A 120,668-nucleotide genomic window follows, 5' to 3' on the forward strand; every position below is an offset into this window, starting at 1 on the left:
TTGCATTGTCCTGCTGAAATAAACAAGGCCTTCCCTGAAATAGACGTTGTTTGGAGGGAAGCATATGTTGCTCTAAAACCTTTATATACCTTTCAGCATTCACAGAGCCTTCCAAAACATGCAAGCTGCCCATACCGTATGCACTTATGCACCCCCATACCATCAGAGATGCTGGCTTTTGAATTGAACGCTGATAACATGCTGGAAGGTCTCCCTCCTCTTTAGCCCGGAGGACACGGCGTCCGTGATTTCCAACAAGAATGTCAAATATGGACTCGTCTGACCATAAAACACTATTCCACTTTGAAATAGTCCATTTTAAATGAGCCTTGGCCCACAGGACACGACGGCGCTTCTGGACCACGTTCACATATGGCTTCCTTTTTGCATGATAGAGCTTTAGTTGGCATCTGCTGATGGCACGGCGCATTGTGTTTACCGACAGTGGTTTCTGAAAGTATTCCTGGGCCCATTTAGTAATGTCATTGACACAATCATGCCGATGAGTGATGCAGTGTCGTCTGAGAGCCCGAAGACCACGGCATCCAATAAAGGTCTCCGGCCTTGTCCCTTACGCACAGAGATTTCTCCAGTTTCTCTGAATCTTTTGATGATGTTATGCACTGTAGATGATGAGATTTGCAAAGCCTTTGCAATTTGACGTTGAGGAACATTGTTTTTAAAGTTTTCCACAATTTTTTTACGCAGTCTTTCACAGATTGGAGAGCCTCTGCCCATCTTTACTTCTGAGAGACTCTGCTTCTCTAAGACAAAGCTTTTATAGCTAATCATGTTACAGACCTGATATCAATTAACTTAATTAATCACTAGATGTTCTCCCAGCTGAATCTTTTCAAAACTGCTTGCTTTTTTAGCCATTTGTTGCCCCCGTGCCAACTTTTTTGAGACCTGTAGCAGGCATTAAATTTTAAATGAGCTAATTAAGTGGATAAAAGTGTAAAATTTCTCAGTTTAAACATTTGCTACGTTATCTATGTTCTATTGTGAATAAAATATTGGCTCATGTGATTTGAAATTCCTTTAGTTTTCATTTTATTAAAATTTAAAAAACGTCCCAACTTTTCCGGAATTCGGGTTGTAATAGATATATAATCTGATAAAAAAGCTTCTGAATCCAAGTCTACTTGTGCAAAATTGCAAATTAAAAGTAATTTAAATAAATATGAAATTCAAAAGTGTATTAAGAAATGCAATATTGTTAATTACATCAAATACATACAAAGAAATGTATAGTTTAAGTTCTAATGCATTATCATGAGTAACACGTTATGCAGGTAATGTGCCACAAGATGGCAGTGTTCTCAGAGAATCACTGGGAACTACAGCAATGAAGAACAGAATTGAAATCACTGAACTTGGGTATCATGTGGTTCAGAGAGGAGGGACTCAGTGTTCACAGACCTGACATGATCTAATTCTGTCTGACAGAGACTGTGGTAGAAACTATTCATTCTGATTCTTCTCAGAGTGTACACTTGTACAATGGATCTTTATTCAATTATACTGCTCTGTGCCTCAGCAGGTGTGTATTTATTTGGTTCATTGTTATTTTTTAAAATGTTTTCTTTAAAAAAAAAAGACGTAGTAGTTACAAATGTACTTATTCTAATGTTTTCTTTTTCAGCTGCTGTCTTTGGAAATGTCATCAAAACAAACAAAACTGATGTTTTTTATGAAGAGGGATCAGATATTGTATTGTCCTGTAGTCAATCACCTGGAGCTTCGGATAATATCTACTGGTACCGTCAGTATGAAAGATCAAAACCTGAATTTCTTGTACTCACCTACAGTAATTCAAAAGTACCTGCCGTGTCTGCTGTAGATCCAAGAATCTCTGTTAAACCTGAAAAAAAGGAACAAATCCATGCAGATCTGAAGATCTCCTCTGCTGCTGTATCAGACTCTGCTCTGTACTACTGTGCTCTGCAGCCCACAGTGACAGGAAACACATCGACTCTCTACAAAAACCTGTTACAATGAGAGACAAGAGAAAAAAAAAGCAAGAAATAATACAAATGAATGTTAAATTATCTCAAATGATTCCCATGTGTAATACAGTATAGTGAATACTGTACATTCACATGAAGTTCCTGCTTGTTCCAAATTCTGATTACATTTTAAACAAATAAAATAACTAGACTATAAATACCTAATATTTTTCATATTTTCATCAGTCAAAAATGAAAATGATAAATGCGAAGACATTAAGGATTTAAGTCATGCCTTTATAAAGCAGGAAGTTCCTGTGTGTGTTTGTGTCTGAACTGATCTGATTGAACATGGACAGATGCTTCATACTGATTCTCATTGTTTCTGTCAATGTCTCAAATGACAGAAATAATCCCTAAAGGAAGGGACATTGTCAAGTTGAGCTGCTCATATAGTAAAAGTAGCAATGGCTTTTCTGTTGTAGACATTATCTGAAGAGAGAACCCCAGTATTCATTACAAAAAGGTGACAACTTATACTTAAGATGCTACTTATGCAAAATACTTGCAGTGAACCAGAAGATGGCAGTAGGTGCTCAGTATTACATTTGATGATATGGCAGCTTTCATTGGTCTCCACAAGCTCCTCCTTGAATTATCATTATAATAACAAAAACAAAACGTTCATATTCCGTGATTTATCTGGACTTCAGCATAGATACAGTCATGTCAAACAGGTTGATGAATATATTTCTCTTCGCACTATTCATTCATGGTATGGATTTTCATTTAATACAGCTGCATATTCAAGTAAGTTGTTTATATTTTGTATTGTATTTTACATTATATATTCTTAAACCTTCACAGAGTGCAATTCAGAGGACACAGTTGATCAGCCAGACAAACATGTGACCGAAGTTGAAGGAAGATCATTAGAATTAAAGTGTAAATATAAAACAGATTCAACACAAGAAGATTTATTCTGGTACATCCAGAGAGCAAATGACTTTCCTAAATACATCCTGAGGAGAAGCAAATATGGAGGAGATAATGGCACTGAGTTCCAAGAGAGATTTCACTCAAAGCTTTCATCAAATTCAGTTCCACTGACGATCAAGAGTTTGCGAGTGTCTGACTCTGCTGTGTACTACTGTGCTCTGAGGCCCACAGTGAGATAACTCAAGTCAAACCACATACAAAAACACAGAGACATAAACACACATGATTATTTCTTCAGGTATAATGTGGCTCATAGAGAAGGGATTCAGTGATCTAATCACGTCTAATAGAAACTGAGGTTGAAATTATTCAGTCTGACTCTTCTCAGAGTGAATCTTTCAGTTATTCTGTTCTGTGTCTCAGTAGATAGTGTATTCATTTGCATTATTATTTTATTTATTTATTTTTTTACAATTTTACTACAACATTTAACTAAAAATACAAAGAAACTTTTTTTCATTTTCAGCTGCTGTCTTTGGAAATGACATCAAACCAGACCAAACAGATGTTGTTAATGAGCAGGGTTCAAATATAATATTCCACCACTGAATTTACAGATTATTTCCACTGGTACCGTCCATATGGACCAAAACTTGAATTTCTTGTACTCACTTACAGCAGTGGAAAAGGAGCTCAGTGGTCTGTTGAAGATCCAAGAATCAACACTAAAAAACAAAATCATGTGGATCTGAAGATCTCCTAAAACTTGTTACAATAACAGACAAAAGAGAAACCGACAGACAGAGATGAAGATAGTGAGAAATAAGCTGCAAATGGCAATAACGGTATTATGAACCAATGAAAAAAAATGTCAGGTAGTACCAAAATCAAAAGGTAGACAGATTTATTTTCTTTTAATTATAATGTGTGCATTTGTGTGGCAATGTGAAAGATTTACATTGCATTCAATTAGAGTTACATTAAATCACCATGAACCTGCCCTTTAATAGCACTAATTCAGGAAACTGTCAATTGTAAGAAACAATGAAACATCTTAAATCATTTTCATGTGCAATAAACAGTGCAGGTTCATGTATGCCACAGGATGGCAGTGTTCAAACCCAAATTATATAAAAAATATGCATAATAGACGCTTAACCCTATAAATAAAAGTTACTTATTCTACCTATTTGTATTAGTTAATATTTCCATGCTCATGCACTGTAGGAAAAATAGGACACTTTTTGCCCCACTATTATCTCTTTCATGGTTTGCCAACAATGGAAAGCTGAACTCCATCAAGAGAGTTTACTTAACAAACATCTCATATTGGTTTTGATGTATAACCTCATGTAAACCTTTTTATAAAATTTTCTAATAAAATTGTTTAGTTATTCAAACATAATCATAAACAGCAGCAGGAAGTTCAGAGAGGAGGAAGTTCCTGTGTGTGTTTGTGACTGATCTGCAGTGACTTACAGCTCAGAGCACTGAGAGCCTCAACAGAGAACTGAACTGATCTGATTGAATATGGACCGATGCTTCATACTGATTCTCATTGTGGGAACAGGTATTATTGGTATTATTTTAGTCACTTGTATTTTTGTAAGATATGCTGCAAAATGTGTTAGCAATATAAATTTAATCAACTTTCACAAATCAGAAATCAATTCATATTTGCTTTTTGTTGACAGGTTTGGTGGCTGGAGACAGCATTGATCCAGATAAAGGAACAGACAAAAACACTGAAGAAAGACAAACTGTCAAGCTGACTTGCTCTTATAGTACAAGTAGTGAATATATTTGGCTTTACTGGTACAAACAGTATCCCAACAGAGAACCTGTGTATTTATTACTCAAAAATGCACGGTCAGCAGATGATTACGAACACACCTCTGATAATCGGTTTCAGTCGACTGCAGCACGTACATCCACTGAACTCACTATCACTGATGTACGTCTGTCAGATTCAGCTCTCTATTATTGTGCTCTAAGAGTAGTAGCCCAGTGATACAAAACATGAGACATGTCATACAAAAACCTGAAGCTCTTTTCACTTTGAAAATTCTGGTAAAAAAAAACACAATCAAAACCACAATATTTCAATCCCAGAATGTAATAAAATATGTGGTCACACCTGTGAGAGGTTGAATCAGGCCTGTTTCCAAGAAGCATTGACAATATGTTAAGATATCACAACCTACGTGGTTCCTTTTATGCACAAATACATTCTTAATATAACATCTTAATTGCTTGTCATGAAGTAAAAAATTGGAGCAATTAGAGGGAGGCTGATTTGTTTAATGGGTGCTGATATATCACTCTGTTTTAATATTAATATTTTCTTTGTACTTCTTCAAATGACTGTGTCTTTCAGCACCATACCCATTGAGTTCATTGCTCTGTTGACTCTCCAACAGCATCCAGTCTATTCTATTTGATTTTATCACTCAGTCTTGTAGGTTTATTTTTATGGCTTTGCCAGTGACCTTGGAGCTTGTACTTACACTGACACACAGGATATTGTCATACTCAAATCTAGTCCTCCAAAAATTAAAGCCACATACATTATGGCTAAAAGCATGTGAAAATCCTTTTAAAGTCACAGGCTTTGTTATTCCAGTAACTTTACATTTATTTATTTAGCAGATGCTTTCACCCAAAGTGTCTTTATAAATTGTGAGATACAATGACATTCTCGGGAACTGTGTACTTTTTAGCCTCGCTGCAGCAGTTTGGGAAGTTCTTTAGTAATTCAGCATGACAAAAACCCTGTGAACAAAGACAAGTCCATATAGAATGACACCATTTAAAAACATTTGTTTTAATGATAGTACAGAATGACAGGGACTTTTAAAATGATAAAAAAAAATTGTCTCTGAGAAGTATACTTTTTTTGGCGGTTCAATGGGTTCTATTGTAAATGTTAGAATGGCCAAGGATCAGCAATCTCCACATAAAACTGATCGGGCAGACCAAACGTTAAAGGGTTAGTTCACCCAAAAATAAAATGAAATCCATGTTTTACTCCTACAGTAGGTGTATGCATGTCTTTTACATCCCACAGTCAGCAGATGTGAGAAAAAAAGGGTTTATTAAGTTTGAAATCTGGATATTTATCTTACAAAAACGCATGGATTTGCTACAGTGGGCCTTTATTCACGACCTGGAGCCGTGTGAGGGATGTTTTATTAAAGATGCACACACTTTATTTCACGTTTTCTGAACTGTTGACAACAAACACCTGCTTATCCCATTGAAAGGCTTGGAAGAGCAAGAATTTTTTTTAAATATTGTGTTCCTGTGGTTCAGTGGTAGAGCAATGCGTTAACAGCACAAAAGACAGTGGGTTCTATTCCCAAGGAATACACATAATGGAAAAAACTAAATGAAAATAAATTTTATAGTCTGAATGCAATGTAAGACACTTTGGATAAAAGCATTTGCTAAATGCATAAATGCTATTAAACTATGATTGGATTTGTATGAAAGATGAAAGTCACGTGCACCTAGGATGCTTCGAGGTGAGTAAAACATTGACAAATTTTCATTTTTGGGCGAACAAATGCTTTAAGCTATAGATACTCGAAACTTGGAGGGATGGTAGTACTCACACCATCTACAATGTCACTAAGGCTTGCCCCAATCGGCCTGATGGGAACGCAACATCGATCAAAACTACAAATTCGCTCATAACTCCTAAACCGTTGGTCACATGCTCAGGTGTCTTATGTCATTGGAATCCTTGGTTCATATACACTGATTCACAAATTTTCAAGTATTTGGGATTTTTTGAAAACTGGTCCCAGGTTTTTTGCCTGATCGGAACCAAACCAGTGGCGAAATATTCAGTGGAGAGAAAATAGCAATAATTATCAAAAACGTTGAGATTTAGTTTCACCGTCATAAAGGGATGCCAAAATGTTTGAAAGGCACGGGGTCACTTGGCTAAATATCTTCACCACACTCGCTTCACAAAAAGTTGTGGAGCTTGGCCACTGGGTGGCACTATAAGAGGGAAAAAAACATCAAAACAGCTATAATTAGGTCCAATGTGCTAAAAACGTCTATAAGGACATTTGCATGTCTAAAAAAAACATGTCCTCCATTGGCCAATAATTTTTGAGTACCTATTAGACAAGCTTATTGGAGGTCGATCAGAATTAAACTCAGTGGACCTGTTGGACTCATTTTGAAACTTGAAATTTGAAACTAATCGGCCTCCTGGGGGGTGATATCGCATTATTCAAGGGTGTAAACCATTGTATATTGTGTGGTTCTACACACAGACAGACAATAGTTGTATCGTTGGATAGACCTCCCCATTCCTAACAACTTTGCCTCAGCTTCGACACAAGGATATGTTTTCTCCATGTGTTTATGCTTTGATTTGAGTGAAAACAGCGCATCCGTGGTGGCTGACACAGAATAACGTACACAGTTTGTGTTCAGCGGATATTCTCTAAAATGGCTCCTTTGACGCGGAGAGACACAAAGGATGAATTGTTGAATAAATTTGTACTTTTTTTTTTTTTTGCATACAAAAAGTATTCTCGTCACTTCATAACGTTATGGTTGAACCACTGATGGCAGATGGTCTATTCTGACGATGTCTTTCATACTTTTCTGGACCTTGACAATGTAATTTACTTGGCAGTCAATGGGGAAGCCAATGGGGGTAAGTGATTAATGACAAAATTTTCATTTTGGGGTGGTGTATCCCTTTAACACATATGATCGCATAGGCCTACTTTATAAAACGATCATGTTGCCCTTTTCATTTGAAAATATTACTTTTAATATAAACACATTACAGTGTATTATTTAATATATACATATTACAACTTTGAAAATGGATTATCTTAACCGGTTGTTCATTGATAAAATAAAATAATAAGACACATGCTATTAAAGGGTTAATTATGCACATCCAGCTCAGTCAATATCAGCTTTGTCTTTAACTTTCTTGCCATGCAATCTGCAAAATTCTTAATGCTGCAAATGCGTTTATGTGACATGAAAAGCATTCTCAGGTAAGCAAAGGTGTGTTTTCTCGTTATCACTTATACATGAAAATAGATTGTACATTTCAAAGAAAAATAATAAATTACCTTGAATTTTATAGATTTTCATTCAATTTTAAACTCAAAATTCTGTGGTTAAAATTCAAACACGTGAAATGGAGCCATGTGTTTAAACTCAGATTTTTTCACCAAGGCTGTACCATGATTTATTATTTAAAAATAACACTATGATATGGGTTAGATATCATATTGGGGAAGAACAAATATAATGACCTGTTTGGAAAACTAAAATTTAATTTAATACAACTAATGATATTCAGATTTTTTTTTTTTAAATAACAGAGCGTTCAGATTCATCAAATGCAAAACATATGAGAAAAATTAGATGTTTATAAGAAGTAATGAGATGAGATGTAAAGTGAGATGTATCTATACATTTTTAACATCACTTTTTTTGTTACATTAATAAGTGTAATTGGCTCTCTTACACAGGTGTGAATAAAATGGAGGGAGTGACATGAAGGATCTGACATGATCTAATGTGTTAGACAGAGACTGTGGTAATATATTATTTCTACTAGTGTTGTCAGAATGGAACATCAAAACCTGAACTTCTTGTACTCACCTTTTATGGCGCAAACGAGACACAAAAGTCTAACGTACATTCAAGACTCTCTAACAAAATCTCCAACAGTCAGTGAACAAAACCATGTGATTTTGAAGATCTCTTCTGCTTCTGTATCAGACTCTGCTCTGTACTACTTTTCCCTGCAGCCCACAGTGACTGGAAACACAATGATACTGTGCACAAACCATTTCTCAACTTGCACAGTGAAAGACAAATTGGAAAGAGACACAAAAACAAAGACTGACAGAGAAATGTTAAACTCTAGCTGTGAAATCTCCATATGTAAAGGGAATTAATAGGTCAACCCCCCCCCCCAATTATGTTTAGCATCATAATATTGTTAATTACATTAGATTCATACAAATGGTTTACATACAAGGCAGCAGTGTTCTCAAACTCTCATTAGGAAGTGATGGATGATATTTTTTAATACTTCTACAACATTTGTATATTTTCAAGAGGACAAAGAGATGAACACTTTTATTTATAGTAATAATAATAATAAAAACTTTCAGAATAATTCCTCTAAAATGTCCTTGGGCAAAATGATTCACATGATAAAATTACATGAAAGTTATTTTTGGGTCACCCTACAAAATAAAATATATAAATACAAATCTTGTTGCTATTGTCGGAAATATTTATCACACATTACACCATTATTTTTTGGTAATTATATCAAACAAGATAACGATGGGCCTTCACTGGTTTCACAAAGAGGTCAGGAAGTTCCTGAATGTCTTGAACAGCAGAAAGCTTCAGTAACACACAGAGCACAGAGCACTGAGAGAATCAACACACAACTGATCTGATCATACTCACCATGAACAAATACATGCTGCTGCTTTTCATTATGGCATCAGGTGTGGCATTTATGATTATTTCAGATCTTTTAGCAACAGCTTTAAATCCCGTGGTGGTATCCCTTTTCAAAACAATTGCAGAGTAACTTTTTAGAATATTTAACATGAGAACCAATGAGTTAATATTGGTGCTTTATGTTTGCAGATGTGACAGCTGTGGACAAAATTGATCCAAACAGTAGGACCAATATGATCAAAACAGAAGGAGAGTTTGTAATGCTGAGCTGCTCATATGATTCAGACAGTGAAAATGTACGTCTCTACTGGTACAGACAATATCACAGCGTAGAACCTCAATATTTATTACATCAAGGTGCTCGGTCAAGCATAGCAAGGCAAATCTCTGATCCTCGATTCCACTCAAGCACTTCTCGCATTTTCACTGAACTCATTATTAGTAGTGTGTCTGTGTCAGATTCAGCTCTCTATTACTGCGCTTTAAGAGTTGAAGCCCAGTGATACAAAACATGAAACAAGTCGTACAAAAACTACAAGCCATCTTCACTCTGAAGCTGTTATTATGAAAACCAAATCAAAACCTCAATGTGAGATAATAACTGGAAACACCTGTGTAAAGTTGAGAGAAGAAATTTTTATAAAAAGAATAAAAAAGAAAACTAAGCTTTTCAATAAGGTACAATTTCAAAGAACAGTACAACACCTAAAATATAAAGTAATAAATGTACTTTCTCTTGCTTTATGGCTAACATGTTTAACATTATGTGACTTTATTACAGATGTGTAACTTTGCAAGAATCCAAAAGAGGGCAATATCGCTCAGTATCACACTAACAGAGGGGTTCCCTTTAAGCTTTCACAAGCTCCTCCTCAGAGTCCTATCATATTATGAAAGAAAATCTGCCTTAATAAAGAATTTATTTTGACTTCATTGTCAATTTGAAACAGATACCTGTAATGAGGTGGCTGAGGATTATATTTCTATTTGCACTATTCAGTCTTGGTGTGTATTTCTACACATTTTAAGCAGTTAGGTAATTATTTATTGTTTGTTGATATGGATTTTATACACCAAAAATCATATCTACATCAAATATTCTTATTCATGTAATCCTTACAGAGTGTAGATCAGAAGACAAAGTTGATCAGCCAGACAAACATGTGACTGCAGCTGGAGGAAAATCAATGACATTAGATTGTACATATACGACAACTTCAGCACAACCATACCTCTTCTGGTACATCCAGAGAGCAAATGACCTTCCTAGATACATCCTGAGGAGAGAAAAGTTTGGAACTGGAGAAAATGGCACTGAGTTTCATGAGAGATTTCACTCTGAAGTGTCATCAGATTCAGTTCCACTGACAATTAAGAGTCTGCGTGTTTCTGACTCTGCTGTGTACTACTGTGCTCTGAGGCCCACAGTGAGAAATCTCAAGTCAAACCACATACAAAAACACTGAATTGCAATCAAGAAATCAAAATGTGCTTCTCTTGTTAGAATATATAATGTTGCCTTTGCTTTTGAATGCTCATTTAATACACATAATTCTATTATAAAAAGTGTAATTATCAATTTAATTAACAATTAAATACAAATAAATATATTATACAGTATTCAACAACCTATTGATGAAAGTGTACAGCAGCAGGAAGTTCAGAGAGGAGGAAGTTCCTGTGTGTGTTTGTGACTGATCTGCAGTGACTTACAGCTCAGAGCACTGAGAGCCTCAACAGAGAACTGAACTGATCTGATTGAACATGGACAGATGCTTCATACTGATTCTCATTGTGAGAACAGGTACTGTACATTATTTACTGAACAATTAATGAAATCTGTAAATTAATAATTTCACTTCATTTTATTTTATTTATTTAATTTTTTTTGTAAAAGTGCTGTGGAATGTGTTTGCAATAGTATTTTTGTTAACATTGCTTTCACAATTAAAAATCGAATTATTTTTGTTTTATGCATGACAGGTTTGGTGACTGGAGACAGCATTGATCCAGATAAAGGGAGAGAAAAAAACTCTCAAGAAACACAAACTGTCAAGTTGAGCTGCTCATATACTACAAGTAGTGAATATGTTTTGCTTTACTGGTACAGACAGTATCCCAACAGAGAACCACAATATTTATTGCTCAAAGGTGCACGATCAAGTAGCTCTGCTAAACACACCCCTGATAATCGGTTTCAGTCGACTGCATCACGTACATCCACTGAACTCACTATCACTGATGTACGTCTGTCAGATTCAGCTCTCTATTATTGTGCTCTAAGAGTAATAGCCCAGTGATACAAAACATGAGACATGTCATACAAAAACCTGAAGCTCTTTTCACTTTGAAATTATCTAGTAAAAACCACAATCAAAACCAAAGTCTATCAAGCCACCAATGCAATAAAATATGTGGTCACACCTGTGCACACCTTTTGTTACAAGGCATAAATGTATAAGAGAATCTTCAGAATTTTTTTAACATTATATCCAGATATCATTCATGTGACTGTTTATTTAAAATAAATGTTGATATTTAAAAACCTTTAATAAATTCATAATGACAGAGTCAATTAACTAAAATAAACAGTAGTGATCATGCAAGCATTATTATATTGCTTGCATAATTTCATTCCATTGAATGATTTCAATACAATTTAATAACAGTGTTTTTATTATTTAAGTGAGTGAGTGACATGAACATACAGCCAAGTATGGCAACCCATACTCAGAATTCATGCTCTGCATTTAACCCATCCAAAGTGCACACTTTTAACATAACATGACAGAAATTGTTGTTATGCTGTTGTGAGTATGCTGTAAAGTGATGTTATGCTGTTGTCAGTAAAACCCAAAATAACATTCAAAATGTGATTACAGAAAAACACCCAATACACTAAATACTCTGTTGACTCTCCAGAGCTTGTTCTCTCACTGACACACAGAGTATTGTCTCAAATCTAGTCCTCAGCTAATCAAAGTCACATACATTATATATGGCAAAAAGCAACACAAGAAAACACAAAGTTAAAAGTCAGATAGGGACTTTTAAAATTATTTCAGCAATTTTCTTTTTTTTTTATTTACATATAGTATTATTTAAAATTATTTGTAATTTCAAAAGTTTGCCACTGTGTGGCATAATCTAAGATGCTGGTGTAATACTATATTTAAATTCCTGCTGTATGTGTGTAACAAACAACTGTGTGCTTGTAAAGTTCAGAGTAATATTGCCTGCTGTGCATATGTTGATCTGGGTGAGGAATTTACTTCTAATGGCTGCAGTTCTGGGTAAGTAATTTAAATGTTAAATGTAACACATTTATATTATCCTAACATAAGAATATATATGAAAATGAATTCTTTCTTTACATTTTTACTTTCCTGACAGTGTAAAATGCACAAGATTCTGTTAATCAGCCAAAAAGAGTTCAAACGGCTTCTGAACATGAGATGGTTAAACTTCACTGCACTTACAGTACCAGTGACCAATACCCTTCTCTTTACTGGTACCAACATAAAACCAATGGATTCCCAGTTTACATGCTCCGTAAACTCTCGACTGGATCAAGCAGCAGTGAAAAAGAATTTGAGGAAAGATTTCATGCTGAACTCAACAAATCCTCAGTTTCTCTGTCAATCCAGGATGTGCGTGTGTCTGACTCTGCTGTTTACTACTGTGCTCTGCAGCCCACAGTGACTGAAACACATAAACATCCTGACAAGAACTAAGAGCTCTGAAATGTGCAGTTATTGACATGATTAAGTTTTCACTAGAATAAACACACTCCAGCAGTGGGTGGAACTTATGGTTGAGAGTGTGAGACAGACTGAAACAGTTACAGTTATTCAGATACTATTGTTGTCATCACTATCTCTGTAAGGACATCATCAATAATCCATTTTTTCCCCCCCAGGAAATAATTTTGGGGACACAATACAACCATGGTTTCCATAAAAACTTGATTCTGAGGGTGGATGTGACTCTTTCATGTAACTATAGTCTCAATAGCAGCACTAGTGTTATTATCCTGTGGTATCACCAGTATCCTCAAGCACAACAGAGTTTTTACTTCTCGTCACTGAATATTCAAGAAAATCTGAGCCCGAAATATGTCTACATTCAGAAGCTCAAAAAGAAATCAAGGTGTGGATCTGATCATGTTCTTGGCTGCTATATCAGATTCTGCTCTGTACTACAGTGCCCTGCAGCCCACAGTCACAGGAAACTCAATAATCTCTGCAATAAATAAATAAATAAATAATAAAAAAGAACTTTCACTATCTTTTCTAGTGAAAAAGAAAGATACACTTAGACAAAGACTAAGAGAACAACTGTATTAATATGCAGAGTAGAATTAATAGGTAAATAATCTGATTAAAAAAACTGCAAATAAACAAAAAAACGTAACTCAAACGTAACATTCAAAGCTAATATTCTTAACATGAAATCCACACAAAAGTAGCCTAAAGTTTATGGTTAGTGGATTATCATGTGTAAAATGTGCTGGTATAATTTGCCATTAAATGCCAAAATTATATTGAAAATATGCATAATAGACACATAACCCTATAAATAAAAATACATATTCTCCCTATTTTCATTAGTTAATAATTCCACACTCATAGGGTAAATAGGACACTTTTTGCCCCACTATTATCTCTTTCATGGTTTGCCATCAATGGAAAGCTGAACTCCATCAAGAGAGTTTACTTAACAAACATCTCATATTAGTTTTGATGTATAACCTCATGTAAACCTTTTTATAAAATTCTCTAATAAAATTGTTATAAACAGCAGCAGGAAGTTCAGAGAGGAGGAAGTTCCTGTGTGCGTGTTTGTGACTGATCTGCAGTGACTTACAGCTCAGAGCACTGAGAGCCTCAACAGAGAACTGAACTGATCTGATTGAACATGGACAGATGCTTCATACTGATTCTCATTGTGGGAACAGGTATTATTGGTATTATTTTAGTCATTTGCATTTTTGTAAAATATGCTGCAAAATGTGTTAGCAATATAAATGAAAAATCAGAAATCAGTTCATATGTGCCTTTTGTTGACAGGTTTGGTGGCTGGAGACAGCCTTGATCCAGATAAAGGAACAGACAAAAACACTGAAGAAAGACAAACTGTCAAGCTGAGCTGCTCATATAGTACAAGTAGTGAATATGTACGGCTTTACTGGTACAAACAGTATCCCAACAGAGAACCTGTGTATTTATTACTCAAAAATGCACGGTCAGCAGTTGATTACGAACACACCTCTGATAATCGGTTCCAGCTGACTGCAGCACATACATCCACTGAACTCACTATCACTGATGTACGTCTGTCAGATTCAGCTCTCTATTATTGTGCTCTAAGAGTAGTAGCCCAGTGATACAAAACATGAGACATGTCATACAAAAACCTGAAGCTCTTTTCATTCTAGTGAAAAACCACAATCAAAACCACAATCTATCCAGCCCTCAATGTAATAACGTATGTGGTCACACCTGTGAGAGGTTGAATCCGGCGTGTTAAAAAAAATTCCAAGAAGTATTGACAATATGTTAATACCTTTTATGCACAAATACATTCTTAATATAACATCTTAATTGCTTGTCCTGCAAGTTAAAAAACAGGGAGCAATTAGAGGGAGGCTGCTTTGTTTGATGTGCTGACATATCACTCTGTTTTAATATTAATATTTTCTTTGTACTTCTTCAAACTACTGTGTCTTTCAGCACCATACCCATTTAATTGAGTTCATTGCTCTGTTGACTATCCAACAGCATCCAGTCTATTTTATTTTTATGGCTTTGCTAGTGCCTTTGGAGCTTGTTTCATACTCAAATCTAGTCCTCCAAAAATTAAAAGCCACATACATTGTATATGACTCAAAGCATGTGAAAATCTCTTTAAAGTCACAGGCTTTGTTATTCCAGTAATTTTGCATTTATTTATTAAGCAGATGCTTTCACCCATAGTGTCTTTATAAATTGTGAGATACAATAACATTCTCGGGAAATGTGTACTTTTTAGCCTCGCTGCAGCAGTTTGGGAAGTTCTTTACTAATTCAGCATGACAAAAATCTTGAGACTTTTAAAAATATTTATATTTTTGTCTAATAAAGAATACTTTATTAGGGGTTCAAGGGGTTCTGTTGTAAACGTTAGAATGGCCAAGGATCAGCAATCTCCACATAAAACTGATCGGGCAGACCAAACGTTAAAGGGCTAGTTCACCCAAAAATGAAATGAAATCCATGTTTTACTCCTACAGTAGGTGTATGCACGTCTTTCACATCCCACAGTCAGCAGATGTGAGAAAAAAGTGTTTATTATGTTTGAAATCTGGATATTTATCTTACAAAAACGCATGAATCCACTACAGTTGGCTTTTATTAACGTGTGAGGGATGTTTTATTACAGATGCGCATACTTTATTTCAAGTTTTCTGGACTGTCGATTGGAAATAAACCAGTGCAGAAATATTCAGTGAGAGTAAAGATTATCTCACCGTCATAAAGGGATGCCAAAATGTTTGAAAGGCACGGGGTCACTTTCACTAAAATGGCTATAACTATTGAACAGAATGAAGTATCTACACCACACTCGCTTCACAAAAAGTTGTGGAGCTTGGCCACTGGGTGGCGCTATAAGAGGGGAAAAAAATTAAAAACAGCTATAAATAGGTCCAATATGCTAAAAGCATCTTTAAAGACATTTGCATTTCTAAAAAAAACATGTCCGCCATTGGCCAATAAATTTTTAGTACCTATTAGACAAGCTTATTGGAGGTCGATCAGAATTAAACTCAGTAGACCTGTTGGATTTGGAGAAATCTGAAACTAATCGGCCTCCTGTGGGTGATATCGCATTATTCAAGGATGTAAACCATTGTATATTGTGTGGTTCTACACACAGACAGACAATAGTTGTATCGTTGGATAGACCTCCCCATTCCTAACAACTTTGCCTCAGCTTCGACACAAGGATATGTTTTCTCCATTTATTTAAGCTTTGATTTGAGCGAAAACAGCGCATCCGTGCGTGGCTGACACAGAATAACGTAACGTATTCTCTAAAATGGCTCCGTTGACACGGAGAGACAATTGTTGAATAAATTTGTTATTTTTGTTTTCTTTGCATAAAAAAAAGTATTCTCGTCACTTCATAACGTTATGGTTGAACCACTGATGGCAGATGGTCTATTCTGACGATGTCTTTCATACTTTTCAGGACCTTGACAATGTAATTTACATGGCAGTCAATGGGAAAATCACAAGCCTCTTGGTTTTCATCCAAAATATTTTAAATTGTGTTCCAAAGACAAAGCTATTACAGGTTTGGAACACATTTGATCGCATAGGCCTACTTATTAAAACAATCATGTTGCCCTTTTCATTTGAAAATGTAACTTTTAATATAAACACATTACAGTTTATTATTTAATATACCTTAACCGGTTGTTCATTCTGAAAAATAAAAAAATAAAAAAATAAATAAAAAAAATATTCTAATTGTGTTAATATTTATTGTAAAACACAGACTGAAAGACATAATTTAATGCATGTCCCTCTTTCAGTCATTCATTCATGAGCTGTGGAGCCAGGATATACAGTAAAGGGCATTCAATGGTAAACAGACTTGTGTGATGATTGATATGACAGAATGATCAAAACTTACATTTCAAGCTTTGGTTTAATGATGCACATCCAGCTCATTCAATATCAGCTTTGTCTTTAACTTTCTTTCCATGCAATCTGCAAAAATTCTTAATGCTGCAAATGCATTTATGTGACATGAAAAGCATTCTCAGGTAAGCAAAGGTGTGTTTTCTCTTTATCACTTATACATGAAAATAGATTTTACATTTCAAAGAAAAATAATAAATTACCTTGAATTTTATAGATTTTCAATCAATTTCAGATGAGATGTAAAATGAGAAGTGACATGAAGGATCTGACATGATCTAATGTGTTAGACAGAGACTGTGGTAATATATTATTTCTACTAGTGTTGTCAGAATGGAACATCAAAACCTGAACTTCTTGTATTCACCTTTTATGGCGCAAACGAGACACAAAAGTCTAACGTAGATTCAAGAATCTCTATCAAAATCTCCAACAGTCAGTGAACAAAACCATGTGATTTTGAAGATCTCTTCTGCTTCTGTATCAGACTCTGCTCTGTACTACTTTTCCCTGCAGCCCACAGTGACTGGAAACACAATGATACTGTGCACAAACCATTTCTCAACTTGCACAGTGAAAGACAAATTGGAAAGAGACACAAAAACAAAGACTGACAGAGAAATGTTAAACTCTAGCTGTGAAATCTCCATATGTAAAGGGAATTAATAGGTCAACCCCCCCCCCCCCCCCCAATTATGTTTAGCATCATAATATTGTTAATTACATTAGATTCATACAAATGGTTTACATACAAGGCAGCAGTGTTCTCAAACTCTCATTAGGAAGTGATTCATGATATTTTTTAATACTTCTACAACATTTGTATATTTTCATGAGGTCAAAGAGATGAACAATTTTATTTATAGTAATAATAATAATAATAAAAACTTTCAGAATAATTCCTCTAAAATGTCCTTGGGCAAAATGATTCACATGATAAAATCTACATGAAAGTTATTTTTGGGTCACCCTACAAAATAAAATATATAAATACAAATCTTATTGCTATTGTCAGAAATATGTATCACACATTACACCATTATTTTTTGGTAATTATATCAAACAAGATAACGATGGGCCTTCACTGGTTTCACAAAGAGGTCAGGAAGTTCCTGAATGTCTTGAACAGCAGAAAGCTTCAGTAACACACAGAGCACAGAGCACTGAGAGAATCAACACACAACTGATCTGATCATACTCACCATGAACAAATACATGCTGCTGCTTTTCATTATGGCATCAGGTGTGGCATTTATGATTATTTCAGATCTTTTAGCAACAGCTTTAAATCCCGTGGTGGTATCCCTTTTCAAAACAATTGCAGAGTAACTTTTTAGAATATTTAACATGAGAACCAATGAGTTAATATTGTGCTTTATGTTTGCAGATGTGACAGCTGTGGACAAAATTGATCCAAACAGTAGGACCAATATGATCAAAACAGAAGGAGAGTTTGTAATGCTGAGTTGCTCATATGATTCAGACAGTGAAAATGTACGTCTCTACTGGTACAGACAATATCACAGCGTAGAACCTCAATATTTATTACATCAAGGTGCTCGGTCAAGCATAGCAAGGCAAATCTCTGATCCTCGATTCCACTCAAGCACCTCTCGCATTTTCACTGAACTCATTATTAGTAGTGTGTCTGTGTCAGATTCAGCTCTCTATTACTGCGCTTTAAGAGTTGAAGCCCAATGATACAAAACATGAAACAAGTCGTACAAAAACTACAAGCCATCTTCACTCTGAAGCTGTTATTATGAAAACCAAATCAAAACCTCAATGTGAGATAATAACTGGAAACACCTGTGTAAAGTTGAGAGAAGAAATTTTTATAAAAAGAATAAAAAAGAAAACTAAGCTTTTCAATAAGGTACAATTTCAAAGAACAGTACAACACCTAAAATATAAAGTAATAAATGTACTTTCTCTTGCTTTATGGCTAACATGTTTAACATTATGTGACTTTATTACAGATGTGTAACTTTGCAAGAATCCAAAAGAGGGCAATATCGCTCAGTATCACACTAACAGAGGGGTTCCCTTTAAGCTTTCACAAGCTCCTCCTCAGAGTCCTATCATATTATGAAAGAAAATCTGCCTTAATAAAGAATTTATTTTGACTTCATTGTCAATTTGAAACAGATACCTGTAATGAGGTGGCTGAGGATTATATTTCTATTTGCACTATTCAGTCTTGGTGTGTATTTCTACACATTTTAAGCAGTTAGGTAATTATTTATTGTTTGTTGATATGGATTTTATACACCAAAAATCATATCTACATCAAATATTCTTATTCATGTAATCCTTACAGAGTGTAGATCAGAAGACAAAGTTGATCAGCCAGACAAACATGTGACTGCAGCTGGAGGAAAATCAATGACATTAGATTGTACATATACGACAACTTCAGCACAACCATACCTCTTCTGGTACATCCAGAGAGCAAATGACCTTCCTAGATACATCCTGAGGAGAGAAAAGTTTGGAACTGGAGAAAATGGCACTGAGTTTCATGAGAGATTTCACTCTAAAGTGTCATCAGATTCAGTTCCACTGACAATTAAGAGTCTGCGTGTTTCTGACTCTGTGTACTGCTGTGTTCTGAGGCCCACAGTGAGAAATCTCACGTCAAACCACATACAAAAACACTGAATTGCAATCAAGAAATCAAAATGTGCTTCTCTTGTTTAGAATATTAAATATTCTCTTTGCTATTTAATACTCATTTGATACATATAATTCTATTATAAAAAGTGTAATTATCTAACAATTAAATACAAATACATATATTATACAGTATTCAACAACTTATTGATGAAAGTGTACAGCAGCAGGAAGTTCAGAGAGGAGGAAGTTCCTGTGTGTGTTTGTGTCTGATCTGCAGTGACTTACAGCTCAGAGCACTGAGAGCCTCAACAGAGAACTGAACTGATCTGATTGAACATGGACAGATGCTTCATACTGATTCTCATTGTGAGAACAGGTACTGTACATTATTTACTGAACAATTAATGAAAATCTGTAAATAAATAATTTCAGCTCGTTAAATGTACATATAAGGAACAGCTGCGGACCAATTTGCAACTTATTAGGTAAATTGGCAACATGATTGGGTATAAAAGGAGCCTCTCAGAGTGGCAGTGTCTCTCAGAAGTCAAGACGGGCAGAGGATCACCAATTCCCCCAAAATTGTGGCGAAAAATAGTAGAGCAATATCATAAAGGAGTTTCTCAGAGAAAAATTGCAAAGAGTTTGAAGTTATCATCATCTACAGTGCATAATATCATACAAAGATTCAGAGAATCTGCAACAATCTCTGTGCATAAGGGTCAAGGCAGGAAAAATATACTGGATGCCCGTGATCTTTGGGCTCTTAGACGTCACTGCATCACATACAGGAATGCTACTGTAATGGAAATCACAACATGGGCTCAGAAATGCTTCCAGAAAACATCGTCGGTAAACACAATCCACTGTGCCATTCATCGTTGCTGGCTAAAACTCTATAGGTCAAAAAAGAAGCCATATCTAAACATGATGCAGAAGCGCAGGCGTTTTCTCTGGGCCAAGCCTCATTTAAAATGGACTTTGGCAAAGAGGAAAACTGTTTTGTGGTCAGACAAATCAAAATTTGAATTTCTTTTTGGAAAACTGGGACGACGTGTCACCCGGACTAAAGAGGACAAGGACAACACAATTTGTTATCAGCGCTCAGTTCAGAAGCCTGCATCTCTTATGGTATAGAGTTGCATGAGTGCGTGTGGCATGGGCAGCTTACACATCTGGAAAGGCACCATCAATGCTGAAAGGTATATCCAAGTTCTAGAACAACATATATCGTCTCTTTCAGGGAAGACCTTGTATTTTCCAACATGACAATGCCAGACCACATACTGCATCAATTACAACATCATGGCTGCGTAAAAAGAAGGATCCGGGTACTGAAATGGCCAGCCTGCAGCCCAGATCTTTCACCCATAGAAAACATTTGGGGCATCATAAAGAGGAAGATGTGACAAAGAAGAGTTAAGACTTAAGAATGTGACAACATTCCGATTCCTAAACTTGAGCAACTTGTCTCCTCAGTCCACAGACGTTTGCAGACTGTTATAAAAAGAAGAGAGGATGCCACACAGTGGTAAACATGGCCTTTTCCCAACTTTTTTGAGATGTGTTGATGCCATAAAATTTAAAATCAACTTATTTTCTCAGTTTAAACATTTGATATGCCATCTATGTTGTATTCTGAATAAAATATTGAAATTTGAAAGTTCCACATCATTGCATTCTGTTTTTATTCACAATTTGTACAGTGTCCCAACTTTTTTGGAATCGGGTTTGAACAATTTAATAAGTCATGACATTTTGCCAAGCATGGTAACCCATACTCGGAATTGGTGCTCTGCATTTAACCAATCCAAGTGCACACACCCAGCAGTGAGAAGTGAACACACTGTTGTGAGTAAAGCCCAAAATAACATTCAAACTTTGATGGAAGAAAAACACCCAATACACTAAATACTCTGTTGACTCTCCAGCAGCATCCAGTCTATTTGATATTATCGCTCAGTCTTGTGGGGTTTTATTTTCATGGCTTTGGCAGTGACTTCAGAGCTTGTTCTCTCACTGACACACAGAGTATTGTCTCAAATCTAGTTCTCCGCAAATCAAAGTCACATACATTATATATGGCGAAAAGCAACACAAGAAAACACAAAGTTAAAAAAGAGATAGGGACTTTTAAAATTATTTCAGCATTTTTTTTTACATATAGTATTATTGAAAAATGATATGTAATTTCAAAAGTTGGCCACTGTGTGGCATAATCTAAGATGCTGGTGTAATCTACTCATTTACGTTCCTGCTGTATGTGTGTTAATAGTTCAGAGTAATGTTGCCTGCTGTGCATAAACTATGTTGATCTGGGTGAGGAATTTACTTCTAATGGCTGCAGTTCTGGGTAAGTAATTTAAATGTTAAATGTAACACATTTATATTATCCTAACATAAGAATATATATGAAAATGAATTATTTCTTTACATTTTTACTTTCCTGACAGAGTGCAATGCACAAGATTCTGTTAATCAGCCAAAAAGAGTTCAAACGGCTTCTGAACATGAGATGGTTAAACTTCACTGCACTTACAGTACCAGTGAACAATACCCTTCTCTTTACTGGTACCAACATAAAACCAATGGATTCCCAGTTTACATGCTCCGTAAACTCTCGACTGGATCAAGCAGCAGTGAAAAAGAATTTGAGGAAAGATTTCATGCTGAACTCAAAAAATCTTCAGTTTCTCTGTCAATCCAGGATGTGCGTGTGTCTGACTCTGCTGTTTACTACTGTGCTCTGCAGCCCACAGTGACTGAAACACATAAACATCCTGACAAGAACTAAGAGCTCTGAAATGTGCAGTTATTGACATGATTAAGTTTTCACTAGAATAAACACACTCCAGCAGTGGGTGGAACTTATGGTTGAGAGTGTGAGACAGACTGAAACAGTTACAGTTATTCAGATACTATTGTTGTCATCACTATCTCTGTAAGGACATCATGGTTCTCTTCACCTGTACAATAATCAAATTTTTTTTATGGGTAAGATTTTCATTCAGTCATTATGGTTATTATGAAAAAAATCCTTAAAATTAATTTAGTTTTATATAGTGTATACATATGTTTTACTGTTTGATTAATTAGGGTCCTTTTCTTTTTCACAGGAAATTATTTTGGTGACACAATACAACCATTAAAAACTTGATTCTGAGGGTGAATGTGACTCTTTCATGTAACTATAGTCTCAATAGCAGCACTAGTGTTATTATCCTGTGGTATCACCAGTATCCTCAAGCACAACAGAGTTTTTACTTCTCGTCTCTGAATATTCAAGAAAATCTGAGCCCGAAATATGTCTACATTCAGAAGCTCCAAAAGAAATCAAAGGTGTGGATCTGATCATGTTCTTGGCTGCTGTATCAGATTCTGCTCTGTACTACAGTGCCCTGCTGCCCACAGTCACAGGAAACTCAATAATCTCTGCAATAAATAAATAAATAATAAAAAAGAACTTTCACGATCTTTTCTAGTGAAAAAGAAAGATACACTTAGACAAAGACTAAGAGAACAACTGTATTAATATGCAGATTAGAATTAATAGGTAAATAATCTGATTAAAAAAATATGGATGCAAAACTGCAAATAAACAAAAAAAATAACTCAACGTAACATTGTAAGCTAATGTTCTTAACATGAAATCCACACAAAATTAGCCTAAAGTTTATGTTTAGTGGATTATAATGTGTAACACACTGTGCTGGTATAATTTGCCACTAGATGGCAGTGTTCTCAGATTCACTGGGAACTGCAGCAATGAACAACAGAATTGAATTTACAGAACAGAACTTGAGTATAATGTGGCTCAGAGAGGAGGTACTCAGTGTTCACAGACCTGTCATGATCTAATTCTGTCTGACAGAGACTGTGGTAGAAATTAGTCAGTCTGACTCTTCTCAGAGTGAACACTTGTACAATGGATCTTCATTTAGTTTTTCTGTTCTGTGCCTTAGCAGGTGTGTATTTATTTGGTTAATAACACTTTTTTGATAATTCGTTTTTTAAATATCCCACTGAAAATGTACAAATGTACTCTTACCAATTTTTCTTTTTCAGGTGCTGTCTTTGGAAATATCCAACCAAACAAAACAACTGTTTATGAAGAGGGTTCAAATATTATATTAATTTGTAGTCATTACCCTGGAAGTTCAGATTATCTCCACTGGTACCGTCAGTATGAAAGATCAAAACCTGAATTTCTTGTACTCACCTACGGTAGTTCAAAAAAAGCAGCTGTGTCTGATGTAGATCCAAGATTCACTGTTAAAGTTGAAAAAAGGGAACAAATCCATGCGGATCTGAAGATCTCCTCTGCTGCTGTATCCGACTCTGCTCTGTACTACTGTGCTCTGCGGCCCACAGTGACAGGAAACACATCAGCTCTCTACAAAAACCTGTGAGAAACAAAAGAGAGAAACATGGAGACAGAGATGAAGACAGAGAATGAATCTAACTGTTTTATACTGTATACAGTATACTCTATTATATGTAAAAAAATTAATAAAAAGAAAATAAAAAAACAACAACTAATGGAACCGATAAAAATAGATTGCAGGCAGTGATTAAAATCTTAATGTAGAAAAATCATTTAAATAATATATGAAGAAAAAAAAACTTAATACAAACAAAATTTTTATTTTAAAGTGAGTGAATCTTTGGAAATAGGCTATTAAGATGTAGTTTGTTTAAAAAAATCCCACAGGACTGTCTTACAATCATAGTTGAATATGGTGTAATAATAATAATAATAATAATAAAAAAACAGTTAAAAGTTAAAATATCTCACATGATTCTCATGTGTAATATATATATATATATAGTTTATACAATCTCTCGCTTGTTTCAAATTATGGATATATACAAACCTAGCTAGACCATAGTTAAAAAGTCAATATTCCATATTCATGAGACGTGACTTACAGCTCAGGGGTGCGTTCTCCGAAACTACCTTAACGCTACGTCGTTCTTAAGTTGTACCTTAAGAAGTAGGCTACCTTATCGTTAATACGTGGTTTCCGAAACCTTCTTAGTTAAGTATACCTTCTGTAAGTCATACGTACGTAAGGTTGGTCTGGAGCGCTCTTAGCTATACCTTATCGCTGCTGACGGTTCATACCGCTAGTGGCCACCACTACACAAAAAGCTTTTTTACATCGCAGTTTAATTACACATAGAAAATTGTATATGAACATTTATTATAAAATCTGATTTAGTATTAAAATTACATTTTTACTTTACTTTAAAATTTTACACATAAAATACTTAAGTTGTTATAGCCTACTACACCCAGTGTATGGAAGTGTTTTCATTAATAAAGTTTCCATACACTAATTGTTAGCTTTTTTAATTACTATCCTAAGGCACATCAGCTGGCGAACCATTTGACAGAAAAGGCTTAGGAGTCTATATAAAGAAAGATGAGTTTACACAAACTTTATAGCTATGGTAGCGAGACAGCGAGTAGGCTACTTGTTTTAAATCAAAGACGGCACCGTCCGCGGAGCCAGTTAGTGTATGTCAACTAGCCTACATGGCTGGTGGATAATCAGCAGACGTTGTGGAGAACATTAACACACTTATGGCCGTGAGGGTTTGGTATTGCACACTTGCTTAATTATAAACACATACTCATATTTATTTCTGCATGTACATATTTCAATGAGCCCCGATAAATGCAGTTTGTACTATTTCTAAAACGCTTCTTTATAAAGAACATTGTTTTCTCAATACTTTACCTATACCACTGTGAAGGAAAGAGCGCACAATCGATCATCGAGGCGTCGATATCAACCTATTCAGCACCTCCACCATGAACAGCGCATGCTAAGATCGAACTTAAGAAGGTTTACCTTAAGCAACATCCTAAGGTATAGTTCGGAGAACACACGTAGGAAAGGTATACCTGTAGTTAAGGTGTACCTTTTGAGTCTTCGTAGCGCGCTAAGAGACAACGTTATCGGAGAACGCACCCCAGAGCACTGAGAGCCTCAACAGAGAACTGGGGTGCGTTCTCCGATAACGTTGTCTCTTAGCGCGCTACGAATACTCAAAAGGTACACCTTAACTACAGGTATACCTTTGCTACGTGTGTTCTCCGAACTATACCTTAGGATGTAGCTTAAGGTAAACCTTCTTAAGTTCGACCTTAGCAGTTGCTGTTCATGGTGGAGGTGCTGAATAGGTTGATATCGACGCCTCGATGATCGATTGTGCGCTCTTTCCTTCACAGCGGTATAGGTAAAGTATTGAGAAAACAATGTTCTTTATAAAGAAGCGTTTTAGAAATAGTACAAACTGCATTTATCGGGGCTTATTGAAATACGTACATGCAGAAATAAATATGAGTATGTGTTTATAATTTAGCAAGTGTACAATCCCAAACCCTCACGGCCATAAGTGTGTTAATGTTCTCCACAACGTATGCTGATTATCCACCAGCCGTATCACATTATTGGCGTAAATCGCTCATTTGTGTAATTGGATGATTTCCTCAATAAAAGCGCAAACATGAGAGACATACCGACATTCACTATGTCGGGGAAAAAAGTCCGCAAAAAGAGATCGCCCAGCCACACTGAGGTCTTACTCAGCCCATATCCATCCCCAACAACCTCCAGAAAACTCCCCACAGCATAAAAACGAAGAGCCGCCAGCAGCTGAATTTCGGGGCTGAGGGGGTAGCTCCGTCGAGTTTGTCTTGACAAATCTGGGCCAACAAGATGCAAGAGCTGCAGAATTTGCTCCCGTGGCAGGCAAATTTTTTTTTACAATGGTCTCTTCTGACATGGTAGTCAGTGGACTAAAATGTTCTCTTATAAAGTAGTTGACATACACTAACTGGCTCCGCGGACGCCGCCGTCTTTGATTTAAAACAAGTACTCGCTGTCTCGCTGCCATAGCTATAAAGTTTGTGTAAACTCATCTTTCTTTATATAGACTCCTAAGCCTTTTCTGTCAAATGGTTCGCCAGCTGATGTGCCTCAGGATAGTAATTAAAAAAGCTAACAACCATTAGTGTATGGAAACTTTATTAATGAAAACACTTCCATACACTGGGTGTAGGCTATAACAACTTAAGTATTTTATGTGTATAATTTTAAAGTAAAGTAAAAATGTAATTTTAATTCTAAATCAGATTTTATATTAAAAGTTCTTATAAAATTTTCTATGTGTAATTAAACTGCGATGTAAAAAATCTTTTTGCGTAGTGGTGGCCACTAGCGGTATGAACCGTAAGCAGCGATAAGGTATAGCTAAGAGCGCTTCAGACCAACCTTACGAACGCATGACTTACAGAAGGTATAGGCCTACTTAACTAAGAAGGTTTCGGAAACCACGTATTAACGATAAGGTACTTCTTAAGGTACAACTTAAGAACGACGTAGCGTTAAGGTAGTTTCGGAGAACGCACCCCTGAACTGATCTGATTGAACATGGACAGATGCTTCATACTGATTCTCATCATGGGAACAGCTATTATTCAAATTAAACAGTTTATTTAAATGCTTTAAGTGTATTTTCTTTTTTTCCGGTATATTCTGTCAAATGGGTTTCCATTTATTTTGTAAACTTTGCTTACACAATCGGAAATAAATTTATTTTGCTTATTTGTTGAAAAACTTGTTGGCTGGAGACAACATTGAGCCAGATAAAGGGACAGAAAAAAACTCTAAAGAAACGCAAACTGTCAAGCTGAGCTGCTCATATAGTGCAAATAGTGCTTATGTTTGGCTTTACTGGTACAGACAGTATCCCAACAGAGAACCACAATATTTGTTATGCAAGGGTGCACAAGTTATGAAGATACCTATGATGATTGGTTTGATTTGAATGCCCAGATATACAAAATATGAGACATGTCGTAAAAAAAAAACCTTAAGCTCTTTTCACTATGACTAGACTAAGGAGATTACAATATGACAAAACATCATTATAGTTTACATAATCAACACTGGTATTCTTGCCTATTTTTGAACACTGAACTATCATTCTGCTCACATTTAATCCAAACATCTCACTAAATGCAAAAGCGTGTGTTTGCTACATTCATAAGTGGCCATCCCTTGTAATTAAATGGTGTTGATATTCCAGTAATTTATGTGTGGACAAATCAAATCCATAGAATGATATATTCTATCTAGAGTGTTTGAGGAGCGCCCATTCTGTTCCAGCATTACAATGCTCCTGTAATTTCAGATTTTGGCCACAGTGTGGCATAATCTCTGATGTTTGTGGCAACTGTTTATTTAAGATCCTGCTATGAGTAACTTCTGCAAACATCTGTTTACTAGAAAAAATATTAGACTCACATTGCCTGCTGTACATAAATTATGTTAATTTGTATAAGAAATTTACCTTTAATGGCTGCAGTCCTTGGTAAATAACTGCTAAATGTAACAAACCTGTATTGTTAAAGTTAAAGTTTGAGTTGAGTTTATTTTATAATTTTACCTGTAACCATGAATATCCATGACAACATACAGAAAATGAGCACTTCAACAATTTAATAGTAAACTTAATACTATAAAGTCATCTAAGATAATTTTCAAGACTATTGATAACTGAGATGCATGATAGTGCCCGTTGCCTTTGTTTTTAACAAGAGACTCTGTATCAGACTATATAGCATTGCTATGGACGATAGTAAATATTAGGAAATATAATACAGGTGCTGAATGCAACGTTTGACTAATCAATTAAATAATTCAGAGAAGTGTAATAAGAGGCTGTACAGTGTGCTTCAGTGAATTAAATAATATAAGCTAAACAAATGGGTGGATGCATACTGCATGCATATTCTAACATTAATCATTGCATCCATAGACATAATTAAGTGATATGGTTTTACATATAATCAATATTAGTCTTCACTGCAATCACAGGCTCCTCCCAGCAGTCAGACCAAGTGATTTGAATTTACTGCTTTAACAGATGCAGAAAGAGGAAGAGGATCACAACATCCCTGCACATTTAGTGATTTCAATTGTATAAAATGCCACTGTGGAAAAGTGTCATTGTGATCTTAGTTTTGTATATTTGGGGTGAGTAGCATTTTTAAATAATGATTATTTTCAAATATATTTAAAATTAATTTTCATTATCTGTGTATGTGCATATTTTTTTTGCTTCCTTTTCATTCATAATGTTTTTATTAAATTTCAGGATGTAATTCCCAAGACAAAGTTGATCAGCATACAAGGATTCAATCTGCTTTTGAAGGTGCTACTGTAATGATCAACTGTACATATCAGACTACTTACATGAACCCGACTCTCTTCTGGTACCAGCATAAAGTCAGTGGAATCCCCAAGTTAATGCTTAATAAATTTTCTAAATCTGGAAACAGTGAGGAGGAATTCAAAGAGAGATTCTTAGCAAAACTTCAGTTCCACTGACAATCCAGGATGTGCGTGTGTCTGACTCTGCTGTGTACTACTGTGCTCTGCAGCCCACAGTGACTGAAACGCACTCAACACTCACACAAGAACTCCAACAATGCAATAGCATATATTACATGCAATACATTTTTTTTTGTTTAGTCTATGATTTCATTTATAAAACCCCTTTCATCCATAAATGTATTCTATTTTAGTAGGTTTCTTTCATTTATAAAGTTTACATTCAATTTACATTATCTAATTATACAATTTAGTTGCATTTAATTTTGTATTCATTTTCCCCTACTGTTGGTTTCAGGTGATTTGCTATTGTTCGTGCAGTTAAATAATATAATCAGCATATGGCTACTGCTATTAAAATCCTTGTGTACTATGAGTACACAATGTGTACTATGAATGTGCAGAAAGGTGATTTCAGTGTGATTTACTAAAGTTTGCGATTATCAAAATGCACTCCTTAACACATTTTGCGCTTGACGTGGCTGCAATAGCTGCTAATTTGCGCCGCTCTTGGTTGCACTGGTCATTATGAAAATTCACTGTCTGCATCTGTGTTCTTCAGTTTGCACACTATCAGTAGACTATTCACTGGAACTTTTATGGAATTGCTCTGCTTTTTTACTATCTGGCACAAAATATTCTTCACATTTGCATTATATTTTTATGCTTATGGTAAAAAAATTTAAAGATCAATGCACTAATGAATGATGAGCCACTTCATAGACAAATTTGGCTCATACATAAACTAATAGACGAACCAAAAATTAAATATTGCAAATCTTTTATTACATTAAAAGTTATGAGTAGCATATTTGCTGCAACTAAGTCTCACCTGAAACACGTTTACATGTGCATACACTACAGTCCGTCTATTACGTCTTGAACACTCTTTATTTATACTGTTTGCCCTAAATTTATTTTTTACTGTCCTTTTTTTTCCATTGCACAGTCTTGTTCTGTATATATTGTGTGTATTTAAAGTATTTTACATGTATGTATAGTCCGATTACTTCTTTCAGTAGTTTAGCTATGTGTTGGTTTATATATGTTTATATATCTAGCACCTTGGTCCTGTGAGGCACAACATTTCATTCCTTTGTATAACATATAGAATGACAATAAATTTGACTTATACTTGAGATGCCATTTATGTGATATACTTGTAGTTAACCAGAAGAGGGCAGTAGTTGCTCAATATTACATTTGATAATACAGCAGCTTCTACAGGTCTCCACAAGCTCCTCCTTGGATCATTATTATAATATCAAAAGCAAAACTCTCATATTCATAGATTTTTTTCTAGACTTCAAGGTGTATTCAGCATAGATACAGTCATGTCACACAAGTTAAGGAATATATTTCTCTTCATACTTTTCATTTTTTTAGGTATAAAGTTTAATTTAATAGAACTGTATATTGATGTTGTATTATATGTTGTATTGTATTGTATATTAAATATCCTTAAACATTTACAGAGTGCAGATCAGAGGACACAGTTGATCAGCCAGACAAACATGTGACTGAAGTTGAAGGAAGATCAGTAGAATTAAAGTGTAAATATAAAACAGTCTCAGTACAAGAAGAACTATTCTGGTACATCCAGAAGACAAATGACTTTCCTAAATACATCCTGAGGAGAAACAAATATGGAGGAGATAAAGATGTTCAGTTCCAGAAGAGATTTCACTCTGAAGTGTCATCAAATTCAGTTCCACTGACAATCAAGAGTCTGCGAGTGTCTGACTCTGCTGTGTACTACTGTGCTCTGAGGCCCACAGTGAGATAACTCAAGTCAAACCACATACAAAAATACATACTGTAAGCTGAATAGCAGTCAGTACAGTTTAACATGTGCTTAACATACAGCTGACCATTTTAACCACAGATCACTGGTCATGAAATTAGCAAGAACTGCACAAATAGTGTAGATAAAGAAACTTAATACAGGATAGCCTGTTAATTATTTAAGCTGTGTGGGTAAACTTGCAGACAGATTTTCACAATGGAAAAGAATTACTGTTGTTCAACTCAATATGGATGGGTTCAAACATGAGTTACTTGAAAAAAGTCTCCCAGTTAGTTGGAGTTTAATGTGAGAATGGATACTCTTTTGGGCTTTTCACACTTGAAATAGTGAACCCTGGGTCATTCTAAACCCTAGGTAAACAAAAACCGGGGTTAATCTTGCTTTATGTTTCACACTGCTTATAGTTTACCCAGGGTTAATAGTCCTTAAGAGTCTTTATTTGCATATTTGCTTGTGTCAGTGTCACTGATTGGGTGAACCCGCTTACATGGCTTTTCTTGCAATAGCGATCCTGTCTGCAAAATAATGTCACCACAGAGGTCCTCGTTGCCTGTTTTAAGCCTCCTGAGATGGAAATGGACATTGACACTTTTTCTGTTCTGTTACAAATGTGACATGAGCCACACTGTTCAATTTCTGATTGGTTGTCTGTTGCTAAGCATCCAGCAGTAACATTCTAACACCGCTCTGTTTCATAAAAGCATTGCTAACCATGCTCCAGAGCAGGGTTTCATAACCTGAATAAAAGCGGTGCTAACCCTGCTTCTATAAATTACATATGTGAAACGTTCCTTTACCCAGGGTTAAAAAAATTGAATGACGATAACTGAGATTTAAGCGCAGTATGAAAACCTTTTAATAGGGTCTGATCTGTACTCTGTCCAGGCCAAAACATGAGCCTGATGGACTATTCTCAAGTCACAGTGTAGGCAATAGCATGTTCTGGTTAAAAAATAACATCTGATCATTCCTCTTTAGATAACAACTTTTCAGTTGTAGAAAGCAAGCCATTCTGCAATATTCCCTTATACCCCAAAGCATTGACTTTTCACAGAGAAACAGCTCACCAGTACCAGCAGCTGAAAAGACTCCCCACATCTTGCTTCACTTTGGTAGCGATTCATTCATTATTCGCTATTGTATTCGCTTTCCAAATCTGCTGTACAGCTATCATGATTTATAACTCCACACAACTTTACTGAACAAATCTGAATCAAAATTTCCATATTCTGCCCAAAACTTTATTCTCTCTGTGATGTTTTTCTAAGAAAAACTTATAATTGCTTAATTCTTTCAAATATACTCACCAGTAATTTGTAGTTAAGACCATTGAAAGCTTAGTATTTAGCCATTTTTTTTTTTAAACCAAGAGCGTTTGTTGGCAAAAAAATGAAAACAGTGACTAAAATCATAGGTAGCGACTAAAATCAAAAAGGTAGACAAACTATTTAATTAGTCTATTGGAAAAACAATGCTCTAAAGTGAGCCAATCTTTACCAATTTAAAGATGAATACATTTAATTCCTACAATACTGTCTCACAATAAAATAAAATAAATAAATAAAAAGCTGTCAAACGTAAAAAATATCTTCAGTGTTTATCATCGGTGTAATAAATGGTACGCACATTAACATGGAGCTCCTGCTAGTTCTAAACTGTTGTTATATAAAAATGTAGATTATTTAATTAGAAAGTAAATATTCTGCACATTTCCTTCAGTTATGCTTTCATGTTCATGAGAAATAAGAGGAAATGAGTGAAGAAGTGAAGTGAAGTGATGTGACACGTGGCCAAGTATGGGAAGTATGCTTACATGGAATTTGTGCTCTGCATTTAACCCTTCCAAGTGCACACACACAGCAGTAAATAGTGAATACACACCTGGAGCAGTGGGCAGCCATTGCTGCAGCACCCGGAGAGTAACTGGGGTTCAGTGCATTGCTCAAGGGCAACTCAGTCATGGAAATTGAACACGGAGAGAGCGCTGTTCATTCACTTTCCCCACCCATTAAACAGAGTGCAAAACACAACGTCATAGAGTAATTAAAGCAGGAAGTTCCTGTGTGTGCGCTTATGACTGAATCTGCAGTGACTCAACAGAGAACTGAACTGATCTGATTGAACATGGACAGATGCTTCATACTGATTCTTATTGTGGGAACAGGTACAATATTTGTGGAGTAAGAACAACTGAAACAGTGTATTTATGATTTTTTTATTTAAATAATCATGTTTTTTTATTTTATTATTGTTATTTTAAGTGCCGCGAAATATGTTAGCATTATTATTTCTTAAACTTTGCTTTCAGAAATAAAAATAAAAAATCTGCTAATTTTTGCTTTTTGTTGACAGGTTTGGTGACTGGAGACAGCATTGAGCCAGATAAAGGGACAGAAAAAACTTATAAAGAAAGAGAAATTGTCAAGCTGAGCTGCTCATATAGTGCAAACAGTGAATATGTTTTTCTGTACTGGTACAAACAGTATCCCAACAGAGAACCTAAGTATTTATTACGTAAAGGTGCACGATCATATAGTTATGCAGACAGCTCTGATCTTCGATTTCAGTCGATTTCATCACGTACATCCACTGAACTCACTATTAAATGAGTATGAGACATGTCATACAAAAACCTGAAGCTCTTTTTTCACTTTGAACCTATAATGAAAACCACAATCAAAACCCAAATCTATCTAGCCCAGAATGTAATACAATATGTGGTCACACCTGTGAGAGGTGAAATTAGGCCTGTTATAAAACTTCAAAGAAATATGAACAATTCGTTCTGGATATCACTTTCCAGCTTCAGTGTATTCATATTTCATCCTAATTTCTACATTAATAACATTTTAATCAATATAATTTTTTTATTTTCAAGAAAATCATATGCAGGTCAGTATGAGAACTTAATTTACCTACTGTACATAGTCAATGACTACTCTTGACCACTGAGCTTCTTCACAATTACAAACTTCATCCATCTAAATCAAGCTAAAATATAACCCAAACTTATACAGCAAATGCAATGCCATATGCGTTTGCAACATTAACAACATGTGGCCATGCCTTATAATTAAATGATGTTAATTTATCAGTAATTTCTGTGATCAAAGACATTGCCTGCTGTACATAAACTATGTTAATCCACAGAGGAATTTACCTGCTGTTCTTGGTAAATAACTTAACTTTTAAATGTAACAAAACGGTCTCCTTACATAAAGACATTTCTTTATACATGGTTCTGTTAAGATTCCCAGTTTTCATGCTCCATAAACTCTTTACTGGATAAAACAACATTGGAAATAAATAAATAAGGAAAGATTTAATGCAGATCTCAACAAATCCTCAAGCTCAGTTTCCCTTTCAATCCAGGATCTGTTTATCTGACCCACTGGGACTGAAACACACAAAACATCCTGACAAGAACTAAGAGCTCTGACATGTGCCATTTCTGAAGTAAACTATTTTCCCCATTTGTTTATTTATTTATTTTTAGAAAATAAACAGACTCCAGCAGTGGGTGGACTTTATTCACCTTGTTGAGAGTGTGAGACAAAGTGAACACTGTCTCTGAAGGCATCATGTTTCTCTTTACCTGAATAATAATTCAACTTTGCATGGGTAGTCATTCAATTAAATATTTATTAAGAAACATGAAAAAACTTTTTCTGATACAATACAACCACTGTATTTTTAAAAAAATGTGACACTGTTTTGTAATCACAGTACCAATATTGACACTAACTCTCTAGTGGGATCAACAGTATCTTGGAGGAAAATCAGATTTCCTGTTTCTTTGCAACATATATTCAAGTAAATCTGAGCCTGATCTTCCTCTATACTCAAAAGCTACAGTACAACAGAAATCAAACGTGTGGATCTGAAGATATCCTTTGCTTAAATATCAGACTCTGCTCTGTAATACTGTGCACTGGAGTCCACAGTCACAGGAAACACAAGAAATTAACGCTGAACAAAAACCTGATACACAGTATTGTATCTATATTACAAAAATGTGACAACATGCTTTACTGGTGGACACAACAAATGTTCAGGAGAACCTTGTTTACCCAGTCCAGTCACCCCATGTAAGGGATAATGTACAGTCAGTCATATAGAAATTAATATGTGGATATAAAACTGATTTTACAGTTTAAAGTTTGAGTTTAAAAGAGTAGTTCACTTCCAGAAAAAAAAAATTCCTTATAATTTACTCACCCTCATGTCATGCAAGATGTTCATATCTCTCTTTCTTCAGTCTCAAAGAATTTTGATTTTTGAGGAAAACATTCCAGGATTTTCCCCCATATAATGGACTGAAAGTCTAAATCTCAGTTTCTGTGCAGCTTCCAAGGGCTCTACATGATCAAGCTGATAAATCTAGTGAAACTTTTGGTAATTTTCTAAAAATAAATAAACAATTAAAAAAAAACTTATTTATACTTTTTAACCACAAATGCATGTCTTGCACTGAATTTGTGACACTAATTGCATCATCAGGTTCTGTGCTCTTAAAGGGATAGTTCGCCCCAAAATGAAGTTTCTGTCATAATTAACTCTCACCCTCAAGTTGTTCGAAACCTGTTTGAGTATCATTCTTCTGATGAGCACAAATTAAGACATTTTGAAGTATGTTTGCAACCAAACTGTTGACAGTATAACATTTTCTTTCTCAGTTTGTAAGTGTGAAGAATCTTAATGGTCAAGCATAATGTAGACTAGGAAAATATAGGTTATTTATGTTTATGCTTTTTTGTATAAAAAAAGAAAAAGAAAATGATATACAAGTAAACATATAAAATGTATTTACATAGTCAGCACTATTTTGGGCTATTCTTTACCTTCACACAGAAAAACTAACGAGAAAATGTCTGGCTTTTATCCACAAATCTCCTTAGCAAATCTAAAGCCACATGCAATGCTACTTAATAATATGTGGCCATCCTTTTGATATCAGAAATATCTGTGAAGCAAAAGAACAACATTCAAAAGTTAGTTTTTTTTTTAATGAAATGAATCTCTCTATCTCAATGTAATGAAAATATATAATTTCAGATGTTGTCCAAAGTGTGGGATAATCTTTGATGTTGGTGGTATCTATTTATTTAAGCTCCTAATATATGTGTTTAATTTCAAAGAGCTGTGCATTGGAAACCTTACCTGCTTTACATAAAACAACATTAATCTGTGGAGGAATTTACTTTTAATGACTGCTGTTCTTGGTAAAAATTAATTGTTAAATGTAACTTCATTAGAACATATCTAAACACCAGATCCAGTTAAGATTTTTAGTTTACATGCTCCATAACCTCTCAATTGGATCAAAAAAAAAAAAAAAGTCTCATCAAAACCTTAGGATACATTTTTCTGTCAGTTTCAGACATAAGCATATTGTTTTTCTATTTAAAATAAATAAATAAACACACTACAGCAGTGGGTGGACCTTATTCACATGCGTTAGAGTGAAAAAAGTTATTCAGACACTATTGTTGTCATCACTGACACTCTGAAGACATCATGTTTCTCTTTACTTGTATAATAATCCAACTTTGCATGGGTAAGAGATATGCATTCAATCAAAGTTTATTATAATACAAAAAATAAACAACTGAAAAAAAAAATCAATTTGAGCCTTTTCATAAATGTATTATTTTATTGCTTGATTGATCAAGTTTCTTCTTCTTCTTTTGCTGATACAATTCAACCACTGTCTCCAGAAAAAATATATTGTTGAGGGTAAAAATGTGACACTGTCCTGTAATTACAGTACCAGTACTGGCACTGTTGGCTCTCTCCAGTGGTATCGACAGTATGTCGGAGCAAAACCAGAGTTCCTACTTCTTGTCAATGAATATTCAACTAAATCTGAGCCTGATCGTCGTCTGTATTCAAAAGCTACAAAAGAAATCAAACGTGTGGACCTGGAGATCTCCTCTGCTGCTGTATCAGACTCTACTCTGTATTACTGCGCTCTGCAGCCCACAGTGACAGGAAACACAAGAACACTCTACAAAATCCTTTCCTCAAAAAATGAGAATGAGATGTGAACAATCAATGAGAACAATCAATAGATACAGCCTTAAAGACTAAAAGAGAACCCATAAACTGCAGCAGTTAGTAAATTACATGAAACTGCAAGCAAATATAAAGAAATAAACTGAAAAAAGTTGATGATTCCAAGTTTACGTTACGTATGTACTGTATAGCTGAAATGAATCAGTGTGACATTAAAAACTGAACGAAGCATCCTAATATTGCTAATTAAAACCATTCAAAAGTAGCCAGCAGTTAAAAGTTTCGATCTATTATCATGTGTAACAGACTGTGCAGGTATAATGTGCCACAAGGTGGCAGTGTTCTCAGACATTCATTAGGAAAAGCAATTAAAAAATTTGTAAAATTTGTACTACATTTTTTAATATAGTGTGAAAAGTGACCAAAATGGAGATGGAGATTTTTGGTGTAAATTTTTAATATATCATACTGTTAAACAGTATTATTTAAGGTTCAAAGCTTTGATTTCACACTTACAGAGAGCAGGAAGTTCCTAAATGTCTTGAATAGAAGAAAGCTTCAGTAACACACAGAGCACAAAGCACTGAGAGAATCAACACACAACTGATCTGATCATACTCACCATGAACAAATACATGCTGCTGCTTTTCATTATGGCATCAGGTGTGGCATTTATGATTTTAAAACACTGGATGTATTTTTATTGAGTTATCTATTAAAACTATTTTAAATTTGTAAAGATGTCTTTAGTAATTTACAACATTTAACCTAAGACAAAGTTAGTTAATATTGTTCTTAATGTTTGCAGATGTGACAGCTGTGGACAAAATTGAGCCAAATAAAGGGACGAGCATCACCAAAACAGAAGGAGAGTCTGTAACGCTGAGCTGCTCATATGATTCAGACAGTGAATATGTACGACTCTACTGGTACAGACAATATCCTAATGAAGATCCTCAATATTTATTATGTGAAGGAGCGCGATCAAACAGTGCTAAGCACAGCTCTGATCCTCGATTCCAGTCAAGAACTTCTCGCATATTAACTGAACTCATTATTAGTAGTGTATCTGTGTCAGATTCAGCTCTCTATTACTGCGCTTTAAGAGTTGAAGCCCAGTGATACAAAACACGAAACAAGTCGTACAAAAACTACAAGCCATTTTCACTTTGAAGCTGTTATTATGAAAACCAAATCAAAACCTCAATGTGAGATAATAACTGGAAACACCTGTGTGAGGTTGATAGGAAAAATGTTTTATGAAAGGAAAAAAATTGCATAAAAAAAGCTTGTCAGAAAGATAAAATGCTTAAAATTTTTTTAAGGTTGCAACTGTGTGTTAAAAAATGTACTACAGATGTGCAACAACAATTCATTTGTTACATTTGCAAAAAACCTAAAGCTTCCCCATATTATGAAAATGTGTTTTAAGTAGTTTTGTTTTTTAACTGACTGACACTAAAGTATGACTAAAGTTCATTTAACTTGTGTACAAAATCTACTATGCACCCACTTAGAATATAATTACTTAGAATTAATCTTAACAATAATGGACAGAAAATTTGATTCACATAATGGTAGCAATAATGAGCCAGGCCAGAAGAAAAACTCTTCCTTCAAAATAAAGCTTCTTTTTTTGTCTTGAAGTGTCAAAAGAGGAGGGATTTATATCTGACATGATCTAATTCTGTCTGACGGAGAGTGTTGATGAAATGATTCAGTCTGACTCTTATCAGAGTGAACACTTGTACAATGAATCTTCATTCAGTTATTCTGTTCTGTGCCTCAACCGGTATGTATAGTTATTTTGCTGATTATTTGGATGATCATTAAAAGAAGAAAATAATATATATAAATAAATAAAATAATATAATATAAATAATAATAATAATGTACCTCTTCTTTTTCAGCTGCCGTCTTTGGAAATGTCATAAAACCAAACAAAACCAAAGTTTTTAGTGAGGAGGGTTCAAATGTTACATTATCCTGTGGTTTTTCTGACTCTGGACGTACAGATTATCTCCACTGGTATCGTCAGTATGAAAGATCAAAACCAGAATTTCTTGTACTCACCTACAGTAGTGCAAAAGGAGCTAAAGAGTCTGATGTAGATCCAAGATTCACTGTTAACATTACAAGAAGGGAACGTGTGGATCTGATCATCTCCTCTGCTGCTGTATCAGACTCTGCGCTCTACTACTGTGCTCTGCAGCCCACACTGACAGGAAACACATCAGCTCTCTACAAAAACCTGTTACAATGAGAGATAAGAGACAAACACAGAGACAGAGATGAAGACAGAGAAAAATAAGCTGTGACTGGCAATTATGAACCAATGGTGGAAAAAAAAAATCACAGGTACAAAATCAAAAGGTACACACAGATCCCTATGAAGTATGAAGCTGGTCTTTAACACCTGTAATTCAGTCCACTGTCAAACAATAAAACATATACCCCATTTGCTATAAATAGTGCAGGTTGATGTATGCCACAGGATGGCAGTGTTCACACACTTTCACGTGGAGATAATGTTCCTATCATATATAAGAGAAATATAGTCATACTACAAAATTGTTAAACATGTATATAGTACAAACTATATTGAAAATATACTTACACAGCAGGAAATATATAAATCAAGAAACCACATATTTTGTGGTATATTAATGTGCTTTTTGAAGAAATACTACATTGCACTCTGTGCTCCATCGTCACATTATCATGTTTTGTGCTGTGAGGAAGCTAAACTCCATCAAAAAATGGTTTAATTAACATGCTTCTGGTTTGTTTTTGATGTAGTATAAACCGCCATGTAAAACATTTTATATACAATGTTTTCTAAATCTCTAATAAAATAGTGTAGTTATCTAACACCATTAAATTACAGTCATAAACAGCAGCAGGAAGTTCAGAGAGGAGGAAGTTCCTGTGTGTGTTTGTGTCCGATCTGCAGTGACTTACAGCTCAGAGCACTGAGAGCCTCAACAGAGAACTGAACTGATCTGATTGAACATGGACAGATGCTTCATACTGATTCTCATTGTGGAAACAGGTACATTATTTATGGAGTGAAAACAAATTAAAGACTGTTTTTAAATGATAACAGTATGTTTTTATGATTATGTGCTGTGAAATGTGTTAGGGATTATTTTGTCAACTTTGCTTTCGAAAATCAAAAATCTGTCTATTTGTGCTTATTGTTGACAGGTTTAGTGGCTGGAGACGATATTAAGCCAGATAAAGCGACAGAAAAAACCTTTCAAGAAGGAGAAACTGTCAAACTGAGCTGCTCATATAGTACAAACAGTGAATATGTTTTGCTTTACTGGTACAGACAGAATCCCAACAGAGAACCACAATATTTATTACGCAAAAGGTGCCCGATTACGTTATGATGATAACACTCTGATGGTTGATTTCAGTCAACTACATCACGTACATCCACTGAACTCACTATTACTGATGTACGTCTATCAGATTCAGCTCTCTATTATTGTGCTCTAAGAGTAATAGCCAAATGATCAAAAACATGAGACATGTCATACAAAAACCTGAAGCTCTTTTCACTCTAAAAATATCTAGTGAATACCACAATCAAAAACACAGTCTAACCAGCCCCTAAGGAAATAAAAAATGTGGCAACACCTGTGAAACTTAAAAAAAAGTTCCATTTATACACAAATATATTCTTAATCAATTAGTCTTTTCAATTTTAGGAATTCTTGTACTTATTCAGATGGCTGTCTCAGTTCATAGTTGAGTTGTGTTTTGATTCTCCAACAGCATCCAGTATATTTGATATTATTGTTCAGTCTGTTGGGTTTATCATGGCTTTGGCAATGAACTTCTGAGCTTCTTCTTACACAAGCCTCAACAATTCAAAGCCATATATTTTATGTATGGATAAAACATGTGAAAACTACTTTTTTAATTGATAGGCTTTGCAAATCCAGTAATTTTACATTTATTCATTTAGCAAATGCTTTCACCCAATTGTTCTTTATAATTTATGCAATACAATAATATTCTGTGTACTTTTTGGTCTTGCTGCAGCAGTTTGGGAAGGGATGACAATCCTGTGCACAAAGAAAGAATGGTACATTATAAAACATGTTTTTATAATAGTACAGAAAGTAACAAATATCTCTAAAGTCAGGAAGGGACTTATTGCATTAAATGGATTCCCAGTTTACATGCTCCGACTGGATCAAGCAGCAGTGAAAGATAATTTGAAGAAAGATTTCATGGAGATCTCAACAAATCCTCAAGCTCTGTTTCTCTGTCAATCCACACATCCTGTGTTTTCATGCAGTTTTCACTTAAACATTTCACTTAAACATTCGCAACTGCTGTTACGGAATAAAACACTCCAGCAGTGGGCGGAGCTTATTCAACTTGTTGAGAGTTCAAAATACTATTTTTTCCATCACAGTCTCACTGAAGACATCATGTTTGTCTTTACCTGGATATTAATGCAACTTTGCATGGGTAAGAGATATTCATTCAAGCATTAGGTTTATTATGAAAAAAAAACAACCTTAAAATCGAGGCTTTGCATATATTTATTCTTTTATTGCTTGATAAATTGAGACTCTTTTCTATTCCACAGTAACTTCTTTTGCTGATACAATTCAACCACTGTCTCCAGAAAAATATATTGTTGAGGGTAAAAATGTGACACTGTCCTGTAATTACAGTACCAGTACTGGCACTGTTGGCTCTCTCCAGTGGTATCGACAGTATGTCGGAGTAAAACCAGAGTTCCTACTTCTTGTCGATGAATATTCAACTAAATCTGAGCCTGATCTTCGTCTGTATTCAAAAGCTACAAAATAAATCATTTTGAAGACCATATGGATTGAGTTTGGAACATCAGAATGTGAGTCTGCATTGTGATACAAGAGACATGAAAACAGAGTCAGTTTCAGTTAATCTGATGAGCATCAGCGTTAAAACACCATTGCTATTAGTGTTGGTATTAGGAAATACATGTATCATGTATCACACTGCCGCTGAATGCCGCAATTGACTGAACGTGTAGAGAGCAGTGTACGTCTTTATTCACTGTAAGTTTCAGTGAATACAGTTATATAGCCTAATCAAATGCATGGATGCATAATGTATGTCCTAAGATTAATCATTGCACATAATAATTAAGTGATATATGTAGTTTAATATATACACAATACTAGTCTTCATTGAGACGCAGCATTAAGACCAAGTGATATGAATTTAATGAGGACTCTAATGTGTAGGTGAAACCCAAGACTTTATTAACCATAAACTTTTTTTAAAATTATTTATTTAAAACAAAATAACCAGCAGGCCAACATAACCATTCAACATAATAAAAAGATAATCTTAATGATCAGTTGAGCTTTATTCATACTTTTTGGTTATGGTATATTATAGATCATATTTTTTACTTCAGTGTTGATCAATCAAACATTTAATTTTAATGCTGTGTTCTCATCCTCTTACAGTGAAAAATATGTGGAGTTTGTGGGGAAATGAAAAAGCAACTCAACTTTTGCTTTGTACAGTGCAAACATGACCATCCCTTGTGTTCTGCTTCTGTTATTCTTGACTAAAAGAAAGGGTCTACTGATTCTTGACCTTGAATCATATGATCAAATAATGCCAATGAATGTTATATATGATTAATATTATTAATTTTTTTATTTTTTTTTTTAATTTTTTTTTTACTGTTTTTGGATGTTTTATCTCTATTTTATGCTGTAGAACACTGATTTCATTGTAAAGCTGTAATATATTAGTATGAATTCTTTGGGTAAGTTTGATTAAAAGTTGAATGGTTTTCTTGCAGAGGAGACATCTGCGCAGTCATGAACACCTCTGGAAAACAAGGCACTTAAATCCGAGGGAGAAAAAGTCACTCTGTCCTGTAAATATGATGGAGCTGTAAATAACCTGCACTGATATCGTCAGTTTCCAGGGTCCAAATCGGAGTTCCTCGCATTTATTTATCCACACGAGCCACAAGTAATCCTCTTCCTGATCGTCTAATACCTAAAGTTGATAAAAACAACAATCTTGTGAGTCTGGAGATCTCTGATGCTGAAGTAACAGATTCTGCGCTGTACTACTGCGCACTGACGCCCACAATGACAAGAAACTACAGTGTACAAAAACCTCCTGAACAATAAAACATGAAAATTATGTGAATATTTTTGTTTCAGAAATATATTTAAGAGAATATCACACATCAGACATTGGTGGTATGTAGTAAAGTATCAAAGCATCAAGAAAGAAAAAAAAATACAAGTGCTAAATATATAGCACTACAAGTGCTTCATTGGCTCATAAGGGGAACCATTTAAGTGCTAATATATCCTAAAGATATGGGTCACGGCTTGATGCCCATGGGAAAATGTAGGTCCCATGGCCAAACCAGGTGAGAAACACTGCTTTATAAAATATAATATTAGTTAAAAATATTTGAGAAGTTCATTGTTACATGTCATGTCTGTTAGTTTTCCTGAGTTGTCTTATGTCATTCTGTTCACCTTGGTTCCATTAGACCCCCCTCTATTATATCTAGAGCAATTTTGCCCATTCAGAGAAGCCACACCTTTGAGTATTTTTAAATGCAAATGCATGATTATTGTAAGTATAAAAGTCTCAGTGTAAAACATTATGGTAGAAATCACTCATACACATGCACAAATGTGGTCAATAAACAAAGCATACTTTAAGATCATTTACTGCAAGGACGCAAAAAAATAGGTGCATGATACCCATTGGTACATCTAGTAACTAAACAGCTTACAATACAGAGATGACTATTGGGGATCAAGCATGTGTTCTAAAAACATTTTCAGGTTTATTCTAATTCTGTGAAAAATGTTTTCTAAAATACATTTTTTTAAGCAATTTCAAACTTCATCCACGAGAGGTCAGCATCACTCTCTCTTCATATACGAGTAGATCACGTGACAACACAAACATTTCAAGAAGCACTCTGCGAGATGAACAGTTTTTGAGAGCACAGTTGAGTGAATGTTTGTTCATAGATCAACTATGTTTAGATGGGCTTTTATTTCGCTGTGTTTCACAGCACATTATGATGGTAAGCACATCTGTAAACTTTAAAAGTAAATTATTTACTTACATTCAGTTTATTAAATGTTTAAATTTACTTTGGTTATAATTCATGTTTTTCTGTCTATTTTCCAGTGTCCTCAGGACAGGACAGGGTTGAACAGTCTTCAGGAGAAATGTCTGAAAGTGAAGGAGCTCAAGTTATTTTAATGTGTAATTATACTACTACTTCTTTAAGTCCGGACCTCTTCTGGTACAAACAGCTACCAAACAGATCACCAACATTCATTTTGAATCAATATTCCACTGAGCCTGATTTTACAAAGCAATTTTCTGCAACATTGGACTCCACATCAAGAACATTTCCACTGATGATCAAGAATCTGCGAGTGTCTGACTCTGCTGTGTACTACTGTGCTCTGAGGCCCACAGTGACTGAAACACACTCAACACTCACACAAAAACAGGGGACTTACATTACCAAGCACACTTGAAAATCCATTTCACAGTTCCACAAATTATCCCCCAAATAAATGATTTAAATTTTGTTTTTTTTTGCAGATTCTGTCTCGGCATAATAATAAGTAACTGGGGACAAAATAAAAGAAAACATACTAGAACTAGCAAATCAGCTAAATATATTTCAGAATTACTTTTGTTTACATTTGCTCATGTTAAGTTAATGACAGTAAATAAATAATTTTCCATTTGGGTGATCCTGAAATTACACTGTAGCCCACTGACCCACCTGACTAGACTGTATGTCCTTTTCTGTATCCTGAATTAAATGGCACCAAAATGATGTGAACCAAAACACAATTACTGTATTGATGTAACCAGTGTTTACAACCAAAAGCAGAATGGTCTGACATTATCCTTGTGAAATAATGCTACATAGAACAAACCTGCATGAAACAAAAACAGCGGACGGGCTAAATGAGCGGAAAAAATTGGTTTCTTATATATCAGAAGTGAAATAGCATTTCCTTGGTTACCCCTGTAAACAAAGCAGCGCTGCACTCATAAATACTACTTAATACGCAAGTACGAGAAGAAAATGCCATTATCATAACTTTTCTGAAGTTCGGCTTAAGCGATACATTCATATAACCCCTCACACCAATTCTGTATTTATATTTTCTTCCTATATTTTGAGCATCCTAAACAGTGAGCTTGCTCTACCTGCTACAGTATTTTCTCCTCTTTGTGTCCATCTTCAGTGTCTCTGACCTCTGTTGATGTCCTGATTTTTTCTTTATTACTGTCCCAGTAGCTCCTGAAAATAACAGAAAAATAAGTTAAAAAAATACAGTACAAAGACTGGAGAAATGTAATATATTTTTGTAGGCCTACTTATTTTTCTGTTGATTTTGGGAGCTAGGGACAGTGATAAAGACCTAGCAGTGGATTGCAACCAACAGACTGGCAACCACTGCAATAAACTAACCTTGTTTCATATTCAATCTCTTATTCACTTCAGTTACACTGACAGACAGGAGATGTCTGTGGAGATTTGAACAAGTGTAACTGATTATATGATGAGATGCAAATCCACATTCCAATTACTTCTGTCCCATGTCAATAAAATGCATTAAAAAACTGCAATTTAAGAATTTTAAATGTATTTTTATATTTTTATATTTCTTTGAGTCTGAAGATGATAATTTATTGACCTGCATGAGCAGATCTCACATTTATAAGACTAAATTTAATGTTTAGTTTTAAACTATGTGCAGATGTGAAGGGGTTTTTGGCATCAAATTTAAAGAGGAGGAGTTTGGCACATACAGTAGATATGAGATGATCTTACATTTACTAGACTGTCATAAAACTCACTCCTGTTGTAGTTAAACACACACATGTACAATGATGCTTCATTCAGTCATCCTACTTTGGGCCTTGACATGTAAGTGCTTTTGTCTATGTTTTGCATGTATTTGCATTTATAATTTGAGAATATACAGTACATGTAAAATATTTTGTCAAATAATCTTCTCATCTTACATGCTTAATGAACTTTTCATTGGTAATATAAAAATATTACATCCTTAAATAATGTAAAATTTTCTCTGCTTTTAACCTTTAGAATTTTATTAGATTAATATTAGATTAATATTTTATATAACTAACTAGTATTGTTTATTGTATGTAAACCATTTCAAGTCACTGTACTAAATCAAATTCATAATTTACACATTTCTTTCCCCAGGTGTGAGTTTTGGAGCTGAAATCACACCAGACAGCACTGAGGAATCTGCTGCAGTGGGTTCAACTGTTACTTTATCCTGCAGTTATTCCTCTGCAGACTCACTTCAATGGTACAGTCAGTATCCCGGATCAGCTCCTCAGTTTCTTGTGCTCATAATAGAGGGTATGAAAGAGACTAAGACATCTAATGTAGATCCCAGGTTCTCTACTAAGCTCAGAAAAGAAAATCAATCCACAAAAGAGATCAACCGTGTGGATCTGATCATCTCTTCTGCTGCTGTATCAGACTCTGCTCTGTATTACTGTGCTCTGGAGCCCACAGTCACAGGAAACACAAGAACACTCTACAAAAAACCTTATACACAGATAAAGCTGTATTTCTTTCCATAAATATAGGTATATTATAAATTCACACTGTATTAATTTGAGATAAACTATAAAACAATATATAAACTATATAGTTGAAGCAGTGGTACAATTAATTATAATATTTTAAATATTTTAACACTTAATACTATTATGAATGCTCTTTCTTTACACTTCCCTCTAGGATGCAAGTCACTGACTAAATGTTGATTCAAATACAGTTCAACATTAATTTTTTGTAATAACTCTTTTTATCACCAAAATACACATCAGCCCTAAATTCACTTTTTGTGTATATGCACATCTAAAGAGAGACATCCTGCCGATAATCTGGTTATGATTTAAAGTCATATAGCTAAGCACTATAATAAAGTGCTGCATAAGGAATTCATCCAGATCATATTCTGTTTATCACATAATCATGTAACAAAGTCAGTACGTAACCACAAGAGGGTACTATGCAGTATAGCACATGAATAGTACTCAAATAAGATAATTGTCTATGAAACAGATTCTGATCTGTTCTGCTCTCTCAAAGAGTTCTCTGGAAGAGGTGGGGTTTAAACACTGATATCTGATGTGATCTTCTTTAACTTCAAGTCTGTTAGAGAGAGAATAAGAAACGCACACAATGAATCTCTATTCTGTCGTTCTGCTTTCTGCCTTTGCATGTAAGTATTGAATTGTTTTGAATCTAAATTCTCAAAATGGAGCCATAATGGATATTTACTGCTCAAAATTAAGTATAAATGTTTTTCTTTTTGTTGTATATTGTATTCTATACTGAACATCTAAATTGAATAATTTATTTTTAACACCAGAAATCTTTATAAGAGATTTGATCTACTTTCACAGATGCAGCTTATGGAAATGAAATCATCAATCCAACCAAAACAGAGGTGTTTGCTGATGAGGGTTCAGTGTTAAATTATCCTGCAGTTATTCATCTGCACTCCATCTTCACTGGTATCATCAGTATCCTGGATCAGCTCCTGAGTTCATTGTGCTCATCTCAGACGGTTCAAGAGAATCTCAGGAGTCCTATGTAGATTCTAGATTCACAACTAAAGTCACTAAAGTCAGTAAAGAAAACCTTGTGGATCTGGAGATCTTCTCTGCATCTATAACAGACTCTGCTCTGTACTACTGCGCTCTGACGCCCACAGTCACAGGAAACACATGAGCACTCTACAAAAACCTGACACATACCCAACACCCATATCTGCTGTTTACACTAGGGAACACCCCTCTATTCAACAAAAAACAGTATGCACGAATTGTCATTAACAGAATAAAAGGATATAACAGAAAGGATGACACACAAAGATACTTCAAGTATTCATAACATTGTATTAAAGCAACTATGTTTAAAGAAGTGATTAAATAATTTTTAGATGCATTTGCATTTTGCCCGATTGTGAAATGGGTGAGGTTTATATCTTAGGGGTAGTTTGTTGAACAGAGACTGAGTTGTAAGCATACATACAATAATGATACTCCATTTAGTTATTCTAAACAAATGTCCATGGGTATATCAGCGATTAAATAGCTTAATAACATAAAGAGGGATAAATATAGCGGGGATAAAGCATTTGTTCAAAAATCCTTCTTGATAAAGAATTTTTCAAGGTTTACAAAATAAAATCAGGTTAGCAAATTCAAACTTCAACCACAGTGTCTTGAGCCTCAAATCATCACAACAAACAAGCTCTTCAATGAGCATTTTATTAACACATTAGCATGCAGTGAGGACCTGACCTGAATCTGGAATTCAAAATCTAATTTAAATCCGGGAGTATTAACACTTTCAAACATTCATGTTAATTTTATTTGTTCATAAATAATAATTCATGTTTGTGCTTTTCTTAAGGCAAATGGTTATTCAAAGTGCTTTACACAAAAGAAAGTAAAATAATCATGTAGAACAAAAATAAAACAAGCAATTTTAAAACTTTGGAAATTATAAATTTTTTTACTTATTTAAAATGAATTTAAAACAAGTAGAAATAGAAAATGATTTGACATAAAATACAGTGAATATGTAAAATACAGTGCAATCAGTTCGGACATCGCACAGTGCTTATTCAACAAATGCACAGCTAAACAGGTGTGTTTTGAGTCTAGATTTAAATGTGACTAGTGTTTTAGCACATCTGATCTCTTCTGGAAGCTGATTCCAGCTGCGGGCGGTAAAGTAAATAAAGGAAGACTCCCCTTGTTTTGTGTTAACCCTTGGTATTTCCAACTGACTCGATCCTAATGATCTGAGTGGTCTGTTAGGTTTATATTGAGTGAACATATCTGCAATGTATTTTGGTCCTAGGTCATTGAGTGACTTATAGGCAAGTAAACTTTGAAATCAATCCTGAATGTAACTGGAAGCCAGTGTAAGGACCTGAGGACCGGTGTGATATGCTCAGATTTATGTGTTAAATAAATAAATATATACTGTATTTATAATTCCTTCAAGATAAAGCTTTCTTCTAAGAAATGGCAGAACAAAAACATGAGAAGCGGCAGACAGCATCATCACACAGAAAGCAGGAAGTTTTAGTGTGTTTGAGAGTGAAACTGCAGAGAGTCACAGTAACAGATCTACAGCTCAGAGCACAGAGAACATTAACACACACCTGATCTGATCTAGTCAACATGGAAAAACACCTGCTTTTGATTTTTATTATGATCTCAGGTATAATATGACCTGAAATCATAATGAATATTTTTTTTATTAATTACAGTAATAGACACATTTAAATGGAATAGTCTTGTTAATTGACTCACAAATTATTTTGTTCATTTGATTTAGGTGTGATGACTGCAGACCAGATTAGACCGAATCAAGAAATTAGTGTCATAAAGGAAGATGAGACTGTGACCCTCAGCTGCTCATATGATACAACCAGCGGTTATGTTTACTGGTACAGACAGTATCCTAATGGAGAGCTTCATTATTTAATATACAAGGCTACATGGTCAAGTAGTGGAGGTGGGAGCCCTGTTGATTCTCGCTTTGAGTCGACTACATCAGATACATCCACTGAACTCACTATTACTGGTGTAACTCTGTCAGATTCAGCTCTCTATTATTGTGCTCTAGAAGTTGTAACCCAGTGATACAAAGTCTATGTGAAGCCGTACAAAAACTCAATTTCTTCATCCACTTTGATGTCAAGCCACATCAAATCCACAATCTAAAATTCACACTACTGAATTATATTTGTAAAAGCCACCTGTGTGTGATTACTGAAAAGGTAATGAAAAGGAAACACAATGTTTCCTGGATTACATATACTGAATTCACCACCAGGGGGAAGCAATCCTTTAATTTCTTGTGTGAGACTGCTCAGTTGTTGAAAATATCAATAAAAGCTACTAAGAATTGAAAGAGATTTGCCATAAATAGAGACTCACATCAGTCTGACTCTCACTCGCTTCAACTCAGAGCAATGATGACAAAATAGCTGATTATTACTCTTTTCTTCACAGCACATGATTTTGGTGAGAACATCTTTCATTTACTCTTATTTATTTGAGTTACTTAATATCTGATTGTTAATTCATGTCTGATTCTTTCCAGTGTGCTGGGGACAGTACAGCATCGATCAGCCTTTAAGAGAAAAGACATCTGCTGAGGGAAATCAAGTCATTCTATTGTGTACATACTGCAAATGCTTATCTCAGATCCCCGACATTCATTCTGAGTGACTTTTCCATTGAGCCTGAATTTAAAAAGAGATTTCACATAAAACTGGACTCCACATCAGGAACAGTTCCTCTGTCAATCCAGAATCGGGGTTGGGGTAACGCATTACAAGTAACGCGGGTGTTACGTAATCAGATTACTTTTTTCAAGTAACTAGCAAAGTAACACATTACTTTTTAATTCAATAATACAAGAAAATACTTTTACTTTTTCAAAAAAGTTACGCCAGATACTTTGTTTTTCCATTTATTGACTGACAAGTTTACTGAACTTTTACTTTACTGCATTAAGTGAGACATGTTATAGTACTTGTATATCATTGCTCTTTTGTTGATTTGGATTGCTTCCATTGTCCTCATTTGTAAATTGCTTTGGATAAAAGCGTCTGCTAAATGTAAATGTAAATGACAAGTCTCCAGTCCCCATATTGGGAGAAATCAGAAGTGTGAACATAATGTAGTTATACACTAAAGGTGAATGTGCATTAATTCAACCCATTTGCAAAAAAAAAAAAAAAAAAAAAAAAACATATTTAGTATTCATCAAAATGAATTAAAACTCAGAATAAGATGAAAACCTGCTATAATTAAATATGTTTACATTTATCAGATGCTTTTATCCAAAGCAACTTACAGTGCATTCATTTATTAATATTCAAGTACATTTATTTATTTTAATGTTTTTTTTACCAGTAGTGTGTGTTTCCTGGGAAATGAACCCATGACCTTTTGCGCTGCTAACACAATGCTCTACCACTGAGCCACAGGAACTATTGTTAAATAACACAAACGTATCTAATCCCATTTTATTTACTAATGTCGTTGCCGCTGACCTTTAATGATCCAGTTCAACCATACTTAATAAGCAAAAATGACTTAATGACTAGATAAACAACAATTTTGCTTCATTGTTTTTATTTATTTATTTATTTATTTTATTATTGCTGAAGAGTTTTGAACCTTTGTTCCACTGTACAGACGTGAATTTACTTTTCCTTCAGCCTGAGGTTTATTCATAACACTTTTTGGTGTGAAAGGAATTTTACAATTGTAATAATATAACTTCTTATATTAAAAACAATTAAGCCCATGCAGCTCATATTTAAAAAGTAACACAAAAGTACAACCCGAATTCCGGAAAAGTTGGGACGTTTTTTAAATTTTAATAAAATGAAAACTAAAGGAATTTCAAATCACATGAGCCAATATTTTATTCACAATAGAACATAGATAACGTAGCAAATGTTTAAACTGAGAAATTTTACACTTTTATCCACTTTATTAGCTCATTTAAAATTGAATGCCTGCTACAGGTCTCAAAAAAGTTGGCACGGGGGCAACAAATGGCTAAAAAAGCAAGCAGTTTTGAAAAGATTCAGCTGGGAGAACATCTAGTGATTAATTAAGTTAATTGATATCAGGTCTGTAACATGATTAGCTATAAAAGCTTTGTCTTAGAGAAGCAGAGTCTCTGAGAAGTAAAGATGGGCAGAGGCTCTCCAATCTGTGAAAAAAAATTGTGGAAAACTTTAAAAACAATGTTCCTCAACGTCAAATTGCAAAGGCTTTGCAAATCTCATCATATACAGTGCATAACATCATCAAAAGATTCAGAGAAACTGGAGAAATCTCTGTGCGTAAGGGACAAGACCGGAGACCTTTATTGGATGCTTGTGGTCTTCGGGCTCTCAGACGACACTGCATCACTCATCGGCATGATTGTGTCAATGACATTACTAAATGGGCCCAGGAATACTTTCAGAAACCACTGTCGGTAAACACAATCCGCCGTGCCATCAGCAGATGCCAACTAAAGCTCTATCATGCAAAAAGGAAGCCATATGTGAACATGGTCCAGAAGCGCCGTCGTGTCCTGTGGGCCAAGGCTCATTTAAAATGGACTATTTCAAAGTGGAATAGTGTTTTATGGTCAGACGAGTCCAAATTTGACATTCTTGTTGGAAATCACGGACGCCGTGTCCTCCGGGCTAAAGAGGAGGGAGACCTTCCAGCATGTTATCAGCGTTCAGTTCAAAAGCCAGCATCTCTGATGGTATGGGGGTGCATAAGTGCATACGGTATGGGCAGCTTGCATGTTTTGGAAGGCTCTGTGAATGCTGAAAGGTATATAAAGGTTTTAGAGCAACATATGCTTCCCTCCAAACAACGTCTATTTCAGGGAAGGCCTTGTTTATTTCAGCAGGACAATGCAAAACCACATACTGCAGCTATAACAACAGCATGGCTTCGTCGTAGAAGAGTCCGTGTGCTAACCTGGCCTGCCTGCAGTCCAGATCTTTCACCTATAGAGAACATTTGGCGCATCATTAAACGAAAAATACGTCAAAGACAACCACGAACTCTTCAGCAGCTGGAAATCTATATAAGGCAAGAATGGGACCAAATTCCAACAGCAAAACTCCAGCAATTCATAGCCTCAATGCCCAGACGTCTTCAAACTGTTTTGAAAAGAAAAGGAGATGCTACACCATGGTAAACATGCCCCGTCCCAACTATTTTGAGACCTGTAGCAGAAATCAAAATTGCAATGAGCTCATTTTGTGCAAAAAATTGTAAACTTTCTCAGTTTAAACATTTGCTATGTTATCTATGTTCTATTGTGAATAAAATATTGGCTCATGTGATTTGAAAGTCTTTTAGTTTTCATTTTATTAAAATTTAAAAAACGTCCCAACTTTTCCGGAATTCGGGTTGTAACATAACGCATTACTTTCCATAAAAAGTAAGAAGAAGAGACACAATATTGGAGAGAAACACAATATTGTGATGCGTTACTTTTAAAAGTAACTTTCCCCACCACTGCTCAACACTAAAACCTGATATTGTGATCAATGAGTCTTTACTGAGGACCAATGCACACTGCACAGGCTTAGTGCCTTAAAACATTACCAAACTAGACCAAAATATATGTGACATTATGTATAAATTTATGCACACTGCCGCTCAAATTTGTGATTAGTAAGATTATTATAGTACGGATTTTTAAAGTATCTTAAATAGAAAACTATTTGAATGGCAAATGGCATCCCAAAGTGTACAGCAGCAGGAAGTTCAGAGAGGAGGAAGTTCCTGTGTGTGTTTGTGTCTGATCTGCAGTGACTTACAGCTCAGAGCACTGAGAGCCTCAACAGAGAACTGAACTGATCTAATTGAACATGGACAGATGCTTCATACTGATTCTCATCGTGAGAACAGGTACATTATTTTTTGAACAATTAATGAAAATCTGTAATTACATCGTTTTAAAATCTGAAACTCCAAATCTTTTAATCTTTAGTGTGTTTGTGATATTATGTTTTCTACCTTGATTTCATAAATCAAAATCATACTGTTGACAGGTTTGGTGACTGGAGACAGCATTGAGCCAGATAAAGGGACAGAAAAAAACTCTCAAGAAACAGAAACTGTCAAGCTGAGCTGCTCATATACTACAAGTAGTGAATATGCTGTGCTTTACTGGTACAGACAGTATCCCAACAGAGAACCACAATATTTATTACGCAAAAATGCAAGGTCATTGAGGTATTATGAAGACACCTCTAATGATCGATTTCATTCAGCTACAACACAAACATCCACTGAACTCACTATCACTGATGTACATCTGTCAGATTCAGCTCACTATTATTGTGCTCTAAGAATAGGAGCCCAGTGAAACAAAACATGAGACATGTAATACAAAAACCTGAAGCTCTTATCACTTTGAAAATATCTAGTGAAACCACAATCAAAACCAAAATCTATCAATCCCACAATGTAATAAAATATGTGGTCACACCTGTGTAACCTTGTCGTTACAACAACATCATCACTGGTGTGCTACATTTACCTGCAGAATTGAAGATATTACAAACTTCTCTTCAGCAAATGCAAAACCACATGAATTTAACAACATGTTGCCATACCCTCATAATTAAATGGTGTTAATATATCAGTAATTTCTGTCATCAAAGCCAAAAAATGACATTCTAGAGAGTTTTTTTTAATAAAATTAATCTCTCTCTCGCGTGCTCTCCCTCTCTCTGTAATTGTAATGTAAAACTATGTAATTTCAGAAGTTGGCCACAATGTGGTGGCATAATCTATGATGTTGGTGCAAACTATTTATATCAGCTCCTGCTGTATTGTGTTATATGTGTTTAACCTCTGCAAAAGAATGACTAACATTGGATTATTATATTACAATATAACAATAAACAACTTAGAGAAATTTATGCAGATATTAATATGGAAGTGGGATCCATATGCAACCTGCTTTAAAGAAGTCAAGAAACCATAAATAAAAAATACAATAGCCAGAAAGTTAAAATGACAATCAATTATTTTAAATATAAAAAATGCATATGGTTACAGTATGCAAATGTAAACCATAAAAGTCTTTTCTAACTATAAATATGATGATGATGACCTCTACAGAGGAAGCTCCTCCTATAAAGTGTTTGAGGTCTACTGCATCACAAAGAAGCAAAAGCAAGAAGACACTCTTAACTTCTCAGTTAATTTTTATGACTTCTCTCATTTCAGTTGGAAAGTACAACAGATATAATGAAACGGTGGCAAAGGGTGGTAATCATTCTGTTCATATATTTGTGGGGTAAGTAGCACTAATAAATATGTGTAGACTAATTTTAATTTTTAATATTGGAAATCCCTGTGTGTGAGTATGTGTTTTTATTTCATTAGAAAATAAACTTACTTTTTAAAAAAATTATATTTTAGGATGTGATTCTCTGGATAGTGTTGAACAGAAAACAAGAGTTCAAACTGCTTTTGAAGGTGAAACTGTAACAATCAACTGCAAATATTCAACCACCGATTCATTTCCATATCTGTTCTGGTACCAGCAAGAAATAAACGGATACCCTCGATATATGCTGAAGAAATTTCCTGGATCTGGTGAAGTTGAAAAACAATTTGAAGAGCGATTTGATGCCGATCTCAACACCTCTACAACATCAGTTCCTCTGACAATCAAGAATCTGCGTGTGTCTGACTCTGCTGTGTACTACTGTGCTCTGCAGCCCACAGTGACTGAAACACACTCAACACTCACACAAAAACCCTAAAATAAATAATCATTTTTTAGAAATACAATTCCAACAATTCCAGTTTATATTCATAAATCAATTTACCTCATGTTTTTAAATTTGACATTAGCCTAATATAAATTATATTTAAAAAAGTAATTTTCATATCAAAACAACACAAAGTGACAAATATTCAGTTAAAACACATGTTGAGTGTACTGGGTTATCACTAGAAATAAATGTAATATGGTATGAGCAGAAACACAGCTCTTATTTCAATGCTTTATACACTGTTAAATATTGCCCGTTTTATGAAATAACCTTCTGGGGACCAGAAGAGGGCGATATACAGTCAGCATTCATACATCAGCTCTTTAAGTTGGCATTGACAGGAAACAATTACTGTAAGTAAATGAGTGTTACATGAGGCACATTAATACCTCCTTATTTACTGAAAACAAATATCCGTGATATTTACTAGGATTGTTATATATTTGAACTCAAATGTTGATAATCAAGAAGTACAATTCATTTCCATGTGTTCTCATTCAGTGCAGTTACAAGGAGGAGCCTGTGGAGGTTTGAATAAAAGCAAAGTGATCATATAAACTTCTCAAAATGCAAACATGATGATACCTTATGCTCTTCTTCTGCTGTTGTTCATAACAAGTGAGTGAAATTTACTTATAACTTTTAGACATTTGTACAAATAATGCAGGTTATATTTTTAGACTGACTTTGTTCAAATGCTTAAATGATACAAATTCAGTTTGATGAAATATATTATGTTTTGCATTTTCCAGGGGACACATTGGCACAGTCAATAACACCACAGGAAAACAAGGAACTTGCAACTGTGGGGCAAAATGTCACCCTGTCCTGCAAATATGAAGGAAGTATAACTAACCTACACTGGTATCGCCAATATCCCAGATCCAAACCGGAGTTCCTGGCTTGGATTTACCCACAAGGAGCTACAAGTAACCCACTTCCTCCCCGAATTAAACCAAGAGTGGACAAAAACCTTGTGAGTCTGGAGATCTCTGATGCTGAAGTAACAGATTCTGCTCTGTACTACTGCGCACTGACGCCCACAATGACAGGAAACTCAACTACAGTGTACAAAAACCTCCTGAACAATAAAACAGGTCTCTGTGAATTCTTGAAATCAGTCCCAACTTATGAATGTGAAATAATTTCAATGCTGCTTACCTTTTAATTTACACATATTTATAACACTACAGTCAAATAGCACTACATTAAACAATTACAGATTTATAATAATGAAAACAAATAATAAAACCTACAGTATGAATCAAATGCTGCTATTTTCACTTGCCATATACTGTACATCCAAACTTTCCAGGACTTTATGGCAATGGTCACAGCATAAGTTTTATTATTTTATGTCAATCTTGGGCAGATAAAGCACGGTGCTGACATTTTTCCCACTAGACCAAGCTGAGCTGGAGAGGTTTGGATTTGGCATCATATCTGAGAGGAACTTAAAGTTCTCCACACAAAACCGAGCAGCTAATGATGACAGAAGTCTGATGTAGATCCCAGATTCACTGCTAAACCCAACAAAGAAAAACCATGTGGATCTGGAGATCACCTCAGCTAAAGTAACAGAGTCTTTGTACTACGTGCCTTGGAGCCAACAGTGAGAGGACACACAAGAACACTGTGCAAAAAACCTGCCACATCTGAGAACACAAATCTGTTTATAGGAGGACATTTATAAGAGAATACTTAAATATCTATAAAAATAAGAAGTTACAGTACTACACACTATAAACTTGAAGTGTGTGACCCTGGACCACAAAACCAGTCTTAAGTTGCTGGGGTATATTTTTTAGAAATAGCCAAAAAATTTTTTTATAAATAATAATAATTTTGGATTTTTCTTTTATGCCAAAAATCATTAGGATATTAAATAAAGATCATGTTCCATGTATATAATTTGTACATTTCCTACTGTAAATGTATCAAAACTTAATTTTTGATTAGTAATATGCATTCTTAAGAATTCATTTGGACAACTGTAAAAGATTTTCTCAGTATTTAGCTTTTATTTCTCCCTCAGATTCCAGATTTTCAAATAGTTGTATCTCGGCCAAATATTGTCCGATCCTAACAAACCACACATAAAAAGAAAAGCTTATTTCTTCAGCCTTCAGCTTTTGAAATCAATTTAAATTTTCTTAATTTCAAAAAATGTACACTTAAGACTGGTTTTGTGGTCCAGGGTCACATATCAAGTTGCAAAAACAATATTAAATGTCTTTCATTAATATGTATTGATTATTCATATTACATAGGGAAATATAGTACATTAAAAAATAACATGTAAAAATGTGAAAATTAGTTTGAGATGTTTAATAATGTAGAAATATATTGTTAAAATATATAAGTAAAAAAGCTTTAAATTATTTAAATGGAATAAAAAAAAAATAATTATCTGTTTTATGCAGGCTGAATATGTCTCTGATCACACCCACAACCTATAACAGACCAAATCTCTGGCACAATTATTTGTGTGCAAAGATAAACAACCATTTATCCACAACATGTTTGATTATACTGCATCTGAAATGTTATATTCTCTGTTGGTGTAAGGACAGAATATAATACTGAGCTGCTATAAGGCAAAAAAAATGTGAGGCTTTACTGCATTATTTTCCTATTCACATTGCCAATGAGTAAGATAACAAAATTCTGACTCTGAATATTGTACAAGTCCCTTAACACTCTTTATAAAAGGCATAAAAGTAAATGTAGTCAGATTGAATGTTTCATTATGTTTCTTGTATGAATACAGCATCAAATTCATCTGTTTATTCAGCAAATTCCTCTTCTTTTTTAGTTTAAGGTGATCAATCAAATAAATAAATAAAATAAAAGTCAAACAAGGATAAATGGCAACCTTTTCTGCTGTTGCTTTTTGTTTTAATGGAAGTTATTATGCAATTGCACATCCTGACCACTTTGTGGCAGAATTGTGTCCTATTATACATTCAAGCTCCTCCTATATGTGTTTAACCTTTGCAAACATAGTCTCACACAAAGTGTAATCTAAAGTCAGATCAGCTCATCAAAATCATAAACTCTGACTGTTAATCTTCTTAATATTTCACTAATATTGCAGTTTTTTACGCTTTTGTAAACTATGTTAATCTGGCTGAGGAATTTTCTTCTATTGGCTGCAGTTCTAGGTGAAGTAACTTGCCTTTACTCCTTATCTTTACATCAGAATATACTTGAAAACTGATTTATTTACATTTGTATATTTCGTGACAGAGTGCAATACACAAGATTCTGTTAATCAGCCAACAAGAGTTCAAACTGTGTCTGAACATGAGATGGTTAAACTTCACTGCACTTACAGTACCAGTGACCAATACCCTTATCTTTACTGGTACCAACATAAAACCAATGGATTCCCAGTTTACATGCTCCGTAAACTCTCGACTGGATCAAGCAGCAGTGAAAAAGAATTTGAGAAAAGATTTCATGCTGAACTCAACAAATCCTCAGTTTCTCTGTCAATCCAGGATGTGCGTGTGTCTGACTCTGCTGTTTACTACTGTGCTCTGCAGCCCACAGTGACTGAAACACATAAACATCCTGACAAGAACTAAGAGCTCTGAAATGTGCAGTTATTGACATGAGCAATATTTCCCTGAATATGCATGTTCTATGTGATTTATTTTGCTAAATAAATCAACTGAAAGTTATTTTACTGTTCTTGGAAGGCATCACAGTGACATCTGTAAACATACTACTGTATATTTATAATGGCAAACCTATTTAGCTATGAAGTGCTGCTCAAAGCTAATGCAAAAATGTATTACTTTGTTTGTTATGATATTCATAATGTAGATCAAACTTCCACTTTCCACAAAGGCATATTGTCCAATTGTTACAGAATAAAACACTCCAGCAGTATTAGAAGCAGATTCACACTGATGCTGACAGTGTCAGATGATAATGAGTGAAATTATTATTATGAATTATTAGTTTTTACTTCTTCTCACTGAATATTGAAGCAAATCTGTGCCTGAACTTGTGTGAACTTGCGCCTGTGTTCAAAAGCTACAAAATAAATCAAATGTGTGGATCTGAAGATCTTCTCTGCTACAGTATCAGACTCTGCTCTGTTCTTCTGTGCCCTGCAGCTCACAGAGTCTCAAGTGATCGGAGTGAAATCTGGAAGTGAAAAAGGTAACAGTGACAAAATGATATTGAGGTGTTTGCCCTTTTTTATTTTGTGAGGAAGGAGGGGCTTGAAGCATAAGAGTATTTTGCTGAACCTGACAGATTATGTCATAAAATCATTCAAGCTCAGACTGTAAGCACACATACTGTACAATGATCCTCCATTTAGTTATTCTGCTTTCTGCTTTAGCATGTAAGTATAATCATTTTAATGCATTGCCTTTATTTTCAAAATGAAGTATGTTAATTAATAAATGATCATATGGTCTTATTTGGTGAGAAAAGATATACAAGTGTCTTATATTATATTATTAGTCACATATTATTTACACCATCTGAGACTAAAAATAACATTTCAGTTTTCTTTGCAGGTGCCAGTAATGGAGATACTATTACACCAGACAAAACAGAGACATTTGCTGCTGATGGTTCAAATGTTACATTATCCTGCAGTTATTCATCAGCATGGTCTTTACTTTGGTACCGTCAGCATCCCAGATCAGCTCCTGAGTTCCTTGTACTCATCTCAGACAGTGCAAAACAAGCCAAGACATCTGGTGTAGATCACAGACTCACTACTAAAATCAGAAAAAAAGAAAAACAAAACTATGTGGACCTGGAGATCTCCTCTGCTACAGTATCAGACTCTGCTCTGTACTACTGTGCTCTGAGGCCCACAGTGACAGGAAACACAAGAACACTGTACAAAAACCTGACTGTAAAAGAAAACTATAGTCTTTTAAAGATGTGGAGAAATGTAACTATTGTTTATCTGATAAAGAGCCTGGATGTATAAATGAAACACAATACCATAATAGCTATAGAAAGCAGACGGATCCTTATGCTTTCTAATCGCTCTCGTGGTACTTTGATGTTAAACACGATTGGTCTGAGCAGCGCTGCTTCAGGTCATACACAACACACATCATGTGTACATGTATTTGCATTGCTTTGACCATTATCTGTAGGTCAAACTACTTTTCAATCATTACCTTCATCAAGTATAAAAACAAGAAAAAAAAGCTAAAACCTGGTTAGGGGTGCTGTGTTTTATTAGGGTTGGAGCTAAACTCAGCAGGACAACAGCCCTCCAGGACCGAGTATACATCCCACCATACATCGGTGCATATTGAATGATGAATACAAATCCCTCTCTGCTAAAATCTTTTTACAATAACATCCTGGAGAGGGCAGTATACACACACCACTTAAAATCTTTTTTATAATTTCCTGTATCTGTTTAACTTCTCCTTGCTATGAACCATCATATTTCTAACTGAAACAAGCAACTGAATTAATTATTTAATCTTTTTCTCCTGTTTCAGTCACACATAAAAATGATAATCCCTATGTTTCTGAAGCTGTTCATTTTTGCATCAGTTTATCATGGCAAATGGGGGAATTTGTATTTTCATAATTATTTTAAACAGTTTAATAACCTTACTGCAAGTAAAAGAGAAATAAAAGAAAAAAAAGAAAATGGTTACAGTTTATTATTATTATTATTTTTTGTTTTTTTTATGTCTTTACAGAGTGTCATGGAGAAGACAGAGTTGTTCAGCCAGATAAAAACATCAGTAACGTTACAATGCAAATATAAAACCGCTTTATCACAACCAGAACTTTTCTGGTACATCCAGAGAGCAAACGACTTTCCTAAATACATGCTGAGAAGAAGCAAACAAGGAGGAGCAGATAATGATGCTCAGTTTCTGTAGAGATATCACTCTGAAGTGTCATCATTCAGTTCCTCTGACAATCAAGAATCTGCGTGTGTCTGACTCTGCTGTGTACTACTGTGCTCTGCAGCCCACAGTGACTGAAACACACTCAACACTTACAAAAACAGAGCAACTGCTCAATTATGTGACATGCAAATCTCCCCAATGTTGACTTTTGTACCACAACCATAACACATATAAAATCTAAAATGTAAGATTTTTTTTATTATTTAGTGTTGTGCAAAGTGCATTTCAACCACTCCTCACTACATTTTAGTTTTACATAAGCTACCGAAAAATTATCTTCATAACCTTCTGTGAACCTGCATACAAATTAATTAACATTTATTAATCTAATTTAATGTTTAAATATACACTATAAATTAAATTTAATATTTTAATTTAATTTAATTTAATTTAAAATATGTGCAGATGGGAAAACCATTTAGCATTTAAAAAACAAAGGATGAAAGAGGAGGAGTTTAGCACATGTATCTGAGATGATCTTGTTACATTTTCTAGACTGTCACAAAGCTCAGTCCTGCTGTAGTGAAACACACATGTACAATGATTCTTCATTCAGTCATTCTGCTTTGGACCTTGACATGTAAGTGCTTTTGTGTATTTATTGCAAACATTTGCACTTCATAAAAAAGAAACTTTTAGAACATATAGATATAATATTTTGTCAATCATTTCTCATGCTTAATAATTTAATTGAAAACAAAACTTATTTCTACCTTAAATAACACATTTTTTTCAGTGCTGTAATTTCAAATCACTGTAATTAATCAATTTCAAACAGTATTTGAAAATGAGTTCTTTTGCTTTTTTCCAGGTGTGAGTTTTGGAGCTGAAATCACACCAGACAGCACTGAGGAATCTGCTGCAGTGGGTTCAACTGTTACATTATCCTGCAGTTATTCCTCTGCAGACTCACTTCAATGGTACCGTCAGTATCCCGGATCAGCTCCTCAGTTTCTTGTGCTCATAATAGAGGGTATGAAAGAGACTAAGACATCTAATGTAGATCCCAGGTTCTCTACTAAGCTCAGAAAAGAAAATCAAGCAACAAAAGAGATCAACCGTGTGGATCTGATCATCTCCTCTGCTGCTGTATCAGACTCTGCTGTGTACTACTGTGCTCTGAGGCCCACAGTCACAGAAAAACACAAGAACACTTTAAAAAAACCATAAATCTACCTTCTACTAATCAGACTCCAAGACATAATGATCACGAGACTCATGTTCTTAAATTGCATTAAAATGCATTTTTTATAGTTATGAATAGCCTAAATGTTCATGTTTACTTATGTATAGTAGGTTAATATAAATATAAAACAAAGGTTTTTTTTGAGCAACTGTGAGTTGGTGCCCTATGCAAACTGCTTACTCTGCATGTAGGGAGTGGCTGTACTGAATAACTGTACATGTACAAACCCAGCATTTTCATGATTACATGTACTGTAAGTGAAAGGTATACTGTCAGAATAAGCTAATTTCACCAGAGGAGGAACCAAGTCATTCCTTCCAATTCACAAACAAGTCTCAAGTTAAATCCCAAGTCCTCAAAGAGTTAAAGTTAATTAGATAATTAAGTGACTAATTAAATGATGATTGTGCATTAGTGATGAACACCTGCTGTTATTGTAATACCCTGAATCAACAAACAGAACTAACAAATATTGCTACAAGTGTGACTGCATCATATAAAAATAATTAATAATATTAATAATGTTCATCGTCTGGCTGACTACGTCTTGTATTAATTTTTCTTGCACAAACTGACAGTGCACAAACTGACAGTCACCACTTATAAGCTACTACTAAATATTGTAGAAACATAATTTTCTGTAAAGTTGATTGTAAAGATTTGTATTGTAAAAAGCGCTATACAAATAAATTTGAATTGAATTGGGAATTACAGAGGATCAGATGTTGATGTTTAATTGGTTAAAACTATGCCACCATCATGGAGATCAGTGTTTGATTTGTTGTGCTAGACCTCTCTCTGTAGCTCTATATGAGGTGTTGTGGAGATAAGAGACCAGTGATATGCAATGAACGTAGTCACAATGAGCTGGTTTATTCATTTCCAAAATAAAATGTACTTTTCTCATGTTTAGGTTCTGAACAACCATCCCAGTGAAACTACACCATGCAAAAATAGTACTGCTCTAATAATTTTAAATCTGTGTAACACACAAAGATGTTTGAACTGCGGAACTTTTTAGACACACACTGATATGAAGAACCAGGGTATGAATCTCTACAATGGTGACAATCAACAAAATGCTTCATGTTGCAATTCATGAAAAACTCCAATAATGCATTGCAGTTTGAATAATTATTTTCACCACTGTTGAGGATCATATGATAAATGTTCATGGCTACATGCCTAATCCTAAACCATTTTTTTTTCTTCTTAATATTGATGCTGTAACCCAGGTCATTAACTCGGGTCACTAATATTAATAATTATATTCTTTTATTTATATCACTATAAAATAATTAGTAAGAAAAGAAGAACATGAAGTAAAATGTATTTATTTTATTATAAATAATCCAGAAATTTAGAAGTTGAACTGAATCCTTATTGGTGAGGTGAAAGGTTAGCTCCGCCCCTGTTGGAAAGTTTCCAGAAGTATCGCGTACAAGCAGAGAAGAGAGAGAGTGAGAGATTACGAACGACACGAGAGACGAGAGCACAAACGTGATAGGATAAATCTTCCGATCTTTTTTCCTTGAAACTATTTTTCTATTTTTTTTCTTTTGTTCACCGATTTATATTTCTTCTTGGCCGGGTTTTTTGTGTTTCTTGTTTTATTTCTCTCTTTTGTGAGTTCTGAACTGCTGCTGTGATCTCGAATTCTGTCCTGGCTGTGGATCCGCATCCCTGGTTTGGACTGGCGAGCCATCCCATTTTTCGTACCTGGAAACAGAGTAAAAGAGTTGTGAGAGTTGCGAGAAAGAGTTTTCTGATTGGGTAGGACAGAACTGCACACATTACGTTTTTTTCTCTTTTCCAATTTTTTTCTGGATTTCCCTGAGGACAAAGTTTTTCTTCCCCTTCATGGACTGAACTCATTAATTCATTTTTGATGAACATCCCTTATTTTTTTGGGAATTTGAAATTGAGACTTTGAACTTGAGATTGAAACACTGAGGTCAAATTTCAGAAACTGAGATTGGGAATTCTTGACTGTTTCTGTGTTTATCATTTATTTCAAATACTGTGTGTTACTGTTATCCATTTGTTTTTATTTGTTTTTTTGTTTTATTTCATTCTGTCAATTTCGAAAAAGTACAACATAAGCAAGACAACAACAAAAAAAGAGAAAAGAAATACACTTACCTTTTAATTAGCTGCATTCCAGTAGTTTGAGTGGTTCATTTATTTTATTAATTTTTACTATCATCTTTGCTAATAATTGCTTCTGTGAGTCGATCCAGGTCTTCTGTTTCTGGTCCATGGTTTTTGATTTTGTAGGATCTAGTACCGAGCTGTGTGCTACATAAAACTTGGCAAGAGCCAGCCAGGAGCAAAATTGTAGCAAAGTGTAAAATTTAAAACTTAATAATCACAAATAGACAATAAAGAGCTTAAGTGAAAAGTAAGAAAAATAAGCCCCCTCGCTCTATAGGAAATCAGTTAAAAAGGCAGATATGGAAATAGTGAAACGTGAGAACATTAACGTCCAGAAAGCAGTCATTGTAAGTGGCTTAACACTTTCTGACCCAGATTTAGAAATAGAAGACTGCCTGATGAAATATGGGTCCATCAAACGCAACGTAATCATTGACGATCCCAAGTCAGAGTATCACCACAGTGCTATTGTGGAATTCTCACACGAGTCTGCCATGCACAATTTAGAAGCCTCACTGCCCTTGACTATCAGAAGCACACTAGATGCTAATGTTGTGTTCCAGGTACGCAGCCTGAGTAGTGTATACACTTCTGAAATGGGTGAAAACATCACTGAAGAGTACCTGGAAGAATTGAAGGCCATCGCCAGAGGCAGTGGAAGAACTGTGCAGGAAGTGCTTCAGTGCGAGCTGCAGAAGATATCTGCGTTGATGTTTCCAGAAAATGAACAGCCTGCAAATGACAGCGGTTTGCATGTGAGTACCCCTCCACACTTGAATCAAGAATACCAACCATCTGCTAATGTGCAACAGGGGCAAGCAGAAACAACAGTAATGTCCTCACCTGTTATCTCACCACTACTGAGTGTTCCACTCCAAGAACATGAAAACCCAGCCAAGGAGAGTACACCGGCAAAGTCACCTTACCATATGAGGAGCCCTAATGCCAGTGTTGCCGAGACCATGTCTTTGAACATACCTACCAGTGCTTTGAATCCACCCGGAATCCAACGAGTAGTGATGGAGCATGTGGTAAAGACCAGTGAATCCTTGTCCTCTTCGTATGCTACTTTCCGACTGAAATCCTTTTCAGGGAGAATTCCTTGTCCAAGCCATGAACCAGATTTCGACACCTGGCGTGCGAGCGTGGACTTCCTATTGAACGATAAGTCTCTCTCTGATTTACACAAGACTGGGAAGATTCTCGACAGTCTGCTGCCTCCAGCCTCGGATGTCGTCAAGCACATCGGTCCATATGCCTTGCCATCAGAGTGCTTGGAGCTGTTGGAGTCTGTATATGGCTCAGTGGAGGATGGAGATGAATTGTTTGCAAAGTTCATTGGCACCTTGCAAAATCAAGGGGAAAAATCCTCCACCTACCTTCACCGTCTTCATGTAATGCTGAGTGTTGCAATTAGACGAGGTGGTGTTGCTGAAGCTGAACGGAACCGTTGCCTTCTCAAGCAATTTTGCAGAGGTTGCTGGGACAATAGCCTAATCACTGAGTTGCAGCTGGAAGGAAAGAGAGTCGCATCCCCTTCTTTCGCTGAACTTGTGGTTCTCATCCGTACTGCAGAAGACAAACAAACCCTAAAAGAAGAAAGGATGAGAAAGCATCTCGGATTAAACAGACAAGCTCCTATTCCACTTAAGTTACGGACAGCGACTCATCAACAGTTTGTGTACTGCAGCGATGTACCTGAGGATTCCACTGATGAAGTGCCAGGTCAGTTAAGTGCAAAGCAGAAATCAGCCAAGTCCAAAAGCAAAGCTGAACAGTCCGAAGTCGAAACCCTGAAGAAGGAAGTTGCAAAACTCCAAACTCAGATCACTGTGATGAAGACAGAACCAGTGCGTAAAGAAAAGACCAGTCCTACTGTGGAAGAATTCTCTGAATTAAGGCAGAAGATAGCTGAGCTTCAAGCTCATCTCGTCCCAAGAGTACAAGGGGAGTACCGAGAGTCTCCAGCTTTGAGCACCTTCCCTGCAAAATACCGACCCAAGCCAATGGAACCTGAGGTGAACAAGGATGCAAGACCCACCTGGCAATCGCACCGCAGACCCCGACCTGGCTATTGTTTCCACTGTGGAGAGGATGGACATCTTGCTGTTAACTGTGAAAATGAACCAAACCCTCGCAGGGTTGAAGAGAAGCGCCGTGAGTTAAGAGGGCGACAGGCCAGATGGGATCTGCAAAACATCTCCAACACTAAGCATTTAAACTGAAATCCGTCTCAGTTGCAGGGCGGACAGAGACGGGAAGAAGAGAACAATGCCCTAAGAAGAATGAATATCTGTTGCACCAGCATGCTCATGAATCTCCACGTCGTGAATTACCTACTGGATTAGTAGGGACCAGATGCACCGCCAGAATCCAAATTGAAGGGAGAGAAGTGAACTGCCTTCTAGATACCGGGTCGCAGGTGACAACCATCCCCAAGTCCTACTATGATAAATATCTGTGCAAGCACCCCATGAAATCCTTGGAGCATCTTCTTGAAGTAGAGGGAGCCAACGGACAAGCCGTACCCTATCTGGGTTATGTCGAGCTCAACTTGAAGTTTCCCGAAAGTTTCCTGGGGGTGGAAGCCGAGGTCCCGACGCTAGCCCTAATAGTCCCAGACCTGACAAACATACCACAGATTCTAATTGGTACCAACTCGCTTGATGTGTTATATGCTGATTATACTCAAAGGTGCACGGGTGCTATTAAGTCACTTTGTTATGGCTATCAAGCTGTGATAAATGTGCTGCAGAAGAGGAAATTGCATGCTTCCAGTGGAACTGTGGGATGTGTGAAGTTGAAAGGAAATAAACAAGAAGTTGTACTGGCAGGGTGCACTGTAGTACTGGATGGAGTAATTCATGTGAAAGGCCCTCCCTTTGAAAAATGGGTGTCAGTGGAGCCACCTACAATGTCTTCCTTACCTGGTGGTCTTTTGGTGGCAAGCTGCCTGCACAGTCTACCTTCAAGGCAACGCTTTGCTCAGTTACCAGTAGTAGTGAGGAATGACACTCAAACTGACCTAGTGATTCCCCCGAAGACTGTGATAGCTGAAGTCCATGCAGTCCAGCGAGTGATGGAAAAAGATTCTTCTAAAGTGGATACTGGAAGTGAGAAGACAGAGCCACCTCTGTCAAAGATTCCAATCGACTTTGGAGAGTCTCCAATAACGCCAGAGTGGAAAGCGAGAATAACATCACTGTTGAATTCCATGCCTGATGTTTTTGCATTACATGATCTGGACTACGGACATACCAACCATGTGAAACACCGGATAAAGCTCAGTGATGAGACACCATTCAAGCACAGAGCCAGACCAATTCACCCTCAAGATGTGGATGCGGTCAGGAAACACCTGCAAGAACTTCTTGAAGCTGGCGTTATCAGAGAGTCAGAGTCCCCATTCTCATCTCCCATAGTTGTGGTACGAAAGAAGAACAACTCTGTGCGATTATGTATAGATTTCAGGAAATTAAACTCCCAGACAATCAAAGATGCATACGCTCTTCCCAACTTGGAGGAAGCCTTCTCAGTCTTGACCGGATCAAGATGGTTTTCAGTTCTCGACCTAAAGTCAGGCTACTATTAAATTGAAATGGACGAGTCTGATAAGCAGAAGACCGCTTTCGTATGCCCATTAGGTTTCTGGGAATTTAATAGGATGCCACAAGGAATCACGAACGCACCTAGCACGTTTCAACGGTTGATGGAACGTTGTATGGGAGATCTCAATCGGAAGGAAGTGCTTGTGTTCATTGACGATCTGATAGTCTTCTCAAGAACTCTGGAAGAACATGAAGCTCGTCTGAAAGAAGTGCTCAAAAGGTTGCATGAGTTCAAGCTAAAACTTTCACCTGAGAAGTGCAAGTTCTGCCAAACCTCCGTCAAGTACTTAGGCCACATAGTTTCGCATAGTGGAGTTGAAACTGATCCAGCGAAAGTTGAAGCCCTCAAAACCTGGCCAAGGCCGAAAACTCTAAAGGAGCTTAGAGCTTTTCTCGGATTTTCTGGTTATTACCGAAGGTTTGTGCAAGATTATTCGAAAATAGTAAAGCCTCTTAATGATCTCACTGCTGGGTATCCTCCATTACAGAAAGGCCGCAAGAAAAAGACAGACGAAGCAAAACAGTATTTAAGTCCGAAGGAAGAGTTTGGTGAAAGATGGACGCCAGAATGTCAAAAAGCCTTTGATGATGTCATTACGAAACTCACTTCTGCTCCAGTATTGGGATTTGCCGACCCCAAAATCCCGTATGTGTTGCACACGGACGCCAGTACCACCGGGCTTGGTGCAGCATTATACCAAGAGCAAGACGGACAGATGAGAGTCATTGCCTTTGCAAGCCGAGGACTTACCAGGAGTGAAGCGAAGTACCCCGCCCACAAATTGGAATTTCTGGCGTTGAAATGGGCCGTGTCCACCAAATTCAACGATTATTTGTACGGGACTGATTTCACTGTGATAACTGACAGTAATCCATTGACCTACATCCTGTCCTCCGCAAAACTAGATGCCACCAGCTATAGGTGGCTGTCAAGTTTGTCAACATTCACTTTCAAGATACAATACCGAGCTGGGAGTAGAAATCAAGATGCGGATGGACTATCTAGAAGGCCACAAGAGGAAGTTCCAGATGACCTGGAGACCCAAAAAGAGATGGAGAGAATTAGACAGTTCACTCACCATCACCTGACAGGAGACTTTTCAATGGTTGTTTCTGCAGAAGCCGTTGAAGCTATCTGTGAACGTCACCATCTTGGTCAGTCATGTGATAACCCTGGTTCTTCACACCTTCCAGTGACCTTAGTGGAATCCCTTGCTATTGATGTAGAAGCTTTACCACAAGCCTTTCAACAAGAGAATACTTATCAGTTCACGGAGATTCCACAGTGTCTGAGGAAGATCTGCGGGAAAGACAGAGAATGGATCCAGAAATTGGATTAGTTATCCGACAGCTGAAGTTAAATGACAAGCCCTGTTTCAAGACCATTCCACCTGAATTAATTCTATGGTTCAGAGAATGGAATCGGCTGGAGTTGAGAAATGGTGTGCTATTCAGGAGAAGCCAAAAGGAAGGAAACTCATCATACCAGCTGGCATTACCTGCTTATCTTCGTCCTGCGGTTTTAAGGGAGCTCCATGATGAAATGGGTCACATGGGCATCGAACGGACTCTCGACCTCGTTCGATCAAGATTCTTCTGGCCTAAAATGGCCTCAGCAGTGGAAAAGAAGGTCAAAACCTGTGAGCGTTGTGTTCGACGAAAGACCCTACCAGAGAAAGCCGCTCCATTGGTGAACATCAGAACTAGCTGACCGCTAGAGCTAGTTTGTATGGATTTCCTGTCATTGGAACCTGACCTAAGTAACACCAAGGATATACTGGTAATAACGGACCATTTCACCAAGTACGCTGTTGCTGTACCGACACGGAATCAGAAAGCCCAGACAGTAGCCAAATGTCTATGGGACAATTTTCTGGTGCACTACAGAACTACTTTCTGGTGGATTCCCAGAAAAACTCCATAGTGACCAAGGTACTGACTTTGAGTCTCGCACCATTAAAGAACTGTGCAAATGTGCTGGAATATCCAAGACCAGAACCACTCCGTACCATCCGAGAGGCAATCCAGTTGAACGCTTTAATCGAACGCTGCTGCAGATGCTGGGAACCCTGAACAACAAGGAAAAATCAAGATGGAAGGATTATGTCAAACCACTGGTGCACGCATACAATTGCACTAAGAGTGATGTGACGGGATTCTCTTCATACAAACTAATGTTTGGGAGACAACCACGACTACCGGTTGACCTGGCATTTGGGTTACCTGTCGATAGTAAGTCTGGATCCCATTCCAAGTACGTACAAGATCTCAAGAAGCGACTTGAAGAAAGCTACAAGGCTGCAACGGGAAATGCTTCAAAGGTAGCGGAACGAAACAAGAAGGGTATGACAAACATGTTGTTGCCTCCACCCTTGAAGTGGGTGATCGTGTATTGGTGAAAAACGTCCGCCTGAGAGGAAAACACAAGTTAGCAGATAAGTGGGAGCCTGACGTTTACATTGTAATCAAGAAGGCAGGAGATTTACCTGTTTACACGGTAAAACCAGAAATAAAGAATGGACCTCTGAGAACTCTACATAGGGATCTGCTGCTTCCCTGTGGATTCTTGTGGATACCTGATGAGTCTGTTGAAAGAAAAGTGATTCGTAAACCCAGAACCAGAGCCAGATGTGCTGAGGAACCTGAGGAGTTTGAGAGTGTGAGCGAGTGTTCAGAGTCAGACTATGATCCAGTTGACTATTATGCTCCTGAAAGGTCCTTTGAGATTGAAACCAGAATTCTGTCAAACCCAAAACCTGTTTCTTCCACTGAAAGTAGAAGGGCCGTCCACTTACCTGGTGCTGAACCTGTGATGGAAAAGAAGAAAGGATGTCCTAGCCTGAAAGAACCCATTGAAAATGGAAACTTACCTGATATGGAATTCTCCAACATGCAGAAGGCTGATCATCCTACTTCAGAGGAATCGGTAGAAGGGAACCCATCAGATCTGCCTGAAGTTGAAGTTCTTGATGAAAGTTCAGTTGATAGATCTGGAAATGAAAACGAACCGATGAGGAATTGGGAGAAATTGGATGCTGATGGTGAACAATCATCTGGAAATGCGCACAGAAAAGGAAGTATCCTTTCCCCTGAAACAGAAAGTGCCACTCCTTGTGACTCTCAAAATAACCAGAGTGAATTAACTGAAACTGGAGGAGGTCTTAGACGTTCAAGGAGACCATGTGAACCCCCCAAAAGACTTCAGTACCCGCAACTGGGTAACCCTCTTAGTTTAGTTATCCAATCCCTGCTGTCAAGTCTGAGTACTGCGATTACTACCAATTTGGAAAGCCCTTAGAAATGACTCCCCTATTGAAACCCTTTAACCTTGAGCATGCAGAGGGACCTGCATACATTCAGGATGGGAGAGTGTAACCCAGGTCATTAACTCGGGTCACTAATATTAATAATTATATTCTTTTATTTATATCACTATAAAATAATTAGTAAGAAAAGAAGAACATGAAGTAAAATGTATTTATTTTATTATAAATAATCCAGAAATTTAGAAGTTGAACTGAATCCTTATTGGTGAGGTGAAAGGTTAGCTCCGCCCCTGTTGGAAAGTTTCCAGAAGTATCGCGTACAAGCAGAGAAGAGAGAGAGTGAGAGATTACGAACGACACGAGAGATCCAGAACGACACGACAGTGATAGTAGATTACATGATTTGTGAATAGCTGTTTAATAATTCAGCAAAAGATCATTAAAAAGTGAGAAGTAGATTTGTTTAAGCTTTGAGAAGTTTGTTGTGAACCTGATTACGACGAGAAGATGAGAGACGAGAACGAGACGAGAGCACAAACGTGATAGGATAAATCTTCCGATCTTTTTTCCTTGAAACTATTTTTCTATTTTTTTCTTTTGTTCTCCGATTTATATTTCTTCTTGGCCGGGTTTTTTGTGTTTCTTGTTTTATTTCTCTCTTTTGTGAGTTCTGAACTGCTGCTGTGATCTCGAATTCTGTCCTGGCTGTGGATCCGCATCCCTGGTTTGGACTGGTGAGCCATCCCATTTTTCGTACCTGGAAACAGAGTAAAAGAGTTGTGAGAGTTGCGAGAAAGAGTTTTCTGATTGGGTAGGACAGAACTGCACACATTACGTTTTTTTCTCTTTTCCAATTTTTTTCTGGATTTCCCTGAGGACAAAGTTTTTCTTCCCCTTCATGGACTGAACTCATTAATTCATTTTTGATGAACATCCCTTATTTTTTTTGGGAATTTGAAATTGAGACTTTGAACTTGAGATTGAAACACTGAGGTCAAATTTCAGAAACTGAGATTGGGAATTCTTGACTGTTTCTGTGTTTATCATTTATTTCAAATACTGTGTGTTACTGTTATCCATTTGTTTTTATTTGTTTTTTTGTTTTATTTCATTCTGTCAATTTCGAAAAAGTACAACATAAGCAAGACAACAACAAAAAAAGAGAAAAGAAATACACTTACCTTTTAATTAGCTGCATTCCAGTAGTTTGAGTGGTTCATTTATTTTATTAATTTTTACTATCATCTTTGCTAATAATTGCTTCTGTGAGTCGATCCAGGTCTTCTGTTTCTGGTCCATGGTTTTTGATTTTGTAGGATCTAGTACCGAGCTGTGTGCTACAATGCACTATGGTGGCATTTGCGTAATAAGATTTCTGTTTTTTTTTTAAATAATCAGGAAATTTTACTCAAGATAACACAATCATCAAAATCATAAGTCAACAGCTAATTCAAGATTTTTTTTCAGCATAGCACACAAGTTTGCTGTGAAACATTAATGCAGTTGCTTAGAAACAAATTTATCAAAACTGCTAAAAAAACAAAAAAAGGCTCAAGAGCCCAACTGAGGCAAATACTACTATGGTGGCAAAGTTTTTTTTCCTTCCAGTTTAGTGTTGTCACGGTACCAAAATTTCAGTATTCGGTACCGATACCAGTGAAAATCCACGGTTCTCGGTACCAATTTCGGTACCAAAGCAAAAATATGCTAATTAAAAAAAAAAACTTTTTAGCACTAAAAATAAAACCAATGCCATTCTTTATACTTATTTACAATTGATTTTAAAGTTTTTCTACAAGTTATATAATTATGAAAAACAGTAAAAACAAGTTTCACCCAAATTTAATTTGTCTTTTAATTTATGAAATTTAAACACATTTTATTTCTGGTAAATAAAGGGGATTTTCTATTAAAATTAAAACATGTAAGAAATATTGTGATTTATTTCTTTAAAAAATAAAGTTTTATAAATTTTTTCAACAGTAGTAGCAGTATCACATACATTTTACTAAATAATCGTAATATTTCTAGCACAATGCCTTTATGTAAAAATTAACTTTTAGGCCTAATGAATGCATATTTGTCATTTTAACTGAACCTAAAACTGGTGGTGATGCTTAAGATATTTTTGGTCATTGATGGTTTCTGTAATAAAATAGTAAAAGATCATATTAATTAGTATTCATATTAATTATTATTAAAAGATAATACTACTACTAATTCTACTATCATACTTATGTATATACAATGCACTATGAATTGATGAGCTGCTGGGCTCATGAATATTAATCACGTTGTCTGCGTTCGGTCAAACTGATTAGCTGAAATCAAAACAGGGACGGTACAAAATCAGCGCCAGCCAATAATATTGCCATTTGCGCATTAGCTCCGCCCACTACCGGAGAAACCGGTATGTCTTCTCCTTGTTCAAAAATGAATATGAATAATTCTAAATGAACTCCATTACAGGAAAAGACAATAAAGAATAGTTTACATATAGCGTGTCGATTCAGCGTGGTAAGATTCTCGCTCTCTCTCTCTTTTGCATGTGTGAGAAACTGAAAAGATCGCTTGATGGAGAGAGAACTCAGAAGCCCAGATGCTAAAATTAATGCAAGCGTCATGTGCTTCAGTCTATGTAGTAAACAAACCCGCACGTCTCTGTCATTCATTAATTCACACAGAGACGCGCAGAACACGGATTCATATTTCAAGCAACTTTTGCAGCTTAACATTTACAGATACTGGTCCATATGGAGATTTGATTTGATTAATGTATGCTAACTTTGACAAATTCTATGACTGTCCATATTAAAATGTAAGTTTCATTTTCATGACTGGATTTTGAGATTCCGTCCTCGTTTTCTGCTTCGCGGAAATCATAGCGCTGAACCGGGTTTGAACGGGACCTCGGTACTACCGGTACTTAAAGAAACCTGGTACCGTCACATTTACATTTTTTTAGTAGCCTACCGACTTGGTACCGAAGTACCGGGTCTTTTGACAACACTATTCCAGTTGATTCCATCCAAGGCTGTGCTTAAAGTCAGTTGTAGTTCTTGTGTTTCTGTTTTTTTCAGTAATGTTGATTGTTAACAGCAGGTGTTCATCACTAACGCACAATCATCGTTTAATTAGTCACTTTATCATCTCATTAACTTTAACTCTTTGAGCACTTGGGATTTGACACAAGACTCATTGTGACTTGGAAGGAATGACTTGGTTCCTCCTCTGGTCAAATTAGCTGCTGAGTTTATGGGTGGAGCAAAAATATGGCTGGACTTTTACTCTTTGCCCCCTGGACTTCCCTTTTCTCTGGATGAGATACAGTATTTATATCGTCACCTGGTCTGTGTGCGCAGTTAGTACATGGTTTACATTTATTATTTCCGTCCTCGGACGATAACACAGTTTACGTTTCAAAAAGTTTAATTGTCTTAAATATCCATCATGGTGTTTTGGTAAGATATCATTAACTGGGTAATGAAGACTAGTTGGCCAATCAGTTTATACCTTGCTTTTCAGAACGATGAGCTTTGTAAAACGTTTCAGAAATGCGGGGCATAGAGAACCTTAAACCGCATAAACACATCGCATAACACCAAATACACCAAATAATTTATTTTTAGAAACATCATATGACCCATTTAAAAATATGTTTAGGATATAATTTTCCATCTGCCTTTTTAATTTCATGCAACTAAATTAATTTTTCTTTTCCTACCTTATAATTACGTAATTGCAATCATTAAAGTTTTTTTTATAGGTATTAAATGTATTTAAGAACTAAACCTCTATTAGTATTTAATATAGAATTTAAAATAGAGAGGTTCAGAGAGGAGGGACTCAGTGTTCACAGACCTGACATGATCTAATTCTGTCTGACAGAGACTGTGGTAGAAATTATTCAGTCTGATTCTTCTCAGAGTGAGCAATTGTACAATGGATCTTTATTCAGTTTTTCTGTTCTGTGCATTAACAGGTATTTACTTGGTTAGTTCTCCTTTTTTCTGTTTTATTGAAAACATTTCCTTAAGAAGAACTGTTTTCTTTTTCAGCTGCTGTCTTTGGAAATGTCATCAAATCAAATAAAACTGATGTTTTTTATGAAGAGGGTTCAGATATTGTATTGTCCTGTAGCCAATCACCTGGAGCTTCGGATAATATCTACTGGTACCGTCAGTATGAAAGATCAAAACCTGAATTTCTTGTAACCACCTACGGTAGTGCAAAAGAACCGGAGGTGTCTGATGTAGATCCAAGAATCTCTGTTAAAGTTGAAAAAAGGCAAAAAATCCATGCGGATCTGGAGATCTCCTCTGCTGCTGTATCAGACTCTGCTCTGTACTACTGTGCTCTGAGGCCCACAGTCACAGGAAATACATCAGCTCTCTACAAAAACCTGTTACAATAAGAGACAAAAGAGAGAAACAATGAGGATGAAGTAGCTGCCACTTACAATAATTTGTCAGGTACAGTAAATAACAATAATAACAAAAACAGTGAATAAATCACAGACAGTTACCTAAATCAAAAGATAAACAACTTGTTTAACAAGTGTATAGGTAAAACAATCAAAAACATTCTAAAGTAGGTAAATATTTGGCTAAATAAAGATGAAGTGCATTAAATGCCTACAATATTGTCCTTTATTTAGCAAATCAATTTAGAATATTCTGTAATTCATAAAACTGTCACCCACTGCTCCGGGTGTGTGTTCATAGTGTGTTCACTTCTCACTGCTGTGTGTGTATAGTTGGATGGGTTAAATGCAGAGCATCAATTCCAAGTATGGGTTACCATACTTGGCAAATGTCACAACATTCACTTTCACTTTCAAATGTGACAAATTGTCCTCGACACTGTTGTCATGTGGTTTCTACGTCAGTAAAGGCGGTAACAAAGGGTAACTAACGTCATTGACAGGCGACTGCACTGCCCTGTGTCACTGTTTAACATGGACATTTTCTCATGATTTACAAGTAGTTGAAAACATTAGAGATATTGTAAGTAATCAGCTGGACAAAATATATAACACTAGCCTAGTGGTTTTTGGGTATTTTACTGCAAACATCTTACAAATTGTACCTTTAACATATTGTGAAGCCTTGCTTGTCCAGCTGGAGCGACGAGACAAAAACATAAAACCCATTATAAACGAGATATAAACATGATTTCTAGTTGTGTTTTCTTTTGGAAGGCAAAAACAAGATAGTTTTGCTTTCTCAAAAGAAAAGCGTCACACACCGTGGCCGGCTTGAATAAGCAGAGGCGGGCGGCTTGAGAAAGGTGCGGCCAGCGGATTCTGTGAAGGAGCGTACCTTTGTCTTGCAGCCAGAGGTGGAAAGAGTACAAAAATATTCTACTCAAGTAAAAGTACCATTACATTAATGAAATTTTACTTAAGTACAAGTAAAAGTACCAGTCTAAAAATCTACTCAAGTAAAAGTAAAAAGTAGCTCATTTAAAATTTACTCAGAGTAAAAATTACTTAGTTACATTTTAACAGTGGGAGGGAGTCAAAAATGGGACAGGCCAAGGTTGTCAAACTCAGTTCCTGGAGGGCCACAGTCCTGCACAGTTTAGATATAACCCTAATTAAACACACCTGATCCAGCTAATCTAATCATTTAGGTTTATTTGAAAACTACATGATATGTGTGCTGGAGCAGGGTTAGAACTAAACTCTGCAGGGCTATGGCCCTCCAGGAACTGAGTTTGACACCCCTGGGATAGGTCTATTAATCTCAAACTACAACCCGAATTCCGGAAAAGTTGGGACGTTTTTTAAATTTTAATAAAATGAAAACTAAAGGAATTTCAAATCACATGAGCCAATATTTTATTCACAATAGAACATAGATAACATAGCAAATGTTTAAACTGAGAAATTTTACACTTTTATCCACTTAATTAGCTCATTTAAAATGTAATGCCTGCTACAGGTCTCAAAAAAGTTGGCACGGGGGCAACAAATGGCTAAAAAAGCAAGCATTTTTGAAAAGATTCAGCTGGGAGAACATCTAGTGATTAATTAAGTTAATTGATATCAGGTCTGTAACATGATTAGCTATAAAAGCTTTGTCTTAGAGAAGCAGAGTCTCTCGGAAGTAAAGATGGGCAGAGGCTCTCCAATCTGTGAATGACTGCGTAAAAAAATTGTGGAAAACTTTAAAAACAATGTTCCTCAACGTCAAATTGCAAAGGCTTTGCAAATCTCATGATCTACAGTGCATAACATCATCAAAAGATTCAGAGAAACTGGAGAAATCTCTGTGCGTAAGGGACAAGGCCGGAGACCTTTATTGGATGCCCGTGGTCTTCGGGCTCTCAGACGACACTGCATCACTCATCGGCATGATTGTGTCAATGACATTACTAAATGGGCCCAGGAATACTTTCAGAAACCACTGTCGGTAAACACAATCCGCCGTGCCATCAGCAGATGCCAACTAAAGCTCTATCATGCAAAAAGGAAGCCATATGTGAACATGGTCCAGAAGCGCCGTCGTGTCCTGTGGGCCAAGGCTCATTTAAAATGGACTATTTCAAAGTGGAATAGTGTTTTATGGTCAGACGAGTCCAAATTTGACATTCTTGTTGGAAATCACGGACGCCGTTTCCTCCGGTCTAAAGAGGAGGGAGACCTTCCAGCATGTTATCAGCGTTCAGTTCAAAAGCCAGCATCTCTGATGGTATGGGGGTGCATAAGTGCATACGGTATGGGCAGCTTGCATGTTTTGGAAGGCTCTGTGAATGCTGAAAGGTATATAAAGGTTTTAGAGCAACATATGCTTCCCTCCAAACAACGTCTATTTCAGGGAAGGCCTTGTTTATTTCAGCAGGACAATTCAAAACCACATACTGCAGCTATAACAACAGCATGGCTTCGTCGTAGCAGAGTCCGGGTGCTAACCTGGCCTGCCTGCAGTCCAGATCTTTCACCTATAGAGAACATTTGGCGCATCATTAAACGAAAAATATGTCAAAGACGACCACGAACTCTTCAGCAGCTGGAAATCTATATAAGGCAAGAATGGGACCAAATTCCAACAGCAAAACTCCAGCAACTCATAGCCTCAATGCCCAGACGTCTTCAAACTGTTTTGAAAAGAAAAGGAGATGACCAAACCATGGTAAACATGCCCCGTCCCAACTATTTTGAGACCTGTAGCAGAAATCAAAATTGAAATGAGCTCATTTTGTGCATAAAATTGTAAACTTTCTCAGTTTAAACATTTGCTATGTTATCTATGTTCTATTGTGAATAAAATATTGGCTCATGTGATTTGAAAGTCTTTTAGTTTTCATTTTATTAAAATTTAAAAAACGTCCCAACTTTTCCGGAATTCGGGTTGTAGTTGTTTTTAATTAAAGGAATCAGTTATTTAGAATAATAATACATTTGGGCTGTTGCCAAGGAAATCAGTATCAACAAACTCATCTTTTAATGCAGAGGAAATGCAGAAGATTCATTGGAAGTGGCATTTAGATGTATCACACTGTGTAGTGCTGGACAAGAATGCATTTAACCTGCAGTTACAAATGCATGAATAATGTTTTGATATACAAGACATAAAATGTTGAATACTCATTTGAAATGATAAGAAATTAATTATTTAAAAAAATCAAAAGATAGCCTACTTTAAATGTGAAATTAAAATGGCCATATGTGTCAGCAAGTCACTGTTAATAAGTGAGTCATTGCGATTGAACCGAATCATTTAAACGTTTGATTCATTCAGAAACGAAACACTGTCACGTTGCTCAGAGACGCAAAACTGTGCTTTGGTGGCTGTGTTTGGAATTATTTTCTGTTGTAGAAATAGAGCTAAAAAAGGCAATATGGTGTCTAAAACGCAAGTCTCTTAATTAACTTGTTTACTGAACTGTTATATATATGTATGTATATATTCATGGAAAAGATGGCATTCTTTGTGTGATTTTGATTTAATATATGAAATTATATAAATATGTGAATTTTCTGACCCTATATCTTCAATTTTGCGATCATTCTAAATGCATTTTAGGAGACTGAATCACACAGTGAAAGAACGCACAATAAATGCGCGCGCACATCATTAAAACAAAAACAGCACACTCCTCACCACTGTCTTTTTGGCTAATTTGTGCAAAACCTCTTGCTAAAATGTCAAAGCTTCATTTTAACCACCAATGCAACGATGCAATTATTTAGCTTACCTCTTCTTGCGAAGGGTTGATGTCTTGTCGAGATTTTATAAGCTGCTAGTTTGGTTTTAGGCAAGTACAGCTTACACTGCATAATAGAGCATACATATGGCCAGGGGTTCACTTCATTTCCTTCGAGTTCAACTTCAAAATATGACGGGGTTTCGTTTTCAGCGGTGTCTGCACCACTAACGCCTGTTTTGTCCGTCTGCATCTTTCTTGTGATTTTAGCGCCAGTTTGCCCTCCTGCTCATTATTTACTGCCGTAGTTTCCAGGGAGCGATTTATTTTTTTTACTCAGTAATTAATGTGTTTTAAAATGTAGCGAAGTACAATACTTCAATCAAAATATACTTAAGTAAAAGTAAAATTACAAATTTAAAAAATTACTTTAAAAAGTATTAGTACAAAAAAAAGCTACTCAATTACAGTAACGCGAGTAAATGTAATTCGTTACTTTCCACCTCTGCTTGCAGCAACCACTTATAATGACCCTGGACTCGATGCCGCTTCGTACAAGGTGAAAGCCGTTTCAGCAATCCATCGTGCAAAGTTGATGCATTTCCTCAGCGACCAGCATGGATCAGCTCCAGGCATGACGAAGCAGATATCATCATCTTTTGGAAGGCAAAACAAAGTAGTTTTCGTTTTCACAGTGAAACAGCTAGCGTCTATATGACATGGCAGTGGCAGCAACAAAAATACTACAATAAAAATAAAAGGTATGCCTTCTTTGTGTGAACATCTGTGCGGCGTTATGCAAATCTTCCCACATACTGACTGCTCCTGGTGTGTGTTCACGGTGTGTGTGTGTGTGTGTTCACTGCTGTGTGTGTGCACTTTGGATGGGTTAAAGGCAGAGCATGAATTCTGAGTATGGGTCACTATACTTGGCATTATGTCACGTCACATATGTTAGAACGAGCCGTTTTGGAGGGGTGGACGAGTGTTAACTTTTATAAAGAATATATCTTTGGATTTGAGACTTTAGTCTTTGCAACTTCACAGATCTTCTTTATTCACCAAGAGCTTGTAACACTCCAAAGAAAAGGGAAAACGTATAACCCCTTTAAATTATTCTCATGTGCAGTAAATAGTGCAGGTTCATGTCCGCCACAGGATGGCAGTGTTCACACACTTTCACATGGAGATATTGTTATGTTTCAAATTATATATATATATATATATATATATATATATATATATATATATATATATATATATATATATATATATATATATATATATATATATATATATATATATATATATATATATATATATATATATATATATATGCTCCATGGTAGAATTTACAGTGAAATACTGTAAAAAAAAAAAAAAAATTAATGGTTGAGAGCTGTAAATTAACAGTACTTTACTGGCACCCCTGCTGCCAGAAAATTACTGTTATTTAATTACTATTATAAAATATGAGGAAATTAAACAGTGATGCAAGCCATGCCTTTAGCAGGAAGTTCCTGTGTGTGTTTGTGACTGATCTGCAGTGACTTACAGCTCAGAGCACTGAGAGCCTCAACAGAGAACTGAACTGATCTGATTGAACATGGACAGATGCTCCATACTGATTCTCATCGTGGGAACAGGTACAATAATTATGAGTGAAAACAGCTGAAACAGTCTATTTACACTAGCACAGTATTTATTATTATTATTATTTATTTATTTTCAGTTCGTATGTGCTTACTGTTGACAGGTTTGGTGGCTGGAGACAGCATTTATCCAGATAAAGGGACAGAAAAAAACTCTCAAGAAACACAAACTGTCAAGCTGAGCTGCTCATATAGTGCAAGTAGTGGTATTGTTCAGCTTTACTGGTACAGACAGTATCCCAACAGAGACCCTCAGTTCTTATTATACAAATATGCACCGTCATCGAGTGATTATGAAAACACCTCTGATGATCGATTTCATTCAGCTACAACACAATCCTCCACTGAACTCACTATCACTGATGTACGTCTGTCAGATTCAGCTCTCTATTATTGTGCTCTAAGAGTTGGTGCCCAGTGAAATAAAACATGAGACATGTTATACAAAAACCTAAAGCTCTTTTCACTTTGAAATTATCTAGTGAAAACCACAGTCAGAACCACAATCTATCCAGCTCTGAATGTAATAAAATATGTGGTCACACCTGTGAGAGTCTGAAGTTGGCCTGTTACAAAAAAAAAAAAAAAAAAGGAAAACAAAAAAAACCTTAAATGTTGCAACCAAACCAAATCTGGTTGAAAAGTGCTTAACAAATGTACTATACCACCACCCAATATAAGGTATAACTGCCCTAAACTAACAGTATTGGTAATTACCAAAATACTTTTTTTCCTGTAATTGTTAATCTACCAGCTTGTGCTCTTAAATCACAGTAGTATTTCTAATGCTAAAATATAATTGTTGTTATCCATAATTTTTTGAATTAACTGTTTTACAAGAAAGGCTATTATTAAAATAATAATAATAATTTTATTATTTTTATTTATTTATTTTATTCAGAACCCAATTACAGGTATTTATGTGCAGTACTTAACAGAAAAGTATGTTTCAATGGTTGAATGTTACTCTTGATTAATTTCTGACAAATGATTAATGTCAGACGACACAATTATTAGTTTTAAGTTTGTGTGTGTGTGTGTGTGTGTGTGTCTATACATACTATATATGTGTGTGTGTGTACTGGTATATATGGTTTATGAGGACACAAATGTGTATAATGACATGGGTACTACAAAGTAAACACGGTTTATGAGGACACTTCACTTCATGTGTGTATACATACACATATGCACACACACACAAACATATACACAGACACACTCAAATAGTTTCTGACATAAGCATATTTTTTTTCTATTGTTAGAAAATAAACAGACTCCATCAGTGGGAGGAGTTTATTCACACTGTTGAGAGTGTGAGCCAGAGTGAAACAGTTAAAGTCTATTTTTGCCGTCACTGTCAACACTGAAGACATCATGTTTGTCTTAACCTGGATATTAATGCAACTTTGCATGGGTAAGAGATATTCATTCAAGCTATTCGTTTTAATGAAAACAATCAAACAACAACAAAAATCATTAAACAGCTGAAAAGCCTAAAGTTATAGATCTATTATATGAATTTACTACTTGATTAATTGAGTTTCTTTTCTTTTCCACAGTAACTTCTTTTGCCGATACAATTCAACCACTGTCTTCGGAAAAATATATTGTTGAGGGTAAAAATGTGACACTGTCCTGTAATTACAGTACCAGTACTGGCACTGTTGGCTCTCTCCAGTGGTATCGACAGTATGTCGGAGCAAAACCAGAGTTCCTACTTCTTGTCAATGAATATTCAACTAAATCTGAGCCTGATCTTCGTCTGTATTCAAAAGCTACAAAAGAAATCAAACGTGTGGATCTGGAGATCTCCTCTGCTGCTGTATCAGACTCTGCTCTGTATTACTGTGCTCTGACGCCCACAGTGACAGGAAACACAAGAACACTGTTCAAAATCCTGACATGTGTGAAGACGTACATCTATTTTTATTTTTCATAAATGTACCTCTTATATAAATAGATTATGGAGAGAATGTAGAATGTTTTTTTAAAAATATTTTTTATTCTTTTTATCTCTTTCCCTACTTTAAAAATAAAATTTTTGCTAAACCATTAGATGGCGACATGCACCATGTATTCATATTATCAAGCCTCATTACAGAACTAGCTCCTCATTTACTATTTAATAATTAACAGATATCTTATTTACAGATCTGTTGCTCTACCTTTTTCATTGTCTATACAATAAAAACAACAACAACAACAAAATGAGTCTGATTGCGGTTCTATTAATATTCACAACTGATCTCGTTGAGAACCTCAGTATTATTTAATGTGGAAAGAAGCTCTTTAATGGAGCAGAACTGGGACCCCAGAGTCTCCTCGCTTTCAGTCGACTACATCAGAAACATCCACTGAACTCACTATAACTGGAGTAACTCTGTCCTGTATTACTGCGCTCTATATAAGAGTTGGTGATGCAAATTAATTTTTCTCTTTGAAAATGAACCACATCAAAATCATAATCTTTTAAACACAGAATTTTTTAAATTATGTGAAAACATCTGTGTCTGACTGTGATAACTAATAAGAAATTGTTTCCAGAGGTAATAAAAACATTTAGAGAAATAAAAAAATCTGTACATTTCAGCTATTTTACTTATTATTATTAATTATAATTGTGTTTATAATTCTTTTTCGTATGTTATAATTAATTATCATGTCACAACCGTTATAATACATCTCTTATTTCCCAAAATGCTATGCATGTGCTCTAATTTTACACTCAGTTTATTGTGCATAAATGATTAATTCGATTAATTTACTTAGATCATTTATTAATCATTCTAACTAACTTCTACCTTTTTCAGTTCTGACTGACTATGTAGAAACTGCAAAAAATTGTTACATTAATATAGACTTTGGTGGTATGAAAAGACTAATCTTGGATTATAAAACTAATTATGTGTGTGTGTTTGGGGACATAAGGATCCTTCTGGGGCAAAAACAGTATTCAATATGCAAAAGTCTCAGACAATGCCAAAATCTATTAAATAAAAATAATCTATCTCAAACTCCCAAACTCTGGAATAGCCTTCCTGATAATGTTCGGGGTTCAGACACACTCTCTCTGTTTAAATCTAGATTAAAAACGCATCTCTTTTGCCAAGCATTCGAATAATGTATCTCTTAAATTGTGAGTGTAGTTGCATCTGCATTTTTATTCTTTAGCTTGGGTTAAACTAATTTTACTTTGTTGGATCAGCAGCTATGCTAATGATGTCTCTATTTTGTTTCTATGTTTTGCCACGGGATTTACACAAGCTCCCGATCCAGAACACCTGAGAAGAGATGATGCTGACCCTCAGAGGACCCCAGATGATGCTAACCTTGAATCAACAAACAGAACTAACAATTATTGCTACATGTGTGACTGCATCCTATAATTACTATTAATTAATAATATTGATAGTTCATCATCTAGCTGACTACGTCTTGTATTATTATTATTATTTTTATTTTTCTAAAATCCTGTCAAACGTGCACAAACTACTAGCTACTACTAAATATTGTAGAAACATAATTTTCTGTAAAGTTGCTTTGTAACGATTTGTATTGTAAAAAGCGCTATACAAATAAACTTGAATTGAATTGAAAAATAAGACATTACTATTATATACTAATTAATAAATAATGGTAGAAATGTTGGTAAAACTGTCATTTGTGGGTGTGTGATTTCTAGAATTGGAAGGGTCTTTCAAAGAACCTTAATTAATTTATTCACTTAAAGCACTGTTAACTTTTTTTGGTCAACAGAAACCTGATGAAACAAATCAATGAAGATGCAAATGCACAGCAGAATCTAATAATGTCCTATAGTAAGAACATTTTTTACTATATAATTGTTCAAAACTCCACATTTTGCTGTTAAACCACAGTAAAGTACAACCTCTAACAACAATTTTCACACTCAGTTTACCTGGAATGAACTTCTAAACTTGAATCAATCATATGTACCTCACAAAAATCAATTCACCTGAAGATCAGCTCTTTATTAAACTATCACGTAAGCATATGCACTGACGACCTGATTATGGGATTCAAAATCTATTTTGCAAAAGTCTCTAAATGCCATCTGAAATTTTCATCTAAAATTAGGATTTTTATCAGGCTCCTATATTTATGTTCAGTTATTTCACTTTAATAGCCTGGAAAAGGACCTGCACATTGCAATTAAAGTAAAATGACTCAACCTAAGCATTGGAGCTTGATAAAAATCCTAATTTTAGATGAAAATTTCAGATGGCACTTAGAGGCTTTTGCATCTGAACTCTTCATGTAGATTTTTGAGAAACATTTACAATTCAGAAATATTTTTCTGATTACTAATTATTATTGACATTATTTTGGTCATATAAAAAAATTGTATAATAGCACTGTTAATATTATTGGTTAATTAATCGTTTGTTTTACTCTAACCAATGCAAGAACTTGAGAAGTGGTAGACAGCATCATCACACAGAAAGCAGGAAGTTTCAGTGTGTTTGAGAGTGAAACTGCAGAGAGTCACAGTAACAGATCTACAGCTCAGAGCACAGAGAACATTAACTCACACCTGATCTGATCAAGTCAACATGGAAAAACACCTGCTAATTATTTTAATTCTGACTTCAGGTACAATATGACACTTTTACTTTTATTACAGTGGTATTAATGAGATAATTTGAGGAAATTTTGTGTAACTTGTATGTCAAGTGACTTTTTCTTTTGTTTGTTTGATTTAGGTGTGATGACTGCAGACCAGATTAGGCCAAATAAAGAAACTAGTGTCATAAAAGAAGATGAGTCTGTGACCCTCAGCTGTTCATATACAAGCAGTGGTTATGCATATTTGTATTGGTACAGACAGTATCCTAATAAAGAGCTTCAGTATTTAATACATTCTTCACAATCAAGTGAAGAAAGTAGTGAAAGGTTTCATTTGACTACATCCACAACATCCAGTGAACTTACTATTAAAGATATAACTCTGTCAGATTCAGCTCTCTATTATTGTGCTCTAAGAGTTGGAGCCCAGTGATAGAAAGTCTATGTGAAGCCGTACAAAAACTCGAATTCATTTTTCACTTTGATGGCAAGCAACATCAAACCCACAATCTATAATTCACACAATATAATTAAACTTGTGGAAACACCTGTGTGTGGTTACTGAAAGGGTAATGAAAAGGAAACAAAATATAGTAGAATACTTCTCTAATTCCTTACAGTACATCACAACTCAGGGCTCCAAACTGCAACTAAAACGGTCACATTTGCGACCAAAAATATTAAATTGTAAAAAAAAATTGCCATGGGTCACCACTGGCAACTAGGCCTATGTATTTACATGTTATAACTTAAGGATTTGCATGTATAATTCCTTCGTTCCTGATTGTTTTGTGATCACATCTTTTGTTATGTTCACTTATTAAACGGAGACGATGCAGATCGAAGAGTTTCAAAGTCATCATCTCTGCCACGCAGCAGTGCTGACGCACACCTGATAAATACATCAAAACCACAATTAGTTATACACAGAAACTAATAAATTATATGGAAACAGCTGCTCTTCTGGTACATCCAGAGAGCAAATGACATTCCTAAATACATGCTGAGGAAAAACAAATACGGAGGTGATGCACCGAGTTCCAGGAGAGATTTCTTCAGTATCATGAAGTATCATCAGATTAATTTCCTCTGAAAATCAAGAATCTGAGTGTGTCTGACTCTGCTGTGTACTACTGCGCTCTGAGGCCCACTGTGACTGAAACACACTCAACACTCACAAAAAAACTTTAATCAATGCTGATCCCCATTCTGTGAAACAATCAGCCATTTTTTCTTCATTCTTTTTCACACATGTATATAAACAAAACCTTTTTTTTATTAATATATAAATATATTTTAAATTCAACAATATAATTAATGTTAAAATACAATAAATGTTCAATGACAGTCAAGCTTGCTGTGTGTTGGGAGAAAAGGGGGCAGGACTTGATATGACAATCTACACCCATATTATTAATATAAAGCACATCAGTGCATTCATTAACCTATGATTTATGTACTCTGTTAAAAATAATTATGGTAGGATAATTTATCATTCAAAACAACATAGAAGGATAGTTCACTTTTAAAAACAGTTCAGATCTGAAAAATGAAAATGGAGATATATTTATTGATCCTCATAATCATATCAGGTAAAGCACGCTTTTAGCAGTTCTAAAAACAGTAGTTCAACATGTTAAGCAGTGCATTCAATCAGTAGAGAGAACATTTTACATCATTTACATGCATGTGTAATTCTTTACATCTTTTTTTCACTGAAAGGACTTTGGTTGTGAAGTATCTTATATTACTTTCAGGTGTGTTTTCTGACAGCATTGGACCAAATGAAGAGGATAAGAGTATAACCAGGAAAGATGGAGAGTCTGTGACACTGAGATGCTCATATGATGCAAGCAGCAATGATATTTTGCTTTACTGGTACAGACAGTATAATAAACAAAAACCTGAGTATTTACTGTTGAAAGGAGCTCGATCATACAGCGGAGCTGTTGATATACAAGATCAACGGTTTCTGTCAACTACATCCCAAACCTCCACTGAACTCACTATTAAGAGTGTATCTCTGTCAGATTCAGCTCTCTATTATTGTGCTCTAAGAGCAACAGCCCAGTGATACAAAATGCCTAAGAAGGTTTACAAAAACTCACACACACAATTCTAGCTCTAAGAGTCAGTAATCAAACGTTGATAGTACCACATGTAACACTGAGATTGTAAACAACAGAATGTGGTTACACCTGCTGAACAATTAAGGACAGTATGAGAAGGGTATATACAGTCAGAAACACTTCATAAAAAGAGTCACCTTTATCTAAGTATTGATATGATTACATTTAAAGTAGTTCACATCAGTTAAATCACTGTTTTAAATAAAAAGAGATAGAGGATTGGTTGTGATGTCACTAAATCTTTGTTCATGTTAACTTATTCATATACTAATGTATTAGTTAATACATTAGTTAACATAAACTTACAATGAACAACTCCACTCTTCAGGATTACTTAATGTTTTTTAAATGTTAACTTACACTTTAACTAATGCATTTCTTCACATTAACAATAACTAGTTAATGTTGTGGTTAATGCATTAGTTAAAATGAGCTATAAATGAACCATGCATCTGTTCAGCATTACTTTATCTTTGCTCATGTTTAATTATTCGTATACTTATGCATTAGTTAATGTATTAATTAACATGAACTAACAACTAACTATGCCTGTCGATAGCTTTATTTAATAAGCTTTATTTAATTATAATACACATACATTTATTAAGCAGCTAACAACCACAATTAATAAACAATACTAACTCCCCATTTGGACACTGATTTGGGCTATTGGTAGACTTGGAAACCATCTTAACATCAACTGATAATTGGTGTTACCGAAATCATATTTTAACATTAGCATGGAGATATGTCTGGTACTGATTATAATAACAATTTCAAGAGGTGACTATATTTTGTGCTTTAAAAATCTAATTTGTTTTTGACAAGAATGATATTTTGCATTATGGAAAGGAATGATGGTTTAATTTGCAATGTTTAACATTTTATCGTAGGTGTGTTTTCTGACAGCATCAGACCAAATACGGATACAAATATGATCAAGAGAGAAGGAGAGTCTGTGACACTGAGTTGCTCATATGATGCAAGCAGCATTTATGTTTATCTTTGCTGGTACAGACAGTATCCCAACACAGAACTTCAGTACTTACTGTGGAAAGGTGCTCGATCATATGAAGGAGAACATAAAATAGAACAACGGTATATAGAACATCCACTGAACTCACTATTAAGAGTGTAACTCTGTTAGATTCAGCTCTCTTGTGCTCTAATAGTGAATCTGAATCAGCAGATTCTTATTTAATTTGAAATATATACTGTGCCGGAAAGCCACTGCCACCAGAGATCGGATGAGCTGGTTTGCTTACAGCTAAACGGAGTTGTAACATATTTTTGCCGTATAGGGGCAGGGAAGAGATTGAATGAGTAGAGTACAACGAAGGCAATCTTTAAAGTCCAAGTGATTTATTTACTGAAAGCTGTCCCGCCACACGTGCTCTCACCTAATTTCAAAATAAACAAAAATAGTCCAATAAAATACTCAAATTAACTTCACATAACATAGAAATAAAACACGCTGATAGCAGCAAAACAAGACTTCAGACCTGGCCAGGACAATTAAGACTCACTTGAGACATACACATTCCCTGCATTGGGCTTCACATGCTACAGCCCTTCCCAAAACACAGAGCTATCACTTGTATGCGATCTTCCCGCCAAACACTAGCAGATCTGTGGGGGTAAATTAACACTCAAATCAAATCATAACATACCATAAATCAATATACACAATAACACTGTGAACTAATGTTCACGTGATGATAACCTTTCTCTAATTATGACTTAGGGGAGAGCGGGGTCGGAAGTAACGTGGGACGAAAGTAAAAAAGCGGTTTTCTCAGAGCCTCTTACTGCATTTGCATTCCAAGCTATGACAGCATGTTCAACACGCAACCCTTGATGGAGCTGATAAATATCACGTGATTTATTAAGTAAATTATTAAAGCGGTCATTTCTTGTTTCATGTGTCACAGTAATGATCAATCTACAGGTTATTTAGTGCTTTAACACATCCTACAGTTTGCATTTTCAGAGTTTTTCAGTATAAAAGTAAATCGGGTTTAAATGTCAGAAATTTCTGTAGGGACGTAAGTAACAATTGTTACTTTTGTCCCATTACAGTGACAAGAATTATTTATTTTGTTCCGATGCATACTCTGAATTTCTGTGTCTTGCATCAATTATTAAAAATGTTAAGTCATATTAAACAAAAAAAATATGTCAGGAGTGAAGGTTAGAAAGACAGACAGCGGTCTGGTTTTATCCAGATGTTTATGAGAGGGCGTTTCTGGACATAGAGGAACATCACTCTCTGGGCAGCTGCTTCGTCGCATTTAATTTTTTAGGTTTTATCCTTACCTGAGCTTTTACACCTCCACCTACGAATTTGCAGTGTTTCCAGATTTTTTAATGCACATTTTGAAAATATGCAAAAAAAACAACTGAATGGAAACATGAATATGCCTACTGTCACATTATGTTTAGAATTTACAGTATATTATGCTAATGTAAATCAGTTTTTATATTGTTCATTCTGTTGAAAGAAATGCTTTTTAAAAATACATTGATATTGACAATCAAAAAAATATTTGAACCAATTCAAGTTTGTACAGTCGGGTTTTGAGACATTTGATGAAACTTAAATTTATAATGAAAATATGAATATGTAGTTAAATCATTTTTTTGCAAAAATAAAGGACAAAATATGTTTGCAGTTACATATTAACAAGGTCATAGTCAGGTATACTTCATAAAAATAAGAGTAACAGAAAAAAATCTAGCTTATATTGTTGTGTTACTTTTGACCCACCTGTGTGTTACTTTTGTCCCAACCGACAGGGTCGAAAGTAACAATGTGCAACTTATGTTCAAAGTGATTCTACATTTCTACAAACTACCACCTGATATTGATAGACCACACTTCTGAGTTACTAGCAACAGCAGAAATATATTTCTGTCACATTATCTTTTAAAAAAAATTTGGTACTTTCGCCCCTGCTCTCCCCTAGTATCTCATTATATTGAGAAACTTTATCCTAATAATGAGAAGATTTTTCATAATATTGACTTAGTTTCTAGTAATAATGAGAAACTTTCTCGTAATAATGACTTAATCCACAAAAACTCATGTAGGCTACTACTCAGACACCTGTGAACACCAAGCAATCTCGAGTCCTAGACAGTGCATCATCTTTATTAGCCTAAGAGGAAGTAAATTCATGTAAATGTTAGCATTAACCATTATACAGTGGCATTTTTGCAACAACTGGGAGAATCATAACTGGAGAGACTAACTGACCAACAGGAAGCTTTGGATCAGCTGAATGTGTATTTTTCAAGCATTCCATTGCAGCATTCACTGTAATTTTTCTGCACAGTGATGACTAGTGAAGAGTGTTTCTTCTCATTTACTTCTGTCATCATTTACATCATTACATCATTTCCCCCTATTTTTTTTCTTTTCTTTTCTGCAGAGCTCAAGATACTATGAAGAACATGAGGGGGAGTAAAAGATTTTCATTTTTGGGTGAAGGGCAATCACTGCAATTAGCGATGTAAATAGTCTGCCAAACTAAATGTGTACAGTATTACTACAATATATATTTTATTTAATTCAGCTTGGTGCATTAAGTTAGACCTTTAGTAATAGATACTTGTATATTATTTGCTCTTACAGGGGCAGAAATGAAAGCTCCCAAGCAAAGAACTCAGCAAATTAAGATGTGGAAAGGCATGTTACATAACGACCACAATTCCAGATAAGAGATTTGGAAAATGAGCAACAACAAGGAACAGTAGTAGTCACTCAGAAATTATCCATAATAATGGTTAGGTGATTATTTAAATTATTTTGCCATGTACAAAATGTAAAAAAAAAACAACAACAACAACATATTTACCAACATGTTCAAATCTATTTTTAAGTTTTTAATGTTTTAAGCTTTACTTCAATGTTACAATCCAAGTTTAAGTAAATGTATTTGTAATTTTGCGAAATGTGTTATTTATAAATATTTTATCTACACTGTATAACTGCTGTTTTTTTATTGCATGGTTTTGTAAATAAGTTTATTTTCCTCATGCTAGCTTGATCAAGTGAGTTCTTTAATGGGTTTTAAAATTTAATTCATAATAATGTCATGTTTATTTATGTCATGTTATTTATATTATAATCTATTTAATTAAAATAAAAGTAAACATTTTGGCTGAATATGAATTTTAAATGAAATATAAATGAACAGTACAGTAGATACAGAAATGAAACTGGGCCACGTCTGGTGTGTTGTACACGAATTTGCTATCTGGGTCATCAGTGTAGGGATCGTCAATCGTCAAACATCAAATTTAGTGCTTTTCTAAACTTTAGTGTCAGCAGTTTGCTTGATCTAATGGATCTAATCCTAAAGTATAACTTTTCTTTAAACTGTTTGTTGTTTTTCATTGATGGTGAGCTGTGATATTTTGCTGGATTTCTGATCACCAAGAAATGCTATGCAAAGGTACTAAATATGGCAGCCACAAAAAAATAAAATAAAATTAAAAAAATACAGGTGTCTGAAACACATGAATATTAAGCATGCTAATACTGTTTATTACACCAAATCCATGCAAAAATAGCCTAAAGTTTATGTTTAGTGGATTATGATGTGTAACACTTTGTGCCATTAGATGGCAGTGTTCTCAGAGATTCACTGGGAACTGCAGCAATGAACAACAGAATTGAAATCACAGAACTGAATTTGGGTATCATGTGGTTCAGAGAGGAGGGACTCAGTGTTCACAGACCTGACATGATCTAATTCTGTCTGACAGAGACTGTGGTAGAAATTATTCAGTCTGATTCTTCTCAGAGTGAACACTTGCACAATGGATCTTTATTCAGTTTTTCTGTTCTGTGCATTAACAGGTATTTACTTGGTTAGTTCTCCTTTTTTCTGTTTTATTGAAATCATTTAATTAAGAAGAACTGTTTTCTTTTTCAGCTACTGTCTTTGGAAAGTTAATCAAATCAAATAAAACTGATGTTTTTTATGAAGAGGGTTCAGATATTGTATTGTCCTGTAGCCAATCACCTGGAGCTTCGGATAATATCTACTGGTACCGTCAGTATGAAAGATCAAAACCTGAATTTCTTGTAACCACCTACGGTAGTGCAAAAGAACCGGAGGTGTCTGATGTAGATCCAAGAATCTCTGTTAAAGTTGAAAAAAGGCAAAAAATCCATGCGGATCTGAAGATCTCCTCTGCTGCTGTATCAGACTCTGCTCTGTACTACTGTGCTCTGAGGCCCACAGTCACAGGAAATACATCAGCTCTCTACAAAAACCTGTTACAATAAGAGACAAAAGAGAGAAACAATGAGGAAGAAGTAGCTGCCACTTACAATAATTTGTCTGGTACAGTAAATAACAATAATAACAAAAACAGTGAATAAATCACAGCCAGTTACCTAAATCAAAAGATAAACAACTCATTTAATAAGTGTATAGGTAAAACAATCAAAAACATTCTAAACTAAGTGAATATTTGGCAAAATAAAGATGAAGTGCATTAAATCGTTGATGTATTTCCTCAGCGACCAGCATGGATCAGCTCCAGGCATGACGAAGCAGATATCATCCTCTTTTGGAAGGGCAAATAAAGTAGTTTCATTTTCACAGTGAAACACACAGCATCTATACGACATGACAGCGGCGGCAAGTCGTGGCCTGGTGGGGAAGTCGTGGCCTGGTGGGGAAGTCGTGGCCTGGTGGTTAGAGAATCGGACTCCCAATCGAAGGGTTGTGGGTTCGAGTCCTGGGCCGGCAGGAATTGTGGGTGGGGGGAGTGCATGTACAGTTCTCTCACCACCCTCAATACCACGACTGAGGTGCCCTTGAGCAAGGCATCGAACCCCCAACTGCTCCCCGGGCGCTGCAGCATAAATGGCTGCCCACTGCTCTGGGTGTGTGTTCACAGTGTGTGTGTGTGTTCACTGCTCTGTGTGTGTGCACTTCGGATGGGTTAAATGCAGAGCACAAATTCTGAGTATGGGTCACCATACTTGGCCGAATGTCACTTCACTTCACTTCACTTCACTTCACTTCACTTCAACAAAAATACTACAATGAGAATAAAAGGTACGCCTTCTTTCTTTGCATGAACATCTGTGTGGCATTATGCACATCTTCCACATACTGACTGCTCCGGGTGTGTGTTCACGGTGTGTGTGTGTTTACTGCTGTGTGTGTGCACTCTGGATGGGTTAAATGCAGAGCACAAATTCTGAGTATGGGTCACTATACTTGGTAGAATGTCACGTCACATATGTTAGAACGAGCCGTTTTAGGGGGGCGTGGACGAGTGTTAACTTTTATAAAGAATATACCTTTGCATTTGAGACTTTAGTTTTTGCAACTTCGCAGATCTTCTTTATTCACCAAGAGCTTGTAACACTCCAAAGAGAGTCATATGACCCCTTTAAATAAATCTCATGTGCAATTAATAGTGCAGGTTCATGTCCGCCACAGGATGGCAGTGTTCACACATGGAGATAATGCTATGTTTCAAATTATGTAATATATACTGTATATATAAAAATAGCTACACTATACAGCTACAGAGTAAATATTTTGTATATTTCCACCTGTTAATACTTCCACGATTATGAGAAATGTGAGGAAATTAAACAGTGATGCAAGCCATGCCTTTATAAAGTAGGAAGTTCCTGTGTGTTTGTGTCTGATCTGCAGTGACTTACAGCTCCGAGCACTGAGAGCCTCAACAGAGAACTGAACTGATCTGATTGAACATGGACAGATGCTTTATAATGATTCTCATCGTGGGAACAGGTACATTATTTATGAGTGAAAACAGCAGAAACAGTCTATTTACACTAGCACAGTATTTATTAGTATTTTTGGCTAAAAGTGCTGTGAAACAAATTTGCAATATATATATATATATATATATATATATATATATATATATATATATACAGTATATATATATATATAACATTTTATTGTTATTATTATTTATTTATTTATTTTCAGTTCATATATGCTTATTGTTGACAGGTTTGGTGGCTGGAGACAGCATTGATCCAGATAAAGGGACAGAAAAAAACTCTCAAAAAAACAAACTGTCAAGCTGAGCTGCTCATATAGTGCAATCAGTGCTAATGTTTTGCTTTACTGGTACAGACAGTATCCCAACAGAGACCCTCAGTTCTTATTATACAAATATGCACCGTATTTGGGTAATTATGAATACACCTCTGATGATCGATTTCATTCAGCTACAACACAATCCTCCACTGAACTCACTATCACTGATGTACGTCTGTCAGATTCAGCTCTCTATTATTGTGCTCTAAGAGTTGTAGCCCAGTGAAATAAAACATGAGACATGTCATACAAAAACCTGAAGCTCTTTTCACTTTGAAATTACCTAGTGAAAACCACAATCAAAACCACAATCTATCCAGCTCTGAATGTAATAAAATATGTGGTCACACCTGTGAGAGTCTGAATTTGGCCTGTTATAAAAAAAAATAAAAAATAAAAACATAAAAAAAAACGCTGTGGCAGGGGGGCATGGTTTAGCGAAGTCTGCAGCGGGAGAGAGAATCAGGAGACGAGCGGTAAGTGAGTGGTTTGGGCAAAAATTATCATCACCTGTTTCTTGTTCTAGTAATTGGCGTGGAGAGAGTATAAAACGCCAGGAGAGTCGGAAGCAAGCGAGAGAGAGTCGGAATGCTGACCCAAGCCGGAAACGGAAACGGAAACCGGAAAGAGTGAAACGAAAGTAGCGTTGTCAGAATAAGAGTCACCGTTTGGGTGTTTGTAACTTTTTAGTTCTCTTTGTTTACAATAAACCTGTCAGCAGTCCAGCCGACCCCTTTGTCCTCTTCCTTCCATCCAACGAACTTTGCTACACTGGTGCCGAAACCCGGGAGGAAGTAGGACCGTCGCCGCCGCCATGCAAAGTCCAGCCGCCATGCCGCTTGCGGATATCATCGCCTCCCTCGCGGTCCTTCACCGCGAACAACACCAGGCCCTGCTGGACCTAAGGACGGATCACGAGAGACGTTTCCAGGCCATTCTCTAGGCCCAGCAGGAGGACCGCGAGAGGTTACGGAGCTGGATCGATCGGGAGGTTCGCGCCGAGGCCGCCGGGCCGCCCGCTGCACCCATGCACCTACCGCTGCACAAGATGGGGCCCCAGGACGATCACTGCCCCGAGAGCAGTGGCCGGTGCGCCTCATTCCCCTGCTCTCTGGAGAGGCCCAGGTGGCCGCTCAACAACATCCGGTGGCGAACCTCCTGGTCTTCGACGACCTAAAGAGGGCCGTTCTCCAGTGGGTCGGCCGGTCGACCGAACAACACCGCCAGCGGTTCCGGTCCGGAGACGCCAAAAATTGGGATAGGTGGCTAGAGCCCTTGTTATTCGCTGTGCGAGAGGTCCCGCAAGCCTCCACGGGGTTTTCCCCCTTCGAGCTTCTCTATGGACGCCAGCCCCGGGGGGTGCTCGACGTACTGAGAGAAACTTGGGAGGAGGGACCATCTCAGGGCAAAAACGAAATTCAGTATGTGCTGGACTTGAGACCAAAACTCCACGCATTGGGGCGGCTATCAATGTTGAATTTGTTACAAGCCCAGGACCGCCAGAGCCAGCTGTATAACAGGGGAACTAGGTTACGCAAATTTGCACCGGGAGAGAAAGTACTTGTATTACTCCCAACGTCGAGCTCCAAACTAATGGCTAAGTGGTAGGGAAGGAGATCTCGATTATGAGGTAATACGGTCTGACAGGAATGGGTTCCGTCAGATCTACCACCTCAATCTCCTTAAAAAATGGAATGAGGCGGAATCAGTGAAGTTGGCAACGGTGATTGGCGGAGAGGATGATCTCGGGCCAGAGGCGAATATCAAACCACAATCCCTCGCCCTGGCTCCAGGTGGAGATCACCTCTCGCTGTCCCAACTCACTGATTTAACGAAATTGCAGGCAGAGTTTGCTGACGTCTTCTCGCCCCTACCGGGCCGTACTAACCTGATTCAGCACCATATCGAGACCGAGCCGGGCGTGGTAGTTCGCAGCTGGCCGTATCGTTTACCTGAGCACAAAAAAAAAGTGGTTCAGGCTGAATTAGGTGCTATGCTTGACATGGGGGTAATAGAAGAATCTAATAGTAACTGGGCGAGCCCGATAGTTTTAGTTCCGAAAACGGACGGCTCAGTCCGTTTCTGTGTAGATTACCGCAAGGTGAATGCAGTGTCGAAATTCGACGCGTATCCAATGCCGCGGGTTGACGAGTTGCTTGATTGGCTAGGCACGGCTCGCTTTTATTCGACATTGGACTTAACAAAGGGCTATTGGCAGATTCCCTTGTCTCCATTGTCCAGAGAAAAGACAGCTTTCACAACGCCGTTTGGATTACACCAATTTGTTACCCTTCCGTTTGGCTTGTTTGGGGCCCCAGCTACCTTTCAGCGCCTCATGGACAGGATTCTGCGGCCCCATGCTGCGTATGCGGCTGTCTACCTAGATGATATCATTATATTTAGTAATGATTGGCAGCGGCATATGCAGCATCTGAGGGCTGTCCTGAGGTCGCTGAGGGGAGCGGGGCTCACGGCCAACCCAAAGAAGTGTGTGATTGGGCGGGTGGAAGTAAGGTATCTGGGCTTTCACTTGGGGCATGGGCAGGTGCGTCCCCAAATTGATAAGACAGCCGCTATTGCGACCTGCCCACGTCCCAAGACCAAAAAGGAGGTAAGGCAGTTCTTGGGGCTGGCGGGATATTATAGACGTTTATTCCTAATTATTCGGACCTCACCAGCCCTTTGACTGACCTTACTAAAAAGGAGGTGCCAGATACGGTCCAGTGGACGGAGCCGTGTCAGCAGGCCTTTACTCAGGTCAAGGCTGCCCTGTGTGGCGGGCCGTTGTTACACTCTCCTGATTTTTCTCTCCCTTTTCTGTTGCAGACAGACGCGTCGGACAGGGGGCTGGGGGCAGTCCTGTCCCAGGAGATAGAGGGGGAGGAACAGCCGGTGCTGTACATTAGCCGGAAGCTCTCGAAGAGAGAGGCTAAGTACAGCACCATCGAGAAAGAGTGCCTGGCCATCAGATGGGCCGTCCTTACCCTCCGCTATTATCTCCTGGGACGGGAGTTCACCCTCTGTTCGGACCACGCTCCGCTGCAGTGGCTCCACCGCATGAAGGATACCAACGCGCTGATCACTCGTTGGTATCTAGCTCTTCAGCCTTTTAAGTTCAAGGTGATCCACAGGCCGGGTGTTAAGATGGCGGTGGCCGACTTCCTCTCCAGAAATGGGGGGGGCTGCAGGCCGGATGGCTCCCCGGCCTGAGTCGGGCGGTGGGGGTATGTGGCAGGGGGGGCGTGGTTTAGCGAAGTCTGCAGCGGGAGAGAGAATCAGGAGACGAGCGGTAAGTGAGTGGTTTGGGCAAAAATTATCATCACCTGTTTCTTGTTCTAGTAATTGGCGTGGAGAGAGTATAAAACGCCAGGAGAGTCGGAAGCAAGCGAGAGAGAGTCGGACTGCTGATCCAAACCGGAAACGGAAACCAGAAAGAGTGAAACGAAAGTAGCGTTGTCAGAATAAGAGTCACCTTTGGGTGTTTGTAACTTTTTAGTTCTTTTTGTTTACAATAAACCTGTCAGCAGTCCAGCCGACCCCTTTGTCCTCTTCCTTCCATCCAACGAACTTTGCTACAACCGCAAAAAAAAAAAAAAACTTAAATGTTGCAACCAAACCAAATCTGGTTCAAAAGTGCTTAACAAATTTACTATACCACCACCCAATATAAGGTATAACTGCCCTAAAATAACAGTATTGGTAATTTCCAAAATACCAATAAAAAAAAAAAAAAATTCTGTAATGGTTTGTGCTCTTAAATCACATTAGTATTTATAATGCTAATTGTTGTTGTCCATAATTTTTTGAATTTACTGTTTTACAAGAAAGTTTTATTACTGTTTTATTAATTTTTTATTCAGAACCCAATTACAGGTATTTATGTGCAGTCCTTAATAGAAAAGTTTGTTTTAATGGTTGAATGTTACTCTTGATTAATTTCTGACAATTGATTAATGTAAGACGATACAATTATTAATTTTAAACAAGTTTGTGTGTGTGTGTGTAAATACTATACATATAAAAACCATTACTCCTATGGGATGTCCCCACTTTTCACAAAAAAAGAAAAGAAACGTGTGTGTGTGTGTGTGTGTACTCATACACATATGCACACACACACACACACATTTACAGTAAGTAGTTTCTGACATAAGCATATATTTTTTCCTGATGTTAGAAAATAAACAGACTCCATCAGTGGGAGGAGTTTATTCACACTGTTGAGAGTGTGAGCCAGAGTGAAACAGTTAAAGTCTATTTTTGCCGTCACTGTCAACACTGAAGACATCATGTTTGTCTTAACCTGGATAATAATGCTACTTTGCATGGGTAAGAGATATTCATTCAAGCTATTTGTTTTAATTATGAAAACAATCAAACAACAACAAAAATCATTAAACAGCTGAAAAAGAAAACGTTTAAAATAAAATTCATTTAAAGTTATAGATCTATTATATTACAGTTTTTTTTCGATTACTAAACGATAGTGGGCACAACTGAAGTCACATGTGCAAAACTCTAACTACAGTCTGCACAGCAGCAGTTCATGTGGACCAAACTCTAGTTCGTTTTTCATTGCTTGAACACAGTTTTCAAAACTCTACACACTTATCCCATGACTTTAACCACAACCTGCACAACACTGTGGATTAACAGCACTTTGTTCAAATGCTAACACACTGCTGTCAAAACTGTGAACCACACATTCAAAACAGAATAGATTTCAGCCTTGTGACTATCAAACACTCCTGTTTGCAATTTCAGGATTAGCCCTGAAAATTATTTGTTCGAATTACAGTATGTACTTTTAGTTTCTACCTTTTTTTCTCATTACTGTAATTCCGAAAATTACTACAGGCTATTGAAGCAAACTGCTAATTTTCATTTACCTTAAAGAATTATGTTCTAAAAATGTAAATAAATCATGTTAAAGAATGTCACTCTTTTCTTTGAAGAAAATATGACTTTATATGAAGTCACTGAAATTGTTCAAACTGTAAAAATGGTGCTCACTGTCGTTTAGCAATCGAAAAAAACTGTAATTTACTACTTGATTAATTGGTTTCTTTTCTTTTCCACAGGAACTTCTTTTGCTGATACAATACAACCACTGTCTTCAGAAAAATATATTGTTGAGGGTAAAAATGTGACACTGTCCTGTAATTACAGTACCAGTACTGGCACTGTTAACTCTCTCCAGTGGTATCGACAGTATGTCGGAGCAAAACCAGAGTTCCTACTTCTTGTCGATGAATATTCAACTAAATCTGAGCCTGATCTTCGTCTGTATTCAAAAGCTACAAAAGAAATCAAACGTGTGGATCTGATCATCTCCTCTGCTGCTGTATCAGACTCTGCTCTGTATTACTGCGCTCTGCAGCCCACAGTGACAGGAAACACAAGAACACTGTTCAAAAACCTGACACGTGTGAAGACGTACATCTATTTTTATTTTTTATTTTTCATAAATGTACCTCTGTTATAAATAGATTATGGAGAGAATGTAGAATTTTTATTATTATTATGATTATTTTCCCCCCTACTTTAAAAATTAAACTTAATTTGTAATGATTTTTGCTAACCATTAGATGGTGACATGCACCATATATTCATATTACAGTTTTTACAGACGCTAGGACACATTTCTCAACACTTAGGTCACTTTTGCAAAACTCTTCATACAGTGAGCACAACAGAAGTCTTTGTGGGCTAAACTGAGGATCAATTATCATTGCTTTGGCACAAGATGCATTCAATGACTACATCTCTCAAATTTCATGAATTATTTTCTCACTCAGACACAACAACTGCCAAAACTCTTTGTACGTACAGGCCAGTTTGCACATGCTTACATACTGTTTTCAAAACTGTTAAACTTATGTTCAAAACAACAACATAATACAAAACTGAATAAGACAGCAATTTGCTTCATTTCTACAGTAATATTTTAAAGAAATATATTTTAAATCTTAAAATTAAATGCTATAAAAACAATTGGACAATTAGTAGATTAGCGTTACTATTGTCTCTGTATCAGTGGATGGTGTGGATACAAATTCTTGTATTTTGGAATTACTCAGTGCAAAAAAATTAAAACAAATAAACGACATAAAATATTGACGAATTCTGCATCATGTCCGATTCATTCCAGTAACATATATTGCAGTGATTTATAAACAGAGATGTGTCCTTGTTTTACACAAGAAAACATTGTATAATGCTACATGTTGTTAGTGTTTTTAGGTCATTGTTTTGTGGGTGACAAAGTGTGTTTGTCGGCTGTCGACCTTTGCTAGTGTTCTGGAAGAATGAGTTGATTGAGCCCTTAAGAAAGTGTTTTGGTAGTTGTAGTGTATTTTGAATGTGAAATGAACTGCTTTGCCAAGCCGAAAGTTGGTTAGGAGAACTGTGTGAAGAGTTTTGCAAAAGTGACCTAAGTATTGAGAAATGTGTCCTAGCGTCTGTAAAAAACTGTATCAAGCCTCATTAAAGAAAAATTAGCTCCTCTTTTACTATTTACAGTTTTTGCCCGCTGCTTGAACACATTTTGCAAAAGTTCGCTCATTGTGCCAAAACTCTGCACACAAGTAAACATGACACAACATTGGGAAATATACAATTCACATCTGTGTCAAATTGAAACTCTAATATCAAAAACTAACTAACAAAAACTGTAATAATTAACAGATATCTTATTTACAGATCTGTTGCTCTACCTTTTTCCTTGTCTATAAAATAACAACAACAATAACAACAACAAAATGAGTCTGGTTGAGGTTCTATTAATATTCACAATTGATCTTGTTGAGAACCTCAGTATTATTTACAGTTTTTTACGATTGCTATGACAGATTTTTCAATACTTTTAACAATTTTCCAAAACTCTTAACACAGTTAGCACTACATCCGCCTGTGTAAGCTATACTAATAACACATTTCTTGTTGCTTTAACACAAAATGCATACAATTAACACAAATTTAAAATGCTTGAACTTCTTTTACACACAAGCTCAAACAAGACCAAAACAATGGATTTTTACTGCCAAATTTACCAATGATTTAACACTGTATGTCAGAACAGATAACACCATGTTCTAAACCTAACCTTACAGGCTAAAGTCAAGGTAAACAGCTGTTCATATTGTGAATTGAAACACAAATATATTCCCTGTATTTTATTCCATTGCTAATGAGAAACAGCTTATTGAAGTTATGCAAATATATAAATCACAGCTGATTCCCATCTAGGAAGCACACTCAGGTGTTGAGGTTCTTTCAATCACATGATCATATGTTCTAAAAGAGGACTCTTTGGGCTGATCTTGTGTGGAAAAGAAACAATATAGAGCAACACAAAGAAAGAAAGAAAGAAAGAATGCCTGCAAGAGGGAGAGGAAGACGAGTACCAGGACAAGGGAGAGGAGTGGGGCAAGGACAAGGGCAAGGGAGAGAAGTGGGGCAAGGACAAGGGCAAGGGAGAGGAGTGGGGCAAGGACAAGGGAGAGGAGTGGGGCAAGGGCAAGGACAAGGACCAGGGAGAGGAGTGGGGCAAGGACAAGGGAGAGGAGTGGGGCAAGGACAAGGACAAGGGAGAGGAGTGGGGCGAGGACAAGGACGAGACAGAGGAGTGGGGCGAGGGAGAGGGAGAGGAGTTAGAATGCGTGGTGGCGCTCAAAGAAGGACCAGAGCTAGGGTAACTGATTAAATAAGAGCAACTATCATTGACCATGTCATAAACCATGGGCTATCATATAGAGAGGCTGGTGAACGAGTACAACCAAATCTCAGCCGGGACACAGTGGCATCCATTGTCCGTATTTTCAGAGAAACCAACAGGTAGGATATTGCTTCTCCTACAGCAAAGTGTACTGTAAATACTGTAATATTACCATTTACAGTATTAGAGTGACTGTATGCCTCCGGTCTCTAATATGTAACTGTATTTTGTTCCTCTAAGGATTCAACGTCTACCTCCCTCAGGGGGCAGAGGAAAGCTCCTGAATGAAGAACAGGAACTTGCTATTGTCAACATGGTGATTGCTGACAATGAAATAAAACTAAAGGACATTCAGTCCAGAGTTGTAGAGGACAACCTTGTCTTTGGGAACATTGCAGCAATCAGCATAACATCCATTTCTCGGACTCTAGCTAAACACAGAGTCCTAATGAAACAACTATACAAAGTTCCTTTTGAAAGGAACAGTGAGCGCATCAAAGAACTCCGTCACCAATACGTCCAGGTAAGGTTATGCAATACAGTCATTACTGTACTATACACAGTGTGTTTTGCAGTAAACTACTCTATAAACCTGGAGTACATTAGGACATACAGTAGATATACAGTACAGCACAGCATGTACATACACTGTGTCTAATTACTTTCAGAGAGTCATGGAGTTGGAGGCCAATCAAGTCCCACATGAAATTATCTATGTTGACGAGGCTGGCTTCAACTTGGCGAAAAGGCGTAGCCGTGGGAGAAACATAATTGGCAAAAGGGCCACAGTTACCGTGCCGGGCCAGAGAGGAGCCAACATCACCATGTGTGCCGCAATCTCCAACAATGGTGCACTCCTGCATAAATGTGAGATTGGCCCCTACAACACCGACCGCCTTCTCCTATTTTTAGAAGACCTGCACGAAAGATTGGTGCCAGAGGTAGAAAGGGGACAGGTGGGAGACCACTTGCCAATATATGTGATCACATGGGACAATGTGGCATTCCACCATTCCCGTGCAGTCACAGCATGGTTTGACGCCCATCCTAGGATGGTGTCCCTTTTCCTTGCTCCTTACTCCCCTTTCCTCAACCCCATTGAGGAGTTTTTCTCATCCTGGAGATGGAAGGTTTTTGACCATCGCCCACATGACCAAATGTCCCTCCTGGATGCAATGGATGCTGCATGCCAAGACATCACAGCTGAACACTGCCAGGGGTGGATAAGGCATGCAAAAAGATTCTTCCCACGATGCCTTGCCAGAGAAGATATCAGGTGTGATGTGGATGAGAACATGTGGCCAAATGCAGAAGACCGGGCAGATTAGAAGTTTACTTTGTTTTTTTTTAATTATTATTCCGGTGCTTTTTCTGTTTGTATATCTTGCAGTAATGTCCTTTTGCAAATAAAGTCTTTACTGCAGCAATTCTGTCTCTGTCTTTTTTTTAGAACTGTAACTGTACATTCTATAAAGCTACTCTGAGATGGTCATTCATTTTTTGTGACAAAATGCATGCATTTACTAAACCCAACAAAACAAAAATGTAGAGAGGCTTCAAAAGAAACTACAGTGCAAAACACAATCTCTGATCAATACAATATACTGTACTGTCCATTGTATAAGGGCAGACCTGTCACATAAAATAATGCAGTTTCTGTAATTTCAGCTGATGATAGTGTTTTTTTGTCATTGTGTTATGATTGACTAAATGTTCCTGTTGGAAGAGAACATGTGTTAGTGTTTTGAATAATTATTTGATTTTGAAACATGTTTGCAGTGTTTTGGTAGACATAGTGTTTGTGTTAGTGTATAATTGTATTTTGAAAATTTGATTTGGAGTTTAGTTTACAATGTGTGATTTTTAGCATGAAATTAACCGTTTTGCCAATTGTGTGTTTTAGGTGTGTTGGTGTGTTAAGAGTTTAGGAAATTTGTTAAATGTAAAATCTGTCATAGCGATTGTAAAAAACTGTAATGTGGAAAGAAGCTCTTTAATGGAGCAGAACTGGGATCCTTGCTTTCAGTCGACAACATCAGAAACATCCACTGAACTCACTATTACTGGATTAACTCTGTGTCAGATACAGCTCTTTATTACTGTGCTCTATTTTTCTCTGTTTGAAACGTACTCGGTTACTAACGTAACCTCGGTTCTCTCTAGAAGAGGGAACGAGTACTGCGTCTTAGCTAAGACGCTACGGGAAAAGTCTCTTTTCATGAAATACTGAAGCAAAAAATTATCCTTAATTTTGAATTTTTGTAAAGCGCATTTGCAGCAGTACACAGCCATAGGCGAGACGGCTCGCTCGCTCATTGGCTGCTCAGCGGCAAGTGCACAGCCTATCGAGCGCAGGCTGATGCAATATCAGACCAATAAGAGCGCTTCGCGCCCTCCATGCCACTTCCCGCCGAAACGGATGTGGCCCAACCCTATAAAAGGAGCTCGAAAAGGCTGACTCACCTGATTTATTTCATCGCCGAAGCGAACCAGAGTGAATCGTACGCACGGCAGAGAACGCAGTACTCGTTCCCTCTTCTAGAGAGAACCTAGGTTACGTTAGTAACCAAGTACGTTTTCTTACGAGAGTTCTCTCGTACTGCATCTTAGCTAAGACGCTACGGGAACCCCATGTAAAGCGCCGTGCGCGCAGGGATCACACACCAATAAACCTGAAGCAACGCCCAGGATTTACAGTGCACAGTCACCCGAGGGACTCACAGAGAGTCCAGGACAGGAAAGGGGGGGGGGGGGGGGCCCTCCGTCCCATATCTAGCAGCACCCGTAGATGCGGCAATATAACATCACACAGTCGAGGCAAGGCCTGACCAATGTGGCAATGCGGGTCTTACGCAATACTGCCCATATAACAGTCGGCAGCGCATAATGCTCACGAACTCAGAATTCCCATCAGGGCCCAGATTCGGCTATACAGACAGCAGCCTTGCTTGCAAGGCGGGAACCTCCAGGTTATAGAACCTGATAAATGCAGACGGCGAGGCCCAACCTGCCGCCATACATATATCCTGCAAGGAGATCCCAGTAGACCCCACCCATGACGAGGCGACGCCCCTTGTGGAGTGTGCTCTGACGCCCAGTGGGCACTGAAGGCCCCTGGAAGCGTAAGCTAACGATATGGCGTCAACTATCCATCTGGATAGAGTCTGTCTCGAAACAGCCATTCCCTTGGAACGTCCACTGAACGACAAACAGCTGCTCAGTCTGTCGAAAGACAGCGGAGCGAGACACATAAGCTCTTAAAACCCTAACAGGGCAAAGAAGACTCGAGTCTCCATCCTCTCCTGACACAGACAGGGCAGACAGGGCAATAACCTGAGCCCGAAACGGCGTGTTGAGGGACTTCGGCACACAACAGTGCCTAGGTTTGAGTATGACCCTTGAGTCATTAGGCCCAAACTCCAAGCACGACAGGCTCACCGAGAGCGCGTGCAGGTCACCCACACGCTTCACTGAAGCGAGAGCCAACAAGAATACTGTCTTGAACGTCAGATGCTGGAGGCTAATCGATTGGATAGGCTCAGAAGGGGGACCCTTCATGGCCTCCAAAACCGCCGCGAGGCCCCATATAGGGACTGATGGAGGTCTGGGAGGATTCAGCCTCCTAGCTCCTCTAAGGAAGCGGATGACCAAATCGTTCCTTCCTATTGACTGACCGAGCGCTGTTTCAGAAAACGCTGCGATGGCCGCCACATAAACTTTGAGCGTGGATGGGGCTCTGCCCTTATCCAACAGCTCCTGTAGGAAGGAGAGAACCTCCGTCACCTCACAACTAAGGGGTGAACATCCCCGAGCCGTGCACCAGCTGGAGAACACCGACCACTTCGAGGCATACAGCCGTCGTGTCGACGGAGCTCTAGCCTGAGTGATGGTATTTAGCACTCCCACTGAGAGATCAGCGGGTAACCGTTGAGCGCCCACACATGGAGGGACCACAACCACGGTTGAGGGTGCCAAATCAAGCCCCTGGCCTGCGAGAGGAGGTCCCTCCTCAACGTCACTGGCCACGGGCCGATGTCTGCTAACTGCATCAAATCTGGGAACCATGGTTGGTTCTTCCAAAAAAGTGCTACAAGCAGTATTGAACATCTTGTTTCTCTCACCCGTTCTATCACCTGCGGAAGGAGAGAGACGGGAGGGAAAGCATAAAGCGGCAGCACGGCCATCTCCGTGACAGCGCGCTTTCGTCCATGGAAAAGAACGCGGGGCAGTGAGCGTTTTCGTGGGACACGAAGAGGTCCATCTCCGCCCTGCCAAATCTCTCCCACAACAGCCGGACTGTTTGCGGGTGTAGAGACCATTTGCCCGTTGGAATGTTGCTTCTGGACAGCCTGTCTGGACCCAGATTCTGTAGCCCAGGCACATGAACTGCCCTCAGCGAGCGCAAGTTGCGCTGAGCCCAAACCAATAGGCGTTCTGCCAACCTGCACAGGTTTCGGGACCCGAGACCGCCCTGGCGATTTCTGTAGGACACCACAGACATGTCGTCCGAACGGACTAAGACGTGGTGTCCCTTGATTCGGGGACAAAAGCGCGTCAGCGCGTTCTCCACTGCCAGCATTTCCAGACAGTTGATATGTTGGAGCCTTTCCCATTCTGACCACAGGCCAAAGGACGGTCTGCCCTCGAGCAGCGCTCCCCATCCCGAAGTGGAGGCGTCCGTCGACACCATCTTCACTTTTGAGGAAGTCCCCAGGCTTACACCTGATTGGTACCAGTCGTTTGCTGTCCAGGGTTTCAGGGCTGTAACGCAGCCCTTATTGACCTTGAGACGCAGTCGACCAGGTACCCGCGCTTTCAGCCAGAACTGCAGGGGGCGCATGCGGAGCAGGCCCAACTGCAGAACCGGAGATGCTGAGGCCATGAGACCCAGCATTCTCTGACATTCTCTGAGCGAAACGGTCGCGCCGCAGCGGAGAGAACTCGCCGTGCGCTGAATGCCCAATGCGCGCTGTGGTGACAGCCGCGCCGTCATGGAACGTGAGTCCAGAGTTAAACCCAAAACAGTATCGTCTGACTGGGGTTCAGCGACTCTTTGTCCAGTTGACACTGAGACCAAGTTTCTCGAGGTGATCGAGTAAAACGGCCCTGTGCTCCACGAGCTCCGCTCGTGATTGAGCCAGAATCAGCCAGTCGTCCAAATAGTTCAGCACTCGCATGCCTCTGAGTCTGAAAGGAGCGCGCGCTGCGTCCATGCACCTCATAAACATACGAGGAGCTACGGACAAGCCGAACGGCAGCACTGCAAACTGGTACGCCTGGCCCTCGAAGGCGAATCTCAAATATCGCCTGTGACTTGACGCCATCTGTATTTGAAAATACGCGTCCTTCAGATCTATTGACATGAACCAGTCTCCTCTGCGAATATGCGCGAGGAGCTTCCTGGTCGTAAGCATTCTGAAACTGCGTTTCACCAATGCCTTGTTCAGCTGTCTTAGATCCAGTATGGGCCTGAGACCCCCGTCTCTCTTGGGCACTAGAAAGTATCTGCTGTACAGCCCCCCCTCGCTTTGAGCTTGAGACACAGACTCTACAGCACCTCTGCTCAACAGTTTTGATATTTCGGCCCGAAGTATGCGTGCTACTTCTGTTTTGACCGTGGTTTCGCCGCGAGCTAAAAAGTGCAGAGGGCGTCGAAAAAACTGTAGCGAGTAGCCTCTCCTTATAATGCCTAGCACCCAATCTGAAACCCCTGGAAGCACTGAACATGCATCTGCATGAATGGCTAAGGGCTGGATGCGAAGCGCGCTCTGTTGACTGAGCAACGGCGGCGCTTCGGTGTGCTGTAACATGGGCGTTACGCCTGTGGCATTTGAGGCGGGGAGCGCGCTGATCACAGCGGGCAGATCGCTCCTCCTCGACCCCGTCCCGGCGCTTAACCGATTGAGGGAGGGCTGAGCGGGTCCCGTGGGACTCGTGATGTCTGCGAGTAACTGTGGGCTGCAAGTGTGCACATTTACTGCTTTCGACTCGCTGTCTGCCTGGGCAGAGCGTACGTGCACGGGTTTCGTTTTTACAGAAACCACGCGCCGTGTGTGACATAGTGTTTGTGGACACTGAGGAGTGGGCACGTTTACTATGTGGAGCGCGTGACCGATCTGAGTCGATCTTATAGGCGCGAGCCCTGTGTGCAGGGTTGTGCTTACATGTGGAGATGGGCACTGAGGAGTGGGCATCGTCACTACATTTATAGCACCATCGGCCGTGGCCGGGACACCAGAAATTACACCTCTTTCGGGAAATAACTGGGTAGCCGTGATAACGGTTTTTGTGTGCAGGCAAGCGGGCAACCGTACAGGCTTGCGCATTGCAAAAGACGCTGAAACAGTCACAATCCCTGGAACTGAAACAGCGGCGCGCTTAGGTGAGAGTTCGGCCGCAGCGACTCGTACACCGGCACTTTCCTAGGATGGCTTCGGGGCTAACAGGCCTCACCGTAATCCTCTGCCGCGGTCCCTGCGGCGCGGGGCGACGACCGGTAGAGCGAGAACGGGGGTCTCGAGCTGCGTTGCTGAAGCTGTTGTGATAGCGGCTTTTGTGTGCACGCAAGCGGGCAACTGTGCAGGCTTGCGCGTTGCAGAAAACACTGAGACAGTCACAATTCCTGGAACTGAAACAGCGGCGCGCTTGGGTGAGAGCTCGGCAACAGCGGAACTCGTACACCGCCGCTTCGATGAAGCAGCCATCGTGTGCAGTGCAGACGCAGCCTGCTCAGCAGCAGAAGATTTGCGCAAGCAGAGGTGACGTCATGCAGCAGGCTTTAGATGGCAACACCGCTTGTCCGCCGTCCAGCAGAGGGCGGACAAAGGTGCGTCGCTATCGCCTGTTCCACCGGCGGAAGTGACTGGTAGTTCCTGTTTTTAGCATCATCCAGTGTGGAGAATGCTAGTGAGACAGACGAACGAGTTTGCGCTGAATATGGAGCGTTCCAAGCCTTTGCCACCTCTTCGTGAAGCTCAGGAAGAAATGAGGTGGGCTTTGAGAAGTACGCTCATCCGAAAGGAAACTACCATCCAGCCGGGAACGAGAGGGGGGGCGCTGGTGCAGACCACTCGAGGCCTAGACTCGTCGCGGCCAGCGTGAGCACTCGCCTCGGCTCCTTCTCGATGTCAGCTCGTTTGCTGGGCTTCTGAGCAGAAGGCGCGAGATCCTCGGAGCTCGCCCAGCCCTCACTTCCCGAAGCTAGCAGAGTGCGGCTCCTCAGCGCAGTCACCATGGCAACAGCTCGCAGTGAGGGCATCCGCCGTCAGCGAGCGCGAGCGCTGCATGATCTTCTCCCAGGCAGGAGACACAGATGACGTACCGGTCTCCCTCGCTGAGTGGGGCTCTGACGAGCCGCAGGAAGGCATCTTAAAAAAGACGCAAGCTCTTTTACGAGTGTGTGTCGCAGGGCGAACACACACACACGCATAAAGAACAGTTGGATATAACAGAATTGAAAGGATATGTGCGCCGGAGAGCGCAGCAGGAACGGCAGTGGAAGGCGGCGAAGGCCAGCAGCTTCAGAAGTTGCTCGTCTCGCTGAGAGGCGCTTGCTTCCTTCTTGATCCAGCGATGCATGAGCTTCACTTAAGAGATGAAAAATCAGGTGAGTCAGCCTTTTCGAGCTCCTTTTATAGAGTTGGGCCACACCCGTTTCGACGGGAAGTGGCATTAAGGGCGCGAAGCGCCCTTATTGGTCTGATATTCCATCAGCCTTCGCTCGATAGGCTGTGCACTTGCCGCAGAGCAGCCAATGAGCGAGCGAGCCGTCTCGCCTATGGCTGTGTACTGCTGCAAATGCGCTTTACAAAAATTCAAAATTAAGGATAATTTTTTGCTTCAGTATTTCGTGAAAAGAGACTTTTCCCGTAGCGTCTCAGCTAAGACGCAGTACAAGAGAACTCTGATCACTGATCCTCGCTTTGAGTCGACTACATCACGAACATCCACTGAACTCACTATTACTGCTGTAACTCTGTCAGATGCAGCTCTCTATTATTGTGCTCTAGAAGTTGGAGCCCAGTGATACAAAGTCTATGTGAAGCCGTACAAAAACTCTAATTCATTTTTCTCTTTAATGTCAAGCCACATCAAACCCACAATCTATGATTCACACAATATAATTAAACTTATGGAAACACCTGTGTGTGGTTACTGAAAGGGTAATGAAAAGGAAACAAAATATAGTAGAATACTTCCCTACTTCCTTACAGTACAACACAACTTAGAGCTCCAAACTGCGACTAAAACAGTCGCATTTGTGACTAAAAATATTAAATTGTGAGTGAAGTGTTTGACAAAGTCGCCACTGACAACTAGGCCTATGTATTTACATGTTATAACTTAAGGATTTGCATGTATAATTCCTTTGTTCCTGATTGTTTTGCAATCACATCTTTTGTTATGTTCACATATTAAATGGAGACGATGCAGATCAAAGAGTTTCAAACAGTCCTCATCTCTGCCACGCCAGTGCTGAAGCACACCTGATAAATACAGCTCAGTTGTACAGCACGAAAGAGATAAGAATAATGAAGACTTGTTGAAGTGAAAGAGCAGAAAAACAGCATCTATTTCGTGCACAACTTAAACAAACTACAACTGGTAAAGCTGTCAGCTGTGTGGATATTGGCAATATTGTTAATAATTCTCGGTTATGATCATCAATAATATGGTTACTTTAGCGCCTCAGTTCAAGTGGCAAGTAACCCATTTAATCTTTCTCTTTACTATTATAGTACATAGTAAACATGAATTAACATTAAAAGGAAGGCTATTTTATAAAAGATCCTACAGTACAACTTACTGAAATGTCAAAATGGGAACTCCACGCTGCGCCCCCAAGAGTGTGCTATGGGGAACTATGCCCCACGCTCAAGACATCCTGTAAGGAGGCTCACAAAGAGCCTACCACTCACAGATGGTGTCCTGGATGAGTTCTGGCAAGTGGAGGCCTCAAAGAAGATAACTCTCTGTAGCAAGAGGAGGCCTGACGACACTCGCAGTAAATGGCCGAGCTCTAGGAGCAGAGGCCTCAGCATGATGACACTCTAAAACAAGAGGAGGCCTAACTATACCCCACGCTCAGAACATATTGTAACGAGGCTCACATGAAGCCTACAAATAACAAATGTTGACCTAGCGGAGCACCGGCAAACAGAGGCCTCTATGAAGATAACTCTCTGTAGCAAGAGGAGGCCTGATGACACACGCAGTAGATGACCGAGCTCTATGATTGCAGGCCTCCACGTGAGACTCTCAAATGAGAGGAGGCCTAACTTAGCCCCACACTGAGGACTTCCTTTAAGGAGGCTCACATAGAGCCTACTACTCACAAATGCTGTCCTAGCGCAGCTCTGGCATGGAGTTCCTATCTCTCAGCTAATTTATTATAGAAATCTAAACTTCTCCAAAACCAAATCACAATTCATCATTCAATTCCTTAGAAAGTGAAACAAAGTCTGGACCTTAAGCTGAATATTATAATAATATATGCAATTTAAAGAATCATGAATAATAGCTTGCAAACACATCAATACCTTTGCACACAGTCGGAAGAAAGAGAAAGAAAGGCCACTCCAAGATTCTATAAGACTTTCTTCCCTCGAGAAGCAACACCAAAGGGAGCAGAGCTAAACATTCCTGATAATGCACACTTGAACATGTCAGAACACTGACATGCCATAGGCTGCTGCCTGCCAATGTCTAGTTCATTGTCATGTTTAGACTTATGCTTTAGACACCGGTCATACCAGAGGCATTACCCATAGCGTCCTCTAGGGGACGCAGCATGGAGTTCCCATTCGAAAGGGAACAACTGTTCCCCCCACAATTTCTGTAAAAAATACATGAAAAAGTCTATTTAGTATTAACACTAAATGCAGTTAATATTTCCCACTGATAAGTTACAGATAAAGTATTAATCATTTTGGATAATTCTGAAAATATATTTTAACTGACTGACCACTTGACTCAACTGTGTTACATTATGTTAATCCTGATACAAACAATTATAAAGGATGTTTAAAAAAATATTCCTGTCACTTTTGGTGTCTGTTGTTAGTTGTATGGCTGTATCAACTGTTTTAGTACCACCAAAAATAAATGACAAACCTAAATTAATTCTGTGTGCAGAATATGCACATATACACAGATAATCCCTGCTGATAATTTTGTTTATTTTAAGAATTTAATAACAAGTATTAGGAAATAATCCACATCATGTTATGAATATTGAGAACTAAATATATATATTTAGCAAACACATCAATATTTGCAATTTGTGCATTAGTAGGAAACCACAAGAGGTATTGTGGAATATATGAATAGTGATGACACTGTTATACCGTATGAACATGAAAATGATCTGCTCTTATTAAAGCACTTATACCTCATGTGATCGTAAACTTCATGTCTGTTAGAGAGAGAATAAGAAATACACACAATGAGTCTCTATTCTGTCATTCTGCTTTCTGCCTTTGCATGTAAGTGTTGAAGTTTTGTGATTTGTTTGTATCCCTTAATATTCTATATTTTATCTAAATGAATATTCAATTTAAATACCTTTTCATAAAATATTTGATCTACTTTTACATATGCAGCATATGGAACTGGACAGTGGAGTTTGCTGATGAGGGTTCAAGTGTTACATTATCCTGCAATTATTCATCTGCATTCATATTCATATATCTGCATTCATATCATTCATATTATCTTCACTGGTATTGCCAATATCCCAAATCAACTTCTGAATTCATTGTGCTCATCTCAGGCAGTGCAAAAGATGCTCAGGTGTCTTATGTAGATTCCAGATTCACTGCCAAAGTCACCAAACACAAAGAAAACTTTGTGTATCTGGAGATCTCCTCTGCATTTATAACAGACTCTGCTCTGTACTACTGCGCTCAGGAGCCCAGGAGGGGTTCAGTGCCTTGCTCAAGGGCAGTTCAGCCATGGGTATTGAGGGTGGAAGAGAGCACTGTTCATTAACTCCCCACCACCTACAACTCCTGCCAGCACCGAGACTCAAACCTGTGACCTTCGGGTTACAACTCCAACTCTCTAACCATTAGACAACAGCTGTTAAATTACACTTTCAGTTTTGATCATACAGATAAGAGCAATACATCAATCGAATCTGTAAAGGGTCTACTTTTATTTGTATACAGACATAACAACCACACAACTTTGTGCATTTATAAAATAAAGATAAGAAACAAGGTGTGCTGTCTGCAGCCTTTGTCTGCGGTGATCTTCATTTAGACACGCGTCATTAAAATGAACTGTAACTCAGTGAATACTCAACAAAGAGATATGAGAGATATATCTATAGAAAGCTTGATATGTCTACTTTCAAACTAAACAAGTGCTACAGAAAACAAATATTCTGTGATAAAGTAATTCATATGAAAACAACGCAATGTCTGTCCTTTACGTCTCCCTTCATTATATCTAATGCGACCACGCCCACACGCTGAACGTGTTTGCACAGCAAAATAAATATATTATCAGAGAAGATGACGAGCTGATGTGCAGACCAAAATGATCCTAATTAAATTACAAGCATCAGTTTTGTTAGACCAGGTGTCTCCAAACCTGGTCCTGGAGGGCCGGTGTCCTGCAGAGTTTAGCTCCAACTTACCTCAACACACCTGCAAGTATACCTAGTAAGACATTGTGAGCTGGTTCAGGTGTGTTTCATTAGGGTTGGAGCTAAACTCTGTAGGACACCGGCCCTCCAGGACCAGGTTTGGAGACACCTGTTTTAGAATATGGGTGCTGAATTTAAAATGAATCTGTTAGTAATTAATCAAGTCAGCACTGGGGGGCAGCATCCTTCAGAAGATTTAGACAAGACTTCAAATATCAAGAGAACAGCAGCACAGAGGAAACGGAGAGCTATAGTAATGACAGAGAGACATATTCATTAGAATACACAACAAAACATTAATTCTCAACAATGAAAAAACTGATGATTATTATGCTTTTCTTCTCAGCACAGGACTCAGGTAAAAAGATTTATTACACTTTACAGATACTGTTTTTGTTACTTACATACTTATGTAAATTATAAAAAGTTAAATCTATTTTCCAGTGTGCTGGGGGCAAGGCAGTGTTAAACAGCCTTCAAGAGAAACAACTGCAAATAAAGGAGATCCAGTTACTCTACAGTGCAATTACTCTACCACAACTACAAATGCATATCTCTTCTGGTACAAAAAGCTACCAAATAAAGCACCAACATTCATGCTGAGTGAATTTACTGTTGGTAAAGGATCTACTGAGGATGAATTTAAAGAGAGATTTTCTGCAACACTGGACTCCACATCAAGAACAGTTCCACTGACAATCAAGAATCTGCGAGTGTCTGACTCTGCTGTGTACTACTGTGCTCTGCAGCCCACAGTGACTGAAACACACTCAACACTCATACAAAAACATAGCTATATATAGAAATAGACTTATGTGCAAGTCACGTACAGCATCATAAAAAAAGTGAAAAAAGGGAAGTGACGTGACATACAGTCAAGTATGGTGACCCATACTAGGAATTCGTGCTCTGCATTTAACCCATCCAAAGTGCACACACACAGCAGTGAACACACACACCGTGAACACACACCCGGAGCAAAGTACAACATCTTACAACAACTTTCACACTGTGTATTTGGAATGAACTTCTAAACTTGAATCAAGTGAAGCATCACAATCAAAAACATATAAAGATCAGCTTTTTAAAATATTTTGTCAGTGATGTGCTGAATCATACAATTGTATTTACACTGCAAAGCATATTTTCCTGTTTCCACTAAAAATAGCTAAAAGGTGTTCACCTTTTCAGCAAAACTGCATACATTTTATTTAATTTGTACTGTTTAAAACAATTTAAATACTATATGGCCAGTGGAAAAGAATGAGGACAAGTATATTCTAAAATAGGCTTATCTGAGATATAAACTATTTTGTTTTTATACATATTTTTATATATTCTAAAAAAAAATGAATGTGGCACAAATGCAATTTAGTTACTCTCATATTTCCTTAACGTCTTGTACCTTTGATGTTAAACATGGTGTCACCTGGATGGGAATATGCATGGAAGTGATATGCAGATGAGGTTATGCATAGTAAAACAAGGTCATTGTAAGCTCTATATATGGTTATTTCGGGGAGGACACAGGGTGGAGATGCACATACGCACAATCTGACTGGAATTTATAAAGGGATTTTTGCACAGGTTCATGGTTTCATAAACCTGAAAAATTTTGTGCATATGCATAATCTAGCTTCTGTGCGCATGTACACTTTTAGGATGAAATCTATAGAGAGGTATATACAAAAGGGCCCCAGGGGATTTTAAGCAGGAAGTTTCAGTTTCAGTATGTTATGAGTGTGAAACTGCAGAGACTCACAGTAACACAGATCTACAGCTCAGAGCACAGAGAACATTAACACACACCTGATCTGACCTAGTCAACATGGAAAAACACCTGCTTCACCTGCTTCTCATTTTAATTCTGACTTCAGGTACATGAAGACACTTTTATTTTCATTTATTACAGTGATATTAATTTTAGATAATTTTGTGTTACTTGAACGGCAAATTATATTATATATATATATATATATATGCAATTGTATTTGTTTGATTTAGGTGTGATGACTGCAGACCAGATTAGGCCAAATAAAGATGCAGTTGTCATGAAGGAAGATGAGACTGTGTCCCTCAGCTGCTCATATGATACAAGCAGCAGTTATGTTTATCTGTACTGGTACAGACAGTATCCTAATGGAAAACCTCAGTATTTAATATTTAGACCTGCCAGATCAGCCACTGCAACTGGGAATCCAACTGATCCTCGCTTTGAGTCGACTACATCACGAACATCCACTGAACTCACTATTACTGGTGTAACTCTGTCAGATTCAGCTCTCTATTATTGTGCTCTAAAAGTTGGAGCCCAGTGATACAAAGTCTATGTGAAGCTGTACAAAAACTCTAATTCATTTTTCTCTTTGATCTCATGCCACATCAAACCCACAATCTATAATTCACACAATATAATTACACTTGTGGAAACACCTGTAAGTGCTTACTGAAAGGGTAATGAAAAGGAAACAATATATACTTCTTGAATTATTATATTTATAATTGTATAATTTATAATTATAATTTAATATCTCCTCTGCAAAATCTCTTGTATATAGTCTGCCTGAGTCTCAAAATGTTCCTCTCAAAGTCAAACTCTTCATATATTAACATCCAATAACATCCAATAAATGTCATTTTACTTCTTCCTTATTATACAGTAATAATACATTGATTCGGACATTAGTTACACTGTTTGTGAATTGTCAGAATGTGACCGAATTTAATATAAATAGTTCAGATCAGCAAAATCGATTCAAACTCACCACAAGGAGGCATCATTCCTCAAATTCTTATATAAAGCTGAGGCTTGTGAAGAATCTCAAACTACAATGAGAAACAGAGACTGTGCAGTAAGAAGAAAAGACTTCAGACTAAAATAATCTCCCTCTTTATCTTAAAGTGAGAATGGCAAAATTGGTGATTATTACTCTTTTCTTCACAGCTTTTGAGTTTGGTAAGAACATTATTTGATCATTTACACTTTACTATATGTATGATATACTCAATGTAAGCACTTGAATAATGGCTACATCTATTTTCCAGTTTGCTGGGGACAAGACAAAGTTGAACAACCTTCAAGAGAAATGACTGCCAATGAATCAGCTCAAATCACTCTACAGTGCAATTACTCTACCAGTTTTTCTAATGCTTATCTCTTCTGGTACAAACAACTACCAAACAGATCACCAATATTCATGCTGAGTGAATTTACAGTTGGTCAAGGAACTACCGAGGATGAATTTAAAGAGAGATTTTCTGCAACATTGGATTCAACATCAAGAACAGTTCCATTGATGATCAAGAATCTGCGTGTGTCTGACTCTGCTGTGTACTACTGTGCTCTGAGGCCCACAGTGACTTAAACACACTCAACACTCACACAAAAACACTGAGATCTACCACAAACCACTCCTGTCATCATAATACACTCACAAAACATTGAATAAAATCACCAAAAGAGAGAGTGAACAGAGTTAGAGAGGATCCAGTATGGCTTGTGTCAAAAAATTTGATTGATGAGGGTCATAAAAGCCATCTGTTCTGGACACCTGTTTGTACACCCCCTCCCCTCCCTGTACACCCCCAGTGACCTAAATATGAACTTATGAACCCAAGAAGGTATTTCGTTGGGGGGAGAAGTGTTGGGAAGCTATGTGCTTTTTTTTAAACTCTGAAAAGGGCGAAATCATGAAAATGGTGTAAGGGAAGATTTTATTAAGGTTTTAAGTACACAGTGCATTTCAAGAAAAAGGTTATAAACACATAGCAGCAATGGAAACAATGTAATGATCGTTTTCGTAGTTGGAAAAGTGTAAAAACGTTGTTAAAGTTGTTACAAATGAAATAAAAAGAAAACTACGTTACTGGTTATTTATCTAAAACAACTAAACATGTAAAAAACTATCAGATATGTTTTCGTTAAGCAACACGTGAAAAAGATGTGAGAGCTTGTAGCATTTCAATTTAAAAATGGTGTTTTGTTACCAGCTAGAAAAGAAAGAAAACTAGGTAATAGAGTTTTAGCATTTGTACCTTACCTCAAACTGAAAAAAAAGAAACGAATGTAAAGCAGCGATACAAACCAGAAAAGTAGGAGTTTTGTCACGATGTTAGAGAAAGTTAAAACAAAAGAAAAAAGATGGTAGGCATTTACACGGATCTAAAATAAAATACATCAGACAAGATACTTGTCAAATCTATACAGTACTTTACCACTAACTAAAATTTTAAAAAGCGATACTGACAGAGAGTTAGACGAAAGAAAAAAAAAGATCCTCCGGCAGAGTTGCGAAGCGTCCGTAAAACAACCTACCACCACCGCAAATACACTCAGAATGAGGCTCGGGAATGCTCCGGAAAAAAAACACGCCTCCAGCGCTAGAGAGGGCCAGGCTGTAGGTGTGATAGCAGCATCAAATAGATTTAAATGTTACAATAATTAAGCTAAGTAGTTTTTAATAAATAGACATCAGTCCTTAATTAGTGAAAACTTTATATCCGTTTAAACATATGGTCAATTTTTACTTTTTAAATGATGTAGGCCTATACGATTTTTATTTACTTTTAGGCTAGTCTTAAAAAAAAACAAATAAAACAGTTGAAAAAGCGTTATTTGTTTTTAATGTGTTAAGTTAATTACTTTAATCTACGACTAGTCTAAATCTAGACTATCTCCGTCGATAGATCTTTTATTTTTGTCAAGCTTAATTTCTCAAGCTATGTCAATTAACACACACACACAAACACACTTTCCTTCTGTCAAGCTTGTGTCGCGTTATCTAGTAAATAAACCAGACATCATCTCAAGCACCGAAACGCGAGTGTGTCCGGTGTCTGTGTGATTACAGGCGCCTGCATATCAGTTAGACATCAAGCGGTTGTAAAAACATCTAATGCTTGTAACTGGCTTGTGAAACTAACTAATTTCAAAGGGTGTTTTATATATATGTAGCCTGTGGGCTGGGTTAGGATTGGGATCCTTTAGTTCACTCTCTCTCCCTGACCTTGAGGGGCTGACTCCACAGCAGGTTGTCCAAGCCAAGACCCTCTTTGCCCGGTATGAAAGTATTTTCTCCAAGGGTGATGGAGATTTGGGATGTACCTCCCTGATTGCTCATGAGATTCCGTTGGTTGACGATGCTCCAGTCCGTCAGCCCTACCGACGAATTCCGCCCTCTCAGTATGAAACCGTGAAGGCACACATCCAACAACTTTTAGAGAGCCAAGTTATAAGAGAAAGCAGCAGCCCGTACTCTTCTCCCATCGTCTTGGTAACAAAGAAAGATGGGAGCCTTCGCCTTTGTGTGGATAACCGGCAGTTGAACTCCAAGACCCGTCGTGACGCCTACCCTCTTCCCCGGATAGAAGAGTCCTTAGATGCCCTGTCTGGGGCAAGGTGGTTTTCCACCCTTGATCTCGCAAGTGGGTATAACCAAGTCCCAGTGGCAGATAAAGATAAGTCGAAGACTGCCTTTTGCACCCCGTTTGGCCTCTTTGAGTTCAATAGGATGCCATTCGGGCTCTGCAATGCTCCAGGCACCTTCCAGCGCCTTATGGAGCGCATGTTTGGAGATTGCCGTCATAAATCAGTTCTCCTGTACCTTGATGATGTGATTGTATTCTCCACTACGGTGGAACAACATCTTGAGCGACTAGGAGAAGTGTTTGCTCGGCTTCAAAATCAGAACCTGAAAGTCAAGTTGTCTAAGTGTCGATTCTTCCAGCATCAAGTGAGCTATTTGGGGCATGTGGTCTCTGCTGAGGGGGTGGCTACTGACCCTGCAAAGATCGAGGTGGTAAGGGAGTGGCGGCGTCCAGGCCACCTGGCTGAATTGAGATCTTTTCTTGGCTTTGCAAGCTATTATCGGCGGTTTGTGGAAGGCTTCTCCAAGCTTTCAGCCCCATTGCACCATCTTGTCGGGAGGCTCAGCGGACCACGGCGGAAGGGGAAGACTCCTCCAGTTCCTTTAACAACAGCATGGGATGATGGTTGTGAAAATGCTTTTCAGTCTTTGAAGGAGAGACTTACCTCTGCCCCAGTCTTGGCCTATGCTGACTTTAGAAAGCCCTTCATTGTGGAAGTAGATGCCAGCCATGGGGGTTTGGGGGCGGTTCTCTCTCAAGAGTATGATGGGAAGGTTCGCCCGATCGCCTTTGCTAGTCGAGGGTTGAAACCCAACGAGAGAAATATGGAGAATTATAGCTCCATGAAGCTT

The 120,668-nt window shown here is 37.3% G+C and overlaps 2 pseudogenes and 5 gene segments (V, D, J or C); all 7 read left to right on the forward strand.

Moving 5' to 3' along the window:
* Positions 1-1,381: 1,381 nt before the first annotated feature.
* LOC132154170 (T cell receptor alpha variable 13-2-like) lies at positions 1,382-2,251 on the forward strand. The segment is given in 2 exon segments: positions 1,382-1,543; positions 1,646-2,251. Coding segments are annotated over 2 exon segments (396 nt in total).
* Positions 2,252-14,203: 11,952 nt separating this feature from the next.
* Positions 14,204-14,864, forward strand: LOC132154171 (T cell receptor alpha variable 38-2/delta variable 8-like). The segment is given in 2 exon segments: positions 14,204-14,316; positions 14,429-14,864. Coding segments are annotated over 2 exon segments (357 nt in total).
* Positions 14,865-45,776: 30,912 nt separating this feature from the next.
* Positions 45,777-46,549, forward strand: LOC132155396 (Ig kappa chain V region 120-like). The segment is given in 2 exon segments: positions 45,777-45,857; positions 46,161-46,549. Coding segments are annotated over 2 exon segments (429 nt in total).
* A 607-nt stretch (positions 46,550-47,156) lies between these two features.
* LOC132154175 (T cell receptor alpha variable 9-1-like) lies at positions 47,157-47,881 on the forward strand (annotated as a pseudogene).
* A 27,516-nt stretch (positions 47,882-75,397) lies between these two features.
* Positions 75,398-75,869, forward strand: LOC132155397 (T cell receptor alpha variable 13-2-like). The segment is given in 2 exon segments: positions 75,398-75,437; positions 75,514-75,869. Coding segments are annotated over 2 exon segments (396 nt in total).
* A 5,278-nt stretch (positions 75,870-81,147) lies between these two features.
* On the forward strand, positions 81,148-81,741 carry LOC132154174 (T cell receptor alpha variable 18-like). The segment is given in 2 exon segments: positions 81,148-81,252; positions 81,363-81,741. Coding segments are annotated over 2 exon segments (357 nt in total).
* Positions 81,742-88,853: 7,112 nt separating this feature from the next.
* On the forward strand, positions 88,854-95,309 carry LOC132155398 (uncharacterized; annotated as a pseudogene).
* Positions 95,310-120,668: the final 25,359 nt, after the last annotated feature.

This window comes from Carassius carassius, chromosome 12 (genome assembly GCF_963082965.1).
Source record: "Carassius carassius chromosome 12, fCarCar2.1, whole genome shotgun sequence".
Classification (NCBI taxonomy): domain Eukaryota; kingdom Metazoa; phylum Chordata; class Actinopteri; order Cypriniformes; family Cyprinidae; genus Carassius; species Carassius carassius.